Genomic DNA, 128,516 nt, shown 5'->3' on the forward strand with positions numbered 1-128,516 from the left:
TTAGGAGTGGGCTAGCTTGTGCAGAGAGCCTGGGAGTGGGAGGAGTCTCGCACACTGAAGGACACGCTGGTCCCCGTGGGGACTCCCGGCGCCCCGCAGCCTGGGCCGCCGAGGGGGGCAGTAGGACCCAGGGACCGGGAGGCGCCGGCAGAGGGAGGGGCCGGGGGCTGGGGAGGTTTGAGGGAGGTCTTTGGCTTTTTTTGGCGGAGCTGGGGCGCGCTCCGGAAGCGTTTCCAACTTTCCAGAAGTTTCTCGGGACGGGCAGGAGGGGGTGGGGACTGCCATATATAGATCCCAGGAGCCGGGGAGCGGGCGAAGAGCAGAATCGTGTCGTGGCTCGAGAGCGAGAGTCACGTCCCGGCGCCAGCCCAGCCCGACCCAGGTGAGGCGCGGGAGACGCCTGCGTGCGGCCCGGGGGAGCGCCGAACAATCTGGGGGTGCGCGAGTGAGTGAGAAGGGCTAGGGGACCCTGCGAAGCGTTGGGGGCCAAGCCAGAGCCTGCAAACTGGAGCCCCCGGCACTTTGTGGGCCGCTGGAGGGTTTGGAATCGAGAGCCCAGGGCTAGCCCGGTGATGGAGCCAGCTGAGGGCTAGGGCGGAGATAGGAGCCGGGGTGGGAGTCCGTGCACTCGGAGGACTGGGAAAAAGTGCAGGGATCCCTAGAAGGTGGTGCTGGCAGAGATGAGAATAGGTGCTGTGTAAAGGGGCCTGGGGGCGGAGAGCAGAGCCTCTGCGGAAAGACACAGAGGAGGAAGGAGATGGGGTCCGGTGCCTTTTCCCGCAGGGGTAGGGAGGACAGGCCGGCCTCGCAGTTCCCGGTCACTTCCGTTCTATGGTTGAGACTCAGGGGCAGCAGTGATTGGTGGCCCAGCCTCCTCACAGGCTTGCTGAGGGAATCTTAGCCTCCTGAAGGTAGTAGGGTGGTGGGAAAGGAGGTGAAATAGTCTTGACTCCTGGGGTCCATGTGCTCTGATAGAAGTGGGCGACAGTGGCTCAATTTCTCATCAGCAGCTTGCAGCCTGGATGATGGCAGTCAAGGGAAACACTTGGCCAGCGAGGCTCCCTACCCTCCGAAAAAGGGAGTAGGGGTCAGCAGGGTCTGCTCTGCTTTGGGGATGAAGGGGCTGACTAGAAGGATTTGAGTCTCTCCTTCTGTCCACTGCCACCGGGTTCTTGGAGTAACTGCAGGGTTTAGTTAAACTGCAGAGTCTAACTTCCAGAGGCTGGGGTTCCCTGCCCCCCAGCTTAGAAACATTCCTGAGGTGGCTGGAGAGCAGGAGGGACAATGAATGCACTTCCAGACTGGCCCAGAGTCTCAGCCCCTCCTCTTCCTTTTTTCCGGCTGGTCCCTCTGAGCTGTAGGGCCCAGATGGAGGCCTGGGGAGAATGAGGGGGGCTTTGGTTCTCCGGAATTCTGACCGGGGCCACACCCTACTGTCTTCAGATGGTTCATGTACCCATCCCCCCTTCCCGTCCTCTCCTTTGTCTCCTCTGTCACCGGGAATCCCAGCAGAGATTTTTTGTACTGGCTGTGTAACAGGACACCGCATGCAGCCCTCCGGAGGGGATCTGTGCTTCTGTGAGGAAGAACCCCTGTGCTAGGAAGGCGGACCCCTGTTTATCCCGAGGGACCTGGGGTGGCCCCCTGCCCTGGCCTCTTTTCTCCCATTGTACAGTGAGGTGGTCGACCTCCAAGGGCCCTGTAGATTGGGAACTGGTTGTGCCCTCTGCGCCAGGGGCCTCCTCACCATCTGTCCTCTGCCCTCTCCCGTCCTCTTCACTCTTCTGTTTTCTTTCAGAATGAAAAAGGCAGGCATTGACCTCCCTCTGAGGCAGTTTCCAGGTACTTTAGACCTCTCAAGTGTTTGGGACCCTCTGGTGGCCCCCATCATCTCCTCCCTTTCCCTTCCAGAACCTGCTCAGTCCGACTAGCTGTGGGCACAGTCCTGGCTAGGTGATCTTGTATTTTCTTTGTGGGACTGTAACTCAGCTAACCTTGGCCTGAGGGCCGGCATTTCTCTGTGGCGAGATGGGCTGGGCTGTGGGAGGCTGGCCTGCTTGCAGTAACTTGCCTTTCCCCGTTCCTGCTGCTGGGTTTAATGGGGCTGCCCTTCTCCCCAGTAGCGCATCTCCCTTCAGAGATCCATGTGCAGATGGGAAGGGAACTAAGGCCAAGAAGGCTCCTGGAGTACCCGGGCAAATACGTGGCACCCCCAGGGACCTGAATCAGACCTGCTTCCCAGGCTGGAAGCCCCCCTCTGCCGGCCGGTGGAGACAGTTCAGCTTCCTGCCTGCCACGTCACCACCAGGAGCAGGCGCTAAGCTGCTGCGGGCCTAGCAAGCTGCCTGAGGAATCCCAAACCAGTTATTTGGAGCTTGCTTGAGAAGCCCCTCCCAGTCCTTTGAGGTTCTGGCTGGTGGGGGTGGGGGCTGTCAAGATGGTACCTGCCACGTTGCATGGCTGGGAGCGGGCTCTTCAGCTGCCTTCTCTGGGAAGGGAGGCTGGTGGCCTCTGTTGCGGTCTGAGCTCCAGCATCACTGGTCCGGATCAGAGGTGGCTTTTGAGTAGGGTGGCCATATGCCTATTATCCTGGTGTAATAATTAGTAGTGCCCTTTTTACTTTTATAAGTGTCCTTGTTTGTACAATAAATTATATGGTTGTTCTGCCTTTGAGGCTCCAGTTCTGGCAGGGAAGGAGCCAGGGCTGGGAGGAAGGTGTCTTGGGGTTTATTCTAGGCCCCAAGATCCCCCCTTCATTTTAGGGTGAGACTCAGATCTCCCCGCTCCTGCCAGACATCTGTAGATCTCTGGGCCTTCCCTCTTCTCCCCACCTCCCTCCCCTTGGACCCTTTGCTTCTCTTATACTGCACCTTCAAGGCTTCGAGGAGGGTGGCAGTCCCGGGAGATGGGGAACCTGTCCCAGTTTTTGGGATGGCAGCAGTAGAGTCTTCCCAGAAATACAGTGGTCCCCAGGCAGCCAGAGTCCTGAGGGTCTTCCACCAGGATCTCAAATTTCGGTCTTCTTCAAGGATGACCACAAGTTGGGATCTACCAGAGCAGTGGTATTGCAGCCTCCATCAGGGTTCCTTCTATCCTTCCCTTTGCGCTGTCATCTCTCCTCTGCTGTTGCATGACGTAGAGGAGGATAATGGCCTGAAGGGAGAGAGGGAGTGTGGAAGTATCCCAGGAACAGAGACTGTCTCAACTGGAGGCCCCAGAGAGGGGACTGGGGCTTGTCCTGGGGGCCACTGCTACTGCTGGGGCTTGGGGAGGAGGCCTGAGGGCAACCCTGAAGCCTTGGAGCAAATGGCCTGTGTGGCAGAGGCTGTCAGATGGGAGGGCAGAATGGAATCTGACATGGCTCCAGCTTCCTTGGAGGCTGATTGCACATCTGGCCAGCTGCTGGTGATGGGGGAGGGGGTCACTGCTCTATCGAGCTGTGTGTGACTCACCCTTTTCCCTAGTATCCTGTCCTTGTGCTATGTCAGGAAGCTTCCTCCCCACCCCCACCGAGTCTTCAAAGGAGTTGGTCCCTCAGGAGCTTTTGTCCTGGGGATTTCCCATCCGCACCAGGAGCACCGTGGGCAGATGGACATTCCAAGTTCCTGCCCAGAGAGAAGCCTTGGGCATGGAGACCTGGACCCTTCAGCCTGGAAAAGGGAGACTGAGGCTGAGTGGACACAGGACACACACACACTCTCAGGGTCACCCTTGGGGCAGCAGAGTGAAGCATCTGGGCTCCCCATTTAATGAGTGACCCAACCGGTGACTCATTAACATCCCAGAGCAGAAAGAAAGGCATGGGGGCGGGGCAGCTCTCCAGGTCTGTCTCTCATCCCTTGCCCAGGCATCTGGGCTTCCTGCAGATTCTCAGCTCAGCTGCTGCTTTTTCTCACTGAAAAAGGGCCCCCAGGGTTATGTGAGATCAGGGCTGACCACTCTATAAAACTGATGAGGACCCCAGGTCTGGCCAAGTGACCCTGTTTTACCTTCATTCAGGAAGAGCTGAGGCCTACTGTGTACTAGGCACGGGGGATATAGTGGCAACCAGATTGGCTAGGTTTTCTGTCCTTCTGGAGGCCACAGCCTACTTAGGAGCAGAAATAGATATGTAATAAACACACAAATAAGTGGAAGTGTTGGCTGGCCAATGCAGGAAATCAATAAGGTGGTCTGGTGGTGACTTGCTGGGAATGCTGCTTTGAGTAGGGAGGTCACAGAAGCCTCTGAGAGGCTGGCAACCCTGAGTCAGGTCTGGGATTCCTGGACTGTGGGCTCTCTTGCCCCCATCTCCAGGGGACTTGTGGTAGCCAGAGGGCTGGGGGTGGTTGTTGGGGGAGGAAGGCCTTGGGCTTCAAGACCACCCTGTCTGTGCAACCCTCACAGGCCCACCGTGGTGCACGAAAACCACCTCCCAGCCATGCACTCCCTCCTGCTCCTCAGCGCCTTCTGCCTTCTTGCGGTGGCTCTGACCGCCGAGGTCAAGAAACCTGCAGCTGCAGCAGCTCCTGGAACCGCAGAGAAGTTGAGTCCCAAGGCGGCCACGCTTGCTGAGCGCAGCGCCGGCCTGGCCTTCAGCCTGTACCAGGCCATGGCCAAGGACCAGGCAGTGGAGAACATCCTGGTGTCCCCCGTGGTGGTGGCCTCGTCGCTGGGGCTCGTGTCGCTGGGTGGCAAGGCGACCACGGCGTCACAGGCCAAGGCAGTGCTGAGCGCTGAGCAGCTGCGCGACGAGGAGGTGCACACCGGCCTGGGCGAGCTGCTGCGCTCACTCAGCAACTCCACGGCGCACAACGTGACTTGGAAGCTGGGCAGCCGCCTATACGGACCCAGCTCCGTGAGCTTCGCTGATGACTTCGTGCGCAGCAGCAAGCAGCACTACAACTGCGAGCACTCCAAGATCAACTTCCGTGACAAGCGCAGCGCGCTGCAGTCCATCAACGAGTGGGCTGCGCAGACCACAGACGGCAAGCTGCCCGAGGTCACCAAGGACGTGGAGCGCACGGACGGCGCCCTGCTAGTCAACGCCATGTTCTTCAAGCGTGAGTCGGGGGTGCGCTCAGGGGTCCTCTTCCTCCTCCTGCCAGGACCCCCTACAAGAGTTAGGACGACATTCCATGCGCTCCATTCTTCACTGCCTCTCATTTATGCTGTGACAACCCAGGGAGGCAGGACTATCACTGAGCGTTTTGTACAGACTGGAAACTAGATTCAAAGACAGGTAGTGTGTAAAGGAATGGTTCAGGGAGCCGAGGCCCCAGAGGGACTCCATGGAATATGTTCCGACCGAACTTCGTCAAAGTGCTCCTCCTTTATATCTTGGAATGAATAAAATTTAATAATCCATTCTGCCTCAGTAGTGAGCTAGAGAAAGAACCCGAATCCTTTTTTTAAACTTATTTTTATTTTGAGATAGTCTCACTCTGTCACCCAGGCTGGAGTGCAGTGGCACGATCTCAGCTCACTGCAGCCTTGGCCTCCCAGGTTCAAGCAATTCTCCTGCTTTAGCCTCCCGAGTAACTGGGATTACAGGCGCCTCCCCCCACACCCAGCTAATTTTTGTATTTTTAGTAGAGACAGGGTTTTGCCATGTTGGCCAGGCTGGTCTCAAACTTCTGGCCTCAAGTGATCTGCCCACCTCGGCCTCCCAAAGTGCTGGGATTACAGGTGCGAGCCATCATAACCGACCAAGACCCGGAATCCTTAAAGCAACCTTGGGGACAGGCAGTGTTACCTTCATTTCACAGTGAGGAAACAGGCTCAGCGAGGAGGAAGCAAAGCCAGGACTCAGGCCCAGATGCCTCTGTCTTCAGTTGAAGATTAGATGTAGGGTTAATAAATATTTTTGAGTACCTACATAGACAATACTATTCTCACAGTTTGCTGTGAGAATGAAGTAACCCTTGTTTTACAAATGAGGCCAAGCTAGGAGAGGTGAGGTCTCCCCGAGTCAGTGACTGAGCTTGGATTGGAACACAGGTCTGGCTGTGAGCAAGGGCAGGGTTCAGGCCACTCTCAGATATTTTTTGTTGTGATTTTCTGGTCATGGAGATAGAACTTGCAGAGAAAAATGAAGGGTGGGCCGAGCACAGTAGCTCATTCCTGTAATCCTAGCACTTTGGGAGGTCAAGGTAGGTGGATCACATGAGCCCAGGAATTCGAGACCAGCCTGGGTAAGATGGCGAGACCCCATCTCTACAAAAAATTAGCCAGGCGTGGTGGCACATGTTGGTAGTCCCAGCTACTCTGGAGGCTGAGGTGTGAGGATTGCTGGAGCCCGGGAATTCAAAACTGCAGTGCGTCGTGATTGCACCACAGCACTCCAGCTGGGGGACGGAGTAGGACGGACCTTATCTCAAAAAGAAAAATAAAAAAAAAAAATGAAGGGTGGTCATGGGGCACTCCCTGCCCAGGGCACAGCTGTCCCTCAGGTACCAGGTAGGGTAGAAAGCCCACCTCAGAGCATGTTTCCAAAATATCTGACAAGTGCCAGAGCTGGGGGTGGCCATAGAGGTAGGTGGCTGAACTGAGGGTGGAATAAATTCTGTTTCATGTGGGAGCAGCCAGGCACTAACTGTAGGGAACCGCATCCTCAGATGGCATGTCCTGGGGCCAAGACCCCTTCCCAAAGCTGGGAACATGGACTCTGTGGGCTGGGTGCTCTACAGCTGGGCTCTGAAGAATGGAGCAAAGACCTGTGGCAGGGACAAATCAAGGGTCTGCAGTTGGGGGTGGCTGTGGGCTGTGATTGTGTCTGGGGGCGGCCATGTGTCTCTGACCCTGTGTTTTGCCCCAACTACAGCACACTGGGATGAGAAATTCCACCACAAGATGGTGGACAACCGTGGCTTCATGGTGACTCGGTCCTATACCGTGGGTGTCATGATGATGCACCGGACAGGTAGGTGCTGTGAGGAGCAGGGTGTCAAGGTGGGTGGAGATCTAAGGGTAGTTAGGGTCTGACCCCTGCACACAGGGTGCCCAGTGTCCTCTCCGCTCCTCTCCCAGGCCTCTACAACTACTATGACGACGAGAAGGAAAAGCTGCAAATCGTGGAGATGCCCCTGGCCCACAAGCTCTCCAGCCTCATCATCCTCATGCCCCATCACGTGGAGCCTCTTGAGCGCCTTGAAAAGCTGCTGACCAAAGAGCAGCTGAAGATCTGGATGGGGAAGATGCAGAAGAAGGCTGTCGCCATCTCCTTGCCCAAGGGTGTGGTGGAGGTGACCCATGACCTGCAGGTAAGGGGTGGCCCAGCCCAGGGGCCTGCAGGGCTTGGAGTCAGGGGGAGGTGTTGGGGGCCCACTCACCAATTCAGCAGGTCTATCCCAAGACCCTCTGGATGTCCAGGCAGTGCTGGGCTCTGTGATAGGGGAAGTTGGGACAGGAGGTGTGGGCCCTGCCCTTGGGAAGATGATGATAATACCAGCAGCTAAATATAACGGAACACTTCCTGTATGCTAGACGTTCTTCTCAGCACTTTATATGTTTTTATTTTTGTTTTTGTTTTTGTTTTGAGATGGAGTCTCACTCTGTTGCCCAGGCTGGAGTGCAATGGTGCCATCTCGGCTCACTGCAACCTCCACCTCCCGGATTCAGGCAGTTCTCCTGCCTCAGCCTCCCGAGTAGCTGGGATTACAGGCATGAGCCACCGCCCCCAGCTAATTTTTGTATTTTTAATAGAGACAGGATTTCACCATGTTGGCCAGGCTGGTCTTGAACTCCTGACCTCAAGTGATTCGCCTGCCTCCGTCTTCCAAAGTGCTGGAATTACAGGTGTGAGCCACCATACCCAGCCTTTGTATGTATTAAACTCTTTTAATCCTCAAAACAACTTTATTAGGTAGGACTATAAATTTCATCTTAGAGATGAGGAAACTGAGGCTCAGAAAAGTTAAGTAACCTGTGCAAAGTCACACAGCTAGTAATTCAGACATCTTGCACCAGAGCTCACCTTCGATCACAGCACTTCCTCTGAGGTCTGAAGTGCCCCCAGTTATAGATTGTTTAAGCTGGAGGATTATCTACCATGCAATAATCAGACTGGTAGCTATGGGTCATCTAGGGTGGCCAGAAACTTAACACACATGCTCAAGATTCTCCCTTGCAGCCACCCTGGGCAGTGGGCAGAGGCTCAGAGAGAAGCAATGACTCGCTAAGTTTCCCCAGGCTCGTAAGTGGTGGAGTTGCAATTACACCTCAAGGTAAAATAATAGCGGCCTTTTTGTCATCAAGAGAGAGATTTTTGACTTACCCAAAAAAGGAAACTTTTGTGTCATTTTTTCCTTGGATGCCAAAAATGTTTCTCACCTGCAGAGTTGATCCAGACTTGCTGCCCAGACAGCTTGGAGAGAGAAAGCTGGAGATGAAGTGGGGCTTAGGCTCCAAACCAGGGACAAGTGAAACTTGTACTGGTTTGTGCTGTAGACCCTGGGAGTTCCTGGAGAGGGGTCACTGCCTCTCTCCTGGTCCTGGGCCTGATCCTTCCCTAGCCCCTTCTCCAGTGACTGTTGTCCCACGCCCTTCTCCCCTTGTTCCTCTGGTGTCTTCCTGGAACCCTCAGTGGAGACCCCACCCCCCAGTTCATGGGGTAGATTGAGTTGGGAAATTTGAGGTGGATGACGTGTGCGAGGTTGTCAGGGTGGGAAGAGCTGGGCCTACCTCGAATGCCTGTCTCAGGACCCCCTGAGTCTCAGGACCTCAGGCCTAATTCCTGTGTGGCCTTGCCAGGGAGGTGGAGGTTATCCTGCAGAACCCTGGGCCCTGCCATTTACTCAGCCCACAGCCCTTTACTGTCCTCTCTCCTGCATTGAGAGCCAGGGAGAGCCCTGGACGTGGGCCCTGCCCTCAGGAAGCTCCAAGCCAGGTGAGAGAGACAGGCAGCACCAGACTGATAACAGGAAGGTCCAGGGAGACACCACTCGTCTTGTGGGCTCGGGAAACCTTCCTGAAAGAAGTGGGTTCTAAAGAGCCCAAATGGGAGACAGGATGGCCATCCAGGGTATAAGCTGTCCAGTGAGGCTGTCTGGAGAGTGGGGTGGGGCGTGCCAAGGGATGTGGCTGGAGGCTGCCACGGAGGCACAGGTCATATGTTAAAGAGCTTATGGTTGGCTTCCAAGAGCTGTGCAGGGCGGTGGAAAGATGCGTGTGTGTGTTTGTGTATGTGTTTTAACTTTTTACTATGGAACATTGGAAAAATAAATTAAAAGTAGATTAGTGTAACAAACCCTCAAGTGTCTATCACCCAGCTTCAAGCATTATCAGCTCACGGCCAATAGTGAGCCATCTCTACCCACCAATTCCCCCCTGCATCCGATTATTCTGAAGCAAATTCCAGGCATCCTATCACTCTGGACAGGTGTTAAGCCCCAAAGTGATGTGGACATAGTTGTCCTTAGATCAGTCTTTCTCAAACTTGAGTATGCTAAGAAAGCACTTGGGGAGTTTGTGAAAAGGAATCCATGCCCAATCCCAGAGATTCTGATTCAGGGGGTCTGGGCTGGGGTCAGGACATGAGCATTTCAGATAAGCTCCTGGGTGGTGCCCATGCTGCCTGTCCCTGAACTGCGGCTGGGCAGTGCTGGGATAGTTTCTCACTTGTTTTCTGAGTCTCAGCTTCCTCATCTGTGAAGTGGGGATTAGAAGCCCTTGTAGGGTTGCAGTGAGAATTGAGAAAGCTGTGGTTTGAAGTGCCCAGTGCCATGCCTGGCATACAGAAGGTGGCCAGGGAGCAGTTCTCTCCTCTCTGAGGAGCAGTCAGGGTAATATGGGGTGGAGGGTTTGAGGGTGGAGGAGCCTGGCATGCCATGGCCTCACCTGGCACACCTCCTTGTTCCCACAGAAACATCTGGCTGGGCTAGGCCTGACTGAGGCCATTGACAAGAACAAGGCCGACTTGTCACGCATGTCAGGCAAGAAGGACCTGTACCTGGCCAGCGTATTCCACGCCACCGCCTTTGAGTTGGACACAGACGGCAACCCCTTTGACCAGGACATCTATGGGCGCGAGGAGCTGCGCAGTCCCAAGCTGTTCTACGCCGACCACCCCTTCATCTTCCTGGTGCGGGACACCCAGAGCGGCTCCCTGCTGTTCATTGGGCGCCTGGTCCGGCCTAAGGGTGACAAGATGCGAGACGAGTTATAGGGCCTTAGGGTGCACACAGGATGGCAGGAGGCAGCCAAAGGCTTCTGAGACACATGGGTGCTATTGGGGTTTGGGGGTAGGTGAGGTACCAGCCTTGGATACTCCATGGGGTGGGGGTGGAAAAAAAGACCAGGGTTCCCGTGTGCCTGAGCGGACCTTCCCAGCTAGAATTCACTCCACTTGGACATGGGCCCCAGATACCATGATGCTGAGCTTGGAAACTCCACATCCTGTGGGACCTGGGCCACAGTCATCCTGCCTGCCCTCAAAGTCCCAGATCAAGCCTGCCTCAATCAGTGTTCATATTTATAGCCAGGTACCTTCTCACCTGTGAGACCAAATTGAGCTAGCGGGGTCAGCCAGCCCTCTTCTCCTGACGCCAAAACACCTCAGCTGCCTCCCTAGCTCTATCCCAACCTCTCCCAACTATAAAACTAGGTGCTGCAGCCCCTGGGACCAGGCACCCCCAGAATGACCTGGCCACAGTGAGGCGGATGGAGAAAGAGCTCCCAGGAGGGGCTTCTGGGCAGACTCTGGTCAAGAAGCATCGTGTCTGGCATTGTGGGGATGAACTTTTTGTTTTTGTTTCTTCCTTTTTTAGTTCTTCAAAGATGGGGAGGGAAGGGGGAACATGAGCCTTTGTTGCTATCAATCCAAGAACTTATTTGTACAATTTTTTTTTCAATAAAACTTTTCCAATGAAATTCTGTTGAAGCGTGGAAGAAGATTGGATCAGGAGATTTTTACACCATTCTTCCCAGGGGACAAGGTCTCCTGTTAAGGCAGACTTGCTACTGATGGCTTATATCAGGCCCTGGAATGCTGGCAGATCACTGTGCAGACCTCGCCAAGTGGCAGGTGCACTCCGTGCTGACCCGGGAAATTGTTCTGGCTCTGGCAGCCCTGGAGAAGTTGCAGCTGCAGGGCCTGAATGAGAGCACTGGACCTGGAGCCAGTCTTCAACCTCTTCGCCTTTCTTTCATTACCCTTTTTTAAGAAGTGGGTCTTACTATGTTGCCCGAGCTGGACTCAAACTCGGGCTCGAGCGAATCTCCTTACTCAACCTCCAGAGTAGTGGACTACAGGGAGGACTATGGGCATGAGCCACTATGCCTAGCTCCTCTAGCCTTTCATTGCAAACTGACCTCATGCTGCATCCAGGGCCGCAGGTACAAACTCAGGCACACATTTAGTAAGTTGCCTGGCTTTAGGCTGGGCTTTGGAAGGAGCTTGTGGGGATCCTTGCCCTTAGGTGGCCCGAAGTGTTGGATTTGTAGCAGGCGAGGAGGAGGTACCCAACACAGTCCCTTTTGACACAGTCCTCCGGTTGGATGCCTCATGGTCCTTAGGGCTCCTGACACCATAACTCAGGGAGAGAGAGGGATGCACAGGATGGAGCCAGTGGTCAGGGAGGCAGAGGAGCAGAGGATATTGGGCTGGAGCCCCATCTCTGCTGCCTGCTGGCCATTTAACCTTGGACAGGTCATTTTTTTCTCTGGGCACCTCCAGCTTTCCTCTGCCAAAGATTGTGACCTGGGGATTGTTGATTCCGGAAGGGACCCCTTTCCTGGCTGAGCAATCCAGCAGTAGCCACCAAGATGTACATGGGTCTGCAGAAGGGCTAGCTGATTCACTCCCGTCATTGCCACAACAGAGTTTCAGCAAGACTGCTCAGAGTCCCAGGGCCGTCCTGTGCTTCAGCTCAATCATTCAGATCTCTATCCTCAAGGGGCTTTGTCTAGAGGTGGAGACTTGGACAGTGACCAGGGTGCTCAGGGCTCACTGTGTTCCAGGCACCTGGATCATTCTGTTCTGTGTGCCACGCTTGTCCCCCTGCCTCAGGGCCTTTGCACTAGCTGTCCTTTCTGCCTGGCAGGCTGTTTTTGTAGATGTTTACAGTGTTGCTTTTTGTCATCCAGGATTCAGCGTAAACGTCTGCTCAGAGAGGCCTTCACTGACCACCCTACATAACCAGTCCCTCTCCCACCTCAGTTTCTCTACCATGATTTCTCACTTTACTGACTCCTTAGCACTATGAAATTACCCACTTAAGACTTCCCTGCATGCCTCCCCTCCTAGAATGGAAGCTCCATGAAGAGAGGGTCCATGGTTGGTTGTCTATTGCTGTAAGTCCTGCACCTAGTTTAGCATCATGCACATATCGAGGAAGACTTCCAGGAGGAGGTGACATGTGGGCTGCTTTAAAGGGTGAGTAGGCATTTCCGGATCAGAATAATGCTTTGAGTGAAACCAGCTGGTACTGCTTTGTGTTTTGCTCCTCCTATGTGCCAAATACTTGATATGTACAATTTTATCCAAGCTTCCTAACAACTTGGCTAGTAAGGGATTTTTCCCATTTTACAGGTGAGATAACAGGCTGAGCGGTTAAGTGAGCTGCCTGAGGCCCCCACAGTCAGTGGGGGCCGAACTGGGACTCGATCCGAGTCGGTAGGGTAGTTGCTTTGCCACATAGGAAGGGCAGGAGAGGCCCCTAACACAGTGCCTGGAACCCAGCACTGAGTACAGATTCTAGTAAAGAAGGCACGTTAACTTGCATACAATCTGTATCCATCTCACTTAATCCCCGCAATAGCCCTGTTAGGTGGGAAGTCATCCTAACTTTACAAGGTGCAGCTCAGAGAAGGCAGAGACTGGACTGGAACCTAGGCTTCCTGGCCCTGAAGTTCAGCCCGTGACAGCTCCCCCACCAAGTGGGAATGGGCAGTAAAATAAGCCAGGCATGGGTGTGGGGCCACCCAGAGGACCCAAAGGGGTTCTTGAGGCCACGCTCCTCCATCTTGACTCAGGTGGGGAGGGTGGTAAGAGGTCTGTGCTGTTGCATCTCAAACACCAGTCTGTGATGACTGGAGTTGCTGGTGTGGGAGTGGCAGTGCAGGTGGCAGAGATGGGTGAGTTAGGGGTGGGGTGGGTTCTAGAGGTTGGTCCAGCCAGTGTTGCTGTCCCCAGTGGCCCATCACTGCCCTGTGTGGAGTTTTCCTGCCGCCTGGAGGCCATTGGAGGGATCACCCTGTTATTCTCACCCTGATGCTTGTTAAAGTCTAGGGAGATAATGAGCCTGTTGGATTGTGTGGGTCCCAGATGTGGATGCAAGTGGGGGAGATGCGGATTAGCCTTCTCCTGAGTGCCTACTGTGTGCCCTGCACTGCCATGTATGATTTTATTTAATTTTCAGACTTCCCTCCGGAGTAGCTATTACTGCCCCACATTATGAACAAGAAAACTGGGGCTCAGAGAGGTGAAGTGACCAGCTCAAGGCTACCCAGCAGGTCAATGACAGAGCTTGGCCCATTGGGAACCCAGGTTTCCTGGCTGTAGAGGAAGGAGAAGTTACTGACATGTGTGAGCTCCGTGCTCCACAGCTTGCAGGGGGCAGTCACAGCTTGCAGGGACTTTTCCCCAGTCCCCGCAGCACGGGGCTCCTTGTCCTCCTGACACTCCAGCTGTGGCCTCCGAGAGAGCATGCCCTTGTCTGCCTGTGTCCTGCTGCATCACCGCACCTAGCAGAATGCCCAGCACACAGGGAGTGCCTAATAAACGCCCATTCTAAGGAAGCTGTCCAGTGGGAGCTATGGTGTTTAGCAGCAGAGGCGTTGGAGCCTGACAGGTCTGATGGGCATCCCAGCTCTGCCACTCCCTAGCTGTGTGACCTTGGGTCAGTTACTTACCTTCTCTGAGCTTCAGTTTCCTCAGTAGTAAGGTGAAAATGATAACAGTACTTACCTCATAAGGTTGTGGTGAAAGTTAAATGAGGTAATCCCTGGTACTTGGCAAATACATAGCCAGTAAATATTATTAATAGTTACTAATAAGAGAAGGTAGTGATTCAAAATCATACAGCAGGCCGGGCGTGGTGGCTCACACCTGTAATCTCAGCAATTTGGGAGGCCGAGGTGGGTGGATCACGAGGTCAGGAGTTCAAGACCAGCCTGGCCAATATGGTGAAACCCCCGTCTCTACTAAAAATACAAAAATTAGTTGGGCATGGTGGTGCTTGCCTGTAGTCCTGGCTACTCGGGAGGCTGAGGCAGGAGTATCACTGAACCTGGGAGGTGGAGGTTGCAGTGAGCCAAGATCGTGCCACTGCACTCCAGCCTGGAAGACAGAGTGAAAGCCTGGGCGACAGAGTGAGATTCCGTCAAAAAAAAAAAAAAAAAAAAGAAATCATATAGCAGAGCTGGGATTTGAGCCTACCTCTCTGCAACTGTAAAAAGTCTGATCCTTTCCATTATGCCACAGTGCCTTGGGTTCAGGCTGGGCTGAAGTGTCAGGGGAGACTCCTGGAAGAAGGGGCTAGAGCTGGATGACAAGAAGGAAAGAGGCATTCCAGATGTGAGGGACAGCTGGAACAGGGGTGCAGCAGTTGGAATAGGCAGGGTGACCCTGGAACACAGGGAGGGGGGCGGTGAGGAGGGTGGAAGTGGGAGATGGAGGATCGAACTGCTGTGTGATGGGAGCCCCCTGGATAAGGCACACAGCAGGTCAGTGAGTGTTCTTAGAGGCAGGACAGATGGCCCTTGCCACTCAACCCCTTCAAGTTTCCCAATCCTTTGTCCTGCCACTCCCGCTACCTCTACTGCTCCACTCAGTTATCACCATCTCCCCTTCCTGTTTGCCCATGCTGTCTCCTGTACCTGGTGCCAGGCCTCTCCCATCTTTGCCTGTTGAGCCCCCCTCATCCTTAGAGGCCTATTTCAAAGGGTAGCATGACCCCCACGGAATCTTCTAGGCCCCTAGACAGAAGCATGACACACGCACAGCAGTATCCCTTCAGGTGCCCTGGAGACACACCATCCTTCGTGCATCTTGTTGCCGTTTTTCTTCCGTTTTCTCAGTGTGACTTTTCTCAGTCTGCTCAGCTCCACCACGTGGTCTCCAGTGCCCCATCCCTCTGGGCGCACCCAGTTCACACTGATCCACCTGGCTGCTCCAGCAAGAATGAGGAAGTGGCTTTGTATTTAAAAGACACACGCTGAGAAATGGACAGCTCTTTTCCTTTGTTTTTTTCCATGTCATTTCTCCATTTACCCACTTTTGGTGTAAGCAGAGGTCCCAAGCTCAGCAGGGGAAACTCCAGGCAGAGGAGAGTGCACTGAGCCACATTTTCTGACTTCTTCTTTTTCACTCTGTTGCCAGGCTAGAGTGCAGTGGCATAATCTTGACTCACTGCGACCTCCGCCTCCTGGGTTCAAGAGATTCTTCTGCCTCAGCTTCCCAAGTAGCTGGGAATACAGGCACGCACCACCACACCCAGCTAATTTTTGTATATTTAGTAGATACGGGGTTTCACCACATTGGCCAGGATGGTCTCAATCTCTTGACCTCGTGATCCACCTGCCTCGGCCTCTGAAAGTGCTGGGATTACAGGTGTGAGCCACTGTGCCCGGCCTTCTGATTTCTTAAGACATGAATTTGAGGCTGCTGTTGCCAAATTACATTGTCAATTTATCGACTTAATTCATAGTACTGCTCTGTCTCAGGTGAAACTTAGGGCCCAGACCTCGATGAGAATGAGATAGTAGTCATGTGGGAAGATACAGACAATTTAGAGGCCCCCCGCCCCCGCCCCAACAACCCCTACTCCACAGCGCCTCTTAGTGGCAGAAGCAGTCCCTGCTCCTCTGCCTGCGGAGGCTCCTGCCGCCTTGCCTGAAGATGTTGCAATGACCTTGCCTTGAAGTTACCCTGCAGTGTTTTAGTTATTTATTGCTGAGTAACAGGCCACTCCACAGGTAGTGACTTAATTGGGTTTGCTCAGATGACTGCAATCACTGGATGCTGGGCTCAGCTGGGATAGTTGGGATGGCTGATGCTGGGCCTCTCTGTCCACAGGGTCCTTCTTCCCAGTTTCTTCATGGCACGGTGACCTCAGGATTCCGGGAGAATGGAGGCAGGAGCTAAGCATCTGAGGCCTGGGCTTCTTGCATCATGTCACTTATCATACATTCTCCTGGTTAAAGCTAGTCATGAGGCCAGCCCAAATTCAAGGCGTGAAAACTAGACTCCACTTCTGGAGCAAAATATGGTGGGCATATGTCACCTGAGGGGAGGCTAGTTCTCTTCATGCCACACTCACATTGTCTCCAGCCCCATCATGGGTTAGATCCTTGCCTGCCTAATTCCTGAGTCAAATCTGGGAGGACGCAGCACACACATCAAAAGAATTGCAAGATTTTGCTAACTTATATTAGCAAAAGTCTGGATAGCATATATGAGAATGTTTTCTGTGGGTGCTAATCCAGGGAGGGAGGAATATGATTTTCACTGGGCTGAACTGATTAATATAGGTACATTTAGCTGAGATTCTAGATTCAATGTGCCAGTGTGAGCAGCTAGGAGTGGTTCTGTTTGCTTAGCTGGTTGACTGACTCCTGGATTCAATCAAGGCCTGTGCTCACTGAAATCGAGATGCCAGAAGTTCCTTGTTTTAATATAGAAGATGCAATTCAAAGACCAAGGGAGGGAGGAATGTTGAGGTGACTGTTGCCCGTGTGACCCACTCTCTCTCCTTGGCTAAGTTCCACATGCCTAATTTCCTCCTGTACAGCCTGGAAGACTCCCTTCACCAAGGCACCCAGAAACACATGAGTGAAGCATGATGCAGCACTTGCTCTCTGTGGCGTGGGCATACTGGTGGGAGATGCTGCCATGAAAATGGACTCCATGATTTCAGTGGAAATAATGGGACCCCAGGGGAGCAGAGGGCGAACAGCGCTCGACCGCCCAGAACATCAGACCTCAGGTGGCAATCAGCATGTTCTGACCACAAATGACTTCAGCAAAGGCTGATTAATCAAGGGCCAAATAGGACCCAGGAGACCAAACAGATGGGCAGCTCTTAAGGTCCTCTTTAATCTCTCTCTCTTTTTTTTTTTAGATGGGATTGCAGTGGTGCGATCTCGGCTCACTGCAACCTCCACCTCCTGGGTTCCAGCGATTCTCCTGCCTCAGCCTCCCAAGTAGCTGGGATTACAGGCATGTGCCACTATGCCCAGTGAATTTTTGTATTATTAGTAGAGACGGGGTTTCACCATGTTGGCCAGGCTGGTCTTAAACTCCTGACCTCAGATGATCCACCCACCTCGGACTCCCAAAGTGCTGGGATTACAGGCATGAGCCACTGCACCTGGCCCTCCTCAATCTCTATAACAGAAACAACAAAACAAAACAACCAACAAACAGAAAAACACAAACCCTCCAGAGCTGGCAAGTGGAAGCTTGACTTGACCCACTAAAAACAGAATCTCAACCTCTCACCCCAAGTCCCTAGAATGAAAGAGAGGCCGGTACCCTTCACAAAAGCCCCTTTAATAGCACCAGAGATACATACTGTAAATTATTCCTTCAGCCTTCTGCAAAAGGTCGTGGGCCATTTGCCAGAGAATTGTGCTCTGTGAAAGGAAAATTTTTCAGGGATTAGTGGATGTTAAGTCTATTTAATGTGAATTCCTGAGGACACAGAAAGCTGCTGTGTAGAGGCTCAGGTGGGTCAGGTAATAATTGGAGTTTTGACCCGAGTGCAGTGGGACCCAGAACCCATTCTGCAATTATGATGATTATTTTTTACTTTCATGATATGATTGGAATTACAGGTAGAATTCACACATAAGCCTCCAGACCTGTGGAATAAGCATCATTATGGCAAAATGATGAAGTGGAAACCCCTCAATCTTCCCCTTCTTACCAAAATAATACACCAATAATAAACTCTGGGGAGTCACAGGAACTTGTGCCACCATCAAAGACTTGAAAGATGCAACGGTGGTTTCTGTCACATTTCATTTAACTCATCTATTTGGTCTGTGCAGAAGGCACGGGTCTCGGAGAATGACAGGGCATTACCATAAGCTTACTCGGGGTGAGTTAAGTTGCAGATGCTATTATTCCAGGTGTGGTCTTTTTATGGAAACTATAATTTTATTCTGCCACAATGTAAAACTATCTGATGAATTATGTTTTCTTGTCCTCTGTAGACTGTCCCCTTAGCGGTTTTCTTTCTCTTGGCAGGGATAGCAGTACACCTTTCTCATCTTGTCTTGAAACTCCTCAAGTCTCTGATTTTCTGTCTATGTGGCTTTTGATCATCCTCCCATATCACAGGCCATTATATTTGTCCACTACATTGATTATACTACGTTGCTAGGATTGGGAGAAGGAGAAGCAGTGGGTACTTCAGATGCATCAATAAGATACAAGTGTGCCTGAGAATGGAAGTAAATCTCGTGAGAACATAGGGGCCTGCCACCTACGTGAAGTTCCTGGGTGTTCAGTGATCTGGATCATGCCAGGAAAGACGCTGCAAAGTGAAAGACAACTTGCTGGGCTTTCTGCCTCTTACTGTTAATAAGTACACTTCTTCGGCTTCTGTGTATTTTAGAGGCAACATATATTGGTGTGTTTTTCTGATCCTTATAAGCTTACTGAGTAAACTATAAGGCTGCAGGGTTGGAGTGGGGCCCAGAGAAAAGGAAAATTTCCAGGTGGTCCAGAATGAAAGGCAAGCAACTCTGCCACATGGCCCTGATAGCCCAGCCAATCCCAAGGTGGCTCAAGTGTCTGCAGCAGATGGGATGGTATTTGAACCCATGGCAGACTCTGACAGAAGAATCACAATGGAGTATCTACAATTTAGGAGTGAAGCCTGCTGCTCCTTAGCAAGCAGTTTTCCTCCTTTTGGGGAAGGACTGCTCACTGCTGGCTGGGCTTAGCTGACAGTGGTCTCAATGTGGGAGGCACCAAGGTATTGTGAAAGTAATTAATGACTGTTACACACACTGTGTTTTCTCAGGGATACTTGGGTTATATGTGCTCAGTCATTGCTAAATGAGATGTCAGTAAATTATGCATCAGGTATGAAAACACACTTGACTTCTCTCCTTTCTTATCCCCCTTCACTGAAATCGGGCTTCTGTTTCTTCTACTCCAGAGAGTCTGCAATTGCCAAGGTCAGTGATCTCTTTATTGCTACTTTAAAAAAACTAATTTCGGCCGGACACAGTGGCTCATGCCTGTAATCCCAGCACTTTGGGAGGCTGAGGCAGGCAGATCATGAGGTCAAGAGATTGAGACCATCCTGGCCAACATGGTGAAACCCCGTCTCTACTAAAAATACAAAAACTTAGCTGGGCATGGTGGTGTGCACCTGTAGTCCCAGCTACTTGGGAGGCTGAGACAGGAGAATCCCTTGAACCTGGGAGGCGGAGATTGCAGTGAGCCGAGATAATGCCACTGCACTCCAGCCTGGCAACAGAGTGAGACTCCATCTCAAAAAACAAACAAACAAACAAAAAAACCAACTAATTTCATGCCTATGAAAAAAATTCCAACATACATGACAATTAAATGATAGTACCCATAGCTGGGCACGGTGGCTTCTGCCTGTAATCCCAGCACTTTGGGAGGCTGAGGTGGGTGGATCATGAGGTCAGGAGTTCGAGACCAGCCTGACCAACATGGTGAAACTCTGTCTCTACTAAAAATACAAAAGTTAGCTGGGCATGGTAGTGTGTGCCTGTAGTCCCAGCTACTCGGGAGGCTGAGACAGGAGAATTGCTTGAACCCAGGAAGTGGAGGTTGCAGGGAACAGAGCTCTCACTACTACACTCCAGCCTGGCTGACAGAGTAAGACTCCATCTCAAAATAAATAAATAATAGTACCCATCACAAAACTTCAATATGTGACGACATTTTGCCCATTTCGTTCAACAGATTCTAAATCTGTATTGTAGGGAAGCCGTTATGGTCTCTAACCCTGTTGACTCTTCATCCTTGATGTCTTTCCCAAGGTGACATTCCTTTCTAGTTTTCCTCTGACTCCTCTGCTTCTTTAGGACAGCCTCCACTTGGGGGCTCCTTCCTCTGCCTGTCCCCTGAATGTGGGTGTTTCCCAGCACTCTGTCCTGACCCCATCCGTCTCTCACTTTCTACACTCTTGCTAGGTAAACTCACCCTCTCTCATGGCCTTTTTACCTTCTGTGGGTTGGTGAGGCTCACATTTCAATGAGGTCTGCATCTCCGCCTTCAGCTCAGACCCCTTTCCCAGGCTCAGACCGCCATGTCCAGAAGTCTCCTGGACATCAAATTGAGTCCATCCTCCTGCCAAAACAAGCTATTTCCTGGATTCCCATTAATCCACACAACAATAAAGGTCTACTCATATTTATTAGATACTAATTTGTGTGTAAGAAAAAAAATGTAAGATTCTGGAACAAGCCAAAGAAATTACTGCTACATGAAAAAGATGGACACAAGTGTTGGTGAGGATGTGGAGAAATTGGAACCCTCCTACACTGTGGGTAGGAATGTAAAATAGTGGAGCCCTGGCCCACCCAGAACCAGAATCAATCCCGTAGAGGGTTTTCCCCCCTTCCCCACGCTTCAAGAGATGGGCTCTTGAGCACAGTAGAATGATCAGAGCTCACGGCAGCCTTCATCAAGCCTACAGGCATGCACCACCACACCCAGCAGAGGATGTTGAACTGATGGACCAAGGTGAAGAGCGAATGAAAGTGCAGGTGCTTTGATGGATGACGGATGGAGTGGCTTGCCTCCGGGAATGAAAGTGTGCAGAAAGGGCCAGGCGCCTGCGGGCTGCGTTGCAGGGCCTCTGAGGGATGATGGGCTCAGATGTGGAGGCTATAGGAATGCCTGGGCAAACTGGGCAGAAATACCACAACCTGGGCAGGCTTTGGGAGCCCCCAAGCCAAGCCCTAGGGAGAGGGAGAGGGAGCGGGGCTGCCTGCCCCTGCTGGCTTGGGCTCAGGAAAGCCATAGTGATTCTTCTCAGGATGGCCTGAGCCTCCTGGAATTGTGATAAGCCCCAAAGACAGGATAAGGCTCCAGGAAAATGACTAATACCAGATTTCCTGTCAACCCTGGCAACGAGAGGAGGGGGCTCCCAGTGTATTTAATGAGATTTGCCAAAATAAAGACGCGGCATTTCTTACACCTGAGTGCCATCCTGTGATGCATAGACTGAATTACAAATTGTGAGATGTGTGAAGGAAGAGGGGGTAGCCATAGCGATAGTGAAAAGTGGGCAAATTTGCTATTTAGCAGGAAGACCAGGCAGGTCTTAGCGATAGATTGGAAGCAGAGGGTCAGAGACTGGTACTAAAAAGGATTTCCCGGCTTCTGGCTGAGAACTGGGTCAACCCGAGTACATTCCCACCCACTTCCTCTAGGCCATCCATCCACCCAGCGGCACAGACTCCCGAAAGTGTCGCTCCAGTCCGACCTGGCTCCTGTCCCTTGTCCACAAAGACCGTCTCCCCGCTCCCCCAATATGGCACAAGGTGCCCAGGCCGTGCGGGGCGTCGGCAGGTATCACTGGTGGGGTCCATTGTGTGAGGAGTAACATCGCGGCCATTGCCCAGACCAGCCACCGGGGGTTCCAGCGAGGCCTCAGCCCAGCTCCCGGAAAGGGTCTCCCAGCCAGGCCCTCTAGCGGCCCTAGGCGGGTAGGCGGAGCACAGATCCTGGGGCCTCTTTCGCCCACCCTCGCCAGGGCACTGTGCTTCTCACCGGCCAGATCCCGCGTCCCGAGATCTCGCGGGGCCAGGCTGCACGGGCGGCGGAACCCAGAGTCCGGGGCGGGGCCGGAGACGAGCCTGCAGGCTGGGGGCTGTGCGAGTGCGCGGGGCTAGGGGGCTGCTGTTTCCAAGCCGAGAGCCCGGGTGGCGGGGCTCTGTGGGCGGAGACGCCCTCCCGAGCCTGGGCATCTTCGGGGTGGGACTCTCGGGTAGGAGTTCCGCCGCCGGCCCATCCGGTTTCAGCAGGTCGCCTTTGCCCCTGGGCCGGGCGGGGAAACTCCCATTCCAGAGACCACCCCCAACTCCCAGCCCCTCGCGGCGTAGGGGCGCCTTTTCTGCGCTGCCGCGGGGCTGTCCTCTCCCCTCCCCGGGCTGCTGCAGTAGGGGCGCCGGAGCCCGCGGACTGCGGGGGTTGCGGTAGCCTCTGCTTTGTGAGGCCCTGCAGCGGGGAGGAGGAAGGAGAGGCGGGAGGAGGTGGGGACGGGGACGCCGCGGGAAACGGGGAGGTGCCTGCCGCAGGGAGGAGCTAGGCCTCGAGTGAATCCTGCTTGTAAGAAGGTCCAGGGGAGTCGGGTGCGCCCCCGCCCTCGCTGCCCCAGCCCAGGATGGGGACCCAGAGCCCCTCCCCCACTGGGCCTTCTTTCTCGGTAGTGGAGAGCTGGACTGGACTTAGCTGGGAATGCCTGCAGCTCAGAGGCGCTGCTCTAAGTCGGGACCGGCTTGCAAATGAAGATGTTGAGGGGCTGACTCTGGGCTTATAGCAGAAGCTGCCAGATCTAGCGGCCACCCCGCAGTCCTCATCTGCGCCGGCCCTCCCAGCTTTCGACCCGGCCTCACTGTCTCCTGATTGAATCACTCCGGGCACCACAGGCCCCTGGTTCCTCCTTACAGCTATGGGCCAGCCCCTCTTGGAACTGGACCCGCATCTCTTTCCATTCTGATACTCTCCGAGGAAGCGGTGTCCTTCATGTGGGACTTGTGACCATCCTCCCCCCAGCCCCGGGGCAGCTGACTCCCAGGCCCTGTTTCCAGACGTCTCTTCAGAGGTCAAGCCCTGGTAGCCAGTGGCCTGGACATCTGCCCCCGGGTGTCTCGGAGGCCCTCAGGGAAACCTTGTTTTGCTTCTCAGAGGTGGCACCACGTCCGCCTGGCCTGTGGAAACGTGTGTGTCATGGGACCTGGTGTGTGGGTCAGAGGAAGGAGTGGGAGGAGGAGGAGGGTGTCCACACGCAAAGTTTGTTTGTTTGTTTGTTTTTTGAGACTGAGTCTCTATTGCCCAGGCTGGAGTGCAGTGGCTAGATTTCGGCTCACTGCAATCTCTGCCTCCCAGGTTCAAGCGATTCTCGTGTCTTAGCCTCCCAAGTACCTGGGATTACAGGTGCCTGCCACTACACCCAGCTAATTTTTGTATATTTAGTAGAGAGGGGGTTTCACCATGTTGGACAGGCTGGTCTTGAACTCCTGACCTCAAATAATCCACCCGCCTCGGCCTCCTAAAGTGCTGGGATTACAGCTGTGAGCCATCGAGCCCGGCCTTCACACGCAATTCTTTTTTTTTTTTTTTTTTTTTTGAGACGGAGTCTGGCTCTGTCGCCCAGGTTGGAGTGCAGTGGCCGGATCTCAGCTCACTGCAAGCTCCGCCTCCCAGGTTTACGCCATTCTCCTGCCTCAGCCTCCCGAGTAGCTGGGACTACAGGCGCCCGCCACCTCGCCCGGCTAGTTTTTTGTATTTTTTAGTAGAGACGGGGTTTCACGGTGTTAGCCAGGATGGTCTCGATCTCCTGACCTCGTGATCCGCCCGTCTCGGCCTCCCAAAGTGCTGGGATTACAGGCTTGAGCCACCGCGCCCGGCCTCACACGCAATTCTTTAGCCTCAATGTGGCCTTGTCTTATCTTCAGGTCCCTGACTATTGGAGCTCATATGGCAGCAAGCTCTGAGGGCTACTTTTGTGTTGGGCCAAAAAAGCCAGCCTCACTGTGAAGAAACCTCTGTGTGTGTGTGTGTTTGTGTGTGTGTAGAGAAAACCCTAGTGCTGTTGGGAACGCGTGAGGAGGCAGGCTTGGGGCCAGTTGGATGGGGAAGGCTTGCTTAGAAAACTAGACGATTTCGGTGTCCTCCGTACTGTACTTACTCTGATGATTTTCCTGTAAGAACTGAGCTGAGCTCCTTTGAAAGGAGTAGCAGTATTCCTTGGGAGCCAGCTTTGGTGGGGGCAACTGGTGAAGCCTCCATCCTAGCTCCTTAGGGGCTCTGGACTTTGAAAGGGAGGCTGTAGTACAGCCTTTGGGGCCCATGCCAGTGGCATCCCGGCAGGACCCACCTCTGACTGAGGCTGAGCCCCAGGCCCGCTGGCAGCTCCCAGCCTTCCTCCCCACAGCCTGGCTGTGGCTGTTCCTCGGCCTGCCAGCACCACACTTACAGCCTACAGGACTCGACCCCACTCCCTCCCTGATTTCCTGGAATTCAGAAAATGGATCACCCCTGCCTCGTCCTAGTTTTCCACCCCAGAGACCTGCCATACCCTTGGTCAAGTCCTCATGCAAACCAGATTCCTTTTATTCAGGGACTTCCAGAGGGAGCGTTACCCAGTTCTCAGCCACACCCATGCCGCCCTGTCTACCCTGTCTGGACTGCCTAGACTCCATCAGAACTCCATAGCCACTTTCTCTGGAAAGCCTTCCTGGCCGCCCTCGCCAGGTGTTCTCCCTTCACTGGCCTCTTAAAGCCAGGCCTTGACTTGTCCTAGGGCCTCATCCCATACCATGTTTTATTGTCATAATATTCTTTCCCATAGTGACCCCAGTGCTCAGCACAGTCTGGCACAAAGTGCATGCTAAGGACAAGCTTGCTGCATGGAGAAATGAATGGGGACTTCAGATACACACACACACACACACACTTTTTTTTTTTTTGAGACAGAATCTCGCTCTGTTGCCCAGGCTAGAGTGTAGTGGCACAATCTCGGCTCACTGCAACCTCTGCCTCCCAGGTTCAAGTGATTCTCCTGCCTCAGCCTCCTGAGTAGCTGGGATTACAGGGGCCCGCCACTACACCTGGCTAATTTTTCTATTTTTAGTAGAGACAGGGTTTTACCATGTTGGCCAGGCTAGTCTCGAACTCCTGACCTCAGATGATCCACCCAACTTGGCCTCCTGAAATGCTGGGATTATAGGCATGAGCCACTGTTCCTGGCTCTAGGTATATTTTTTAGAAGCTCTCGGTTGAGCTGTCATGAATATTGAATGAGGATTAACAGGTGTTAGGTTCTACCGTGTCCTGAAACTTATGATCAGAGGCCTGGTTTCCTCAAGAAGTTTGACTCCTGGATGAGCTTTAAGGCTGAGCTCTTGGCAAACAACTGTCATCCAGAATTCCTGTGTGCCAGGTGGGTCCTTGCTCCTGTTTCATCTGCTGGCTTCAACTCAGCCACCCAGGGCTCAGCCTGCTGGGATTTGGCACCACTTATGAGGCTGTCATGGCATCTGACCCTTGCCTTATTCTGCCCACCTCTGTGATGGGGTCCTGTTTCAACCTAGCATCGCCTGCCCACTCCCGTCTCATGCTGACAACTCACAGGAACTGGTGCTTCTCAGTCCCCTCTGGTTCAGATGGGTGAATGCAGAGCCTGACAGGCTCACCTATACACACATATGCACCCCTGCCCAACAGAGACAGACAGAAACTGCTGAGTCAGAGGGACCATTTTTATTAGATTCCAGCAAGGCTACTGTACATGTTTCATGCAGATTAAATATGTGTCTTCAGTGCCCCTGGGAGGGGAGCACTCTCACTGTCAGCTCCTTCATTGGTGTGTCAAGCGGTGAGCGTCAAGGGGAGCTCTCAATGTATTCCGTATGGGGGGCAGTTGGGATCATGACTCGGGGTAGAGGTGAGACAGTAGGTAGCTGAGGGTCCCTGGGACCTTGAGTCTTCAGAGGTTCAGGGACTGCAGGACCTTGGTCCTTTGCTGGTGCTGGCACCAGAGAATCTTGATCCTTCAGAGGCACTGGGATTATAGGAACTTTATTCTTCAGAGGTTCAGGGACTATAGGACTTTGATTCTTTGGAGGCTGCAGGACCATGGGGCCTTGATCCTTCACTAGTACTGGGAGAATGGGGTCTTGATTCTTCACAGACTCAGGGGCTACAGGACCTTGATTCTTTACAGGTGCCACAACTGCAGAATCGTGAACCTTTGGATGCTCTGGGACTACAACATCTTGATCCTTAACTGGCCCTGAGATCACTAAACCTTGATTCTTTACAGGCTCAGAGACCATGGAACCTTGATTCTTTATGGGTGCTGTGGCCATGGCACTTTCATCCTTCGGATGCTCTGGGACTATGGGACCTTGATCCTTGACAGGTGCTGAGACCATGGGACCTTGATCCTTGACAGGTGCTGGGACCATGGGACCTTGATCCTTGACAGGTGCTGAGACCATGGGACCTTCATCCTTGACAGGTGCTGGGACCATAGGAACTTGATTCTTCACAGGCTCAGGAATCCTAGGACCTTGATCCTTTGGAGACTCTGGTACCACAGAACCTTGATCCTTAGCTCTTGCTGGAATCATAGGACTTTCATTCTTTGGAGGAACTGGGACCGAGGGACCTTGGTCCTTGACTGGTGCTGAGGTAACAGGGCTTTCATTCTTTAAAGGCTCAGGGACCACGTGATCTTTATCCTTGACTGGTAACAGGATCATGGGACCTAGATCCTTTGGAGGCCCTGGGACCACAGAACCTTGCTTCTTCAGAGGCTCTTGGACCATAGGACCTTGACCTTTCAGAAGGCCTGGGACCACAGAACCTTGATCCTTGTCTGGCTCTGTGGCTACAGGACCTCGATTCTTACTTGAATCACTGATGGGCTGAGCCAGGCTCCTGCAAAGGAGAGAGAGGTGATCACTGTGAGAGTAGAGCTCAGGCAGGGACAGGGCAGAGTACAGATTGCCTAATAAGTCTTGGCCTAGTGGAGCCTGGGCCAGGCAGCTCTTGCTGGAGAGCCAGGAGAATCTGATTTCTGTGTTCTCAGTACAGAATGTGGGTGGGGGTGAGAGAGGGGGGTGAGGGGAAGGCTCAGGGATCAGTCATTCAATGTGCTTGCCAATTGATTATAACCTGCACGTGGCACAGGGGGTAGCACCCTGGTGACAATGGCAGTACTATAGCTGGACTCGGAGTCATCCAGTAGGCATCCCAGCAGCCCGTCCACCCCACACTCCATCCAGATTCCTACTTTTTCTTCTGGGATTATTGGGCCCATCCTGGGAGCCCCATCTTAGCTGCCCACCAGATGCCCCCACAGGGCAGGGTGCTCTTTCCTTGTTCTCAGGGCCTTCCAAGTTCTTTTCCCTCCCTGACTCCCTGCCCCCTTGTTAACCACTGGCTGCAGGAAGGGGCAAGGGGTCCATGGCATACTAGGAAAGGAAGCAGTGGGAGTGGGAATGCCTCTCTCCCCCTCTCCTGTAAGGGGAAAAGTATTTTATCACTGACATTGTATAGAATGAGCAGCATATGGTGATAATAAAAAGCAGGACAGCTTAGTTTTTTTGTTATTTGTTTTTGTAGAGATGGGCTCACTATGTCACCTAGGCTGTTCTCCAGCTCCTGACCTCAAATGATCCTCCCACCTCAGCCTCCTGAATAGCTGGACTACAGGCAGCTTTTAGCTTTATTGCTTTAAATTCTCCATAGACAGTGCACCCTGTGATTGCCTGCACCATTCCCACTACCCCCAACCTTTGGTAGGTGACTCACTGGGACTCCGCATTCAGGTAGGGATGAGGCCCTGATCCCCTCACTCCATTCCCATTTCTGACTCTCTCTGCTCTCCTGAGACCCTTGCCTTCACCAACTCCAAGGCTCCTGGGCTTATTTCCCTGCAGCCAAAAGTCCCAGTCTTTCATCAGGATCCTCAGGCACTGTTCCCTCTGCCTCACTGTGGCCATCTGCCTCGTCCTCTGGCCCACCCACACTGTGGAGAGCGTGTGACAACACTAACTCTCAAAGACAATGGTTGCCACACTTAGACCTGGCCAGCCTGGAGCCCTCTGGTTTAGAGTGCACACTCCTTCCTTGCAGGCCACGTTGGAAGTTGCCACTCGAGAGTGGCATTGCTCAGCAAGCATCACAGGCCCTTGCACGCCTACAACACATCCAGCTTTCCAAATGACTCCCTTTTATAGCTCATTTCAGCAACAGAGCAGCCCTGTGAAGCACACAGGAAGGATTTTTTTTTACCCTTACTTGTCTGAAGAAGAAAATGAGGTCGTGAGAAGACAAGTGATGGGGAAAGTGGGGGGACCCCCATGGACTAGCACCTGGGTCCTTCCACTCCTGGAGCCTGTGCTCTTTCCCTTAGCACGCCTGGCACATAGTAGGTGCTCAATGCAAGGTAGCTATTACTATTACCCTATTTATTGGGTATAATGATATTTACTCAGAAATCTATAATGATTAGAGGTCAGTACCTAGAGCACCTTGTACTATAGTATTAGTAGGTAGTATTATGGTTGTTTTTCTATTTACTTGGAAGTAAAATTATGTGTATTTGGACTACTTTTATTCTTCTGTGTTGTCCTGATGCAGAAGCTTTTTACTGTATTTAGCATCCTGAGTCACCCAGGGACTGGTATTTCTCAGCAGAGTCCACGCGGCACAGGCAACCTCTCCATCCAGTTCCCCTTGCTGTCCCTGAGCATCACAGTGGAAGGGGCCAGGGCGGCTCTCTGGCTCAGTACGACATGGAACGCAGTTGCTCTGGCCAGATGGACACAGCTGGCTGCTATCAGTAGGACCTTAGTGTTTGAGAAGAGAGCCAGGCAAGGCCGTGAGAAGCATGTGGAATCCAAAAGTAGCATTAAAATACCTCCAGTCACTGGTGGCTGGTCAGAGAGGAAAAAAAAACCGAATTCAGAATAGAGCCAAGCAGGAAATTGATTAGGGGTATTCTCTTAGATTGTGAAGCGACCTGGGTGGTGTCCTCCCAACAGGGTGAGGAAACTGAGAAGGGACAAAAGAAAAAAAGGGAGCTTAACTCCATCTCAGGGGCTTGGGCTGCAGAACCTATCCCAAGGGTAGGCCATGGGCCTGGAGTCTCCTACTGGCATGGAGGTCACAAAGAAGGCCAGCCCTGCAGCCTGGGCCAGGAAGTACGTTTCCCTGGATATTTACAGCATTGGCTCCTGAGCCATGTACCAAATTTCTGTTTAAATGGGCTCTTCTGTTTAATGAGCCAACTGTGAGCTAACCTCAACTTTGCATGGATACATAACCCCATATTGCTTAGGTTAGAAAACTTTTTTCTTTAGTAGGTATCTTTAATCATGGGAAGGTTATAATTAAGATTAAAAATGATGAATTAAATCAAGTCCCCAATATTACTTTTTTTGCATTAAGTTTTTAAAAAACCCTGTAATCCCAGCACTTTGGGAGGCCGAGGCGGGCGATCACTTGAGGTCAGGAGTTCGAGATCAGCCTGGGTAACATGGTGAAACCCCATCTCTACATTTTTTGTATTTTGTAAAAATACAAAAATTAGCTGGGTGTGGTGGCGGGTGCCTGTAGTCCCAGCTACTCAGGAGGTTGAGGTGGGAGAATCGTTTGAGCCCAGGAGGTGGAGGTGGAAGTGAGGTGAGATTATACCACTGCACTCTAACCTGGGTGACACAGTAAGACACCGGCTCCAGGAAAAAAAAAAAAAAAAAGAAGAAAGTTTAGGAAAAATATGCATAGATTTACTTCAAAGGTATTTGTAATATTTAAGATAATTTAGTATATTAGAATGTCTAACAGATTAGTTTTGTAATCCCAATATAAAATGTTTAATGGAATAATTAAATTAGATGTATAATTTAAAGCTGAAAGATATGACAGTTTTACACATTTTTAAACAATGATGGAACTTTTATGACAAGCCAATGGTCACCATATTTTTATCTTAATTTATTTAAAATTATTTATAATTTAATTTATATTTAGGGCAATTGAAGTAAACTATAACATCCTCCTTAAAAGAGATTGTTACATTTTACTAAGTTTTTGATTTTTGTTACTTTTTATTAAGCATTTATTTTTAAAATCCAAGCTGCCTGGGCAGTTTTTCTATGCATGAAACTGCACTCAAGGGCGCCATGAAATCCTCACTGACACTGACTGGTCCTCATGTGGTTCCAGTTGCCTGCCAGACTCCCATCTGTACAGTGCCTCACCTCCTCCAGTGAGGCTGGTATGAATGAGGCAAAGCCATCCCCTCAGGGTGGAAGCTGGTTCATGGCTTGGAGAGCAGAAGCAGGCTGCATTCAGCCCACTCAGGCCACAGGCCAGCTGTCCTTGGGCATGGCCCAACCTGCACAACCAAATCTTGTGCCCTTGGTCAGCAGCACATATTCTCAAGATAGCATATGCCACAGGTGCCTTCTCCCAGCCTGTGCACCCTGAAAGCACTAACCTCTCAGAAAGTACAACGACCTGCTGGGCTGACCTTGGCTTCTGTGCTGCTTATTGCCTGAAAGGTCTTGGGCAATTGCTTAACCACAATAGACCTCAGTTTCCTCACCTGTCAAGTGGGGATAATGATATAAATGTCAGGGATTACTACAACAGAAGACTTTGCTAGGTGGGCATCTGGAATAATAATTCTTGATATTTTCGGAGTGCTTGGATAGTGCACAAATCAGTCCACTTCTGTAATAACTGTGATAGCAGTTTACTAAAATGCTCATGCGTCTGTTACCTTATGTCATTCAACCCTCACAGCAGTCCTGGGGGAACCCCACTTTCCCTGCATCATCCTCTCATGCTGTTTTGCACACTGCCAGCAAGGGCTGTGTCTTTGTTTCTGCTTCACCCACTTTTCTTTGTCAGGGCCCTGCCTGTCCTTGAAGGCTCGGCTCAGCTCCCACCTCCTCCCAGGTCTTCCTGCCTGTGTCTCTCCAGATTAGTTTCATTTGCATCCCTGCTGCAGCACCATCTCACAGTCTCTCCCTCTACTTTCTCACATATCCCCACTGCAGGCCAGGCTCCCTTGCTAGACAGTGAGCTCCCTGAAGGCAGGGGCCAACCTCCTTGCCTGCAGCCCCAATGCTCAGCACAGTATCTGAAACAAAGAAGGCAAAATGGAAAGTTTTAAAAGTTATTGTTGCTGAAAGCTGGTTCATCCCCTATTCCCTAGCCCCTGCCAGAAACTCAGATTCATCCTTGATACCTCCCTCTCCCTCAAAACCCTCACCCCATCCATTAGTTCCCATTGATTTCAGCTCCTAACATTTATCTCTTGAATATTCCCGCTTCTTTCCCTCCTTCCCTTCCCCTACTACCTGCTATGCCATCATCTCCCTGGACCACTGTCACAGCCTCCTGACTGCTGTCCCCTGTTCCATCTATTCTTGCTCTCCTCCAATCCATTCTTCATACAGAAATCAGAATGATCTTTTAAGAGAGCAAACCCTATCTTGTCCCTTCCTTGCTCACAACCCTTCAATACCTCCTCCTTGTACCAAGAATAAAGAAGAAAATCTGTTACACAGCCCCACCTAGCTGGCCAATCTACCTGCTTCCTTACCCCTTCACCCCTCTCCTTCCTGCCTTTCCTGGTTCTCTGTGCCCAGCATTCTGTTCCTTCAACAAGCCCTGCTCCTTCCCATTTTACAGCTCTTGCACATGCAGTTGTCTCCTCCTGGAATATTCTCTTGTTCCCTCTTCACCTGGCTAGTGTCTACTCAGCTGTCCTCTCTCAGCTCACTGAAGCACTGCCCTGGGAAGCCTTCCCTGACCCCACAGTCATGGCCAGCCCCCTGCTACAGGCTCTCCTAGTCCCTGGCACTTGTTTTCCTCTCTTATCTCAGTGAATTCCTTGTATTCTTTTGGATTAATATTTCTCCCACTAGACTGAAGTGTCCAGAGGGCGGGGACCATGTCAGTTTTGCACATCATTGTATCCTCTGTACCTTAAATGAACAATACCGGAGCCCAGGTGGGTTCTGACTTAACACTTGAGTGAATGAATAAAGAGACTGTTCTGTGCCAGGCTCTGTCCTATTTGCAAAACTAATGTTCCAAGGTTATATGAGACATCTTGTCTTAGACACTTCATTGTCTGCCCTTCTTCCTGTTTCCATGGAGACAGGCAATGCCTCCTGAGTGCACACACACTGACATTGGATCCACACTTTCCAGAGTCTAGAAGCAGGATTACTGAGCCCTGCCCTCCACTGGATGGAGAAAGGACTTCACTCCCTCCCACTGATTCCTGCCCTTGCACACAATTCCAGTCCTATAGTCCATCCACGTGGTTTTTTCTTCCCAGATTGTCTCCTGTTGCACCATCAAAGCAGCCAACAGCTGCGGCAATGCTCCCGGCATAGGGCTCCATTCAGAAAGGAGGGAGCCTATGGACTCTGTCCTTGAATCCCCTGCCTTCCCGGGGAAGTGTGGGAGTGTGGGGCATTGTGGAAAAGCCTTGAGGAAGAAAGAAACTGAGCAATAACTATGGGCCAGGCTTGGTGTCAGACGTTTTAACATATATTATTTCTCATGATGTAAAAAGCAACCTGCTAAAGAGACAGTGCATTGACTGGGCTTGAGGCCAGAAGACCTGGGTTTGAATGTGAATTCAACCCCTTCCTAGCCATAGGATGGCATCAGGGGCACACATCTCCAGTCCTCAGTTTCCTAATCTATAAAAGGAGGATTAGCAGGTCCACCTTCTAGGGAGGATTAGGTTATGTGAATGCTCATGACATGGCCCCTGGAATACAGGTGACGTTTAGCAAATGTCAATTCCAAAGGGCGACTTGGCGATCTGGTCCAATTGTGTTGCTCCACAGATGGAAACTTGGCCCAGAATGGGCAAGTGACTCTCCAGGTCCAGGACTAAAACATGGGCCTCTCAACATCTCAGCGGCAGGTGGAAGAGATGGAGCAAACTCACTTGGAGAAAAGATGGGCAGGAGGGGAACAGCGAGGCCCAGGCCAACGGCACCCCAGGGCCCCTGGCAGGACATGGACAGAGACAGGGTGATTCCAGGGCTCTGTTCCCTTGCTGCCTGCCTCCATGGGCCCCATACACGTGCTCATAATTCTTAGACACAAACAAAGCTCCTAACACGTGATGGAAACACAGCCGCCAAGGGGGATTGCCACGGAAACTATCTTTGAAAGGCTCATTATTCTTATGAAGAATCTGCAGGAGACAGGAGTTCTCAAAACAACTCTCGCTCCGCCTCTCTCCTCAACAGGACGCTGTGGGAGCTCCTCTTTTAGTAATTATCCTGTTGCTTGGTAATTATTTGCCTCTCCTGCTAGCCCGTGGGACTGTGTTTTCTTCGTCTTTGCGTCACGAGTATCTAGCACAGGGTCTGGCTCATTGTAGTACCTGGCAGATATTTGTGGGAAAAACACATGGCTGGTGTAGCGTCTTCTCTTTATTCACTTTTAATTTTTTCTCTTTTATCCATTCACTGAACAAATCTACTGAGACCCTGCTCTGTGTCAGGCCCTCACTGGGGACACAGAAGTGAATGAGAGCCAACCCCTGACTTGGGGGAAGGAGCTCCTAGAGTGAGGCAGGAGACAGACCTGTCAACACACACCACAAACATGACACCACCACCCGGGTACAGGCACCACCTCCAAGCTGGGCCCTAAACTTTATCAGCCTGTATCTCGTCAAACCAGAGAGGCTCAAAGGTCTTATTAGGGGCCAAGCTGTCACTCTGTTGGAGAAGTCTTCCCTCTCTATTCCATAAAAGCACAACTCCACAAGCCAAATCAAAGGTGCCCAGGGCTGGAAGGACAGACTGCTGGGCCACGGGTCTCCTGAGCCGCTGCTGCAGTCTCCCTGGCAGGTGGCTGCCCAGTTGCTGCTCGCACTGCCTGGGGGGCGCTGCACATGCCTGGTGAGGCAGCCTCCTCCTTAGTGGCCACTGGTTAGACCTGAGCAGAAGTCTGCATTACAGTCAGCTCCACTCCTTCCTATCTCTGCACTGATCCCTGTTTTGCACTCTGGAGCCACCCTTTTAATGAATGCCCTGCTGGCTGCCCCAGGACAGCCTTTCAGGTATTTGAATGGGGCAGCAATTGGGTCTGTATCCCTGGCTTCTCCAAGTAACATATGCCCCACAACAGTTCAGACTTGGTCTAACCAGTGGCCACTAAGGCTGTCTCAGTTGGCTCTGTCCCTTGGAAAGTGCAACTCCAGAACTGAAAGCCATATTGTAGGTGTGGTCTCCACACAGGCCACACCTCCTCTGCCCTGGAGTCTACACCTCCAATGATCAGCCCAAGCAGCTCCAGCTTTATCAGTGCAGGCTGCCCAAACACCATCCCTCGCCGTCCAAACCCCTCCTCCATGACTGAGGAATCAGTTCCAGGTTCTTCTCTTTATTCACTTCTCTTTATTCACTCTGTCCAAGGGACAGAGCCAACTGAGACATGTTATAAGGAGGGCAGTTGAGATGTGAGGGCTCTGAGAACCAAGTCTTTATTCACCCCTACCCCCACCCCCACCTCGGCAGCAGCCCCTGTCAGATCAGCTTCATTAGTTTTGTATCTGCCTCTCTAGACTGGGCATTTTCAGGCCAGGGACCATGCCTGCTTCATCTCTCTTTCCCTCTCTCCCTCCCCTCCTCTCCTCTCTCTTCCCTGCCTCTTGCCTCCTTCCGACTTCCACAAACATTTACTAAATGCCTACTGTGTACCAGGCCATAGGGATCACTAGCATAGAGCTGGCACATAGTAGGAGGCCTGCCTTCTCAATGAGGAGTTTTAAAATAGCTCATGCAAAATCAAATTCTAACAACCGCATTTACATAACATAAAAATGTTTTCCTATTTTTAACTCAGCACCTTTTTTGTCCCTCCAAATGATAACATCTCTTTAAGGTTTCTGAGATAACTTTACATACAAGGCATTTGAATCTCACAACAATGGTGTCAGCCAGGCAGACAGAAAGTCCTCACCTCGCCTTCCAGAAGCGAAAACGTGGTGCAGAAAGCGGAAGTAAGTTGCCCAAAGTCACGTAGTGAGTTCGGGCAAAGTCAGGACCTTAATGGAGGAGCTCTTTCCCCTCTATAATATCCCTCCTGGTGGGATATACAGATACAGAGATTCCAAATTTGTCTGCAGATGTCTGGACTGGGTTCGGCTTGAGATGACTCTGACTGGCTCTGGCTGGAGCCAATGACTTCTGCAGGTCCCAGCTCAGAGCTCCCAACTGCATCTCCTTAGAGAGTTGCCCCTCTGAGCCCAGGCCCCCAACAACCTGGCTGGCTACTCCCACTGCACAGCGCCCCCTACCCGCCATGTTTACTTCCTAGCATTCAGCCAACCCTGAAAAAGAAGACCTTAGCCCCAGAAAGCAGAGGCGTCCTGCCTAAGAGTGCCCATCCACATTCACACCTGGAAGCCCTACTTGTGCAGCTGCCAATCAGTCTACCAGCCCAGGGTCACACTGAGTCCGCCAGATGTGGCTCATCACACGGAAACACCGGCTAGGACCACAGTTAGGAGAAATGCTGCCTCCACAAGACTTAATTCTGGGTCAGGGGTGGAAGGAAAGAACTGTGTAGATCAACAGCATCTGTGACCTTCTTGTGACTCATTTTCCATAGACTAGAGGATGGAGAGTCATCGAACGTTTCAGAGCAAGCGAGGGACAGAGGAGGAGGCTGCTGTTTCAGGGGGATGCACATCTTTACGATGGGAATCCTACAGATAGTCCCAAGTCCTGGACAAGGAATTGGTTTTAGGGTCACCCAAACCTAGGTTCACATCCTGGCTCACCACTTACAAGTTGTGTGACTTTGTTCCTTAATCATCGAGGTCTGATTTCTTTATCTGTAAATGGGAGTGACACCTGCAGACTCTAACCTTACTGTGAGGATTTAATGAGAGGAAGTGTGTAAAGGCCAAGTAAGGGTTCATTCCCTCTCCCTAGGCTGTGGCAACTCTGCATTTTACAAAAGTTGAATCAAGATCTGGGGTGAGTTCCTAGTTGAGGTCTTTCCCTGCCACTCCGGCTTCCCTCCAGGCAGACATGGTCTTCTGAAATTCAGGGAAATGGTTGCACTAGGTGGGTAGGTGGCTAGGTGGTTATGTTTTCTTTGTGGTTATTTACCTATTTATTTTTGCCATTGTTAAATACCTTTTCTAGATTTGGCCTGCTAACCAGAACTAAATAAATTTCCAATTGTATGAGAAATATTTTTAAAAGCATTCTCGATTGTTTTAGCACCAAGAAGGCAAAGTCAAAGGCACAGTAGATTGTCCCAGTGGGCTGCCAGGAATCTAATAATTCTGCTAATGACCCTTTTTAAAATGTAAAGTGTTGGACTAAGGCAGCGCTCAATTCTTGTCTAACACTATGCTCCTGGGAACTTGCAAATCAATCATTGTCTTCCCCCAACCCCCATCTAAAGCAAAGGATTGGATCTTGAGCAATTAATCAAAATTGGTTTCCTGTGTCCAGAGGGGATCACTCCAAATGAACGTGGAATTGCAGAAATGGATCTGCACCAGGTGATTTATAGGGTGTGCTTAGAGAGCAGGGGCCAGATGAAGGGCTGGGGGACAGGAAGAGGCAGCAAGAGCCAACACTAGATGGCCTTAATCTCAGGCCATTGTGTGGCAGAAGGAGTGGATTCACCTTGTGTAGCTCCAGCTGCCATACTGCTGGGGACCAGGGCAGTAATTAACTGGGAAGCTGTGGTCAGCAAAACTACCCATAACATGAGCTATTGGCAAGGGCGTTGCACATTCCAGTTTGCAGAGGACTTTTGCATGCCTCCCCACAGGGCCCTCACTGCAGGCCTGGGAATCAGGTATCCCTTGCTATCAGAGCTCTGGCCACCTGCTATCCTGAACTCTGGAAACAAACAAATTGAAATAACATGTTATCCCTTGCTGGCCAAATTTTTACTTCCTGAATTTGGGAACCAAATATATTCAGAGAGTGATTGATATTTGTATTATTGCTATCTATTGGAGGCTTAAAGAAATTAAGAGACTCAGTTAAGGTCACATAGCTAGTAAATAGTAGAACTTGGATTTAGAACCAGGCCTATTGGTTGTAATCCTTGCTTGGAATTAGACATGCCTATGAAATGTGTGGTGATGGGGAGGGTCCTGTCACCCTAGAGTTAGGAGCCCTGAACTGAGCAGGGAGTGGGATTGGCCAACCTCTTAGATTACCCTGTAACCAAGGGCCCATGATTTTATGCAATCAAGACTGTTTAGAAAAAGTGGCTATCTAAAGTACAGAGGTATGCAGGCCTGAACAAAGGCCAGCCAGTATAAAACCAGCCATTGACTGCTCTTTGCTCCACAGTTGCCGTGACCTCTCACAAAACTGCCCCTTTCATGGGAGCAGAGACAGTTATTAGTCAGAGAAGAGCCTTGTGGAGGCACCATGGTGAATGTGGAGGCAGATAGTGAATCTTATCATTCATTCACTCACTCATTTTTCATTCAACGAGCACTTTAGAAGACACTCTCTATGGTAGGCTTTGGGCCAGGAGCTAGGGCTACAAAGGTGAACAGAGAGACCTGGCCCTTGCCCTGGAGGAGCACGGTCTAATGGGGGGACATACACATGAGCAGATGACACAGTACATGTGGCAAGTTCCATCATGAAGACACACAGGGAGCAGCTTACCCAGCTTGGGAGGTGCGGGAAACGCTTCCTGGAGCTGTCCCCTGAGCGGAGTCTTGAAGGATGAGTTAGCCAGGTGGAGAAGCAGGAGAAGGGCATTCCGGGCAGGTGGACAGCGAGGGAAAGGCATGGAGGTGAGAAGCAGCATGGTGCACCGAGGGAACAAGAAGCTTCTGCGCCACGAGGAGCCCACGGATGGTTTAAAGCACGGGGTGACATGGTCAGATTTGCATAAAGATCCCTCTAGCAGCTTAAACCAGTAGCAAGCAGTGGCAGTAACTTTTAAATCTCAGCATCTGGAGCTCTCTTGGCCCCAGATAAGAGTTCTGGGACCATCTGTTGAGATCACTATATACAATGCCAGGTTAACAAGTAATCGAGACCCATTACATGAGGACAAGGGACAGAAATTTAAGTTCAATTCCACTGACTGAAATAAAATGCTCAAAATGGCAGTCTCAGATCCAATACCCACATACTGCAGATAATAATGGATACCAGTTTTATCTTGGTACCTCCAGGACCGAGTATATTTCTTATGAATGAAGAATCTGCTGGACCATTCTGCATTTAGTAACCTACATTGCAGTCACCCAGGCAAGCTAGTACCAAAAGGAGAAAAACTGTGTATTGGCTGTGATGACTGGTCAGTACAGCCGGGATGTCTCAGTCAGATATGTAAAGACCTGACCCCATTCTTATTTTCCCTCAGTTAATATCTGGGTCCCAAGATTTAAAAAGGGTACTAGGCAAGCCTGCTGGAGGACCTGGAATGGCCCAGCCAGAGTGTGGCACTGTGGGGTATGGGCTTAGTTTTTACTGGGAGTCCCACTTGTCTGAAACCTGATTCTTTTCAGGCCAGCCCAGCCTCCTTCAGGTGAGAGGGAGAGACAGCAGGCTATGAAGCTGGAAGCCTAGATTCCAGTGCTTCCTCCATCTTCCAAGCCTGACCAAGCTGGCAGGTGCCCCCTCCTCTTTGAGCTTCCCTTTCTCCTCTGTTACCTGAGGCCAACACCTGCCCCATAACATTGGGAGGGTTCAGTGGAATGTCACAGAAAGAAATGCTTCGTAAGCAATGCATACATATAAATTGTTAGAATATTATCATTTAGGTCTGTGGACTCAAGGTAATTCAATAGCTGTAATTCTTTAAAAGCAATCTTCTTAAGAATGTTTGCCTCAGTCAACCTCATGTATTACTCACAGCTAAGTATATATCTATCAGAAAGTGGACATGTACTTTCAAGTACTCTATAGGGAGGAGAAGGGCATGAAGTGATATGTTTAGTGTCCTCCATGGGTTCCCTACAGCCCTCATGTCATTTCATCCTCACTGTGCTCCTCTGAGGGGGTATTAGTATCCCCATTTTCAGAGGAGGACACTAATGCTCCAGGAGGTTAGTGAGAGACACAGGTTTGCACGGCAGCACTGATTTCCACCCATGAACCTTGTAAACACCTAAGAGCACTGTCCATGTTAACCAGTATTCACAGGGTAAATAACACAGTACGTAACGGTGTTAATTCTACTTCTCCCTGGTGTAGGAATTCTAGGATGGTCTAGGTGTTATGAGGATATATGCATCAAATGGCAGTGTGGTGGAAGTGGGGCTTGGATCACTTGCCTGGTTCTGTGAGAGTGGAGTTTGGGCTCCATTTGTTTGAAATAGCTGTCTTTCCTTTTCAGTGGCCTTGGCTGCCCTAGCCACTTTCCTAGCCCTACTGGACTCAGGTGGTGCTAGGGGTGGAGCCTTGCTTTAACGCAGATGGTCCACTGGTTACATCCTGAAAGAAACTTCTCTACCTATGGTCCTGAAAATGTGAACTGCTTTAAGGCATTTTAGCAGTAAAAGGAGCCTTAAACCACAGTGACACACTAAAGGAGTCCATAGACTTTGTGAAATGGGACTTGACACTCCTCAAATCTATGAGAAGCAGGTTGTAAATTCTTAAACCTTAGTGAAGCAAAAGAGGGAAGAATTTCACAAAGAACACACAAACTCTAAGGAAGAATGAAATACATTTATAGCTAACTTAGCAACAATGACCTATTTTCATTGAAAATAGGGGGCTGGTTTGAATTTTGTTTGTTTGCTGTTTGTGGGAGGCAATGTGAGCGATGGGTTACAGATTCGCCTCCTGGGGCTCTGGGCAGCAGAGGGGAGCATGGTGGGAACCACAGGCGGAAGAGCCTCTGGGGGAGCCCTGAGTGCATGGGCAGCACTGACAAAGCTGGCAAGGCCCTTGCCTTCCTGCCTCCTCCATTGCCCAATACTTGTCCTTTCTCTGACTCTGAGTATGTCTGACCTTCTCGCACTCTCTTAGGTTACTCTAGGTGTCTTCATTTGTGTGCCTTCCCGTGTCTTTTTCTCTCTGTGCCACTATTTCTACCTCTCACGTCTCGCCTGTCTTTCTTACCACCTCTCTCAATCCCCGTTTTGTCTCTCTCCCTTAACTCGTCAAAATAGAGCTTAATAATATGCTTTTATGTATTTGTTTTATTTCTTGAGCAGCTTTTGTGTTTTCTGCCTCATACAAAAGTAGACAGGTGGGTGGGATGTTTTCTATTCATGTGGAAAACAAATACATACGACTTTTCATTTATACCACCCTTGATTGATTTCTACCCCTGCCTCCCCCAAAACTCAGCAATCAGGTCCAGCAATAAAAGTCCACCCTAGGGCTCCTAGCTTAGAGCAAGAGAGGATCTGTGGTGTCGCCCGACGCGTAAGCAAGCGACAGAAGCATGACAGGGGAGCATGCAGAGGTGTGGGTGCAATCTGGGCAAATGGAAATGGAGATCCCAGTTAGCAACCGCCCACTCACGTGCACCAGGCCTCTCCACCACCGAGCTCTGCCACTCTCCAGCCTGTGCCATGACCCTCCCAAGGGAACTACCCCCCAGAACTTAAGTTCATCCGGCGTTTGACAGCCCCCACCCTCCAACCTTTGCTTGGGCAGACCCCTCTGTCTGGCATGCCTTGGTCACCCCCAGCTCTGTTCACCTGGTCAACACCTACCCATCGCTGAAGTCCTCCCTGATCCATGGAACCAGCTAGAATGGCCTCCTCCTTCGTGCCCCACTGTGATCAGAGGCAGGGTCTCAGTCATCCTGGTTTCCCTAGTGCCCAGCACAGTGCCTGGCACATAATAGGTATTCAATCAACATATGTTGGAAAAATGAAGAGTATAAAATCTTTTGTCTTCCACTTTACCAGAAGGATAACAAAGTGGGCAAACTTGGTCCTAGCTTTCAGGTTCCCACCCAGCTCCCCCACTTTTCCATTTCTAGACTTGCTCCCTGTGGCGGCCTTGCCCTTACATATCCATACCCCAGCTGCTTTCCAGGGCTCCCGCTGCCACAAAGCCTTCCACAACTCCCCAGCCCTTGTTGGAAGAAGCCTGTCCTTCATTTGAGTTCCCAACTACCTGATCTGTTGTTACTTTACTTGGTTGCCTCTCTGGTGGCTGTTTCAGCACCCCCACATAAGGCACACACGTGACTGTCACCTGCACAACCCACAGTGAGCCAGCCCCCTAAGGGTGGAACATCCATAATGACCATAGATTAACTGAGCAAGTGAAGGCATCTCTGCCATCCCTTGGGAGGAGAAAAAGCCAGAAACGACAGTCCTGCCAGTCAACAGGAAGGAGGCAAAGAGTCAGAGCCCAGCCTCCCAGCATGGCAAGGTGGTGCTGGGGGCAGGCAGTCACTCTTCCCGGCAACATGGGATCAGAACGTTACACTACCTTGTTGGCCAGTGCGTCTCCCGGTCCATCTTCGCTTTCCCAACACTTAGCTCTGACTGCTTGCAAATAGTATCTGAGAGGCAATCTAAAAGAGTCAAGCTGCATTATGGAGAGCCCCAGGAAGACTGCAGGGCACAGCTCATCTTGCACAGAATGGCTCAAATGGAAAAGGTTCGTTCCTTCACCTACTCAGGTGGGCCTCATCAAGGAAATAAGATCAAGAAAGTGGTGTTCGTCTTTAGCATTTATTTATAATTGGAAAAACTGTTTGTTTGTCTGTCTGTTTTTCTGAGCAAGCACAGACCACAAGCACGTCACAATCAATTGGCTATACATGAATATTTTTGTCATTCTCTTACAGCAGGAATGAAATAGCACCAAGAGAGGTGTGCGCTACACGTTACATAGACAATCTGTGGTATGCAACAAAACCCAGGCCACAAAATCGTAATTAGACACTTCCTGTCTGCCTCAGAGAGGCAAAGCTATGTGGACCAAATGGGAGCACGGACAGAGGCAGGATTGCTGAGGGAAGCCAATGCACAGCTCTTGGGGCTGCTTTTGCAGGCAGGAAAACAGCGGGAAAGCTTCAGTCCTTGCTCCCTCGCCAGGGAAGGACGGGGAACCACAGGGAAATGTACAGAGACCAGTGGGACAAGCACTGGAAGCTTGGTCACCTTCAGGAAGGCAACACCCAAACACTGCTTGTGGAACCAAAATCAGTTTCATTCAGTATGTTTGGGATATAGAATGAGACTGGCTGAGTTTTATTTGTAAACAGTAGAAATCAAAGGAAGTTTCTTGCCATTGAAGCGACACATTCAAGAGTCAAAGTGAACTACAAACAGGGTTTTCTCAGTGGGTGTGTTAAACAGAAGGGGATACTGACAGGTTGAAAAAGACATTCTACAGGTCCTCTAAAGCCTCGGGTGGGCAGGGTAGGAAGTTGGTCCCTGGGGCAGTGAGTGGGGGTTGGGGGGTGGGGAAGCCTGTGGGACCCTTAGGGCAGACTGCGATTTGGGCAACACCAACTTGACTTGGTCACAGGGATCAAGTCGTGTGCACCCTCTGGTTGTGTGGCTGTGGAGACAGATTTCTTTATACTGCCCACCACGCCCAGCACAGTGCCTGGCACACAGGCTTCTAGCAAGAGAATGCTAAGTGAATGATCCTCTGTGCATTGTAAACTCTGATTTACTTGATCTGCAAAAATAAAAGATTATTCTATGGAGAAATCCAAACTGTGGCTAGCATCAACATGTCTGACTAATGCTAAATCTTGAGAGACTGAACATACATTGGCAAATTCTCTGGATACAATTAAGATCATGTTGCTAGAGCTTTCTGGTAAATGTTAAGATTAGCTGGCAAAGAGTTGGAATCAGTACTGAGATCCACTCCAGTCATTTCCTGATAGCTTTCAAAATCTGCGACTCATAAACATGGAAACCCACCGGCATTTTCTACCTTTTTTCATACTTCTCCTTCCTCACAGTTTCAAACCCTGAGATAGATAGGAAGGTCGCAGTGGGCCTCACCAATGACTTCATTTCTGGTATTCCTATTCTGTTAATAATTATGGCTCATGTAGCACATGCCAAATTAATTTGCAAAAGACTTCTCACTCAGCCCCAAGGTGACAACGAAAATGATGTAAGCAGAGACTTTGCTGCCTGAATGGTCAGAATAAGAGAGAGTTTGCGGAGGCTCCACTTCCTCCAAACCAGAATGACCTAAAGGGACTTTGAGGTAAGGAACTGTGAGACCCTCACTCTTCACCCCTTTCATTATAAAAGAAGAGCAAGCCTGCGCCGGGGCTTGACACTGGACGGCAGCCCAGCATGTCAGAATGCCAGGGACGAGAGAATTTTAAGGACAGGAGATATAGAGTGTGCTGAGCAATATACACATCACATTGGCAAATTTTATTTTTCTGGTAACTATTTTGCGTTCCCTCACAAGCACTGGGTTTTTTTTTTTTTTTTTTTTTTTTTTTTTTTTTTTTTCACAACAACTCCCTAATTCCTACAACACAACTCTAGCACAGCTAAGGTGGCACTTGCCACCCCTGGGGGCTTTGGCCACACACACACACACACACACACACACACGACATGGAATATACTGAGAGCTGCTTTTATATATTAATGAGGTCAAAGCTGCTTGCTAATTAGTTAGCAGAGCAGTCTCCTAGTCTGCAGCTAAGTCACAGACATTCTCCCTGACCTGAGGCCTGGCACTGCTGCCCTTTCTGGGGAGCAGACCAGAGCGGTTCAGGAAGGGAGAGTAAACATTGCCACACTTGCCACTACATCTACGCCCCCTTGGGTCTCTCAGAAACAGAAAGTCAAATTCCAAATAGACTATCCCTACACCTTGAACTTTCTTCCTCAGACATCTCCAACCAGTTGCTCTGGGAAACCAGCAGCATTGGACAGGTGGTCAGCTGAGGGGAATCAGAGGAAAACAGCCTCCTCATTTCTGTGATCTTCCTATGACAGCTAGAATGTACCTAAAGCACCTAACCTGTTTCACCAGCCCTGGCCTAGTTTTAGTTATCAGTGGCATATCTATGACTTGGTATACAATTTAAAGCCCACTGATAGGAAACTAAACACAGGCACACATGTCTAATGGACGATTCTATGAAAAGACCACTTAACAGACACAATTCCCTTTTATTGACGTTAAGGCCAAGGTTGTTTCTTTCTTTGTTGTTTTTGTTTAACATTTTCTCAAATTTTGTCAACTGCTGAAGCCCAGGCTGAGCTTCTGTGGCACGTGGCGATTCTCTGAATTCTGGAAAAGAACACATGTACCTAAAGTTCAAAATCGACCAGTGACACAGATCTTGGGGATCTGGGAGGAGGAGACCCCACAGACACTTCCAAGCACTGCCGGGAGATTAGTTTTGCCTCTCCGACCTGCCTGCCTTGCCCATCAGCATGCAGTCGGAGTGCCAGGGGAGGGCACAGCCAGCGGCAACGCTTCCTGGTGCTCCAGGGCCTGCCCTCAGGAGGAGGCCTGCCACTCAGTCTGTGAAGCAGGATTCTTCCATCAAAAGAAACCAAACCAAAGAGCTCCTGGAACACTCAGGACCAAGGCAGATGAGAAGCCTCTAATTAATTTTGTGGCCTTTTTTGGTTTGTTGGTTTAAAAAAAAGTTGGGGGGAGGGAGAGAGAGAGAAGAGTAAAAGGAAAGTGCAGGGAAATTTACTCTTTCGCCTCAGCCAGTTTATTGTTCATCTCTTTGCTTTGCTCCTTGTTGTCTGGCTTGGTGGTACTCGGGCCCTCCACGCTCTTTTTCTTGGCAGCCTGGCCTGACACCGCCTGCTTGTCTTTGGCCTTCCTCGTGGGCTTATGGCTCGCTGAGGTCTTTTTTGGTTTGGAACTCTGAACACTAGGTTTCTCCACCTGCACGGAGAGACAGACGGCAAATACAGAAACACAAAAAGGGGGGGAGTGGGAGAGAATTTAGAGAGAAGATATGGTTAATTAAGGAATAACGGTAATGACAGAGGTTGGCCCAGGTGGAGCACAGTGTATGAGGTGTTCCCAGGTACATTAGGGCACTCGGCATCTCCCGTCTGAACTCCCTGTTCCGTTGCTTTGGCAGCACTCACTGGCCACGTGGGCGCCCTTGTCCTGCCAGCCTTCCCCCGACCACCCCAGGCAGTGGGCCATACCACTGTTGGGCAATATTTGAGCCCCTCCCTGCAGGAAGTTACACCTCATCACGTTGCTCAGCTCGCCCACAGGCATAGGATTTTGCTTCAGTCAATGAAATGTGAGCAGTGACTTGGGTCACCTTCAGGCGGAGGATTTGAGAGTCAGCCTGTGCTGCCCAGTGCTCTCTTTTCCTCTGCAGCAGAGAGACTGCTTTGCCACCCGAGACCCAGATGAAGAGGGTTAGAGTGGCAGCCAACCCACAATGGACATTAATAAGAAATAAACCTTTGTTGATGTAAGATGCAGAGGTTCTGGGGCGGTGGGTCACTGCGGCACTCACTAGCTTCCCCCGTTTCTGTCTCTAGGCTGGCTCACCCATATGGAGAAGCGTCCTTGCTGAGATGCTTTGGGCAGGGGGGTCTCCAGTCTCAGCTAGGCTTTCTGCCGCCAGTCCTCTGCTCCTCTTCTCTGCCTGGCTCCCCTACCATTTTCCCCAGAGCAGCTGTTCTAAGCTCACTCCACTCTCCCCAGCCTCCCTCCTCTAACTCTATCCCCTTCATCTGGAGAAGATGGCCTTGCCTGCTCTTTCTCAGGAAACTTTGGAGTCACCGAAAGTGACCCTTCAATAGGCCACCGCCCTCATCCATCTCTAGATTTAGTTTCCCTCATTTTCCTTCCTTTCTCCTCTACGTCCTCTTTTGTCCAATGCCGATCTCATGCCCCAGGTTCCACCCCATCTCTGGATGGACGGAGCTGATGCTGGGCCTCACAGGCTGGATCATTCACTCACTGAGGTGCAGTGGCTTTCAGTCACTCCTGACCTGTAAGGAAAGGAACCAGTCGTCCTGGTTTGCCTGGAACTGAGAGGTTTCCTGGAACACAGAACTTTCAGTGCTAAGATGGAAGAATCCCAGGCAAACTGGGTCGGTTAGTTACCTTACCCATAAACTGGTCCTGGACCAAATAGGAAACTCCACTTAAGTGTAAGACTTTTAGACAAAAGCAGAGAAAAGGCTAATTAGGTTCCAGAGCTATTTAGGTTCTCAGACATTTTCTGCTATGATACAGAGGACAGTGGATATTTGTACAATTCCACGGGGGCTGGCATCAGAAGATGCTAGGTTGCATGGCTTGTATGAGTCCTGCTTCACCAGCTATATCTCCAACATGCTTCTTCTGCTCACAAACTCCTACGTAAGGTGGAGGAATGTTACCTTAGGAAAATCCCTGAGTCCGCTTTCACAAACCATTCATTTTGGTAACAAATTGCTGGGAACATATCTTACAGCTGATGCTACAGGTGCATTGTGAGAGACTGAGAAGGCATAGTGGATGGTGCTTAGCCCGAGAAGATGAGAGACGGCAGGTGCTTTTCAGGGACTAGGGAGGGAAGAAAGGGTCCAGTGATTGGAGCCAAGGATGAGGCAGGGCACGGTCTAGCGGGAGGGGAGCCGGGCATGGGGGCCTACAATACTGGGCCAGCCCTTCCGGGGCCCAAGCACATCTATTTTAAGACAAGGGGATTTAGGGCTCAGGTGAGGTTTTCTGCTACTGTTTATCTGGATTTCTCAAAGTCGGAAGCTAATTCCCTGGAAATCTGCCAGCCTTTAAGCTGTCTTTATTTTAGGTGATGTCCCTCTTAAATATTCCCTTTGAGTTTAACAAAGGTTCCTGTTGAAGATGCCCGTGGTCTTCACTGTGCTTTAGAGGAAGCAGGGATTTCAAAGGTGTCCATAGGGGCTGGGCCAGATTTGACAGCAGCCCACCCCATGCTCTGCTGCAGTTAACCCTTACGGTCCAGGCTGTGCTGATGGGTTCCTACAAGTTCTGTCTCACCTTTGGGGGTTCCTTGAAGGGTTCACTGTAGAGGCTGCGTATTCTTCTGCGATCAATGACCTTATTGTCAGCTGCTGTTGGCTTGCTGGCTTCTCCTTTGAACTGAGCACTGTAGCTGGTCTCATGAACCATCTTATCATCTGGGGGCTTGTACTGGGGCTTGGCCTTTATTGGTTTCACAGGCTTGATGTCCGTCCATGCCCTGAATTCATTCCTGTTAGTCAAAGAAAGCATATGTGATATGAAGCATCATCTGCCTGGAAGCAGAGCTCCTGAAACAGGGCTGCAAACACAGCAAGCGCTCCATCAGTGCTTGCAGTATTGACTGAAGTGTGGCTGGAGGGTTAGCCTCACTCTTTCATAAGGAAGAGTGCAAATCTCCCTTCTTGCAAAGTTGACCCAGGTCAGGTTGTGGCAATAGCAGTTGTGCCTTGGAGAAAGAGATCAGGCTCCCAGCTCCACACTGTGTGACCATGGGGAGGCAATTCTAATCTTCAGGGCTCTTTTTCCCAATCTTGAAAATGAGACTGAAGAAACTCAACCCATTCAGTCATTCATTAAGTAAAAAAATATTGAGTGTTTGCTATGTGCAAAGTTAAAGAGTTGTGAAATCAATGAATGCCAGTTCCCTTCCCCCCTTTTTCATAATGAAGAACTTTTGTTGTGGTTTCTAATCAGCTGTTTATGATCTGTTATAGGGCTGGAGAGTAGATGGCTGACAATGTTCAAAACAGAGTTAAAAAATGTAGCTCCTGACGGAGGTCACGAGGGTCTACCTTGTGTGTTAAGTGCACGAGAGTCAATGCATGAGCTCTGTGACTTCTGGGGTCTTTATTGGGTCTGTTCTCCTTTGGGGGCACAAAAAGCTGCATTGTGGGAAAGGAGGAGTTAGGGCATGAATATCTGCGGAGTTAGGTTCTTCCAAGGCCCACTGTCTCCCTCACTGATGACTCCCTCCTTCAGGGCTCAGAGAGGACTACCAGGAACAAGGAGTCCGCAGGAGGCAGAAGAAAGAGCTTGGACTGCGATGGAGACACGCAGGCTCTCGCGCTAGCACTGCCTTATGCTGGCAGGCCTTTCCCTGCTCTAAGCATTCGTTTTCTCATTTGTAAAATGAAAGAATTAGGCCAAACAAGGTCCTTATAATGTCCTTCTAGCTCTGAGGCTGTCTTAGTTGATAAAGCTGATTTGGTAATACTGAGCTTGCTGGTTATTTGACCTCCTGATCTCTGTATTTCTCTAGGGGAACTGGCTCATATGTGAAGAGAGACCACTGGCTTTTAAGAGACCCTTCCCTGAGCTTCAGACTGTCCTTTCCAGTGCAGCCTGCGCCTCCACCTAGATGCCCCGTTGTTATGGTTCGAATGTTTGTCCCCTCTAAAACTCATGTTCAAACTTCATCCCCAGTGTGGCAGTATTGAAAGGTGGGGTCTGTAAGAGGTGACTGGGTAATGAGGGCTCTGCCCTTGTGAATTAATTAACCAATTCCTAGATTAATGTATTAATAGGTAATTGATTAATGAGTTGCCATTGGAGTGGGACTGGTGGCTTTTATAAGAAGAGGAAGAGAGACTTGAGCTGGTACACTTGGCCCCCTTGCCATGTGTCACCCTGTGCTGCCTCAGGACTCTGCAGAGTCCCCACCAACAAAAAGGTCCTCACCAGATATGTCTCCTTGGCCTTGGACTTCCCAGCCTCCAGAACTGTAAGGAATACATTTTATTTCTTATAAATTACCCAGTTTCGGATATTCTGTTATAGGCAACAGAAAATGGAAAAAGACACCTACCTACAACTCATACTCAACGTCCCTAGACCCAAATCATCTTGTTTTCACTGCCAAAAATTATTTTCTCCTCCTGGATTCCCTCATCATTCATTTTCACCCATTCATGCATTCATTCATTCACTCATTCATTCATTCATTCCTTTATTCACAAAATATGTACTGAGTGCTTATGGTCTGCCTAACAGGATGCTGGGTGCTATGGAACCCAAGCGAGTAGGAAAAGGCCCTGTGAGGACCTGCAGGCAGTGTGGGTGGCTGGGCTCACATTTAGTGGGGAAGGGCATAAGAGGCTAGACAGGCCATGGAGGCCCTGCCAGCCATGTTAAGGGGACAGTCTCCACTGTAACTAAGAGTTGCCAAATGATTTCAAGCCAAGGATGAGTGTGGCCAGGTTAGTTTTGGAAAGAGAATTTTGAGAGCAGTGTGAACAGCGGACAGAAGGGAAGAGTGGAGGCAAGAGGCCAGGCAGGAGACTGTGCAGTTAGGAAGTGGCGGAAGCAGGGGACAGAGAAGAGGGTGCTGGGTCAAGAGAGAGAATGGGCAGGACTTGGAAACTCATGAGCGGTGGGAGGTGAGGTCAAGGGGGCATCTGGGGAGACGCCAGGGCTCTGGCTGGGGGGCAGTAGTCCCCCACTGAGACATGGAAATTGGGAGGAAAATGGGCTTTGGAAAGAGGTTGAGGCCCTCATGATTCTGTTCACGGCATCCCACTTACCCCAGTAACGAGGCTGTTCTTGGATCCCTTCCTCATCCCTCCTCCTCACTTCTCCACCTTCTTTAGGTTCAATCCTCCTTCCTGACCTGACTTCTGAACCATTTTGGCCCTACACACAGGCCTAGGGGCTTTGGGGCTGTGGCCAACATTACCTGCCAGAGGCTACAGTCTCTCCCTCCTTCCCTCTAACCTTCAGAGCCGAAGCCTTGCCTGTTAGATGGGCTCCTGGTATTTGGGCCTGGGCCTCCCAGGACCAATTCAGTAACAACCTTGCTCCCGAACATGTGACAGCAGAAACTTGGATTCTCTGTCACACCCCTGCCCACTTCCAGAACCAGCACTGAGATATGTGTACCCTATTCCTAAGCACTGCTTCTGGGTCACCTCTTGCAGACCAGCCTCTGCAGCCTCCTGCATCCCTGCAGTGGCCCCTGTGGGCTGGGGAGCATCTCACCTGTGAGCACTATCAGTGGGACATGTCCCTGTGGGAAAGTTTGGTAACCCCTGATCTTGAACAACTCTGGTACGTCATCTTCACATGAGACCTTTTTAATGAGTTGCAGAACAGGTTCACTGTAATTATGACAGATGGTTAGGTTTAAGCCCAAATTCCATTTCCTAGAAACTTCTTTGTCAAGGCGTGAAAATGAGCCAAATAATAAAAAATGAAAAAATAAAAAAAAAAAGAAAGAAAAAAGAACTTTCTTTGAACTCTCCATAAAACCTCCAGTCACATGCAACAACTATTATGTCATAGAAAGAAAATTAGCTACCATTCATTAGTTGCCTTTTATAAGCTGGAGGATTTTGTTTTATTGGTATATTCTCTATAGTTCTTATAACAACTTTGAGAACAGGTACTATTATGCCCCTTTTATAAAGGAGGGTAACCAAGGCTCAGAGAGATTAAGTGGCTAGAATAAGGCAATGCAACTAGCAAATAGCAGAACTGGGGTCTGAGCTCAGGTCAGTCAGGCTCCACAGCCCACAGCCCACAGCCTTCCCACTACACTTCGGCAATGCGCCAGAGCTGCAGTGTGCTTGGCCTGCCCTCACTGGAGGTGTCTGTGCAGGGCCTGGCCTGCTGCCTGCAATGCTGTAGAGGAGTTTACATGACACAGACCAGGCTAGATGGCACCTAAGCTCCTCCAGCCCTGAGATGCTAGACTGAGAGCAATATGGGCCACACTCTTGCCCTGTCATGCCCAGTGCCTCTTGACAAATTCATGGTCCCCTGTAACATGATCTTCCCTTCCTATGCAACTACATTTTTTCTTGATCATTCATTCATTCATTCATCTATCCACTCATCCATTCATTTGGCATCTGCCACACACTAGCCAAGGGCATGGAATGTGCCCCACAGGGATGTATAAGCCATGGATGAGGTGTCTAGAGTTCAGGTATCTAGACTTGACCATGTGTGATCCTAAGAAAAGACAGAATGAATCAAATGGGACAGGGTTCAGAGGGCAAGAGGGAAAGGAATGCTTAACTCTGAAGGTGAGTGAGGACTGGGGAAAGGGGTACTGAAGGATGTCAACAGAGAAGCAGATGAAGGGAATTCAGACACTAGTCTGAGTCTGTATGGCAGGTTCAGACAGCAGGTGAACTGATCAGGTGGCTGCTCAGGATGCAGGGTGGGGTCTTGGAAGCTGTGCAAAGTGCCCAGGATGGATAGGAGCTGAGGCCAGGCAGAACAGAGCCTGGATGCCATGTTTGGAAGCATGTGCTATGCCTGGGAAGATGCTGAAAGTTTCTGAGCAAGGCAGCACTGTTTCTCCATTGATGGTGTTCTCCTACTATCAGCCTGCCCCGATTCTACCTATTCTTTAAGGCTCAGCTCAGGGGTCTCCTCTTCCAGGAACCTCTCCTGGGTTACTCAACCCAAAATTTCCCATCTCTCAGCTCCTGGTCCATTTACTTTACTGGCCATCTTTGTGGTTACCAGGCAGTTTCATGACATTCTTCCGTTCTTTCATGAGTCCATTTTGTCTCTCTTAAGGGATAAGATAAGACAAATTTTATGACAGAATCCTACTCTTGAGTCCAGTCTCATTTGCATGGCTGCAAAGGGGTATACTATGTCAGGCTGCAGGTTAGGGTCGAGCAGGGCTAGGACTCCAATCCCTGCCTGTTTCCCATACCCTAGGCTGCCACACAGGGCCACACTCCGTATCTTCTTTACATTCTTCACAGGATTTAAGGGCTTGACATTCAGTGGGCAGTTAATGTTAGTAACTATTGTTAGATTTATTTCTGGTCAGCTGATGTCACTTCCTCCTGAGCCCTTCCTTCCCTGCCCTACATGGGGCAGACACTTGCTTCTCGGTGGCATGGGAATGCCTGACTCCAAAGCTCACACCTGGGGGTGGATGTGTGACCCAAGCTTGTATTGGTGTCCTTCAAGCTCATGGCCACTTTGGCTCCTGGAAGTAATCACAAGAAAGCCATTCCCTTCAGTCAGCCTGGGTGTACACCACAGTGAGGCCCTGGGCACACTGGGAGGGTCCCATATCTGTGAGTTTCTACTCCTGACATCCCAGAGATGCTCCTCATGCCACAGCTTCTCTAGTATTGTGATGTGTAGAAGTCACAGGGACAGGGTGCTCTGTAAGTGCATCACCAAAGGCCTGCTGTCCCCTCCACAACAGAGCCTCTGGTGGACCCTGTTATTTGAGCCTTGAAACATGACCTATCTCATATACAATCCTGCAGCGGCAGAAGGAGAGTCTGGGGCTATGATACCCCCAGTGGGTGGGTAAACTGCAGATGAGTGGGCTCAATCGATATATTCAGATCTGGGTTTAAATGACTCTTTGATGGCTTATTTGTGCTGGGAAAATTTATGGAGAGAAGGCTGGGCCAGCCCTCAACCCCCTACTAAGGGATGGCAGAGCCAGGCCCAGTTTGAGCCATCTCATGGAGACTTAGTAGGCAAGATTCTTTTGGGCTGCTCCTCCAGAACCTTTGAACAGCCATATAGTCACATTCAGAGCAGCTGCCAAAGCAGGACTTTGGGATCTTGCTGATCAGGCGAAGTTTTCAGAGGAGTCAACATTCAACCTTCAACTCCTCCTGTCTGGTCTCTCTGTTCCTTCTGTGACCTGCACCTCTCTGTAGCATGCAATGTGCTATATTTTACCTCAAGCTACCTGTGTAGATGACTTTCTTCCCTTCCAGACTGTGCCATCCCTGAGAGTAAAGGCGGTCCTTTTGCATCCATGTAAGTCTCATCATGTCTACGACAGGGATGTGGAATGCAGCTCCCACCTCCCCGTGGCTGCTCCAGCCAGGGAGGGGGTCTAAAGTTGCTATGCAACATCTCATGGCATCCATATAACTTCCTACAATATGCCCACAAGTTCTTTGATACTTCTACCTTACATAGAGCTTAATTCCTTCCTCTTCAGTGTGGTTGGACTTGGGGACTCACTTCTGACAAACAGAAGATGGTGAGAGTGGTGGTGCATAACTTCTGAGAGTGGATCATTAAAGGCTTTGCAGCCTCCTCCTTGTACTCTCTCCAGGATTACTCTCTCTGGGGCAGCAAGCCGCCATGTCATAAGGACATTCAAGTAGCCCTTGTGGAAAGGCCCGTGTCAGGAGGAACTGAGGCTTCCTACTGAAAGTCATGGGAGTGAAAAGTCCTAGAAGACCCAAACCACCCTTGACATGATTTCCTGAGAGACCCTGAGCTCGAACCATCCAGCTAAGCCATCCTGGATTACTGACCCTTAGAAACTTTATGAGGTCAAAAATATTTATTGCCATTTATGTGACTAAATTTTGGAGTAATTTGTTACAAGCAACAAATTCTAATACAAACCCCAATCAGAAAATTTTCTCTTCTCATCAAAAAGGGTTTAAAACACTTGTGTCATCTTAGCAAGGCAGAAAATACTGGTGTAAGTGGAGCACAGAAGTTCAAGTTTCCAGCAGAGCTGCAGCATGACCTTAATGGAGAGAAGTCATGCTCTGTTGTAAGAAACAGGGTGAATGGTCTGCAGCCTTCTTTAGAAGGTAGCAAAGCCTCCAGTGCAGCAAAGCTGATAACGATGCAACTGCCTTGGATCCAGGTCATAAGCAGAAAAAAGAAACATAGGCCATCACAGAAGAAAATGACGTCTCAGAGCACACAGCACATGCAAGCTTCTCAGAAGTGCAGACAGAGGTTAACAGGGTGAGAAGAAGCATGGAACCTGGGCCAGATGATGATGACAAGTTACTAGAAAGAGAACTGGCTCTGGAGTGAGATACATCCATCCTAGCTCTAAGCCATGGGCCAGGTCTTGCCTGCTCTGAACATTGGTGAACTCATTTGCAAAGGATTTATACACGGCCTACTCATAGAATTGATGCAGGGGTTAAATGAGAAAGAATGTAAAGCAGTTCTTTAGTTGAAGAGGACCTGGACATTCATATCAGAATTACAAAGCCCATGGTAGACACGCGCATAATAAATGTATTTGGCTTTCATTACAGAGTCGTTTATTCAAGAAAAATTACTGCATTTCTTCTGTGCTCCAGACATGGAGCTAGAAATGCAATGTGTACAGACAGATGAAGCCCCTGCCTCCACAGACCTTGTTGTCAGGTGGGGAGAGATCAACAATTACATAATCAAATATCTGTGACAGCTATTGTTACACTTCTGAATGCTGCAGTCAACGTTCTGGTGCCCAGAGTGGGCAAAATTTGGGCAGCAGCTTCCAGCGCCAGGCTTATTTCTGAGTGCATTTCAAGTTAGACTTGAACAAAGTAGCATTCAATGAATGCCTGATTAATTGAATCTCCAATACTGAGTACCCACTATAAACAGATGTTCCCTTTTTAAGACCTTGTTCCACTTAAGCATAGTTGCTTGCAGTCATTCAAGGGGAGATACTGAAAGAGCAATTATAGATGGAGAGCCCGAAGACAGCTTGTCACTGATGAGGCCAGGCCCCAGAAGAGGGAGGGAGGGAGGCAACAGGAGTGAGCGGGGTGGGCGGGTTTGGCCCTGGAAAGTACTGTAAAAGAACAGAGGGGAGCCTGTGCTTTCATTGCTAATGTGAAAAACACTGACATTTACAAGAAACAAGGAAATATAATTATATAAGGAACAAGTTTTACTGCTGTGAAGAACATTTACATGTGTTAATCGGTACAAATCACTTCTTGATAAAAGTAGAGACTTAGAATAATGGATTGCTGACAACTATGGCTACACAAAAATCCCATTTCTCTGTTCATAAGGGAAGAGGAATTTATTTATTATGTGTCTAAGTATTTATTATTTATTATGTATCTAAATCCTGGGAAAATAAAATTCTTTCCCCATCTTCTTCATAAAAATTTTTTGACATTCCTCGACTGCTTTACGAAGGAAGAAGACAGTGCTTTTAAGTCTTAAGGGTCTAGTTTTCCTACAGATTTTTGTAGGTAATTTATGTTGCCATGGAAACATGTTAAGTCTCTGTTCAAAAATCTTGTCTACATTTGTTATTGTAAAGTGTTCCTGAAGAAGGGAAGCCGTCTCCTTTGTGCACTCTGATGGAGGCAGTCGCTGAATGCTGTCAGTTGCCAAGCTATTGTCAGGATGTGGTTAATGGAAGCAGGATCTATAGATTAAAAACAAAGAACATCCTGGGGCCTAGAGGGCTGCAAGTGGTGTAGAGAGCTTCTGTCTCCTTTTAGAATGTAGTGGAAGATTGCTTTTTCCTGGCCAGAGATGACCTGGCCAAGAGAGCAGCTTGAAGATCTATGTATGTGTACATGCTCGTGCACAGTTCTCAGTTTCTTTTGTGTGAAAGGGAGAAAAAAGTATTGCATTGAGAATGACAGTATTCTAATTATTTAGGATCATTTTTCTCATCCATTAATATCCAGTAAGTACAGGTATACCATGGATGATGATTTCATAAAATGAGAAAGCACATACTTGGACAAAAAATGGTCAAGTATATAAAGAAAAGTTTGAAGCTAATCTGAGTAGATAATTAATAGAAAAGAATGCTCCCTCTCTCTTACATAGAAAGATTAGTAACATCTGGCAATGATAGGTGTCAAGGTTTGGGCCCCTGTACTAGGTAAATGGCTCATTCTGCATATAGCTGCTATCTAAGTCTAGTTATCGGTGACCTGCAGCTTAGAGGCCCTTGTGCATCTGGGAAACAGTGTCTCATTCAAAGAAAGTCCACAGGAACAATGTATATAAAACCATGAGGATGGACAATTAAAAATGAAAACTGCTCAAACTAGGCTGGGCACGGTGGCTCATGCCTATGATCCTAGCACCCTGGGAGGCCAAGGCCGGCGGATATCTTGAGGCCAGGAGTTCAAGATCAGCCTGGCCAACATGGTAAAACCCCCTCTCTACTAAAATACAAAAATTAGCCAGGTGTGGTGGTGGGTGCTTGTAATCCCAGCTACTCAGGAGGCTGAGGCAGGAGAATGGCTTGAACCTGGGAGGCAGAGGTTGCAGTGAGCCGAGATCATGCCCCTGCACTGCAGTCTGGGCAACAGAACAAGACTCTGTCTCCAAAAACAAACAAACAAACAAACAAAAAACCCCAAAAACTCAAATTAGGAGTCAGTTTGATTCTACACAAATTAATTTCAATTGCAGTATTTATTAGAAACCGTAGGAAGAAAAATGGTGCAAAATGAGAAAACCTACAGTTGGCCGAGGTGGAGGATAAGAGTGGGGGAGTGTGAGAGTTAAGACAAGTACACTTACAAATAAACCTCAAGTAGAAAAAAATAAGAGATAGATGAGAAGTGATAGGGTTGTAAGAAAACTTCCCCATAACCATTTCCCCATCACTGTCAGGGTTTATCAGTCCTAGGAATGCTGAGGTGGTTGTGCCACAAAGCCATAGAGTTATCAGTTGAGATTGAGGAGAGAAGGCTACGCTCTTTTGGTTAGCTGGGTCCCCAATGATCTGTGTCCGTCCTTGCAGAAAGATGGTTCCCTAGGCTGGAAATGGAAATGTTGAAGGGAGATAAGCCCTGAAAGGTGGGAGGGAGTGCTGCTCCTTTAGTGGGGTAACCTAGAGTTCTGAGAGTAAACTCTGTAAAAACTGCCAAGGACACAGTATGGTACATCTAGCGAAGTACTCCATAAACCTGTTTCTGCTTTTTTTTTTTTTTTTTTTGAAAAAAGTACTTAATATGTTTTAAACAAAGCTGGCACTAAAAATAACATCATTTTATGAATTCTTGAGAACCATGCTAATTTACTCCTTAAAATGTTTTATAAGGGAATACTGGGAACAACTCAATGTCAATAAGTTTGACAATACACATGAAGTAGGCAAATTCTTAGAAAGATGCAAATTATAAAATTGACTCTTGGCTGGGCGTGGTGGCTCACGCCTATAATCCCAGCACTTTGGGAGGCTGAGGTGGGAGGATCACTTGAGGTCAGGAGTTTGGGACCAGTCTGACCAACATGGTGAAACTCCATCTCTACTAAAAATACAAAAATTAGCCAGGCATGGTCGTGGGCGCCTGTAATCCCAGGTACTTGGGAGGCTGAGTCAGGAGAGTTGCTTGAAGCTGAGAGGCAGAGTTGCAGTGAGCCGAGATCATGCCACTGCACTCCAGCCTGGGCGACACAGTGAGATTGTTAAAAAAAAAAAAAAAAAAAAAAGACTCTTATCCCTGAGTGCAGGGGGAGTCCCTCTCACCTGCTTCCTCAGATGACTCTGGAAGCTTCCCCACACCACTGGGTACTGAGACAAAGCTCCCTGACAGTCGAGACCGGCAGACGTCTATCTGGTCCCTGCCCTGGCCAGAGGCCCCCCTACATTGACCTCCTGTTGATGCCCTGGTGGAGCCGACAGGTGCTCTGGGAGTCCTGTGCTTCCTGATCCAATAGTGCCAAATCCTTCATCTCCCCCAGAAGCAGAGCATATCCCTGGGACCCCTCGGCCGCTGCCCGATCCGTGAGCCTTCTCTGTTTCTGGGGCCTCCCCCACCACAGCTCTGACTCCTGCCTCACAAAGGACTAAGCAGGCTGAGGGGGAGAGGGTGGGAGAGAAGATACAAACATAGAGGAGGGGAGGCTGCTCTAGCAAAGTCTTTAAGGCTTTTGGAGGTCCAGGCCTGGGGCCAAGCAGGAAAGTGTGTGCGTGAGGAGTGTGCGCAAGTGTGTCCGTGAGTGAGGCGTGCGTGTTAGTGTGTGTCTTTCCTAGGACACACCATACCCTGTGTATGTATGGACGTTTTTGTAAAAAAGAGAAAAATCTGAATGAATGTTTTATTTGCTTTAAAAAAAATTGACTCAAGAATAGAAAACCTGAATAAACCTATATCAGGTACAGAAATTGAATTCATAATTTTAAATCTTTTTTTTTAATCTGTACATATATTTTTCATTTGTTACTTATTTTTTAACTTTTAAGTTCAAGGGTACATGTACAGGTTTGTTACATAGGTAAACTTGTCACAGGGGTTTGTTGTACAGACTATTTCATCACCCATGTATTAAGCTTAGAACTCACTGGTTATTTTTCCTGATCCTCTCCCTCTTCCCACCTTCCACCTTCTGACAGGCCCCAGTGTGTGTTGTACCCCTCTATGGTTTCATATGTTCTCGTAATTTAGCTTCCACTTATAAGTGAGAATATGCAGTATTTGGTTTTCTGTTCCTACATTAGTTTGCTAAGGATAATGGCCTCCAGTTCCTTCCATGTCTCTGCAAAGGACATAAAAAAAGAAATACGGACCACATTTTCTTTATCCAGTCTGTCACTGATGGGCATTTAGGTTGGTTCCATGCCTTTGCTATTGTGAATAGTGCTGTGTCTTTATACGTGTATGTGTCTTTATAACAGAATGATTTGTATTCATTTGGGTATATATCCAGTAATGGGATTGCTGGGTTGAATGGTATTTCTGTCTTTAGATCTCTAAGGAATTGTCTTCCACAATGGTTGAACTAATTTACATTCCCACCAACAGTGTATGGGCATTCCTTTTTCTCCACAACCTCACCAGCATCTGTTATTTTTTGACTTTTTAATAACTGCCATTCTGACTGCCATGAGATGGTATCCCATTGTGGTTTTGATGTGCATATCTCTTAGTAACTTAAAATCTTTACACAAAGAAAGTCCGATGCTTGATGGCTTCACTGGTGAATTCTATCAAACATTAAGGAAAAAATAAATACCAATCCTAACAACTTCTTTTAGAAAATAGAGAAAAAGAGGCTGGGCATATTGTTTCAAGCTTGTAATCCTAGTACTTTGGTAGGCCGAGGTGGGTGGATCACCTGAGCCCAAGAGTTTGAGACCAGCCTGATAAACATGGTGAAATCCCATTTCTACAAAAATACATACAAATTAGCTGGGTGTGGTGGCGCATGCCTGTAGTCCCAGATACTTGGGAGGCTGAAGTGGTAGGATGGTTTGCACCCAGGAGGTGGTGGTTGCAGTGAGCAGAGATGGTGCCACTGCACTCCAGCCTGTGTGACAGAGCAAGATTCTGACTCAAAAGAGAAAAAAAAAAAGAAAGAAAGAAAGAAAGAAAAAAAAAGAAAATAGAGGAAAAGAGAATGCTTCTCACCTCATTTTAAGAGGACAGCATTTCCCTGATACCTTGATACCAAGCCAGTCAAAGACATCACAAGAAAAGAAAACTATAGGCTAATATTCCTCATGAACACATATGTGAAAACTCTTAACAAAATATTAGCAAATCAAATCCAGCAACATAAAAAGATTTAAACACCATGACCAAGTAAAGTTTATCCCAGGAGTACAAGGTCAGTTTAACATTCCAAATCAATTAGGATAATATATCATATAGTAACAGAATAAAGAACAGAAACCATATGATCATCTCAATATTCTTAGAAAAAGCATGTGACAAAATCTAACACCCTTTCATGATAAAAAGAAATATTGCTGGGCGTGATGGCTCACTCTTGTAATTCCAGCATGTTGGAAGGCCAAGGCAGGCAGATCACTTGAGGCCAGGAGTTCAAGACCAACCTTGCCAACATGATGAAACCCTATCTTTACTTGAAAGAAAGAAAGAAAGAAAGAAAGAAAGAAAGAAAGAAAGAAAGAAAGAAAGAAAGAAAGAGAAATATCATCAGTCTAGAAATAGTGGGGAACTCCCTCAACTTATTAGAGGAAATCTACAAAAACCCTACAACTAACATAATACTCAATGGTAAAAGACCAAATGCTTTCCCTCTAAGATCAGGAACAAAGTAAGGATGCCCATTTTCAACCCTTCTATTCAATATTGTATTGACAGCCATAGTCAGTATAATAAAACAAGAAAAGAAGTTAAAGGCATACAGATTAGAAAAGAAGACACAAAACTGTCATTATTTGCATGTAACATAATCTTGCATTTAGAAAATACTCGGCAATTGGCCGGGTAATCCCAGCACTTTGGAAGGCCAAGGTGGGTGGATCACTTGGGGTCACGGGTTCGAGACTAGCCTGGCCAACATGGTGAAACCCCATCTTTACTAAAAATACAAAAATTAGCTAGGTGGTGTGGTGGGTGCCTGTAATCCTAGCTACTTGGGAGGCTGAGGCAGTAGAATCGCTTGAACCCAGGAGGTGGAGGTTGTAGTGATCCGAGGGCACTCCAACCTGGGCATAGAGCAAGACTCCATCTCAACAAAAACAAAAACAAAACAACAAAGGCTACTAGAAAAAATGAGTGAGTTTAGCAAGATTGCTGGATGCTAGATCAATACACAAAAATTAATTGTATGTCTACATACTAGTAACAGACAATGGGAAAATAAAATTTTAGAATTTCATTCACAATAATATCAATCAGAATACAACAGGAATAAGGTTTTTTTTTAATTTTTAATTTATTTTTTAATTTAAAGAGACAAGGTCTCACTCTGTCAGCCAGGCTGGAGTACAGGGGTATGATCATGGCTCATTGCAGCCACAAATTCCTGGTCTCAAGCAATCCTCCCACCTCGGCCTCCCAAAGTTCTGAGATTACATGTGAGCCACTGCACTCAGCCAGTAATAAATGTAAAAAAAGAAATGCAATGGCTGTACACTGAAAACTACATAATGCCGCTGAGAGAGATTGAAGAAATACTATAAATAGATACACCATATTCATAAACTGCAAGATTCAACATTGTTAAGATGGCAACGCTCTAGAAATTGATCTATAAATTCGAAGCAACTAATATCAAAATCCCAGCAGGACTGTTTGTAGAAAATGACAAGCTGATCTTAAAATTTACAGGGAAATGCAAAAGATCTAGAATTGCCAAAACAATTTTGAATAGGAGAAAAAAAGTGTGAGGATTTACACTACCTGATTTCAAAACTTATAAAGCTACTGTAATCAGTCAGTGTGTTACTCGCATAAGGATAGACACATAGATCTATGAACGGAATAGAGTGTTTAGAAATAGATCTTTGCATGCAGAAGTGTGCTAAAGCTGGCTCACACTGGCTTACAGCAATAATTGTTAAATTTTCAGGAATTCGATGAACTGATTGTTAAACTATTGGTAGCTTGAAAGCAGCCATGTGACAGTATTCATATCAGGAAATTGGCTAACACTATAAATAAGACAAATAAGGCCCTTCTTTTTTTTTTCCAGAAAGTGGGAAAAAGTTATTAAACATTTATCATCATACCATTGGCTCACATATATAGTCAATTTATTTTTGAGAAAAAGATAGAAACAGCCTAAATGTCCATCAACTAATGAATAGACAAAATGAGTGTATCCATATAATGGAATACTACTTAGCGACAAAAAGAAATGAACCAATATGGATGACTCTTAAAAACATGCTAAATGAAAGAAGGCTAACAGAATATAACACATATTGTATGATTCCAACTATATGAAAATTCTAGAAAAGGCAAACTGTAGAAACAGAAAGACCAGTGGTTGCCGAGGCCTGTGAGTGAAAGGGAGGATGCTAAAACTGTCTTTCAGAGACGATTGCACCAACGTATAATTTTACTAAATTTCATGAAAATATACACTTAAAAGGGGTGCATTTTATGTTATGTAAATGATACCTCAATAAAGCTGTTTAAAAATCCAGCTGGAACATCCCCTTTCCTGACACCCCTCCCTTTGCAAGGGGGTGATCCCTGCCTCCTCTGATGCCCACCTTCTTTGTCTGACTTATACTGTGATCTTTGTTATTTGTTTCTAAGCTCATCTGTGGGGCCTAGGAGAGCAGAGGTGGCATCTGACCCATCTGTGCATCCCTGGTGTCTGGTTTGGAGGTTGGCACGTTTCAGCATGCACTCAAGTCAGTGTTACTTAACCAATGAATAAACACCTTTGTCTTACTTTTTTTTTGAGACAGAGTCTCGCTCTGTCACCCAGGCTGGAGTGTAGTGGCGCTATCTCGGCTCACCGCAACCTCTGCCTCCTGGGTTCAAGCAATTCATCCATGATGAAAGTGGCATGAAATACCACTTCTATTGCATTTTGTGCTGCTTTTGATTCTTGTTGCTACTGATTCCCTGGAAGTGATGCTGATGAAGCCCCGTTGCCCACACTGAGACCCTCAGCTGCCCACCCTGTCTCACCTGCAGTGGCCAGAGCTCTGGAGTACGTCAGGGATGTGCAGCTGGGCCAGCTGTGGGTGGGCAGTCTGGTGAGTGAATCATGGACTTCATTTACCCAGGCCCAACTAACCTTCCCTGGCTTCGATATATTTCTTTCTTTTTCACATTGTAATTTTACTTTCAGCAAGCTTTTCAGCAACCTGCTAACTCTAGAAGTAATAGACATACTCAGAGGTGTCAGTGTCTGAGAAAATGTGAGACTTGTTTTTCAGGCCATGAAATCCAGAGGGGCTTCCTCAAAAATGGGATGTGGAATTTCATCATGAAGCTGCAGCATAAAACTTGCCTGGGCCGGGACCCAGCGTGACAGGGATGTGCTGTGGCCAGCACCTCAGAGGCCAATTGCTCAGGGCGGCTGCATGACTTCCTTAATTCCTCTCCATGCCAGAGGGGTGGGCAGCACTTATATGCACTCATTCTCTCACCTTCAGCACAGCCCAGTAAGGCTGGAGGCCCCCTGGCTCCTAGAGACGTTCAAGGTCTTCCCTGAAGTGTCACGGCCAGTGAGGGCCTGACTAGAACCCAGGCCCATCCAACTCCATATCTCAAGCTCCACGAGCTCCCTTGTAGATGCTTGAAGCACGTTCATTAGTCTGTGTCTGCATGAACTGCCCCGCCTTGAATTTTCTGCTTCCCTTTTCTACCCGAGATGCAACTTAAATATAGCCCAAAAAAAGGAGTAGAGAGAAAGAGGCTAAGGGCACAAGTCAGCGTAAAGCATGGACCCATCAGGAGAATAGCCATGTTCTTTCGAAAGGCATGATCACCTGCACAACACGTCCATATTCCAATGGACAACAAGTGCCTACTGAACACACCTTGCACATAGCAGGTGCTCAGCCTACATAGTAAGCATTGTTTCATGCCGCTGGGCCTCTGCCAGCGATTCTGTTCAACACGCATTGAGGATGCATCCTAGAGTAATATGAAGATGTGAGCTGGCCTCTCACCATGTTCAGCTGAGTGGGGCAGTAAGCCTCCCTCAACACAAAGAAAACAAAAGTGCACACCAGGACCTGGGGAGAGCAGGTGCTCTGGGAGTTCAAGGGCCTCGCCAAGGAATCTCAGGGCAGTTTTAGAAGAGTAGGAATTTTCAGGCAGGGAAGGGGAGGCACTGACATTTCTGCAATCCTTCCCTCCCAGCATTCACAGGAAGATCATCCCCACAAACTCATTAACACAGCCACAGTGCTTGGAGTCATCTTTAGAGGCATTTTCCAGGCAGCCTAGGATGGCAGGTCCAAGCCCGTCATGTCATGTGCATTCAGCTGGGTAAACAAAGCCCTTGAAAACACCTAGTCTTTGGGGGAAGTAATTAATATTTCAAAGGAAGCCTCCTTCGCATCAGCACCCTGCATTCTTTATCTGTCAGCTGTGCAGGTCATCAGGCTGGCATCCTGGGACTGAGGGGGACAGAAGAGAAGAGGATATTGGGGCCTACAGTGTGCACCAGATGCTGCACAAACATGCCCTCAATCCCCACACAGTGCCACCAGGCGGGGACTTCCCCTCATTCTAATGAGAAAACCAAAGCCCAGAGAGGTGAGCGATTTGCTCAAGGGCACACAGCTAACAAACAGGAGGACCAGAACTCAAATTCAAGCATGAACCATTAACTTCAGATCTGACATTTTCCTACTTTTCTACAGTAATCAGTTTCTGTACAGAAAACAAACAAACAAACGAAAAACAAAAAAAGAATCCCAAAACTTTTTTCTCTTACTTCAATATCAAAATAAAACTTAGTACCAATCACATGCACAAATTACACTACCAAAAGGGAGGCACACTTCTGCCACGGTTGAAAATAGGCTTGGCCTGATTAAAAGACCTCTGCTAATTCTGCCTCTGGAGGATCAAGGCCAGACTCCTCAGCCAGACCACGGATCCAGTCCAGCACAGCCCACTTCTGTAGGCCCATTGCCTCCCACTCTCGTCCTCTGAGCAGCTTATCCACACTTGCTTATATTGCTCTGTTTCTAGAATGCTCTCCCAGGCCCCATGCTTTTTTTGTTTGTTTGTTTTTTGTTTTTTGTTTTTTGAGACGGAGTCTCACTCTGTCGCCCAGGCTGAAGTGCAGTGGCACGATCTCGGCTCACTGCAAGCTCCGCCTCCCAGGTTCACGCCATTCTCCTGCCTCAGCCTCCCGAGTAGCTGGGACTACAGGCGCCCGCCACCGCGCCCGGCTAATTTTTTGTATTTTTAGTAGAGACGGGGTTTCACCGTGTTAGCCAGGATGGTCTCGATCTCCTGACCTCGTGATTCGCCCGTCTCGGCCTCCCAAAGTGCTGGGATTACAGGCTTGAGCCACCGTGCCCGGCCTTGCCCCATGCTCTTTGCTTCACCTCACACGTGTCACCTCTGTGAGCCATCACTGACCCCCAAGACTGGATGAAAACTCTCACTCCAGCTCCCACACGGCATCCCAGTCTGCTGCAGTCATCTCTTGACAAGCATATATCCTCTCTGAACTGGATGCCCTAGAGGATGGGAGCGTATCTGAGCCTAGCCCAGCACAGAGCAGGCACTGAGAAAAGGCTTGCTGAGTGAATATGACTGCCTAAGAATCACGGAGTAGCAGAGCTGGACAGACATCTGAACACTTTCATTTTATAGCTAAGAATTATATGAAGGCCAATAGAGGCAAAGAAGGTGGAGAGGTGAGGAGGGACCACACACTGGAGCTCAGGCTTGACTCTGGAAGCAGCAGGAGCCACTCAAGAGCTCAGAGCAGAGGAGTGACGTGATGATGTGGCCTGGGAGATATTTTGTTTTGGTGACTCAGGCCACTTTGGGACAATAAGAGGCTGGGATAGGGAGAGACTAGAGGCTGCAGATTCATGTATGTTTTATTTAATAATAATCTTAATTACAAACTTAGTGTCACTTCTGTTAATAAATTATTTAATGCATTTATTGAGTGCCTGCAGCAATTATAACATGGGCACCCTTTACTGAGGGCCCACTGTGTACCAGGTGCTTTGCATTCATTATTTGAGGTAGGCACCTTTTGAGGTAGGCACTATTACTTTCTGTTTTGTGGATGAGGAGACTAAGCTCAGAGAGGTGAAGTTACTTATCTAGGGCCTCAGAGAGACTATGATCCAGGCCCTGGGAAGAAAAGACAAGAAGCCCACAAGCTAGTGAAGGGCAGAAAAAGAAAATAAATGATTTGAGTCATTTGATATCAGAGATGCTATAACCCAGGGAAAAAGAGGGAGCTGAGGAGGCCCAGAGCAGGGCTGTAACCGCTAGCATGAGGCAATGAGTGAAGTCTAATTGTGATGGTGGCAGAAAAAAATGCATTACAAATTGAAAACAGGCCTACTGTCCTATTACTTACATTTTCTCTTTTTGGAGCAGAGCCAAACTGTGTATAACCCAGGAAATGGCTGAAAGCAGAGAGGAAATATGCAGAGCACCCCTCTGTGAGATTCAAAAATCATCTTCATGCTTGTAATCATTCAACACAGACACTCTGCACCTGACTTCCCAACAATGGGATTAGCCTGTCTTTCTGCCCCAGGGAACTCTGTGCCATCTGGGGAGACCTAGGGGTCCTGGGAGAGAGATGCTGATGGTCCAGCAGCAGCTGGCCTCACACAGGCCCACAACTTAATTAGGTTCCTAGGAGGGCAGTGTGCAGAGATAAACCAGTTAGTAAGGGGCACCAGAGTGCTGGGTGTGGAAGCGTCAGCTGCAAAGACATGCCTAAACGGCCTCTGCTCTGCACATGTGGCTGTGCTTGCACGTACATCCGTGTCTGTACATGTCTTTGTGTGTGTGTGCTCTGGCCAAACAGTAGGAGGAGGGAGGGTTGGTAACAAAAGGACCTGAAAACAAGGGGTCCGTCCCAGTGAGAAACGGATTTGCTTTGAGACTACTGATGCTAATGGTGACGACTGTGAAGGTAGATGACAGAGAAGCTTCTTGGTTCCAGAAACTGTATGAGGCACACTTTTTCACTATCTCATTTAATCGTCATGGAGACCCTATGGAGTAGACACTGTTATTATCATCCTTGTTTTACAGATGAGGAAACAGGATCTGAGGGGGTTCCGTGTCTCGACCTTGGACAGCAATAAGTAGAGATGTTAGGATTAAACAAAAATACTACAATTAAGAGCCGTGTCCCAGAACTGAAATGGAACATTCAGCTGAGGAACTGAGACAATACCAAAGTGGGCACAAGGTCACAATGCAGGATCCTCAAAGGAAAGGCTGAGAATGGTGGAGGGAGAGGACACTGGCAAGAGTTCTATGTGCTGTGACGGGGCTACTTCTCTCCTCTACTGAAAACAAGAGAGAGGCTCAAGGACACCCACATCTCAGGGGCTGTGCTGGAGCCATAGCTGACTCATCTGAGAGACCTAAAGGCCCAGGAGACAGCTGGCTAGCTGATCCTGGAGCAGAGGGAGAGAGAAATGGTTGTGTTGGGGGTGGCTTGTACTCTGTTTGCTGGAGCAAAGAATGCACAGTGCTGTTTTCCTGGAGCAGATGGGGTCAAGAGGGCCAGCTGAAGTGGCAAACAGATCCCACCAGAAAGAAGCTGGAGGGACTGCAGGATGTTGGGGGTGAAAAAGGAGTATGGAAGCAGCTGGAGAGATTCACATTTATCAAGGGACTGTGGGATGAGATCCAAAGTGATGGGTGGGGCCTCCAAAGAACCCAGCAAAGCGCCCGCAAGAGAAAGATTCCACCTTAAACACCTGCTGGGGGAGAGCAGTCACCGTGGCCACACGGGTCCAGGCGAGAGCTCGCCTCCTCCCCGCCCTTGCTCCCTGAATACCAACCCTGGAAAGGTGAGGAGCTAGGGGAGGGGAGGACAGGGCAGTAGAAGCCCACTGCAGGCATCTCCTCTGCAGCACGCCAGAACGGCAGGAGGGAGAAAAACATTCACTTTAAAAATAGACTGACTACTTTGACTATTACACGGGACTGAACATTTAAATTACTGGAGGACTTTTATTTGCTGACATTTTCCAAGTTACAAGACCTCCCTAAATATTGTACAAGTTATGAGACTCATCCAAAATTTTGTGAAAGGGGAGGGGAAGAACTTGACCTGGAGAATAAATTTAAAGGGATAGTGGGAGGCAAAAGTAAAATCACCTTGCAATTATGTCTGATGAGCTGCATTTGTTGAAAGTAAAAGTTACACTTACAATGAATGAAAACTTACTATGTGCCAGATGCTTTAATAATAGATTTGCACACTTGATCTAATGTAATCTTAAATCAACCCTGCAAGATAGAAGTTACTACTCCTGTTTTACAGGTTGGAACACAGAGGCTCAGAGACGTAAAGAGATCTGCCTAAAGTCACAGAGCCAACAAGTGGGACTCAGGCTCATGAGGACAAAAAGCCTGCATCTCTCGTTTTTTTGTTTTTATTTTTTGAGACAAAGTCTTGCTCTGTTACTCAGGCTGGAGTGCAGTGGTGCGATCTTGGCTCACTGCAACTTCCGCCTCCTGAGTTCAAGTGATTTTCCTGCCTCAGCCTCCCAAGTAGCTGGGATTACATGCATGTGCCACAACATTTGGCTGATTTCTGTATTTTTAGTAGAGATGGGGTTTCACCATGTTGGTCAGGCTGGTCTCCAACTCCTGGTCTCAAGTGATCCTCCTACTTTGGCCTCCCAAAGTGCTGGGATTACAGGCATGAGCCACCGCCCCCTGCCAAGCCTGGGTCTTTCTATCGTGTCTCTGCTTGGGACTTCACAGGTCAACTTGCGCCAGTAAAAGTGGTGCTCAGGGTGGGAGTTTTTTGGCATCCTGCATATGAAGTACACTTTTTTTTTTTTGCTCAAAAGACTGACTTTATATTCTTATATTCTTTTATTTTGAGGTCAAAGGGATTGGAAAAAGTTTATTCCACAGCTGCTATCACCTGCTTGTTTGTCAAAGGGTTAACAAAAACTGCAGTGTCATAACCAAATAACTAGATCTAGGTCTGGATGCAAGTTTGTAAACAGGGCTATAGATAAGTTGACAGGGGTGGTGGTGTGTGGAGGGAGCTCTTACTGAAGGACAGTGAGGGCATTGCCGGGAGGGGAGTGGGCTGAGGGAGATGAAGAGGAGAAGAGAAAATAAGAAGGCAGTGAGAGGAAGTCTTATTGACACAGGACCAAAAGTCTTGGTTCTTGTTCATCTGCAACACACTGAATTCTCATGTCTTCTAATATCCACCACAATTAGTAACTACAGCAAAGATAAGGCCAGGGCCTACCTTACAGAAGAATGCTTGATAAAACACGCTACTGGATTTCAAATCTGTGTTCATATGAGTGATGCGAGTGTGTGTGCATGTGCTGCTGTAACTATCATCACCACCACCTTCACACCATTGTCTTCGTCGCGGTCTTCTGAGCTTTCCGACTCTACCCTCTCCTGGAAATCCACCCCGCCCAGTTAAAGAACCAGCATGGAACCTGGGCTTAAAATCCTCCCACCTTCACTGGTGAATTCTTGTGTCTTTGTCTGGTTTTGGTGTCAGGGTAATACTGACCTTATAGAACGAGTTATGAAGTGTTCTCTCTTTTTCTATTTTTTGGAAGAGTTTGTGAAAATTGGTATTAATTTTTCTTTGCATGTTTGGCAGGAATCACCGGCTTAACTGTTTTTGTAAACCATTGCATCTAGTTCGCAGCTGATGTTTATTAAAGGTAATGAATCTGTTTCTATAATTTTGTATCTTACCTGATATAATTTAATGATGAATATTTAACGTAAATTTTTAAAAGAGGCTTTTATCTGATATATCATAGAATACTACAAAAGTCCAGACTGAAGTGCAAATTTCAGACTATTTATACCAGATCTTGAATTTCATAGATGTGACCGACTAGTCACTCCTAAAAATAGAATCCTTCAAATGTCTCTGGGTACCAGGTAACAGTCATTCAACTAAGCCCTGCACTGAGTTCCAGCTTCCTATCTGTATCTCCCTAAACTCATTACTAATTAAAGGAAGCCACAGCTACATTTTAAATACAAAATGCTTAACTTACAAAGGCTTGTTAAAAGGTAATGATTCAAGTATTTTGTTAATAACAAGGACTTATTACCTTTTAAGAACTGTCCAAATGTATCATAGAATTTGTTAATAATGAAAATTCCACTGTTCTTACCCTTGTGGTGAAGCCCTGGAATCTGATTTTAACAAGTTCCTTGGGTGATTCTAATGCAGTTGGTCAGAGGAGCATACTTTGAAAAACACCACTTTAAAGTTATCAGGACTTTGTGGATAAAGATGATGAATAAAGTAATTTGTGTCTATAATAAAGTGCCTGGCACACCACTTGGCTCAAGGTGGCATGCTGTGGGTGCCAATGTGACTGGTTTAAGAAGCATAATGCAAATTACCTTAAACAGGGCTACAGCTAGGTAAAAATTGTTGATAGGACTGCAGGCTTATCTAGGTATTCTTGGTCACTCTCCCACAATCTCCACTCATTCTCAGCAATAACAAAGCATGGACTATGAAAAAGGGCTTGTGTTTGGAATCCCAATTATGCTGTGTATCAGCTGTGGAACTTCAAGAACTACTCTCACTGAGCCTCAGCTTCCTCATCTGTAAACAGCGATAATGTCATCTACCTTGCTGTGGTGGTGTGCAGATTTAATAAAATACAGTGTAATTTTTTTTTCTTAATTGCCCTTTGCCCTTTGCCCAACCCTCTCCCACTCCCCTCCTCCAGATGGGCTCATGTAACACAGGGCCAGCAGGAGACGGCACAAATGCACTTTCACAGCTACAGTGATGGATGGCTGTCAAGTGGCTGTCTTAGCTAAGGAAACTCAAACATAAAAAGAGAAGAAAAGGAAGCAGATTCAAAGGCTGGTGATGAGATGATCAAGTGCTTGCTTCAGAACACAAATCTCAACATGAGACCAGTGAAATTCAACTGAAGCAGAGCACACTTATATCCTCGGGTGCTTTGATATATTTAGGAGGAAATGAGGGAGTATCAAGGTCAGGTCTAAAAGGAGATCAATGAAAAGTGATCATTTCTGCTGTTGCAGGAGATAGGCACTGGGTATACAATTATTTCACTTAGATGGAATGATCCAATTTCATCCAGCAAGTACCACCAGTGAACACATTTCTGGTATATTTTGCTGAATGGACACCAAGTTTGTGAATAAGTGAATTTCTAGCAATGGGGAAATTATCTCTGCGAGCCCCATACAGGCATTCCTTACCTCTCGGAGAGCAGTGACTTACATTCCAGGGAAGGGAGAGGGACCATAAGCCAATAAGCTGGTATGTCAGGTGGTGGGAAGTTCCAACAAGAGTAATAAAGGTGACAGAAAGTCACATGTGCTGTGTGTGTATATGTGTGCTTACCTAGGGTCAACAACAGCCTCTCTGACAAGTGACATTTGAACACCTGGAGGAAGTGAGCCTTGTGGAGCTTCTGCAGGAAGAGTGCAAAGACCCTAAGGCAGGAGGATGTGTCTGAGGAATGCTGAACAGGCCAGTGAGGCTGAGTGGGAGCTAACAAGGAGTAGCAGAGATCAGAGAAGGGCGAGCAGAAGCGGGAGGGCCTTGGATAGCAGAGAGAGGGATTTGGTTTAATCCTCTGTGCGATGGGGAGCGGCTGGAGGATTTGAACAGACCTGATCTAGCTCCGAGTGGCATGATTTGACTCTCGGTTTATGTTTACTTCAGCTGCTGTGTTCAGAACAGACACTAGCTGGGCAAGGCAGAAGCAGGGAGACCTGTTAGGAGACTCCTTCAATAGTCCAGACAAAAGATTATGATGGGTGGGCGAGAGTAGCTGTGTCCCCATCCCCAGGCTCAGCAGAAGAGACTCTTGAGTAGAGATACTTGCTGAAACTTGTTGAATGAAGAATCTTACACAGGAAGTATGTAAACAGTGTTAAGAGCACATAAATGAGAAGATTTATTCTACTTTATGGAAGTGGAAGCAGGGACAAAAATGTCAAAGAAGACACGAGTCTAATCTTTTTATTCTTTTTTGTTTTTGAGACAAAGTCTCTGCCACCCAGGCTGGAGTGCAGTGGCACGATCTTGGCTCACTGCAACCTCCGCCTCCTGGGTTCAAGCAATTCTCCTGCCTCAGCCTTCTGAGTAGCTGGGATTACAGGTGTGTGCCACCACATCCAGCTAATTTTTGTACTTTTGGTAGAGACAGGGTTTCACCATGTTGGCCAGGCTGGTCTTGACCTCAAGTGATCCACCCACCTCGGCCTCCCAAAGTGCTGAGATTATAGGTGTGAGCCACAGCACCCAGCCAAGTCTCATCTTTATGATATGAATTCACCAAAGATGGGAGACACATGGCTTTTCATGGCCAAAGGATGGCGAAAGCAAATTCCACAGAGACGGCTCTTACTAGAACTTTCAGAGTACCTTCGCTTGCTTGGAAATGGGCTCTTCAGACGAGAAAGCCTCGGCCTCTTTAGAAAGCCATGCATGGGTTAAGAGAGATGCTGACACTTTTCAAAATATTGTGCAGGAAAATTTATTTTTCTATTAATGAGTGTTTAAGGGCTATTAAAACTGTGTTTGTCATCTGTAATCTGGCAGCTATAAAGAGATGTCCTTTTATTATTCTTTCATTGAGCTTTCTCACACCAAATTACTAATGAGGTAATTACCAACATTGTAATTACTGTATAATTACTAGGGGAGTGGGAAGGAAAATGTGGAGCAAAATAGGCGGCCAGGATTTTGGTTGTTCTGTCAGAGATTTGATAATAATGATCTCTGTGAAAGTCGGTGAACCAAAAGTTTAAGGCTCATAACATGGAAGCAATGGCACTCGGGTATTGTAAAGCAATCAACAGGAGGTGCAGGAGCAGCCTCTGGGTTCCCCTGGGGACTCTGCTCTTCTTGGAGGCAGCCTGCCTGGGACATAAAGGAGCCTCTGAAAACAAACAGAGCCGGCCTGAAGTCCTCGTTCACACCTCACTTCCTGTGAAATCTGGGGCCTGTGTGTCTGAGCCTCATTTTATTAAAGTGAAAAGGGAAAAATGTAACTCCTAGGTCTGCTGTGAGGGTTAAACACATCAACACCAAGACAAATGAGCGGCATCTGGTGCTTACAAAGTGTTCATCTCCTTAAGCCCCTTCCATCAGCACCAGGCCAGGCAGCGTCTCGCTGCCAAAAGCCCAATTAGGCAAGGCCAAAAGACTTAGCAATTTTTCAATAATTTTTACTTAAGTTTACTTGAAACTGCTAAAACACTTTCAATTAGTTTGTTGGTTCATATTTTTAAATTTTTGAGGTAAAAATAGAAACTCGTGGGGATAAACATGGCGTTTGAAACCACACAGCTGCATCGGCAGCCAAGCTGTGACTCAAGCCTTCTTGCAGTCTGAGGACTTGGTTCCTTGGCTTCATTCTTTTCTGAGCCATATCAGAACATCTGTAACGTTAGCCTCCCCGTGCAGCTGGCCCAAGCCGGCCAGAGCTGCAGGAGGTAGGGCTTTGGGGAGGTATCTTCATTGTGTCTGTGTGTTTAACATCTAGCTCAGCGGATCCTACGCTCGTGTAAGGAGCTGCCAGGCATGAGATACTGAAGCACGGGAAAGGCTATGGTTGTTTTATAGTAAGTACACAAAACCTCTTTACCCAAGTGTAATATTTACCCTTTAGATCCTAGAATGCATCTGGCATTGTTTTCTCCATGCTGGTTCCCAACTTTAGTGCTCCTAAGAATCACCTAGGGTGGGAGTGAGGGGCTTGTCAGAATGCAGAGTCCTGGGCCCCATCCCCATAGTCTGCTTCTGGGTCCCAGGAAGCTGCACTTGAAATGAGCACTCCAGGTGATTCCGATGCAGGTCCACAGATGGTGCACATTGAGAGAAACTCTAAGGTATTTACTGAATCTGCCCAACATCCTTGGGATATAAACAGAATAAACATGGTTCAGAGGGTTCAAGTAATTTACTCAAGGTGGGCGACTTGCCAATGAACGATGGGAGCTGGGCTCCTTCCCCTCACCTGCCCTGCTGAAAAGCCATTTCTTCTATTAAGCCTGTGCCAGAACAAGTACACTTCAAATAATCTCTTCCTCTTAACCAAAGAGTGCTTCTCTTTTGTTACTTACAGCTTTTCATCTTATACAATGCTAGCATGAAGCACCTGCTTTGCCTCTGTATTAAGTGCATCTTTTTTATTCTGATATTTTGGCATCTGGGGCCTTAGAGATGCTCTGGAAACTGTCCCTCGCTCCCCAGCCCCCACATACACCCCAGGACTAGACAATTTTTAGAGATAGTAAACAACTTGTCTATGAGGGTGCCTTTTATATGCAAACCAACCGACCCAATAACCATTCCCCAACCACCTCCTTTAGCAGGCTCTCACACTTGGACCACTATTCCCCTGCCCTAATCACCCCAGGGCCAGGTACCAGACCACTGTGGACAGCCCCTGTGCCCCAGAACCCACCAAAACTATTCAAACTAGCCAATCCTAAGCCCACTTAGCCTGCTTACCCCAGCTTATCCATTCCTTCCTGCAAAAACTACAAAGAAGCCTTTCATTCATATTCCCCCTCAATACTTCTTGCCCCCTGAACCAACTTGGTGCTTCCCTGTGTGGCCTTGCATGGCGCAATATTCCTCCTGGGAGCGAACTATCTCTTTCAATGGCAGTTGTCTCCTGATCCACTGGCCTCATCATATATGAGTAATAATGAAGTTTGCATTTGAAAACAGCCTCCCATACTAAACTGGAAGCAATCTGAGGATAAAGCCCTTCTCCCTTTTCAACAGCTATTAATTAGATTAACTTGGTGTTTTGTTCACTGCAGATGTCCAAACTATTTGTTGAGTTAATTTAAAGAGTCAAGAAGCTTAAGCGAAGCCTTCTATTGGTGATCTTGCTCATCTTTGGGGTTAGAATTTTTTTTTTTTTTTTTTTTTGAAACAGTCTCCCTCTGTCGCCCAGGCTGGAGTGCAGTGGCCAGATCTCAGCTCACTGCAAGCTCCGCCTCCCGGGTTTACGCCATTCTCCTGCCTCAGCCTCCCGAGTAGCTGGGACTACAGGCACCCGCCACCTCGCCCGGCTAGTTTTTTTTGTATTTTTTTTAGTAGAGACGGGGTTTCACCATGTTAGCCAGGATGGTCTCGATCTCCTGACCTCGTGATTCGCCCATCTCGGCCTCCTTAAGTGCTGGATTACAGGCTTGAGCCACCGCGCCCGGCCGAGGTTAGAATTTTAAATCAATTTTCAAGCCGCTGCCAAACTGATGTTTTTCTCAAGCAAAAATATAAAAGTTAATGGCAGACTGTATATATGGAGTGGTTGAATTATTCACACGCTCCTTTCAATCATGCAAGAAAAGCATTTACTGACTATAAATTGAAAAAGATACAGTCCCTGCTTTCTAGTTTGCTGTGAAAACAGTATTGACTCATAAATAAACATTTAAAAGGGCAGAAACACATCCAATAAAATAAACTCAGCTATTTATAGGGTCTTGAATGGACTAATTTTGTAGTATTTCTGGGTGATGGGGTGTGAAATACATGATCAGGCAAAACGAAAAGGTGGAGCTGGAGGCTGCTTGGTGAGAGAGAAGACAGCACTAGAGTAGGAGTCCAAAAAGACTTGGATCCAGTTCTCTACTCTGAACCCCACCGTAGATTTGCCACTGAATAAATCACAAACCCTGCTGTCAGCCTCAGATGTCACATCTCTAAAATGGGAGGGCAGGACAGATTCCTTATAAAACTCCTTCTGGTCAAAAACTATCAGTGGATCAAAATTATTGCCTTGAAATGGAGTTGTTTCTTAAGGAAGAAAGAAAGAAAGATAGGAAGAAAGGAAGAGAGGGAGGGAGGGAGGGAAGAAGGAAGGAGGGAAGGAAGGAAGGAAGAAGGAAGGAGGGAAGGAAGGAAGGAAGGAGGAAGGGAGGGAGGGAAGGAAGAAGGAAGGAGGGAAGGAAGGAAGGAAGGAAGGAGGAAGGGAGGGAGGGAGGGAGGGAGGGAGGGAGGGAAAGAAGGAAGGACAGACAAAACTACCTTCACTGTAATGTTTTGAATTAACCGGAGTGAAAACCTGAAAACAAGTGAAATGTCCAATAATAGGGGAATGGTTAAATAAGATGTGCTATGTCTACATGCTAGAATAGTATGTAATCATTTAAATGATGTAAATAAAGAGTTTCATTGCCTTGGGGAAAATTCAGGAACACCAGGGTGGCTTGACTGGGCCTGGATCTGCCCTGTGCTCTGCTGAGCTCTCCTCACAGGCCCCTCAGGCCTGGCTTACAGCAATCCTAGCAGTTGTTTCCACTCCCATGAAGTATCCTGCTCAAGATAATATACAACTAGATGAACTGATCAGAAACAGAACTCATCTAGACAATGGATGAATCTGAGAAACATTCTGCTTGAAATGGTATCTTGATCTCCCTGGCAGGTAATGCCCATTTTCCCCTGAAACATGGTTGGTCACTAAGGATTTGGCACTGCCCTTGGGGTGCTCCTGCCAACTTCCCCAACTGTCACCTCTAGTGCTCTTGGGGTAACAGGAATAATGAGGCCTCTGGTTGTTGTTGTACCACTAAATGAGGAGAAATGATCCACTTACATTGTTTCTCACTCTATTAATGTCACGCTCCAAGATCAATACAGCATTTTATATCTGAATGCTCTTTTCAAAAATATCTGAAACAAAACAATGAGACGCCACCGTACACCAGTCAGAATGGCTATTTACTAAAAAGTCAAAAAATAACAGATGCTGGCAAGGATGCGGAGAAAAGGGAACGCTTATATATTGTTGCTGGTTATGTAAATTAGTACAATCTCTATGGAAAACAGTATGGAGATTTCTCAAAGAACTAAAAATAGAACTATCATATAATCCAGCAATCCCACTACCGGGTGTCTACTCCAAAACAAAAGAAACCATGATATAAAAAAGATAGCTGCTGCTGCTTATCACAGCTCTGTTCACAATAACAAAGATATAGAATCAATCTGTGTCCATCAATGGATGAGTAGATAAAGAAAATACAGTGTATATATACCACGGAATACTATTCAGCCATAGAAGACAATGAAATCATATCTTTTGCAGTAACACAGATAGAATTGGAAGTCATTATCTTAAGTGAAATAACTCAAACAGAAAGTCAAATACCACATATTCTAACTTGTAAGTGGGAGCTAAATAATGTGTACACATGGACAGAGAGTAGAATAACAACTTTGGAAACTCAGAAGGGTAGTAGGGTGGGAGGCAGGTAAAGGATGAAGGATTACTTAATAACTACAATATATGCTATTTGGGTGATGGGTACAGTAAAAGCCTAGATTTCACCACTACATAATATATCCATGTAACCAGCCGCACTTACACCCCCTAAATCTATAAAAACAAAGTTAAAAAATATATATCTAAGTAAAACAATCCCCCATTCCTTTCTTCCTGTTGGAAGTGTTTTTTTCTTTATGCGGAAGGCTTTATCAAAGCTGCTAAATACACACACAAAAAAACCCCAACTTGAAAACTGGTGAAATGAGTAAAATGGTTGAGATGTACAATAGCATTCACTTAGGAACATCCATTTTGGGCCAACTTGTCATTTTGGCCTCAAGCACTAATTTTTGACCAGGCTGATGCGGGGTGCAAACACAGGAGACATCTCACTCTAAATCTATAATTTCTTCTCAAAGCTAAATGCCTGACTCAAAGGAACTTTTTGTAAAGAATCCAGAATTGGAAGTGCATGATTTCAACCCTATAAAAATATGTGTAGAAAGACAGATGAACCAACACCACAATTAAAGCATCTGCTTAGGAGTGGAGGGAGAAAACAAGGGAGGGAGGCGGTTTGTGTGCGGGAGAGAGAGACAGACACACACAGAGAGAGATTACTGTTCAGACTGCCTAAAGTGATCCTCCTGGGCACAGCTGTGCAGTCACTGTTGTCTAGAGGCTTCCTCTGGGTGCCCAAGCGCTAGCTTTGCCATGCCCATGCCCCACCGTGGCTCTCACAGCTGACTGCCTCCTACTCCATTGAACACACACGAGTCTGTCACTTTCGGTTCCACTTAATTTCCGCTCTCCCCTCTGGCTGGCGGCCACAGTGTCCTCTTGGCAACCTCCACACTGGTAACCATGGATACCCTCCACTCCCAGACAGGCGGCTCCTAGAGCAGATGGTTGCCGGCACTGAGAGTGGGGAACAGGCTGAGCGGACAATCTGAATTATCCAGTCCCTTGCATACCCTCCTTCCCAACCAACCCCCACCCCCCCCACACACATTCACACACAAACACACACACACACACACACCTCTTTCCCTAGATCATGCTTAATTCTGGCCTTGACAAGAAACTCATGATGTTTCAAATATCACAAATACTGCAAGAACAATTGCTACCATTGGTACAGCACCTATTGTCTGCCAGACAACGACCTATATGCTTTGCATACAAAGGGAAGGGAATAGTTTACTAGGAGGGCTTAAGGAGTTTCATTTTTCTGACCCAATTCAAACATGACTGTTTGGGGCCAAGTCTTTTAGTGTGGACTGCTGACATGCATAATAACAACCTCAGAAGCACGCTGAAATTTCAGGTTACTGGGCCCAACCTTAGAAATTCCAATTTAGAAGGTCAGGAGCCTGAGTGGGGCCCAGGATCTGCACTGTAAACAACCATTTCGTGTGATTCCAATGTAAGTGGTCTGGACCACTTGAGAGAAAGCCTGCTCTGGCTTGGGGATTCTCAGACTTTAAAATGCTGATAAGGGTTTGGCTAAAATGCAGTCTGATCCAGTATTTCCAGGGCAGGACTTGGGATTCTGCACTTCTGTTAAGCTTCCAGGTGAAGCTAATGCTGTAACCTTGTGGGTATCTTTCCTCGTTCTCTTCATTTCCTCTGCCTGAGATGCCACCCTCTACTTCATCTAGCAGAATTCTACTCAACCCCCAGAGTCCCACTCAAACGTCAGTCTTTCAGGAAGCTTCCTCTGGTCTGCAAGTCTATTTCAGAGGTCAGTAGTGTGCTGGAGCCAGTTCACAATGGCTCGAGAGAGCCACAACTAAATTTTCTGGAATTTTATGAGCCAGTTATTAAGCACAACCATTATACAAAATTTATATAAATATGCAATTAAATAAATTACATTAAAACTAAAGAAACAAATGCTCAAAATTAATCATTTCCTAATTCTTTTAGCACATTTGCTATTAGCTACTCTCTTGAGGTGATTTCCATCTACTGTAGACTTAGGGTGGAAATGCTAAACAATGATGTGCTTCTGTACAGCTCTTCCCAACTCTGTGGTCTTCAGGGTCATGTTGGCTGATTGAAATTTGCCATAGTGGGCATACTGACACCCTGGAAATCAGCAAATGTTACAAATCAGCACTAGGTCTATCACTCTGTTGACTGTCTAGATTTAAGAAAGTAATGGAGTAAATGTTAATAATGCAGATTAGGCTTAACAATGGGTTGTATTTGTAATTGTTACATTGTAAATAGCATAAAAAATTAAGGAACTACATTTCTAAGATTCAAAACGATTATCTGATTGAACAAAGATATCCACAACATTGACTGACTAGTTCTGGTATATGTCTTTATACATCTTCATTGTTTCTCTCTCACCTTCCCCTTAATACAAACAGAAATATCAGTCAACATACACATCAGGCTCTCTGGTCTTGGCACAGAAGCAAGACGATGAAGAGAACATCCCATTCATCATTGTTTGGAAACCCTTGCCATAAGACACACATTGTGCTTCTGTGGTGGCGCTAAGGCCTTCCACTTTTAGAAGTTGAACGGTGGCAAATGTTGCTACCCTACAAAGCGCAAGAGAAAGTATAGCTGGAATGCAAAGGCTAAAAGCTGAAATACTACTGCAACTGGTCGAATGAGACACCTAAAAATTGTACACCGCAGACCTAGGCACGGATTCCATAAAGGAACAACACACCTAAACCCAAGAGGGCAGCTGTTGCAGCATCCAGTTCATCTCAAGTATTTCAGTGATTAGTCAGCACAATAAATGTTCTGGTTAAAAAAAAAAATCATGTCAGAATACACTTGTTTGTCAATAATGTGAGTGACTTCCTTCCTGAATCAAATAGTAATCAAGCCTATATTCATAGTCTATTTTGTGACTATGACAAAAACTTTGCAACATTGTACTGGTATTCCTAGACAGTGATATAAGACAAAATCGAAGAAATAAGAGGAAGAAAGATTGTAAAGGCAGAGACAACATTGTCATCATTTGCAGATAATACAATTATTTATACAGAAAATCCAAGAAAGAAAATTTGGTTGACTGAGTTAAGCTCCCCTCTCCCCCCACAAAATGCATAGAAATGCTGCATAAAATATAGTAAAATATAATAAAAATATTTTTTACATTCATAGATGAGCTCCAAAGAAAGAGAATCTTCAGATGCAGGAAACCCTGAATCAGAGCAGTAAAGGCAGTATAACTGGAATATCAAGGCTAAAAGCTGAAATACCTCTGGAACTGGTCGAATGAGATACCTAAAAATTGTATGCCACAGACCTAGGCATGGATTCCATAAAGGAACAACACCTAAACCCAAGAGGGCAGCTGTTGCAGCATCCAGTTCATCTCAAGGATTTCAGTGAAGGCACCCCTGAGTCAGAGCAGTAAACGTAAGAAGTGACTGCATTGCTGCCGAGAGGGCACTCTGGACCCCAGTGTCAGCTCTAATGGCAAGGCAAGGAGAAGAGACCTGGCCTTCTGTAGAATGGAGAGTGGGAACTGAAACTCATGCATGAAGCAGGGCCACAAAGGTTGCCGCACTGTGTAATGGAGTCACTGGCCCAGGGAAGTCTAAGGATGTCCCTTTCTGTTTAGGGTTCTGGGTAGGGGTGGGATGGAGTCAGGGAAGCTGCCACTATCCATCAGAACCCTAAGTGAGAGTCATGCATGGGTGTGGAATCCCTATTTGCAGTACCCAGAGTACAGAATTTCCAAGCTGAGGAATTAAGGTAAAAATGAACCCCAGACCAGTGAAACCCTGAAATATTTCTCAGGAACAAAAGCGCAATTGCTCCAGGGGGCCATTTTCCCAACCCACAATAAAAACTTAAAACCATATGAGGAAATGATCTGCCATGAGGATTAACATCCAAAAAACTTGAGATAACATCTAACCTAAAAGAGACTATAAAATAAATGTTTTTAAAACATTTAAAGACTTAAACAAAAAAGAAAGCATAGTGAAACAATAGGACATGATGAAAAAAGAATACTCACATTAGAAAAATCAAACAGAACTTCTAGAAATGAAGTATCATAGAAATTACAATTTTACTGAATGAGGTAAATATCCTATTTGAGAAAATTAGTGAAAGACTGAGAAAATTTCCCAGAATGAAGCACAAATAGATAAGATATATGAAAAATAAGGAGTGGTTTAAAGACAAGGAGGATATATTGAGAAGAAATAAAATATGTGTAATACAAGTTCTAGGGAAAAGAATAGAGAAACAAAGAGAGGCATTATTCAGGGATACTGGATGAGAAATTCATGGAATGGAAAAAGTTATATGTCTTCAAATTCAGGAAAATAACTAGTCTCAAGCATGATCCATAAAAGCAAGTCCATACTTAGATGCATAATACTGAACTGCAAAACAGCAAACACAGACAGAAATCTTAAAACAAAGAGGAAAGATTCCATTGGAAGGAAGAACAATGAGAGTGATAGCAGACTTCTCACAGGCAACAGCAGAGGCCAGCATACCATAGAATGGTATCTTCAAAGTGCTAAGAAAACATTATTGCCTTTCCAGAATTCTTCCCTCAGTGACACTATCTCTAAAGCGGGAGAGTGAGATAAAGATCCCTCAGGCAAAGGCCAAATTTTCAGCACAAAAGAGTGGGATTCAAGAAGCAATGGCTGGCTGGGCTTGGTGGTTCATGCCTGTAATCCTAGCACTTTGGGAGGCCGAGGCAGGCAGATCACTTGAGCCCAGGAGTTCAAGACCAGCTTGAGCAACATGGTGAAAACCCCTCTATTACCAAAAAAAAAAAAAAAAAAAAAAAAAAAAAAAAAAAAAAAGGCCAAGAGCGGTGGCTCATGCCTGTAATCTCAGCACTCTGGGAGGCTGAGGTGGGCAGATCACCTGAGGTCAGGAGTTCGAGGCCAGCCTGACGTGGAGAAATCCCATCTCTACTAAAAATACAAAATTAGCCAGGTGTGGTGGCACACGCCTGTAATCCCAGCTATTCCGGAGGCTGAGGCAGAAGAATCACTTGAACCCAGGAAGTGGAAGTTCAGGTGAGCCAAGATCATGCCACTGCACTCCAGCGTGGGCAACAAGAGCAAAACTCCGTCTCGGAAAAGAAAAAAAAAAAAGAAGAAGCAATGGTGAGTAAAATATTAGTAGACATGCGGGCAAATCTAATAAGCATTGGGTTTAAAAATTGTATTACTAATTGTTTCTAAATCAAGGATTTATAAAGCAAAGATGAGGTAAAATATAAGACAAGAAAAACATGGAAATTGGGAGCAGTAGATCTTGATTGATTTGAAACTTTTTTTTCTTTTTTTTTTTTGAGACAGAGTCTTGCTCTGTCACCCAGGCTGGAGTACAGTGATATGATCTCAGCTTACTGCACCCTCCGCCTCCCAGGTTCAAGTGATTCTTCTGCCTCAGCCTCCCAAGTAGCTGGGATTACAGGCATGTACCACCAGGCCCGGCTAATTTTTGCATTTTTAGTAGAGACGATGTTTTACCATATTGGCCAGGCTGGCCTTGAACTCCTGACCTCAAGGAATCCCCGCCTTGGCCTCCCAAAGTGTTAGGATTACAGGCATGAACTACCATGCCCGGCTGAAACTTATTTTTTAATTCTTATTTAAAAATAAGAATAGCTATGAAAAAAAATAAACCACCTGACCAGAAAAACAAAACCCCACAAAAATGAATATGTAACTTCCACATAGAAGGGAATACAGAAAAATGTAGTTCAATAGAAGACAGAAATGCATCGAAAAGGAGTGAAGAAAAAGAATCAAAGGAGAAAATATTAGAATAAAAGAATTAGCAAGTTCACAGGTAGAAGACATAACAACGCTGTTCCTATATACCACAACAACCAATTAGAAACGATAACAGAAAAAAACTCATTCATAATAGCAACAAAATCTAGAAAACGTATAGGAAAAATCTCAAGGAAAAGAGACCTTTTTGAAGAATATAAAGGACGACTTGAGTAAAGGGAATGACATCTTGTTTACACATAGAAAGACTCAGTATTATAGAGATGTTAATCCTTAGATTAATCTATAAATTTAACCTGAGGCCAATCAAAATCCCAACAGTATTTTTTGCAGTACTTGAAAACTGAGTCCAACATAAATATGAAAGGATAAATATCTGAGAAAGGCCAAGACAATTCTGAAAAAAAAAAAAAAAAAAAAACAACCAAGAGAGATCCGTCCTGTTAAAAATCAAAGCGTATTATAAAGCTATGACAAATAAGTGTGGCATTTTTTTAGAAAAAGACAAACAGATCAATCCAACAAAATAGAGAGCCCAGAAACTAATGAGGAAACTTGCTATATAATAGTGGGAACTTTTTTAATCAAGGAAAAAAGAATTACCTGTCAGACAAATAACGGATTTGGGATACTTGACTTCCTACATATAAGAACAGGAAATTGTACCCTATTTCACACTATACACAAAAATGAACTCCAGATGTATTACACATCTAGATGTGAAAAACAAATTTTAAAACTATTAGAAGTGGCTGGGCACAGTGGCTCAAGCTTGTAATCCCAACACTTTGGGAGGCCAAGGCAGGTGGATCGCTTGAGCCCAGGAGTTCAAGACCAGCCTGAGCAACATAGTGAGACCCCATCTCTAGCAAAAATAATTTTAAAAACTAGCCAGGTGGAGTGGTGCATGCCTGTGGTCCCAGCTACTCAGGAGGCTGAGGTGGGAGGATTGCTTGACCCTGGAAGGTCGAGACACAAATGAGCTGTGATCCCACCACTGTACTCCAGTCTGGGCAACACAGTGAGACCCTGTCTAAAAACAAACAAATAAACAGAAAACTATCAGAAGAAAATAGTGCCTTTATAACTCTGGGATAGTGAAGTATTTCTTACATTAGCAATAAAAAATAAATGATAAAGGCAAGGACTAAGTCCACTGAATACATTAAAATGAAAAATTTATGCGTGACAAAAGACACTACAAAGGTAAAAGACAAGCCACAGAAAAAAAGATTAGTAATCAGAATCAATGTAGACAAGCAGGAAAAAGATAACACCTGAATAGGACAATGGGAAAGTGTAGGAATATGCAATTCACAGAAGAAGTAATGCAAATTGTGTATAAACACATGGAAAATTTCTTAATTTGACTCAAAATCAGGGAAATATGATGTAAACAAAACAACATTTTCATATTATGAAATTGGCAAGAATTTTTAAGTCTGACATTATAAGACAAAGGGGATACTTTTATATGTATTAGTTGAAGTATAAATGGGTCCAGCCAGTAAAAAGAACAATTTTTCAACATTTAATAAAATACAAAATGTGCATAACCCAACACCCAACAATTTCTCTTCTAACCCTTTAATATATTCACAGCTAGACATGTGTAAGGATATTCACTGCAACATTATTTGTGATAGTAAAAATGTACAAAAACCTAAAAGTAAATAGGGATATAAATAATATGTGATATTTTCGTATGATGGCAGATTATAGAGCCATTAAAAAGAATGATCTGTATATGTATGGGTATTTACATATATGTGTGTGTTTGCATTTTCTCAAGACACGTGATGTTGGGTGAAAAAAACAAAGTGACAGAATGATACACAGTGTAGGATGCCATGTCAGAAAGCACACATAACTGCAAGGCCTTATATAGCTCATGGATGAAGAGGTATACACAAAAGTATACCTCTTTATAACAGTGGTGACTGCCCAGGGGGCAAAGGAAGAAGCAGAATGGGTCTGGGCCTAGTGGGGAAAAAAAAAACACACAAAAACTTTATCTGAAAAAATATTTTTAAATACAAAAAAGACTAGAAGCAAATATGATTGATTGATTGATTGATTGATTGATTTTGAGATGGAGTCTTGTTCTGTTGCCCAGGCTGGAGTACAGTGGCGCAATCTCGGCTCACTGCAACCTCTGCTGCCTGGGCTCAAGCAATTTTCCTGCCTCAGCCTCCCAAGTAGCTGGGATTACAGGCACGTGCACTACCACGCCCAGCTAATTTTTGTGTTTTTAGTAGAGACAGGGTTTCAGCATCTTGGCCAGGCTGGTCTTGAACTCCTGACCTCGTGATCCACCCATCTCGGCCTCCCAAAGTGCTGGGATTATAGGTGTGAGCCACCGCACCCAGCGCAAATATAATAAAATGTTAATTTTTAAAACTCTGGATAGTGAAAATATGTGTGTTTTACCCTTCTTAGTGGTGTATTTTTTAAAGTTCTGCCCCCCCCCCCAAAAAAAACCCAAAAAACAAAAAACAGAAAATGCTTTGAGGATTTATTGGAGCAGGCACCATCAGATACTTAGGCGGGAATGAGAGCAGTATCAAATGGATGGAATTGATTCTTTGGCCATGAGCTCCCTCCCTCTTCAATGTCATCGGATTTTCAGATCCGTCGTGCTCCTTCCTGTGTTCCCCACTCCAACGCGAGACCATTCTTTGGCATCACGCACCCAGGCCTTTAAAGGGATCTCTGAGTGTGGCACTGTAGTGCTGGAAAGGACGCCCCCAAAAATTGGGCCAACCCCTAGTAACAGATGAGGACAATGAAGCAGGAAGGAGAGACTTGTCCAGGGTCACACAGGAGGCAAAGCTGGCCTCAAGGTTCCTCTTTAACATTTAAGCTCTGCTCCAACACCACTTCCTCACATGACAGCTCCAGCTCCTCATCTAGGTTGGCCTGTCAGCTCCCATTAAATGCTCTGTTAGCACCTTGTACCTTCCCTGCCAAGCATTTATCACAGCTGAATTTAATCATTAGTTATTGAAATGCACACTTGACACCTTATCTGTCATTACACTGCTCATTCCATGATGAACTTTGTCTTGTTCATGGCTGTAATCCAATAACTTAGTTCAGAGTCCGTTCCCTGAGTGACTGCTCTCTTGGTGTCCAGACTAGTGTGCATTCAGATTCCACGCTCACCTCTGAGTATTAATATTTAGGAATTACAACTGCAAGGATCTAAGAGTTTACACATGTTCATATCCTGTATCCTATGACATGTATCATACTGCCCTGTTTTCTGAAGGAGGAAACTGAGGCTCAGAGACTTGAAATAACTTTACCAAGGTCACACAAATAGTAAATGGAAAGGCTGGAATTTAAGCTGAGGTTTTCTGATCCCAAGCCATTTGGTGGGTCCACTGCACCATGGCTACCAGATGAGTAGCTGTGATTACTAATTTCTCCTGTGTTCCTCACCTTTTCTTCAGAACACTTCTCCCCTAAATCACACACTCCTAACCCTAAAGACCTTCCTTATTTAAGAGCATTCATGCTTCTGCTGCTCTGTCCTCTCTTCCTCACCCACCAGTACCATAATCCCCATCATCATCACCATCTTCATCATCACATTTCTCTCTACTATTGAAGTAGGAGCTGACACTCCTACTTCAATCAGCACGTCCCAATGCCTGGATTTCATAGTCATATCCCCAGAGCCTAGCTCAGAGTCTTATTTGTAGGAAGAGCTCAACAAATATGAATTGAATGAACAAATGACTAAAGTAATGCATTCTACCAAGGGCTTGCAGAGAATCTCATTCTCACAAATGCAGTCTGAATTGGGACTACTATGACGTGCTAAAAGGCTCCCCAGAGAATGGTGTTGTTAGAGTAGATTTTTAGAATTACCAAGCCTTTCTCCAATTCACAGCCTGCCTTTGGCCCTCTCTGAAGAAATGCTGGACCAGGGCTTCAGTGAGGTGTCATAACAGTCCCTCATGGTAGAGCTCTCTCTTCTGTGCTATTTTTGGGTGCTAGATCCTGGCATGTTGATTATCTCACTGTATACCTTTTAATACCATTTATCTCTCGTCTATTTTTTTAAAAATTCCATGTTGTAGCTCCGAAGGGAACCCCACACAAAAATGGTCATAGTAGCCAGAGACTAACAGTATTTCACAATGGTGACTCCTGTACCTTGCATTCTTGGTTGCTATGCGAGATTGGTTGGTTATCCATTATATATAAAGACAAAGAGACTCTTACATGTACATCAGCTTCCTGTTGCTATTCAGTTGTAAGGAAACAAAAGAATGGCTATGTCACTTTGGAAGAATGAGTGATGTGCTTACTAAGGCACAGTTGAACCAAGTATTCTTATGCACTCTGCTCAGGGGGTTACCTGCTACTTCAATACAGAGTCTGAAACTTGGTAACACAGTATTCTGTCCTCAATAACCTAGATCAGAGGTTGGCAAACTATTGCCTACCGGCCAGATCCAGCCCTCTGTCTGTTTTGTTCCACCGCGAGCTAAGAATGGTTTTTGTCGATGAATGTTTGCAATCAACCTGATGAAAGGGAACACTAACTTTGAACCCCAATTCAGCAAATGTTATTGCCCCCCCAAAATTATTCTCATTAGCAGAGCAGTATTATAAAAGATTATATTCAATAATTATTATTATATTTTGAACTTTAGCAATAAAATTTTGGTGGAAATTTGTTTTCTTGCTTGTTATGTAAGTACCTACTTAATAACCTTAATTTTGCATCTTAGCCTGCAAAGCCTACAATATTTACTCTCTGTCCCTCTATAGGAATTTTGCCCACCACTGGTTTCGACTAAAGCTATAAAGCTTGTCTCCCACCATGTCACTTCTTATGCTTGGAACACCTGTTATATGAAAATATCCGTGGTTCTCCATAGGCGTGTCTAGCTCTCCATGCCACAGCTGTCCCTTCTGCTGGGACCTGCCACCTCCTTTGCTGCCTGCCTGATTGTTTTGCCTGCTGATATCAGACTAATCCTTCTAGGTCCAGCTCAGATGCCATCCTCATTTCTGAAGTCTTCTCTGACTTTTCAAGTTAGAATTGATAAGATCCTCTGCTCAAAAAGTATGTAGTATCTGGGCTGTGCACGGTGGCTCACGCCTGTAATCCCAGCACTTAGGGAGGCTGAGGCGGGCAGATCACGAGGTCAGGAGTTTGAGACCAGCCTGACCAACATGGTGAAGCCCCGTCTCTACTAAAAATACAAAAATTAGCCATGGTGGCATGTGCCTGTAATCCTAGCTACTCAGGAGGCTGAGGCAGGAGAATCGCTTGAACCCAGGAGGCAGAGGTTGCGGTAAGTGGAGATCGCGCCACTGCACTCCACTGGGTGAAAGAAGGAAACTCTGTCTCAAAAAAAACCAAAAAACCAAAAAAACAAAAAAAACCAAAGCAGGTGACATCCTATAAAACGTAATTTACTTTGCTATAGTCAAGGAGTTCACATCCATGGCTGCCTTTCCTCCTATACTGCAAGTGTCCTCTGGGCAGGAAGTTATGTACATACAGTAGGAGACTGACAAATGTCTGTTTAATGAATGAATAACTGACTGATGTGCTAACAGGAAAGGAAGAAATAATTAATGAAAAGGTAACCTGACTGCTGTTGGAAGGGTGATCTAAACTCCAAACTGGTTGTTTCTACCACTGACTTACGTCTTTGCTCACCCTCAGGAAGAAGTGCACTTGGTACAGCAAGGCTGTGGTAAGTTAAAAGGATGGAGAATTGTGTGTTGACACACTACAGTAAGTATTATTCAGAAAAATACTGTGAATCAGCCAGGCACGGTGGCTCACGCCTGTAATCCCAGCACTTTGGGAGGCTGAGGCGGGTGGATCACTTGAGGTCAGGAGATCGAGACCATCCTGGCCAACATGGTGAAACCCCGTCTCTACTAAAAATACAAAAAATTAGCCGGGCGTGGTGGCATGTGCCTGTAATCCCAGCTACTAGGGAGGCTGAGACAGGAGGATCACTTGAATCCAGGAGGCGGAGGTTGCAGTGAGCTGAGATCATGCCACTGCACTCCAGCCTGGGTGATAGAGTGAGACTCCATCTCAAAAAACAAACAAACAAAAAACACAACAAAACAAAACAAACAAAGAAAAATACTGTGAATCCATCTTTAGAAACCTTGACAATGTGGTCTTCTCGAGTCATCAGGCGTGGGGCACGGTTCTGCTTATGGACAGCAACACTCCGACTGCCATCCCTACTCCTTCTCCTCCGCTTACTTCTCTCCCACCCATATTACATCCACGATGCCTCATTTTTTTCTCTCCCTGTACCTGCTAAACAGAGTCTCAGTATCTGAATTGCATATTTAATCCAGTGGCTCACTCAATCCACAAGGGAGAATGTGGTCATCAGGAAGCTCTGAGAAGAATGGCAATGGACCCATCCACTCGCTGAGAGTCATTCTTCAAACACTGGTTGAACTCTCTTCTGCGCCAGGCCTAAGAAAGGGATAAAAAGACAAGGCCCAGGCTCTGCCTGCAAGGAAAGCAAGCTGAATGGACTTTCTTGTACATCCCTGAAAAATCATGTGAACTATACCAAATTCTCGGGAGGAGTCCTTGGGGCCCCTGGGCTTTTTGAGGAGATGTGGGCATAATGCTGTCAGAATAGCACAGATACTTGGCTGGCAAGTCATCACAATCCAAGGAGGAAAATTCGACCTTGAGTTTGTACACAATAAACCCATTCTCTGACCTGTGCCACTTAGATGCCACCCAAATCCAGACTTTGGCAAATATTAGATAACATCACTTTACTAAGCACATAAACATTTCTGAATTCATTTTCAGAGCAAATTTAAACTTGTTAAAAATCATTCTTTTCTAATTGCTTTTATTACAATTCTAACTTTATGATTCTTATTTTACTCACGCAATAAAATAAATAATTTTTGTGTATACAAAGTGGCAAAAGCCAGGCCTCTCCATATAATTCACATTTGCACAGTTAGATTAGAACATGGTGACTCAGAGATGCTTACTGGACTAAAAAAATACTCACAGAAAATCTTTGACCTGAGCATTTAATGGTTCTTTGCCCAGAAATTCAGAATATGTGCAATGAGAAGGGCAAAGGACCTCTCTATATTAGCCAAGTAGTACTCAACCCACCAGGGACAATGATGATGAGGATAGTTGCCATTTATTGAGTGCTTACTACGGGTGAGGACTGTGCTAAGCACTGTATGTACATCATTCATTCATTTGTTCAATTAATTAATATTAGCCAAGTAGTACTCAACCCACCAGGGACAATGATGATGAGGATAGTTGCCATTTATTGAGTGCTTACTACGGGTGAGGACTGTGCTAAGCACTGTATGTACATCATTCATTCATTTGTTCAATTAATTAATATCTATTAAGCATCTATTAAATAACATGCACTAAGCTAGGTGCTGGAGGTACAATGGTAAATAAGACAGGGAAGAGAGTAACAGACTTAATGGAATGTTAAGTCTTTCAACAACTTGTAAGGTAGATATTAGTGATTCTGTTTCACCACTAAGGAAACAAAGTCAGAGAAGAGAAATTAAGCAACTTGCCCGAAATCATACAGTTAATATGTGGTAAGCAGGACTTGAAACCAAAGTCCTAAATAAAGCCAGACATCAGAGGAAAGCAGGAATTATAAAAAAGTATTGTACTTTTAAGTGCCCTTCTGAATTTTCATCTCATTGATAAAAACCTCTAGGAAGAAAGTTATAGTTCCTAATCTTTTTCCTTCTCAATGGAACTAACTCCTAAGATTTTGACACACTGTACAGGTACACCCCTTCAGGATGTGGTTCATGACTCAGGCCGGAAACCCGCTTTCCTCTACATCTCCTCAATATCCTGCGCACATTTCTATTCTTGTACTTACTACTATGACTATACTTTCGAAAAATATGCCTTCCGGCCGGGCGCGGTGGCTCAAGCCTGTAATCCCAGCACTTTAGGAGGCCAAGATGGGCGGATCACGAGGTCAGGAGATCGAGACCATCCTGGCTAACATGGTGAAACCCCGTCTCTACTGAAACTACAAAAAAATTAGCCGGGGGAGGTGGCGGGCGCCTGTAGTCCCAGCTACTCGGGAGGCTGAGGCAGGAGAATGGCGTGAATCCGGGAGGTGGAGCTTGCAGTGAGCTGAGATCCGGCCACTGCACTCCAGCCTGGGCGACAGAGCGAGACTCTGTCTCAAAAAAAAAAAAAAAAAAAAAAATGCCTTCCTCCTACTAGACCAGGAGCTCCTTTAGGACAGTTGCTAGGTATAATTCATCTCTCTACCCTAGCATAGTGATTCATTGAGATGCAATAAATGTTTCCTGAATGAGTAAATGAAAAACTTTCATTGGTAACCTACTCTACTTCATTATTTCAGTGATAATAATAAAAGTAGCCAGCACTTACTATGATGAGTATGCACTGTATACAAGCATTATCTCCCCTCATCTTCATCATGACTCTGTGAAGTCACAACTGTGTAGTTACCCCCATTTTATTGATGAGAAAAATCAAGGCTTTCCCAAGACCACACAGACTTTAAGTTAAGATGCATGATTCAAACCCAGCTTTGATGGACGCTAAATTCTTCACAGGACATAAGGGCACCTCCCAGGACTCATACAACCATTCCTTCCAACAATCTTCCAATAGTGTTAACTAGCCACTGTTGTGCCCCTAGAGAACTCTGGCTCCCAATTTTCACTCTCACCAGGGCCTGCCTGGTACTTTTATATACAATACTTGCACATATATTATCTCCCTCAAAAGACAGCAATCTCCTGCAAACAGGGGTCATGTGCTCTTCACCTTGAATCTTCATAGCCTATAGTCCCAGCCTTGGCATGCTCTTAAGATGTTGCATTGAACTCTGAGTAAAAATAATATTAGGCCCACTGCATTATTATTATGGAATTAGGATCAAATAAATCCAACCTAATTCCCTGCTTTTATAGTATAAGCCTCTTTCTCAATGGACTAAAAGCCCCGAAGGATCGAAAGGATTTAGAAAGAAGATGGGAGGAGGGCAGGGGGGAAACTGTGAGCAAAATCCAGCAGTAGTTTGAATGTGGGGCCTGTGAGACCCAGTTTAGGCTGTGATTTGGTCAGAGCACCTGCTGAGGCCCATATGATTTTAATGTGCAGCCAGGGCTGAGAACACCCAAGAAAAAGCATTGAGTGTGTGCAGGGAGCAGTGGGTAAAAAGACTGGAAGCATCAGATAGGTCAGATAATGGAAGGCACTGACTGCACACCAAGGTGCCTGGGTCTTGCCCTGGAGGAGAAGGGAATCCATCGAGAGTTTAGGACAAGAAGAGGTGAAACAACCCACCCCTCCTCCACTGTAGAAACAAGGTTAGTGGATGGAGATGGTATGGGCTTAGCAGAGTTGGGGCCAGAAAGACAGCATAAAGGTTGAAGTTGGCAGCAGCCGTCCCAAGAATGGCATGTTAGACTAGGCGAACATGAGGGGATTTGGCAGGGGCCTGCTGGAGCTGCACAAGCAAGACACAGCTGTGGCTGGAATGAGGAGAATCAGATTCCTGAGCCAACTCAGCCACTGACTGTTTCTGTAACCTCAATCCCCACACCTCCCTGAGTCTATTCTGCATCTTTAAAGATAGAGATGTTTACCTTAAAAGGTCATTAGGAAGTCTATAGAAAAAGATACGTTAAAGCAGATGGCACAGAGTAAACACTCAGCAGATGAGCCTGAAACTCAATTATGTCTCTGTTCTTTCTAATATTCTGCTCTTTTGCATTCTGCCTTGATCTACCTTCTGCCTAATTATTATGGTTTAATGGGGAACAATCCTTAAGGGCTAGGAGGCTTGCAAAAATGCACTGTGCACTCTAGGGTATGCCACAATGTGCGTCACTGTTTCGAAGTCACTGCACAAAATGGACAGTGACCACAAGGGTACAGCTCAGTGGAGGAGGTACTGTTTCAGGGATGCACTTGTGGTGGGTTTTGTGGCTTGAGGCCTGGGCACAATTTTCCCACTAAAAGAGGTTACACCAGGCCTAATCCTGCAAAAGCCTCTTCATTCAGTTTGAAAACAAATACCCACTGACAGTGGACTATACTAGGATAAGGGAAGGATAGCAAAGATAATAACGATGTGTATTATGTAATACATAGCAGTTCCTGTGTGTAATGTACAAGGCCAGCAGCACCAGAGGTGGGAGGCTGAGACCACAGTGAGGCCTATGCTCCTACTCTCTTTTGGACAGGAGAGGCAAGCACAGACACGAAGAGCTCATCCTTTTCTTACTCCTCCCACATATACCAGAGATGTCGATGCTTGCTGGGCACTGACCTTAGCATTCTTTTCTTCTCACCCTCTCTGTCCCCTACCTACCCTAATATCTATGGGTTCGATTCTCACCAACAGGCTGATGTTGTCCTGATCTTTTCTGTTCTGGCCTTTCTCCTGAACTTCAAGCTCTATCTCCATTTAGTTCTTTTGTATTTTGTTTCTTATTTTTTGTTGAGGTATAACATACAGAGAATAAAGTCCATAAGTCTCAATTGTTTGTGTGTATAAACCCATGTCACCACCACTCAGATCAAGATATAGAACATTTCCAACACCTCAGAAGGTTCTCCTGTGCTCCTTCTCAGCCAATTACCCACCTAAATCCCAGAGATTACCATTATTCCAGCATCTATCGCCATCAATTACTTTGCCTGTTTTTGAACTTCATATAAATGGAATCATTCAGTAAATACCCCTGTATCTGGGATCAATTTTGTTGTCCACTAGGAAGCTTTTGGTAATGTGTGGAGACACTTTTGACTGCCACAACTCAGGGTGGGGAGGGCTGGGAAATATTACTGGCGTGTAGTACATAGAAGCCAGGGATGCTGCTAGACATCCTACAATGCACAGGACAGGCCCACAACAAAGAATTATCTGGTCAATAATTGATAAACCCTGTGTATCAATCTCCTATAGCTACTGCAACAAATTACCACAAACGGAATGGCTTAAAGCAACACAGATTTATCATCTCACACTTCTGTCATTCAGAAGTCCAAAATGGGTCTCATTGGAAGCTCTAGGAGAGAATACTTTCTTTGCCTTTGCCAGCTTCTAGAGGCGGCTTACATTCCTTGGCACATGTCCTTCCATCTTCAAAGCCAACAACCACCAGTCAAGTCTTTGACACACTGCATCACCCTAATATTGACACTTCTGTCTTCCTCTTTCACTTATAAGGACTCTTGTGATTACACCGAGCCCAAGTGAAACCAGGCTATACTTCCCATTTCAAGGCCCATAACTTAATGACATCTGTAAAGTCCCTTTTGCCATGTAAGATAACATATTCACAAATTCCTAGAATTAGGATTTGGATATCTTTGTAGGGGAGATTATTCTGCCTTCCATACCCTACTATATCATATTCTGCTGTATGAATATACCACAATTTATGTATCCTACTGTTGATGGACATTTGGGCTGTTTTAGTTCTTAGCTATTAATAATGCTGCTATAAACATTCTTATACACATCTTCTGTATTCATTTCTGTTAGGTAGATACTCAAGAATGGAATTTCTTGGTCATGGTAAATGTATGTTTAGCTTGAATAGATAACGCTAAACAGTTTTATAATGTGGCTGTACGAATTTACACCCTTAGCAGCAGTATGAGTTTCCATTTTCATTCTGTACTGAACATCTCCAAGTAGACCTTCCAAAGACACCCTTAACCCAACTTAGCAAACTGTGCTATCTATCTCAGTGTATACCATTTCCCCACCCCTCCGCCCCAGACATCCAAAACATGAATCCTGGAAACATCCTAGACTCTTCCCTCTCCCTTTCTACTTTTATTTAGCCATTATTATTTTATTCTTATCAGCACTTGCTTACATTCTATTCTTGATGGAGGTCTTTATTATCTCTCACCTAGACTATAGTTTCTTCCCTGGACTCTATTCCCAGTCTATCTCTCCAGTCCATTCTTCCCACTGCTGTCAAAGTCACCTTTTCTAAAATCTAAAACTGAACCCTGATTCTCCTGTTGCTTATAAGACAAAGGAGCTATCCCCAGCCTACCTCCCTCTTCTGTCCCTTGCCATTCTGTCCTTATGCAATGATACTTCCAAGTTCTGCCCACACAGAACTGCTTATAATTTCTCTTCTTGTACTTTTACTCAAATTAATCCATTCTCCCATTTACTGCCAACTCATCTTTCAAGACTCAGCATACTAGTCACCTTCTCTACTGAATTCTTTTCCAACAACCCTCAAATCGGGCAGACTTAACTCCTCTCTTCTCTGTGCTCCACCATGCCCTGCACAGACATTTTATCAGGGAATCTGTAACTTTTCAGCACACTTGTCTCTGTCTAATAAATATAAGACTCTTGAGAGCAGGGACCACTTTGTCATCCAGGGACTTGGTCCAGGATTTGACATAGTAGATACAAATAAACATTTACTGAATGAAAACTGAATGAAGAGAGTATATATTAATATGATATGGAGGAAGTGCTGAGTGTAGAGAAAGACAAGCGTAGACAAAGTCTGTGATTTCAACAGTCTTAAAACCTAAAGGGGCCGAGCGCGGTGGCTCATGCCTGTAATCCCAGCACTTTGGGAGGCAGAGGTGGGTGGATCACCTGAGGTCAGGAGTTCAAGACCAGCCTGACCAACATGGTGAAACCCTATCTCTACTAAAAATACAAAAATTAACCAGGCATGGGTGGTGCGTGCCTGTAGTCCCAGCTACTCAGGAGGCTGAGGCAGGAGAATCGCGTGAACCCAGGAGGCAGAGGTTGCAGTGAGCCGAGATGGCGTCACTGTACTTCAGCCTGGGCGATAAGAGGAAGGGGGATCATAAGCTCTAACAGGGAAGTAACAGCATGGTTCCTGAAGAGTGACTGCAAAGATTTCAGTGAGAAAATGTATCTAAGGTTTCTAGCCTTCTGCCAGGCACATGCTAGGCACTAAATTAGCTACTATTAGTAGTATTATTTCTGATGGTGAAACTAGAAGTTTTTAGTTTGCTGGTTCAGGTCCATGTTGAAGTCATCTTCATTCAGCAGAGAATGAGAAGCTTACCTGTTTACATTAATACAGTTGACACAGTTTGTAAAGCCAAAGCAGCATTGTAGAGATAGCTCCTTAATCTTAATGAACATTTGTTGATTTATTTTAGTTTTATATTTGGGGCACTGAATGATTCTTAGTGATTGTTGATTTTAGAACTATCACTGGCTTGACATTTTTTTAAAGTTCATATATGTGTTAGATGCAATCTTTCCCTATGAGAGCAACAAATAATTAATTGTATATATCTTATCTTCTTTGTGGGTTAGTCTTGGTCAGCTTTGTATTTCTGAGGGTTAATTGTACAAAGTTAACCAATGATCTAACAAAACGCCTCAGTAAAAATGTCAAAACAGACATCAAACACTGCTGAGTTTACATGAGGTTTCCATGACAAGTTTCTCTACTGGCTTTCTTCCTTCCTCACATCACTCCTCCTTCATCTTTTTCATGGACATCCCTTCTGCTGTCAGTACTCCAAATATGTGTATCCCCCATGGCTCCATTTTCTGTTGGTTAATTTTGTCTACTCCTTTTCCAAGGGTAATTTTGCCTCTTCCTATGACTTGCACAGGAAGTGAAACATCCACAAGCTGATTGCTTCCAAATCTATATTTACAGCCCAGGCCTCTCCCTAAGCTTTCAGATCCACTTACTCAACTGACCCTCAAACACCTCTTGTTAGATATCCCATAGACAATCCAAATTCTATATATTGAAAAGTACCTCAATTTTCACTTCGGACTTTTTTCTCCCTGTATATTCCCTGTTCCAGTGACTAGCATCACTACCAGTTACCAAAATCAGAAACACAAGGGTCACTCTGGGCCATATCCTCTTCTATGAATCTCGCTTGGTCATTTAGATCTGTTGTTTTGTACCCATATTATCTTATAAATCTCCGATCTCTGGCCGGGCGCGGTGGCTCACGCCTGTAATCCCAACACTTTGGGAGGCCGAGATGGGTGGATCACGAGGTCAGGAGTTTGAGGCCAGCCAGGCCAAGATAGTGAAACCCCATCTCTACTAAAAATACAAAAATTAGCCAGGCACGGTGGCAGGTGCCTGTAGGCACGGTGGCAGGTGCCTGTAATCCCAGCTACTCGGGAGGCTGAGGCAGGAGAATTGCTTGAACCAAGGAGGCAGAGCTTGCAGTGAGCCAAGAATGTGCCACTGCACTCTAGCCTGGGTGACAGAGCAAGACTCCATCTCAAAAAAAAAAAAAAATCTCCGATCTCACAACCATGATTGAGGCTTTGTTATTTTCTCCAAATTATCTCAATAGCCTCCTTATTGGCCTCCGTTTCTCTAATCTCCCCAGGTCAGCCAGCCAGTGGGAGCTTTATAAAATTGGAATCAAACTATGTTGTCCCTCTGCTTAAATTTTTTCAGTGACTCATTATTGTCTATAGAAGCAAATCCAAATTTCTTAGCCAGGAATACAAGGCTGTTGATAAGCTGACCTCTGCCTACCTCTCAGAGCACAAAAAGAAAGGGAATAATAAAAATAAGAGTAAAATTTACTGAAAAAAGAGATGCTCAACAAAATCAAAAATTTATTCTTTGGAAAGACTAAAAAACAAAACAAATCTGAGCAAGACTAATCCTGGAAAAAAAAAAAGCGAGAAACAAATAAATATTAGGTATGAAAAAAGAGACATAACTACAGGTAAGTAGAGATTATTTTTAAATCCACAAGATAATGCTATGATCAATTTTATGTCAATAAATTATAAAATTAGAAGAAATGCACATTTTTCCAGAAAAAAATAAATTACCAAAATTGGCTCAGGAAGAAATATAATACCTGGATAAGTGAATCACTATTAAAGACATCGAATTGATAGTTTAAAAAAAAAATCCATGAAAAAGACAACAGGTCCAGCAAGTTTTACAGGATAATTTTATCAGATATTTGAGGAGGAGTCTTTCTTATATAAGCTTTTTCAAATAACTAAAAAGGAGGGGAATCTATCCATCTGATTTTATAGGTATAACCTTGATCCCAACAGTACGTAAGACCAATATAAAAAAGGAAAAATTATAGGCCAATCTTATTTATGAATATATATGCAAACATTTCAGATAAAAAATAGCAAACCAAATTCAGCATAATAAAATATATTTCTGTCTAAGCGAGATTTATCCCAGAAATGCAGAGATTGTTCAATATGAGAAAAAAAATCTATTAACAGATTAAAAAAGAAAAATCACAGATCATCTCAGTTGATACTGAGCCTTCAATAAGAGAAAAAGCATTCAGTAAGATTCAATAGCCAAACTAATTTTTAGAAACCCCTAGCAAACTAAGAAAAATAGAAATTTCTTAATCTTATCTTATAAAAACATATAGCAAACCTCATACTTAATGATAAAACTTTAGAAACCTGCCAAATCCCATGATGGGGATGTTTGTTATCACCTACTATTTGAAACCACCCCAGATGTCCTAACCAACAGAGCAACACACACACAAAAAAAACAAGATATGTAAATCTTGGAAAGGAAGATAATAAAGTGTTATTTGCTAAAAACATACATTATCTCCACAGACAATCCAGGAGTGTCTACAATCAAAACTAATTAGAGAGTATGATAAGGTTCCTGAATACAAGATTAACATACAAAAATTAATGCATATGGGCAATAATAAATTAGAAAAGGTAATAAACTCTTCACAACAGGAACAATAATTAAAAGCTAGATCAGAAAAAAATAAAATAAGATAATGTGATATTAGCTCAGACTGATGGAATAGAACAGAGAACTCAGACATAATATCTAAAGATATGTGACCCTTATGTGATAGAGGAGATATCATAAGTTAGTGGGGAAAAGTAAAGCTTTAAAAAAGGGTGTAAGGATAAATGACTTTCCATATAGGGAAAAATTCAATCCTTACCTCACTCTACTCATCAAGATAAAATCTAGTTAGATTATTAACAATTTAAATACAGAAATAAAACTTTAAAACGGTATATATGTGTATATATATGAGTATATATGTGTATGTGATTTTGTGGAGAAAATTACAAAATATAAGTGAAGAACATAAAAGACTTAAATAAATGGCAACCTTTGCCATGTTTGCATATGGGAAAACTCAATAGCTTAAAGATGGCAAATCTCTCCAAGTAATTTTTTCCCAAGTAAAGCCTGCATTCACCTGCATTAAAATTATCTAGCGTGCTTGCTAAAAATTACTTAGGCTCAATTTTAAGCCCATTGAATTAGTATGTATGAGGATGTGGCCCAGGAATCTGCATTTCAGAAAGCTCTCTAGGTGATTCTTTTGTGTACTATATTTTGAGAACCATGCCTTATAAAAGTAGATCATAACGTGAGTTGCGCATTAGAATCACTTGAGATAGTTTTTAAAAACTTGGTTGCCCAGGCTACACCCCAGACCAATGAAATCAGATTTTCTGGGCAAGGCCCCTATGCATCTTTTGAAAGTTCTCCACTGATTCCAATGTGTAGCCGAGGTTGAGGACCACTGCCCTAGGTGAAAGTCCATGTAGAGTCACGTCTGTAAAGTTTGCTGCCCTTCTCCATTTGAACATTTACTTTTAGTGCTAACCTGGTAGGATCTGTATTTTTTTTTTTTTTTTTTTTTTTTTTTTTGAGACGGACTCTCGCTCTGTCGCCCAGGCTGGAGTACAGTGGCATGATCTTGGCTCACCGCAACCTCCGCCTTCCAGGTTCAAGCGATTCTCCTGCCTCAGCCTCCTGAGTAGCTGGGATTACAGGCGCACGCCACCATGCCCAGCTAATTTTTTGTATTTTTAGTAGAGATGGGGTTTCACCATGTTGGTCAGGCTTGTCTCGAACTCCTGACCTCATGATCTGCTCTCCCCTGCCCAGCCTCCCGAAGTGCTAGGATTACAGGCGTGAGTCACCGCGCCTGACCAGGATTTGGACTTTAACTTGATTGAGGAAGACATAATTTTCTTACATTAAAATTATGACTCATTTATTTTATATCCCCAGCTCCTTATCTGGTACATGGCAGGGGTTTGGTGATCATTTTCTGAAAAAAATTCAACTAAATGAAATTGACTCTATCAATATGTAGATAAATAAAATTTTCACCAAGCCCTAAAAATTCCATTAGATTCAACAAATCTATATAGCACCTAGGCTGTGAGAGGTACAGAGTGAACAAAATACAGCCTTCTCTTCAGGTGTTCATGACCTGGTGGGGGAGACAGATATAGACAAAAGTATTTTACCATCAAGCAGACAACGATAAGAGTTCAGAAAGTAAAAAGGGAATAGAAGAAAAATTCATTCAGAATGGCTGGTTCTAGGAAGGCATCGCTATAAATTCCATATCCAAGATTGGCCTTGAGGCATTGCTGGGATTGACCCAAGAGGAAATTAGGGAAATGGGAAGTTGGAGAATGGGGCAGTTCTGTATAGCATAAAGTAAGTCAGATGGGCCTTCCTGTAACCTTCATGCAAGGCTGGAGGGCAGACATTAAAGACTCCTTTTCTTTCTAACTTCCTTGTTACTGCTCTTATTTTTCAAGTATTTCACCCTGGTTTATTAATTCTACCTCCTAGTGCCTCAGCTGGTTTCTTCTAGGAAAAGTTTCTCATTAGCATGTCTATAGGGAGCAGCTGCTACCCTATCTACCCCTATTATCTGATGGCCAGGGCAATGGGGTTGTCTGGGAGAGGAATTTTAATCACCTCCTTATGACTCATCTATTTTCTAATTGAGAACGTCAGGTCTAAAGTCACAAATGGCTTCCCAATGAAATCCATCTTTAACATTAAAAATGGCAATAAAGACATGCTTTGGCCGGGCGCGGTGGCTCAAGCCTGTAATCCCAGCATTTTGGGAGGCCGAGACGGGCGGATCACGAGGTCAGGAGATCGAGACTATCCTGGCTAACATGGTGAAACCCTGTCTCTGCTAAAAAATACAAAAAACTAGCCGGGTGAGGTGGTGGGCGCCTGTAGTCCCAGCTACTTGGGAGGCTGAGGCAGGAGAATGGCGTGAACCCGGGAGGCGGAGCTTGCAGTGAGCTGAGATCTGGTCACTGCACTCCAGCCTGGGGCCTGGGCGACAGAGCGAGACTCCGGCTCAAAAAAAAAAGACATGCTTCTCAGTTTTATAACATCATCTATGTAAAATGAATGTATTAAAAATTAATCAAACTCATGTTTGTGAATAACCCTAAAGCTATCTTGGATACTACTTGAATGCAAAAATCTCAGGCTGATACGAATGGATTGGGAATTAGATGAGTTATTGAATAGGGAAGGTTTCTCAAAACCACAACGTCAAAGGGTATGTAATGTTATTTATGACTGTAAATTGTAAAGTAAAACAATGAGCACGCATATTACTCTGAATTTTGAATGTATATTTTACATGATGGACTGTATGTCCCTTTCTGTTTAAGCAGACTGTTCACATTGATGTCATGCGGCAGATGTCATTTGTAAAGTCCATGAGATGAACCAGTCACCATGGTGTAAACACACCATAATTTATGTAGAATGGCAGAAGAAAAGGGTTTGTAAATCAAATTATCATTGAAGTGGAGCACAGCTTGGCTTCTAAGGTGACATAAGGCCCATCTACAGTGGACATGGTACTTAAATTCAGAAGATATCCTAGAATCATAGCAAGGAAAAGAATGCGAGACAATAGGGAAGGAAAATCAATGTTCTAGATAAGCTTATAATTGCCAATGATTTTTTCTTTATTGTGTATTTAATGTACCGAATATCTTATTTCTTTATATCTACTTTCAATCAAAGTGAATTTCTCAATTATTTGTTCATTTTTATTCTGGAACAAAAAAACCATTAAATTTCACATCAAATTTGTCATGCACTTAAATTGTTCATTAAAGAAATTGATGTTTCTTAACAATAATCATTCCCTTAATATTTCAAAACCCTTCTGATTATATAGCAAAATAGTACTCCTGACCCCTAAGTCATAGGTATAATTAAATTTTACAAAAGACCTAAATTTAAAAAATTTTTTGAGGTGTTAAAAGATTTTTTTGACAGGTTAATAGAATTGATAAGTGCTAAAAATAATCATTCTCACCAGCTCCGAGGGCATAGCCTTCCCCCACCAAATCCAGTCATTTCCAGTATGTGTGTAACGTGAAGCATGACATGCTTACTGCACAGTTAAGCTGTTGTTTTGAGGAAAAAGGCTATACGGAACAAAGTACAACCCCAAATCTGGAGTGCGTTATATCCAAAGGATGTGGTCATTCCTTGAGTGACAGGTCACTCATCCATAAACAAAGCAAGTCCTGCCAACTTGAAATCATAAACTGAACAGGATCACCCAAAGAGGCTTAAGAATCTGGAATCTCTCTTGATTGGCATTGACTGTATGGTGGTGAGAAGAGACAGCTCCTGCTAGTGGGTAGTAAGGTTCCACCTGCCACAGGGTGCTAGAATGAGAGTGGGAAGATGAAGAGGCCAGGCCAGTAATCTATGATGTTGGGCCAGACGTGGGCTTCTCAGGGTAGGAAGATCAAGAAATGAAGTAGGGTCTTGAAGCAAGAAAGCCATCGCAGAACCAGAAAACTACATCCTGCCTTTGTTTTTTTATGTCTCTTGTTTATTTCCCCTCTTTTCTTTTGCTCCCCGCTTGATAGCAGCATAAAAACATAGTGAACATTCTACCATCTCATGGCTATTCAAGGAAAAGGATGTATGTCCTTGTTTGACCAAGAGCTCAAAGGAAGTGCTGTACTCCTGGGTTCCCAGTGTGGCTGTTGTGACAGCAATAAACCAAGAGAGAGATGCCAAGTGGGAGGTGGAATTCAGGAAGATGAGAAATGCAGGGGTAGGAGTTGGGGGACAGATTTTCTCTTAACATGAAGGATGTCTGGATATGCCATTCTTTCCTCAGCCTATGAGAGAGTATTGGTAATGTTCAGTGGAGAAGGACATTAGTCTAACATGAGGCTACATACAGAGTACTGGCAAAAGACTAACTCTCTAGTCCTCCCCCACCACACCCTCTTGCAGGAAGAAGGCAGCAGAAAGCTGTGACATTGATGAAGGACCCCATAAGCTGCATTTTGAACACCTCTAGCTCAATTACTATTCATACACATCTTCCTCGAGAAACCCCAAATGCAATGTTACATGTCCAGAGTCAACCGTGTTCTGTTAGCTAATTGTTGGTTGAAACATAAGGGCAGAATTGAAAGCTAAGCCGTCAGAAGTATATACAGGATGGATGAAGGGCAAGAAGGCAGACTGGAATGGCTGAGGCTGTAGCAGAGGGAAAATTCCAGAAGGAAAGAGAGAGAGAGAGAGAGAGAGAGAGAGAGAGAGAGAGAGATTTCATGCTTGAAAGCATTCATCTGCAAGGAATTGAGTGAGATGGAGAAAGGGCTTCTTGATGGCAAGAGAATGAGAGACATCTGGAGAACATGTAGGGAAAGGAGAAAGAAGATGCCTCAATAGCAGAGAAGGCTGGAGGCATCTAGGATCATAAGGCATCACGTGGAAGGTAGGAATGGAATCAAGATGTACTAATTACCACTATGTGCTAGGCACGAGCTGTTCTCCTGAATCATCTCATTTAATCCTCACAATGTCCATCACAGTGCCTGGCATATAGTAGGCACTCAAAAATATGTTGAATATTTAATATTAATTAAATAAAAATAAAATATTTAATATCAAATCAATAAAAGTCACAGCTAGTAAGAAGTAGAAGGACAATGACTTCAAAGTTCCAGCAGTGGAAGGAGGAGGGTGATTTGTAAAGATCCTGTGGGTAATCTAGAAAAAGGTATGGTGCTTGGGTGTTGCCCAGAGACTGAGAGAGGGAGGAAAGAATGAAGGGCCAAGGGAACTGGGCCAGGGAGGAGGGCGAGAGGCCACTTGGAAAGAATTCTTCTTCTAGAAGAATGGGGACCCTGTCGGACGGCAAAGGGCAGCATCCAGGCTAACATAGCAGGTGAGCTGGGTGGGGGCAGGACGGAAGCGCAGCCACTGCTGACATCGCAAAGGGTCTCTGTGGGCAGGCAGTGATCTGAGGTGGGCGAGATGGAGAAAACCGCTACAGCTGTAAAGTGAAAGAGCCAGGCAGGCTGAGATGGAAAATACTAACAGCTTGCGCACAGGACAGGGCAGAAGAGAAGGCTTCGACGGGAGGTGGCCTGGGAGGCGGCTGGGGAGAGGGTGTGGCCTGGGACTGGAGGCAGGCTGCACGCTAGGCCTGCGTTGGGGATCGTCTGCGCGGCGACTCCCCCGCGCTAGCAGCGGCCGCGTCTCACCTGTAGGAGCTGCTCACTGCACTCGCCACCTCCTCGCGGATTTGCCGGTTGAGGGCGTCCGCCGCGGCGCGCCCCCTGCCAACCTCGGGGCCGGTGGCCTGGACCTGGGTCTGGGCCGCGGGCAGCGGCGTCTGCTCGAGCCCCAGGCCCTCGGCGCGGCGCACCATCCAGGCAGGCCCGGCCTTCCTGCGCGTGTCGCGCTCGTCCGCTCCGGACGCCTTTCCGGCCGCCAGGCCGCCAGCTCCGCCGGGGGCCGCCTCCTGCTCCCGGGCCTCAGCGGCGGCCTGCACTGGCCAGCGCTCCTGGCTCTGCGGCCGGCGCTTGGGCGCCCCGAGGATGGGCGCCGACGCCTGGGAGGCCGCGGGGATCTGCACTGGCTTGGGGATCCACGGGTGGTCTCCGCGGCGCGGCAGTGGCCAGGCGCGGAAGTCCTTCTGGTACTGGGTCTCGCGCTCGAAGGGCGCGTCGGAGGGCTGGTACTCGCTGCGCGGCCGGCAGCTGGGCTCGGGCCGCTGCACCTTCCAGGCGCGGTAGTCCTGCCGCATCACCGAGTCCGCGGTGCCGGAGGTGGAGCCGGAGCCCAAGCCCGGGCCCGGCCCGCCCCGGCCGGGGCCAGCCGCCGGCTCACGCTCACCGCTAGGCCCAGGCGCTGGCCCCGTTGCCCGGGCAACTGCATCCAACTCGCCCTGGGCTGGCTGCGTCTCTATGGCAACCGCGCGCGCTGAGTGGGGCGCGAGCGCAGGCTGCGCCTGCTGCTGCTGCGGCGGCGGTGGCTGCGGCGGGGCGCCCGGGTGCTCGGTGGCCTCCGAGTACTTGGTGAAAACCAGCGGCACCGCGATGTCCGCTTTGTCCAACTGGTTCCAGAAGCGGGCGATGCAGCAGGCCCTCGTGATGCACGGCCACGCCATGATGCTAGCTGAAAAGCCGGCCCCCTCTTTCTTCTTGAGGTTCTAAAGCAAGTCTCTAATCTTCCTTCAGCCTCCGATCCTGACCAGCCAATGTGGTTCCCACCGTTTTCTACCCCCGATCAGCCGGAGCTAGTTCGCCCTCCTCCCTCAGCGAGCACCCGGGGAGAGCTATCCTAAGAGAGTCTGTAGAGTCCCTCAATTACCGGTTGCAAACGCCTTTGGGAGCGCAGTCTGCTGCAGGCGCCGAAGGGCGAGAGGCACGGCGTTCCTGAGTCCCGGGCGAGGGTGTCTGGGACGCGCCCCTCCCTGCGGCTGCGGCGGCGCACAGACCTCGGTCGAGCGCGGCGACGTGAGGAGAGGTGGCTGCAGGCTTAAGCCATGGCGCAGAGGAGGGGCCGGGCGGTGTGGCCGCAGGATTCGCGGACCGGGCTCGAGTCTCCTTCCTGCCGGCGTCCTAGTGCAGCCGGCCACCTAGCAGGACTGGGAGGCCATCACCTCCAGCGAAGACCGAGCATTGCTGCCTCCGCCGCTGCCCGCGAGGATGCCGCAGCCGCCGCCGCCACTGCCTTCTCTCCTGGGAAGCGACCCCACCCTTTTCTGCAGCTCTCGGTCTCTGCCGCTGCCCGTGAAAGATGCTGCAGCAGCTGCCGCCGCCGCCTCTGCCTCTGCTGCAGGAAAGCGGCCCCACCCTTTTACGCCGCTCAGCCGGGAGAAAAAAAATCCAGGAACGATGCTGACTGAAAAAGTGCTGGGAAAAAAAAAAAAAAACACCTGCTGTCGTCAGCTCGCGCTGCTGGGAGCTTGCCCTCTCTCCCCACCTCCCTCCGCACTGGCAGCTCCTCCCTCCTCTGCTCCCGGGCAACAGCAGAATCTGGGGCCGTAGTGGGTTCAAGTCCCAAGCTCGTGAGGACTTTCTGTCCTTGGGCTTGTCGCTTCATCCCCAAGAGTCGGAGGCTCCTCTTTTGTAAAATAGGGCCAATCGTTGGTGGAGGGGGAGCTATTAAATTTTAAAACATGGAGGAAACTCCTAGTGAAATGTCTGTCGCTGAATAGATGCTTTGAAAAGGGGAGCTGCTGGTATTGGTCAAAACCGGCGGGCTGTGTTTGAGCCCAGTTTGGTTGCCTCCTGGTTCAAGCACTTGCCAGTCTTATGCACGGGCCTTGCTCAGATGTGTGGGAATGGGAGCACCAGGGCTGGTGGTGCCCTGGCTGTTCCCTTCCTAGGGAATCTTTGCGAAGGTATCTTTTAGACTCTCCCAAGAACCACCCAGTCCCTGTTCAGTTCAGGGGCCACACTGGGGCAGAGGTAGAGAAAAGAAAATTCTTGAAAGTGGCTTAATTGTGGAGGTTGGGGGTGGGTCGGAACTGTGTCCTAGGAGAGGGCAGTGCCTGGCCTGCAGGGGCCTTCTGGCACATTCTCACTCTTCGCGGTTGCTCTTCTTCTATCTTTAAAGCAGAAGAGATTTTGGAGTTGGAAACCTAGTTTGGCTCTGCTACTCTCTGTGTCACTTGGGCAAGTTAAGTCATCCCTGGGCTTCAGTCTCCTCATCTGTAGAATGGAGGAAATACTTACTAGCTGCCTCAAAAATGGTTTAGTGGGCCGGGCGTCGTGGCTCACGCTGTAATCCCAGCACTTTGGGAGGCTGAGGCGGGTGGATCACCTGAGGTCGGGAATTCAAGACCCTGTCTGTGCTAAAAATATAAAAATTACCTGGGCGTGGTGCTGTGTGCCTGTAATCCCAGCTACTCAGGAGGCTGAGGCAGGAGAATCGCTTGAACCTGGGAGGTGGAGGTTGCAGTGATCCGAGACAGTGCCATTGCACTCCAGCCTGGGTGACAAAAGCAAAACTCCATCTCAAAAAAAAAAAAAAAAAAAAGAAAAAGAAAAAGAAAAAGAAAAGAAAAGAAAAGAAAAGTGGTTTTGTGAGGATAGTTAACGACCCAGGGCAGAAGCTTTGAGTCAAATCTAATCTGCAGGGATTCATGGCTTTTGTAGCTCTTAACTCTATAGCAATGGGCAAATCACTACAATCTTCTGACCTTCAGTTTCATCTATGAATGGGGGTACCAATACTGAACTTGCAAGGTTGTTCTGAGAATTAAAGTGAGATAATGCACTAAAAATGCTTACCACAACATCTGGCATATGGCAATGGCTCAATAAATGGTAGCTATTAGTATCCAAAAGGCTCACCCAGAAGACCCATAAGTGGAGCATCCTAAGAAACCACTTGGACACCTTCTCCAGAAGATCTCTTGTTCCTCCAAGTAACTTTTGTTCTGTCTTTGCTATCTCTCAATTTATGTCTCCTGCACTCTTCCACTAGCTACATCCACTGGACTTCAGCTCTTTTCCCCTACAATATAGGCAGAGTTTTCAGCATCAGTTAAGCTGGGAGCATTGGTGTTTCGGGGGGAGAAAGTCATGTATGTGTTTAGATTATAAATGGATTGCACAGCACAGATTTTCTTTAACCCTAGAATCAAATAGGATGAGAAGACAGCTCTGATTAGTCAATTATCTGCTGAACTTCCTGCTACTTAGGTCTTTGCTTCTTGGTGATTTGATTTGAGTTCCGTAAATAAAATAATGCCTGGTGCTGTTTTCCAGTCGTTAGGAGATATATTTTTTAAAGAACATAATCTGGTGGTACATTTCCTCCCTTCACCCCTGCGGAACTCCCTGGGATTTGGCTGATGCATTTCCAATAATGATTTCCAAAGGTTTAGAAAAGGCTAAAAATTGGAGGGAGGATGTCTATTCTGAGAATCACTGATAGTTTATCCTTCTTTGATTTAGCAAGTCTAGTCTCCTGATGCCTACTTTGTGCCTTGAGGACTATAGGATACATATGGATTCTAGCTCTGGAGGAGCCCTCACTTGAAGGAATGTGTTATTGGAGAACTGAGAGACAGACATATAAGTAAATAATTATCAAAGAGTATGGTCAACCTAACAGAGGTTAACACTGGTGCTGAATGAATGACTAGTAAGAGATGAGTAGGAGTTCTCCCAGCATAAGAAGTGTAAGGAAAATTTTGTCATTTACATCACCCTCCACATTTATTTACTTGGATTTGAAAAACGCATTCAACCTCCCTGGACCATCCAGTGACCCTGTGGGATAGACAAGTCTAGCGGTCATCTATTATGTGGCTTATTTAGCATTCATTCTGGTGGTCACAGCACCTCATCATTTGACTTCTGAGGGCCAAGAGAGAGAGAAAGAGAGAGAGAGAGTATCACACATCAAAAACTTTAGGACTGTAAAGAGGGATGATTTTTGATATGGCATATTTAAAGAATCACAGATAAATACTAAGAACTACTTTCTTCTGATAAAGGTGAAAAACTTTGCATGGTAGCCAGCCTTTAAGAAGGCCCACAGTGACCCTAACTTCCCAATGTTCACAGCCTTGTGTAGTCCTCTTCCCTGAATCAAATAACTTAGAAATATGCATTTAAATTTCCTCCATGTCTTTTCATGTCTTGTTAGCTCATTTCTTTTTAGAGCTGGATAACATTTCATTATCTGGATGTATCACAGTTTATTTATCCATTCACCTACTGAAAGATATCTTGGTTGCTCTCAAGTTTTGGTAATTATGAATAAAGTCACTAGAAACATCCGTGTGTAGGTTTCTGTGGGGACATAAGCTTTCAACTCCTTTGGGTAAATACCAAGGAGTACAATTGCTAGATGACACAGTTAGATCATGCTTAGTTTAGTAACAAACTGCCCAATTGTCTTCCACAGTAGCTGTACCATTTTGTGCTCCTACCAGCAACAAATGAGAGTTCTCGTTGTCCCATGTCCTCTCAGGTATTTGGTTTTATCATCAGTGTTTTGGACTTTTCACATTCTAACAGGTATATAGTAGTATCTCATTGTTTTAATTGGTAAATCTCTAGTAATATACAATGTTAAGCATCTTTTCATACGCTTATTTGCCATCAGTACATCTCTTTGGTGAGATGTATGTTCCAGTGTTTTGTCTATTAAATTTATTTTTATTTTTATTTTTTTGGAGATGGGGTCTTGCTCTGTCACCCAGGTGGGAGTGCACGATCATAGTTCACTATAGACTCGAGTTTCTGGGTTCAAGTGATTGTCCCACCTCAGCCGTCCAAGTAGCTGGGACTACAGGTGTGAGCCACTATGCCTACTTGTGTTCATTTTTTATCTGGGTTGTTCATTTTCTTACTGTTGAGTTTTACTAGTTGTTTGTATATTTTGGATGATAGCTTGATACCCTTCATCCTAAGTCTTTTGCAAATATTTTCTCAGTCTGGTTTGTCTTTCCATTCTCTTCACAGTGTCTTTTGAAGAACACAAGTATTTAGTTTTAACAAAGTCCGATTCATAAATTCTTTCATAAAAGGGTCATGCCTTTGGTGTTGTAGCTAAAAAGTCATTACCATGGCTGTATGTGGTAGCTCATGCCTGTAATCCCAGCACTTTGGGAGGCTGAAACAGGAGGATCACTTGAGCCCAGGAGTTTGAGACTAGCCTGGGCAACATAGCAAGACCCCATCTCTCTAAAAAACACAATTTTTAAACTTAAGTAAATAGTTATCAGCAAATCCAAGACTATATGTTTTCTCCTATGTTATCTTCTGAGAGTTTCATACCTTTATATTCTACATTAAGGTCTATGAGCCATTTCAAGTTAATTTTTGTGAAGGGTGTAAGGTCTGGGTCAAGATTCATTTTTTTTTGCGTCTAGATTTCAGTTTTCTAGTCTCATGTGTTGAAAAGACTACCTCTGCTCCATTGTATTGCCTTTGCTCCTTTCTCAAACATCAGTTGACTATACAGATGCTTCTTGACTCATGATGGAGTTAAACTCATTGTAAATTGAAAATATTGTATGTGAAAAATGCATTTCTTTAACTTATCAAACATCATAGCTTAGCCTAACCTACCTTAAACATGCTCAGAACACTTTCATTAGCCTATGGTTGGGCAAAATTTTTTTTTTTAAAAGTCCATTTCATAGAATGAAGTCTTGAGTATCTCTTTTAATTTGTTGAATAGTGTATTGAAAGTGAAAAACTGAATGTTTGTACAGCAATCTCCCTTTATCTGTGCTTTTGCTTTCTGTGGTTTCTATACCCACAGTATAGTACAATAAGATGTTTTGAGAGAGGGGGAAAAAGAGACAGAGAGACCATATTCATATAACTTTTATTATAGTATATTGTTACAATTGTTCTATTTTATTATTATTGTTGTTTATCTCTTACTGTGCCTAATTTATAAATTAAACTTTATTATAGACATATATGTATATGAAAAAACAGAGTATATGTAGGGTTTTACTAGCTTTGGTTTCAGGTAACCACTGGAGGTCTTGGAATGTCTTCCCTGCAGATAAAGGGAGACTGCTATATACTACTAATGCGTGTCAGTTTTGCATCATCACAAAATTTAAAAATCATAGATTGAACCATCATTAGTCAGGGACCCTCTGTATGCATGTGGGTCTATTTCTGGACTCTCTATTCTATTCCATTTATCTGTTTCTCTCTTTTTTCACTAATATCACACTCTGTTGATCATTAAGCTTTATAATATGTCTTAAAGTCAAATACTATCAGTCCTCTTGTCATGGGATCCTTTGGGTGTGCTTCGCCAGCTGCAAACCTCTGCGACCAGAGGCGCCTTCTGCCTAAGTATTGCTCGCGCCACTGGGCTCATTCCACCCGCTTGGCCCTCTGAGCTCGAGCTACCGCCCGGATCCCACACCTGCCAAGGGCGAGCCAGGCGCAGAACAGCAAGGGGTGTGTGGCAAGTGAGCATGGGGTCTGGTCACTGTGCACATCTGACTGTGGCTGGACCAGATGTATGGCATGCAACTTCTACAGTGGGCACCTGCATCTGGACGAAGGGAGCATGGTGGCACCTGGAAGCTTGGAACTGCAGAGCCCCAAAGAGGGTGTCACAGCACTGGCTTGGGAAGCCCCTACGTCTGGGTTCCCTGAAGGCTGCAGCTCTTCTCTTCTTCTCGTCACCCGCAACGTGGCAGGCTGGGGGGTGTGTTTCAGCCCTGTTTGTGTTACAGCTCTTTCAGTCCCGTCATTCAGCAAGTCCCAAGTTTTTGTCCTGCCTCGTCCAGGAAGAATGAGGCATGTGGACAACTGGAGGGTGAGCAAGGCAGAGAGGGGCTTCACTGAGCAACAGAACAGCTCTCAGGAGACCTGCAGTCGGTAGCTCCTCTCTTCAGGCAGGTCTTCCCAAGTGTCCAGCTTTCAGCAAAGAGACCAGCAATGGATAGCTCCTTTCCACAGGCAGGTCATCCTGACGAATGGAGGAGACCTGAAGTGGGCAGCTTATTCCCATAGCTGGTAGTCCTGAGGTCTGTCAGAGTCTGGCTAAGTCTGGGGATTTTTATAGGCTCAGAAGGGATGAAGTGCATACTGATTGGTCCATGGGTGGCCATGGGCGGCCCGGAAAAAGCACCACAAGGTCTCACTCTGGGAGATGGATTCCTCCCGGAATTGGCAGCCCAGCTCCCAGGCTTCAGGCCATCCATGGCTTGAAGGTGGGCTTTCACCGGGGACCCACCGCTTTCTGCCCAGGAGCCTGTCTGCCTCCTGCTGCCATCAACATGCCCTCCAGGGTGCCCAGGCTATTCATGCGGAGGGGCACCTGCAGGCCCGCACTGAGCTTCCCTTAGCCCCCTGCCTCCCTCCCATGCTCACTGGCATCCAAAGTCTGGAGGGGGCCAAGGCAACAGGGGGCTGGCATGTCAGCACTGTCCCAAGCGTGCACACACCTGGTCATGTTGCAATAGCACCTGAGCTCAGCCACAGCTTTGTTCCGCACTGAAGTAGGTGTGCTGGGAGACGGGAGAGGCCAGAAGGTGAGAGAAGGCACTTCCTTTTTGTTTTGTTTTGTTTGTTTTGTTTTGTTTTGAGACAGAGTCTCCCTCTGTCGCCCAGGCTGATGTGCAGTGGCGCAATCTCGGCTCACTGCAACCTCCCCCTCCAGGGTTCAAGTGATTCTCCTGCCTCAGCCTCCCAAGTAGCTGGGAATACAGGCCTGCGTCACCACGCCTGGCTAATTTTTTATTTTTGGTAGAGACAGGGTTTCGCCATGCTGGCCAGGCTGCTATCCAGTTCTTACAGCACTATTTGTTGAATAGGGAATCCTTTCCCCATTGCTTGTTTTGGTCAGCTTTGGCAAAGATGAGATGGTTGTAGATATGCAGTTTTATTTCTGAGTTATCTATTCTGTTCCATTGTTCTGTGTGCCTGTTTTTCTGCAAGTACCATGCTTTTTTGTTACTGTAACCTTGTCATATAGTTTGAAGTCAGGTAGTGTGATGCCTCCAGCTTTGTTCTTTTTGCTTAGGATTGTCTTGGCTGTATGAGCTCTTTTTTGGTTCCTTGTGGTTTTTTAAATAGATTTTTCTAATTCTGTGAAGAATGTAAATGGTAGTTTAATGGGAATGACATTGAATCTATAAATTGCTTTGGGCAGTATGGTCATTTTTGTGACATTGATTCTTCCTATTCATGAGCATGGAATGTTTTTCCATCTGTTTGTGTCCTCTCTGATTTCCTTGAGCAGTGGTTTGTAGTTCTTCTTGAAGAGGTTCTTCACTTTCCTTGTTAGCTGTATTCCTAGGTATTTTATTCTCTTTGTGGCAATTGTGAAAGGGAGTTCATTTATGATTTTGCTCTCTGCTTGTCTATTACTGGTGTATAGGAATGCTTGTGATTTCTACACATTGATTTTGTATCTTGAAGTGTTTTTTGTTGTTTTTTTTTGTTGTTTTTTTTTTTGCTGAAGTTGGTTATCAGCTTAAGAAGCTTTTGGACTGAGTCCATGGGGTTTTCTAGATATAGGATCATGTCATCCGCAAACAAAGACAATTTGACTTCCTCTTTTCCTATTTGAATACCCTTTTTTCTTTCTCTTGCCTGATTGCCCTGGCCACAACTTCCAATATTATGTTGAATAAGAGTAGCGAGAGAGGACATCCTTGTCTTGTGCTGGTTTTCAAGGGGAATGCTTCCAGCTTTTGCTCATTCAGTATGATATTGGCTGTGGGTTTGTTATAAATGGCCCTTATCATTTTGAGGTATGTTCCCTTTGATATCTAGTTTATTGAAACTTTTTAACATGAAGCAGTGTTGAATTTTTACTTAAGGTCTTTTTGGTGTCTATTGAGATAAGCTTATAGTTTTTGTCTTTAGTTGTGTTTATGTGATAAATAACATTTATTGATTTGCATATGTTGAACCAACCTTGCTTCCAGGGACTTCATCATGATGGATAAGCTTTTTGATGTGCTGCTGGATTTGGTTTGCCAGTATTTTATTGAGGATTTTTGCATCAATGTTCACTGGGAATATTGGCCTGAAGTTTTCTTCTTCTTCTTCTTCTTCTTTTTTTTTTTTGTATCAGGATGAAACTGACCTCATAAAATGAGTTAGGGTGGAGTCCCTCCATTTCAATTGTTTGAAATCGTTTCAGAGGAAATGGTACCAGTTCCTCTTTGTGCCTCTGGTAGAATTCAGCTGTAAATCCATCCGGTCCTGGGTTTTTTTGTAGGTAGGCTATATATTACAGCCTCAATTTCAGAGCTTTTTTTCAGTCTGTTCAGGGATTCAACTTCTTCCTGGTTCAGTCTTGGGAGGGTGTATGTGTCCAGGAATTTATCCATTTTTTTCTAGATTTTCCAGCTTATTTGCATAGAGGTGTTTATAGTATTCTCTGATGGTTGTTTGTATTTCTGGGGAGTCAGTGGTGTTATCCCCCTTATCATTTCTGATTGTGTTTATTTGAATCTTCTCTCTTTTCTTCTTTATTAGTCTAGCTAGCACTGTATCTATTTTATTAATTTTTTTTTTTTTCAAAAAACACCTCCTGGATTTGTTGATTTTTTGAACTTTTCATGTCTCTATCTTCTCCAGTTCCTCTTTGAGCTTTGTTATTTCTTGTCTTCTGCTAGCTCTGGGGTTTGTCTGCCATGGTTTTCTAGTTATTTAGTTATGATGTTAGGGTGTCAATTTGAGATCTTTCTGACTTTCTGATATGGGCATTTAGTGCTGTAAATTTTCCTCTTAACACTGCTTTAGCTGCATCCCAGAGATTCTGGAACATTGTCTCTTTGTTCTCTTTAGTTTCAAAGAACTTCTTGATTTCTGCCTTAATTTCATTATTTGCCCAGAAGTCATCCAGGAGCAGGTTGTTCAATTTCCATGTAGTTGTGTGGTTTTGAGTGGATTTCTTAATCTTGAGTTGTAATTTGATTGCACTGTGATCTGAGAGACTGTTTGTTATGATTTCAGTTTTTCTGCATCTGTTGAGGAGTGTTTTACTTCTAATTATGTGATCGATTTTAGAGTAAGTGCCATGTGGCACTGAGAAAAATGTATATTCTGTTGTTTTGGGGTGAAGAGTTGTGTGGATTCTATCAGGTCCACTTGGTCCAGAGCTGAGTTTAAGTCCTGAATATCTTTGTTAATTTTCTGTCTCGATGATCTGTCTAATACTGACAGTGGGGTATTAATGTTTCCCACTATTATTGTGTCAGGGCCTAAGTCTCTTTGTAGGTCTTTAAGAACTTGTTTCATGAATCTGGGTGCTCCTGTATTGGGTGCATATATATTTAGGATAGTTAGCTCTTATTGAATTGAACCCTTTACCATTATGTAATGTCCTTGTCTTTTTTTAACTTTGTTGGCTTGAAATCTATTTTGTCAAAAACTAGGATTGCAACCCCTGCATTTTTCTGCTTTCCATTTGCTTGGTAAATTTTTCTCCATCCCTTTATTTTGAGCTTATGTGTGTCTCTGTACTTGAGATGTGTCTCTTGAACACAGCACACTGATGGTCTTGTCTTTTTATCCAGCTTGCCATTCTGTGTCTTTTAATTGCGGCATTTAGCCTATTTACATTTAATGTTAATATTGTTATGTGTGAATTTGATCCTGTCATCATGATGCTGCTTGGTTTATTTTGCAAACTTGTTAACGTAGTTGCTTCATAGTGTTGTTGGTCTGAGTACTTCAGTGTGTTTTTGTAGTGGCTGGTAATGGTTTTTCCTTTCCCTGTTTAGTGGTTAGTGCTTCCTTCAGGAGCTCTTGCAAGGCAGCCCTGGTGACGAAATCTCTCAGCATTTGCTTGTCTGAAAAGGATTTTATTTCTCCTTTGCTTATGAAGCTTAGTTTGGCTGGATATGAAATTCTATGTTGGAAATTCTTTTCTTTAAGAATGTTGAATACTGGCCCCCAATCTCTTCTGGCTTGTAGGGTTTCCGCTGAGAGGTCCACCGTTAGTCTAATGGGCTTCCCTTGGTAGGTGACCTGGCCTTTCTCTTTGGCTGCCCTTAACATTTTTGCTTCATTTTGACCTTGGAGAATCTGACGATTATGTGTCTTGGGGTTGATCTTCTCATAGAGTATCTACCTGGGACTCTCTGGATTTCCTAAATTTGAATGTTGGCCTGTCTTGCTAGGTTGGGGAAGTTCTCCTGGATGATTTCCTGAAGTGTGTTTTCCAACTTGGTTCCATTCTCCCCATCTCTTTCAGGTACTCCAATCAGCTGTAGGTTTGGTCTTTATACATAGTCTCATAGTTCTTGGAGGTTTTGTTCATTTCTCAATCTTTTTTCTCTAATCTTGTCTGCCTGCCTCATTTCAGCAAGATAGTCTTCAAGCTCTGATATTCTTTCTTCCATTTGATTGATTTGGCTGTTGATACTTGTGTTTGCATCATGAAGTTCTCATGCTGTATTTTTAAGCTCCATCAGGTCATTTATGTCCCTTTCTAAACTGGTTATTCTAGTTAACAGCTCCTGTACAGTTTTGTCATGGTTCTTAGCTTCTTTGCATTGGGTTAGAACATAATCCTTTAGCTCAGTGAAGTTCATTATTACCCACTTTCTGAAGCCTACTTCTGTCAGTTAATCCATTCAGCTTCAGCCCAGTTCTGTGCCCTTGATGGAAAGGTTTTGCAATCATTTGGAGGAAAAGAGGCATTCTGGCTTTTGGAATTTTCAGCATTTTTCATTGGTTTTTCCTCATCTTTGTGAATTTGTCTGCCTTTTCTCTTTGAGGCTGTTTACCTTTGGATGGGGTTTTTTTAGGGCCTTTTTTGTTGAATGTTGGTGTTGTTGCTTTTTATTTATTTTTTCTTCCAACAGTCAGGCCTCTCTTCTTCAGGTCTGCAGCAGTTTGCTGGGGGTTCACTCCAGACCCTGTTTGCCTTGGTATCCCCAGTGGAGGCTGCAGAACAGCAAAGATTGCTGCCTGCTCCCTCCTCCAGAAGTTTGTCCCAGAGAGGTACTGACCTGATGCCAGTCAGAACTCTACTGTATGAGGTGTCTGGCCACCCCTGTTGGGAGGTCTCACCCAGTCAGGAGGCATGGGATCAGGGTCCCGCTTAAGGAAGCAGTCTGGCTGCACCTTAGCAGAACTCGTGCACTGTGCTGGGGGAATCCCCATCATCTGGATTGCCTGGACTCTTCAGAGCCAGCAGGCAGGAAAGATTAAGTCCACTGAACCTAAGACCATGGCCGCCCCTCCTCCCAGATGCTCTGTCCCAGGGAGATGAGAGTTCTGTCTGTATGCCCCTGGCTAGAGTTGCTGGAATCTTGCAGGGAGACCCTGGCCAGTTAGGAGGGATGGATCTGGGTCCCACCTAAAGAAGCAATCTGGCCACGATCTGCCACAGCTGCTGTGCTGCACTGTGGAGAATACTGCTCATCCAAACTGCCCAACCTCCCTAGCAATGGCCAGGGAAAATCACTGACTAGAGCTGCAGTAATGGTGATCACCCCTACCCCTGGGAACTTGGTCATCTTAGGCAGACTCCAGGTTGTTGTGCTGGCCTGCGAGGATTCCAAGTCAGTAGGTCTTAGCTTGTGAGGTTCCGTGGGAGTGGGACCTGCTGAGTGAGACTGCTTGCCTCCCTGGCTTCAGCCCCCTTTCCATGGGATTGGATGGTTCTCCTGCCACCCTGGAGTTCCGGGAGCCACCAGAGTATGTAAAAATCCTGCAGCTCAGTGCCTGCCCCAGTGGCTGCTAACCAGTGCCCCTGTCGTGGGTATGCCCAGTTTTGTGCTTGGGACCCAAGGCCTTGGTGGTGTTGGCACACAAAGGAATCTTCTGATCCACAGATTGCAAAAATCCCTGGGAAAAGTGTAGAATCCCAGGCAGGTAGCACAGTCCCTCACCACCTCCCTTGGCTGGGGGAGGGTGGTCCCTTTGCTCCTGGATGAATTGTTGCCCCACCCTGCTGTTCCTCCCTCTCTGTGGGTCACGCCCACCATCTATCCAGTCCCAATGAGAACATCTGTGTCCCTTAGTTGACAGAAATCACTTGTCTTTTGCATTTGTCTTGGTAGGAGAAACAGACCAGAGTTGTTTCTACTTGGCCATCTTGGCCCCTCCCCCCTTTTAAATTTTGATGCCCAGTTGTTCCAGATTTTCCAGTGAGAGACCCTTGGTGACAGTTTTGTAGCTCACTTAAATAAAATGACACAGATACATTTTAGGTTCCATACAGAGCATACTCCGTCTTCCTTCCTTCCTTCCCACCATATGGAAGATGACATGGATGCATGTTTTTGTTTTTGTTTTTTTACACACATGTGTACCTATAATAATCTGTATTCTTTGTGTATTTAACATTGTATTTTTCCTGAATAGTATCATGCTTTGTGAAACTCTTACAATGTGCCTTTTTCACTCATCAATAGGAATGTGAGATTTATCCATACTGATACATCTAAATCTGGTTAGGCCATTTGAACTGCTCTCTGGTAGTCTGTTGTATGATAAACCACTTAAATACATCCCCCCCAACACACACCCACCCACATACACACATATATATCTGCTGAGGAACAGTTAGGTTGTTCCTACTTTTTAGCTATTACAAACAATACAACATATTTTTTCTTATATATGTCTCCATTGCCCATGTGAAAACAATTCCCTAGGGTTGATAATCCAGAAGTAGAGTTTTTGAGTCATAGGGTATATGCTGCTTTGAATATACAAGGAACAAATTCTTTCCAAAATGGTTGTACCAATTTATACTCCCACCTGCAGTATGTGGGAGTTTCTATTTCTCAATCTCCTCACCAATATCCGTTATAACCAGACTTTAAAACTTTCGCCATTCAGAAGGGTGTGAAATGTTGTATCGTGGGTGTTTAAATTTGAATACCAGTAAGGTTGAACATCTTTTTATGTGTTTATTGCCTATTGGAGTGTCTGTTTTGCTGCTCATGTTTTGTTCTGTTTTGCCTTGACCCACTTTTCTATCAGGTTGTTTTACTTTGAAAAATTATTTTATACAAGTTTCTAATGTAGCCTGCATATTAATCACCCATGGTTTATGTGCATTGCAAATATCATCTCCCAGGCTGTGGCTTATCTTTCAACCTTGTTTATAGTATCTTTTGACATACAGAGCTTTCAAATTTTAACGTAGTCAAACTTATCAATCTATTACTTTGTGAGCTGCACTTTCTGCCTGTTTAAGAAAAATTCCCTGCTCTGATGTCATGAAAATATTACCTTATATTATATTTTTTAAGTTTTTTGTCTTTAGATTTGTAGTCTATGTTTTGTGTGTAATGTGAGGTAGTATAGCAGACTACTCTTCTTCCTTACTTAGAGCACCCCAGGTTATTCCTGTTCAGGTCAGCAGTGTACTTCTCTTTTTTTTTTTTTTTTTTTTTTTTTTTTGAGACGGAGTCTCGCTCTGTCGCCCAGGCTGGAGTGCAGTGGCGCGATCTCGGCTCACTGCAAGCTCCGCCTCCCGGGTTCACGCCATTCTCCTGCCTCAGCCTCCCGAGTAGCTGGGACTACAGGCGCCCACAACCGCGCCCGGCTAATTTTTTGTATTTTTAGTAGAGACGGGGTTTCACCATGTTGGTCAGGCTGGTCTCGATCTCCTGACCTTGTGATCCGCCCGCCTCGGCCTCCCAAAGTGCTGGGATTACAGGCGTGAGCCACCGCGCCCGGCAAGCAGTGTACTTCTCTTTCTGGACTTCCTTGTAGTCAGAAAAGGTTATGTGACATGGTTCTGCCCATTGAAGCATAAGAGAAGACGACTGCTAGGGATTTCTGTGAAAATATGGCTTTCTTGATATGAGTGCATTTCCATCTACCTTCCTCCGTCCTTCTACTCCTTCTTTTCTGAAAAATGGACATAGGCTAGAGATGAATCACCCTTTTGCCACAATGAAGTCACAAGCTTTGACACAGGAATAACACAAGGTGGTCACAGGAGAATAGAAAATTCCAGGCAGCAGTTTCATATGACTAGCAAAAGAAAAATTGAAATAGCTGCAGAAGCTAGAGACTGATAGGACTCTGAAAACCAAAGTTTTGGACCAAGCTGGCTAAGACCAACTGGACATAACGCGGTGCTGGATTTGACCTAGGTTTCATCTAGGACCTCATTATGCCGTCATTAACATACACATCACACTCCCACCCGCGCCATGACAGTTTCAGGAACACCCATATTTGGTGTAAAAATGGGTGGCACCACAATTCTGATAAATCTTCACCTTTTTCCAGGAATTTTCATGTATATTCCACCCCCTGGTTAAAGAAACTCCATAAAGGTAGAAACCCCAAACCCCACTGTATGACTCTCTTGAGTACACCCGCACTCCCCTTTCTTGAGTATGTACTGTTTGCTTTGCAATAAATCTCTGTACTTTCACTATTTTCCTGCTTGTCCTTGAATTCATTCTCTCGACGGTGTCAAGAACATGGACACTGGCTGGGGCCACAGTCCCACAGGTGTTTGGGGACCTCTCCCCACCCACCGGGATGAACTTGAAGACAGAAACTGCAATCTAAAGATTGTAAATGGACAGGCAGAAGGAATATGAAACATTAATGGAATTCTGCCTCTGGGTTCTTTTAATCCGCATAGTTTTCTTCTTTTGTTCATTTTTGGGTTTCTTTTTGAGAGAAAATTAATCCATGTTTCATTAGGCCACTTTCCTGTGGCTTGTAGCTGAGTGTAAATCCCAGGGATAAAGATAAGAATCTATTTTTTTCATATCTCTTTAAGCAGGTTATTTGAATAGTTTCCCCTTTCCTCACTGATTAATAATGCTTCCTCCAGTATATAACAAGTTTTTGTATGTATGTGGGTCTGTTTCTAAACTCTATATCCTGTTTTATTGGTCTATTTATTTACCCTGTGCTTAAATTATACTCAAGAGTTATTCTAGTTCTTAATACTTGGTAGGCAAATCTCTCTTCCTTCTTCTCTTCTTCTCCCTTTTCTTTCTTCCTTTTTTTTTCTTTTCTGACACAGAGTCTCTCTCTGTTACCCAGGCTGGAGTGCCTGATCTCGGCTCACTGCAACCTCCCCGTCCCGGGTTCAAGTGATTCTCCTGTCTCAGCCTCCCTAGTAGCTGTGATTACAGGTGTGCACCACCATGCCCGGTTAATTTTTATATTTTTGTAGAGGCAGGGTTTCATCATGTTGGCCAGGCTGGTCTTGAACTCCTGACCTCTTGTGATCCGCCCCTCTCTGCCTCCCAAAGTGCTGGGATTATAGGTATGAGCCACCATGCCTGGCCTCCTTTTTCTTTTAAGTTGTCATTCATTTTTTCACAATTTTTTTTTTGAGCTCCTACTATGTACCAGGCACTGTTCCATACTCTGAGATCTAAAATTTATGCACTGTTCCATGCTCTGGGATGTAAAATATTTCTCTCATAGTGCTTATATTGCATTGGAAGCCTTGTCCTTAAGACTTCTCTGTTAATTTTAGAATCAGCTTGAAAAACTCTTTGAAAACTTTTATGAAAAAAGTTTTATGGAATTGCATGGAACTTACTGAATAAAGAAGAATTTTCATTTTATGATTTTTGAGACATTCCACTCATAAAGATAGAAAAGTTCTCTGTTCTAAAGTGATTTTTGTTGTAATTGGAAATGGCATATCTTTTTAACATTTTATTTTTAATAATTTTAGACTTGCAGGTTGCAAAAATAGCACAGAGAAGTCCTGGTACCCATCATCCAGGCTTTCCCAATGGTAACATCTTAATTACAGTACATTATCAAGACAAGGAAAGGACCACACAATTAACTAGGCTACAGACCTTAATTGGAGTCCACAAGTTTTTGCATGACTCATGTTTTGGGTACATTTTTGCATGCAGTTCTATGACTTTTTTTTTTTTTTTTTTTTTTTGAGACAGAGTCTCGCTCTGTCGCCCAGGCTAGAGAGCAGTGGTGTGATCTCAGCTCTGCAACCTCTGCCTCCCAGGTTCAAGCGATTCTTCTGCCTCAGCCTCCCGAGTACCTGGGATTACAGGCACGCCCGGCTAATTTTTGTATTTTTAGTAGAGATGGGGTTTTCTCCACGTTGGTCAGTCTGGTCTCGAACTCCTGACCTCATGATCCGCCCGCCTCAGCCTCCCAAAGAGCTGGGATTACAGGCGTGAGCCACCGCGCCTGGCCAGTTCTATGACATTTTATTCCATCTATATTTATATCGCTACCACCACAATCAAGATACACAACTGTTCATCACTACAAAGGAATTCCTTCCTGCTACCACTTCATAGTCGCACCCTCTACTGATTACTCCGATTTCCCCTGGTAACAACTGATCTATTCTCTATCTCTAAAATTTCACGTTTGAGAATGTTGCATAGGTGGAATTATATAGCATGTAACCTTTTAAGGTTGGATTTTTCATTCAGTATAATGTCTTAAGATCCATCCAAGTTTTTGCATATATCCAGTTTGTTCCTTTTTGTTGTATGTAGTATTCCGTTGTCTGTATAGACCATGTTTTGTTTAAATATTTACCCATGGAAGGACATTTGGGTTGTTTCCATTTGGGGATATTAAGGCATTATACATCTACAAACATTTATGTGCAAGCTTTTTTTTTTTTTTTTTTTTTTTTTTTTGGTGAACGCATTTTCAATTCTCTAGGATAAATACTTGGGAGTATGATTTCCAGATTATAAGGTAAGTGTCTGTTTAACTTTTTAAGAAACTGCCAAACTGATTTCCAGACTGGCTGTAGTATTTCACATTCCCACTAGCAATGGATGAGATATCCAGTTTATCTACATTCTTATCAGCTTTTGACACTGTCAGTACTTTTTATTTTAGCCATTGTAACAGGTGTGCAGTGGCATTATATCACGGTTTATTTTATTTTTATAATTTCAACTTTTATTTCAGATTCAGAGGGTACATGTGCAGGTTTGTTACATGGGTATATTATGTTACGCTGAGGTTTGGAGTATGAATGATCCCGTCATTCAGGTAGTGAGCATAGTACCAACAGGTAGTATTTTAGCCCTTGTTCCCCTGTCTCTCCCCACTCTAGTAGTTCCCAGTGCCTGTCGTTCCTATCTTTATGTCCATATGTACCCAATGTTTAGCTCCCACTAATAAGTGAGAACATCTGGTATTTGGTTTTCTGTTCCTGTGTTAATTTGCTTAGGATAATAGTTTATAGTTTGAGGTCTTAGATTTACTCCATCTTTAATCCATCTTGAGTTAATTTTTATATATGGTGAATGGTAGGGGTCTAGTTTCATTTTTCTGCATATGACTAACCAGCTCTCTATCCCTCCAGTTAAGTGTTTAAGTTCCTTATAGAGCATACGTCTTGCTGCTGCAAAATACATTATTTCATTCTTTTTTTTTTTTTTTTTTTGAGACGGAGCTTACTCTGTTGCCCAAGCTGGAGTGCAGTGGCACAGTCTCAGCTCACTGCAGCCTTGACCTCCCAGGCTCAAGTGATCCTCCTACCTCAGCCTCCCAGCTAGCTGGGACCACAGGCATGCACCACCATGCCTGGCTAATTTTTGTATTTTTTGTAGAGACAGCAGTCTCCCTATGTTGTCTAGGCTGGTCTGGAACTCCTGGCCTCAAACAATCCTTCTGCCTCAGCCTCCCAAAGCGCATGAACCACCACACCTAGCTTGATTCTGTTCTTTTTTATGGCTGCATAGTGTTCCATGATGTATATGTACCACATTTTCTCTATCCAGTACACCACTGATGGACACTTAGGTTGATTCTGTGTCTTTGCTGTTGTGAATAGTGCTGCAATGAACATGTGCATGCATGTGTCTTTTTTGTAGAATGATTTCGTTTCATTTAGAGATATATACAGTAGTGGGATTACTGGGTCAAATGGTAGTTCCATTTTTAGTTCTTTGAGAAATCTCCAAACTACTTTCCACAGTAGCTGAACTAATTTACATTCCCACCTGCAGTATATAAGCATTCTTGTTTCTCCACAGCCTAGCCAGCATCTGTTATTTTTTTGTCTTTTTAATAGTAGCCACTCTGACTGGTCTGAGATGGTATCTCATTGTGGTTTTGCCATGTGTTTCTCTGATGATTAGTGATGTTGAGCATTTTTTCATATATTTGTTGTATATCTTCTTTTGAGAAGTGTCTGTTCATGTCCTTTGCCCACATTTTGAAGGGGTTATTTGTTTTTTGCTTGTTGAGTTGTTTAATTTCCTTATAGATTCTGTATATTAGACCTTTATCAGATGCATAGTTTGCAAATATTTTCTCCCATTCTGTGGGTTGTCTGTTTATGATGCTGATAATTTCTTTTGCTGTGTGAAGCTGTATAGTTTAATTAGGTCTCACTCATCAATTTTTTTTTTCAGTTGCTTTTGAGGACTTAGTCATAAATTCTTTGCCAAGGCCGATGTCCGAAATGGTATTTCCTAGGTTTTCTTCTAGTATTTTTATAGTTTGAGATCTTAGATTTACATCCTTAATCCATCTTGAATTAATTTTTGTACATGGTGAAAGGCAGGGGTCCGGTTTCATTCTTCTGCGTATGGCTAGCCAACTATCACAGGACCATTTATTGAATAGAGAGTCCTTTCTTCATTGCTTATTTTTGTCAACTTTGTCAAAGATCAGATGATCGTAGGTGTGCAGCTTTGTTTCTGAGTTCTCTATTCTGTTCCATTGGTCTATGTGTCTGTTTTTGTACCAGTACCATGCTGTTTTGGTGACTGTAGCCTTATACTATAGTTTGAAGTTGGGTAATATGGTATCTTCAGCTTTGTTCTTTTTGCTTAGGATTGCTTTGGCTATTTGGGCTCTTTTTTGGTTCCATATGAATTTTAGAAGAGTTTTTTCTAATTCTGGCGAAAGTGACGTTGGTAGTTTGTTAGAAACAGCATTGAATCTGCAGATTGCTTTGGGAAGTGCAGCCATTTTAAATGATGTTAATTCTTCCAATTCATGAGCATGGAGTATTTTCCATTGGTCTGTCATCTCTGATTTATTTCAGCAGTGTTTTTTAGTTCTTCCTGTAGAGATCTTTTACTTCCTTGGTTAGATGTATTTCCAAGTATTTTACTTTTGGTGTGATGATTGTATATAGGATTGCATTCTTGATTTGACTTTCAGCTTGAACGCTATTGGTGTATATAAATGCTACTGACTTTTGTACATTGATTTTGTATCCTGAAACTTTACTAAAGTCATTTATCAGGTCTTGGAGCCTCTTGGTAGAGTTTTTAGGGTTTTTTAGGTATAGAATCACATCATCAGTGAAGAGAGAATTTGATTTCTTCTTTTCCTGTTTGTATGCCCTTTATTTCCTTCTCTTGCCTAATTGTTCTGGCTAGGACTTCCAGTACTATGTTGAACAGCAGTGGTGAGAGTGGGCATGCTTGACTTGTTCTTGTTCTTTAGGGGGAGTGCTTCTAGCTTTTGCCTGTTCAGTATGATGTTGGCTGTGGGTTTATCATGGATGGCTCTTATTACCTTATTTTGAGATATGTTCCTTCAATGCCTAGTTTGTTGAGGGTTTTTATCATGAAGGAATGCTGGATTTTATTGAAAGCTTTTGCTGTCTATTGAGATGATCATATGGCTTTTGTTTTTAATTCTGTTTGTGTGGTGAATTACATTTATTGATTTGAGTATTTGAGCCAACCTTGCATCCCATGAATAAAGCCTACTTGATCATGATGAATTAACTTTTTTTTTTGTTTTTGAGATGGAGTTTTGCTCTTATTGCCCAGGCTGAAGTGCAATGGTGCAATCTCGGCTCACTGCAACCTCTGCCTCCTGGGCTCAAGTAGTTCTCCTGCCTCAACCTCCTGAGTAGCTGGGATTATAGGCACCCTCCACCATGCCTGACTAATTTTTGTATTTTCAGTGGAGATGGGGTTTCACCATGTTGGTCAGGCTGGTCTTGAACTCCTGACCTCAGGTAATCTGCCTGCCTCGGCCTCCCAAAGTGCTGGGATTATAGGCGTGAGCCACTGGGCCCGGCCTGAATTAACTTTTTGATGTGCTGCTGCATTTGGTTTGCTGGTATTTTGTTGAGGATGTTTGCATCTATGTTTATTAGGGATATTGGCCTGTAGTTCCTTTTTTCATTGTGTCTTTGCCAAGTTTTTGTATCAGGGTGATGATGGCTTTGTAGAATTAGTTATGGAGGAGTCTCCCTCTTCCTTGATGTTTTGGAATAGTTTCAGTAGAATTAGTACCAGGTCTTTTCTGTTGGTCTGGTAGAATTCAGCTGTGAATCCACCTGAGTCAGGGCTTTTTTTGTTGTTGGTGGTGGTAGGTCTTTTTCAACTGATTCAATTTTAAGACTTGATATTGGTCTGTTCAGGGTTTCAGTTTCTTCCTGATTCAATCTTGTGAGGTTGTGTGTTTCTGGGAATTTATTCATCCCTCTAGATTTTCTAGTTTGCGTGCAGAGAGGTGTTCATAATAGTTTTGAGGATCTTTTGTATTTCTGTGGGATTGGTTGTAATGTGACCTTTGTTGTTTCTAATTGTGCTTATTGGATCGTCTCTCTTTTTTCCTTTGTTAGTCTAGCTAGTGGTCTATTGATCTTGCTTATCCTTTCACAATATTAAAACCATATTATGGCTTTAGTTTCTATTTCCCTAATGTCTAGTGATATTAATATATTTTCAGTGCTTCTTTTATTTTACTTTTTTGGGTTTTTAAAAAATTTATTATTTGATGGGGTCTTGCCATGTTGGCCAGCCTGGTCTTGAACTCCTGGTCTCAAGCAATCCTCCTGCCTTAGCCTCCCAAAGCTCTGGAATTACAGGCGTTTGCCACCATGCCCAGCCTCAGCGCTTCTTTTACATATTTAAAAAATTACATTTATTGTTTTAGTTGTAATTATAAACAACACGGTTATTAAAATTTTTGCATGTATTGATCTCCATTCAGCAACTATACTAAACTTCCTAGTTTTAATAGTCCATAGGTTATCTTGAATGTATTGTTCACATAATGACAATTTTGCCTCCTTTCTCATTTTTATACCTCTCATTTCTTTCTCTTATTCAATTGTTCCTCCTATACCTCTAGAATAATTTTTCTGACTTTAATGGAAGTGTTTCCAGTATCTCACCATTAAGCATAATGTTGACATAAAATTGGCATAAAATATTTAGAAACTGTACATCTACTGTTATTTGACTAAGAAAGTGTTGTAAAAATCAAGGATTGATGAATTTATCAAATGCCTTTCAGTCTTTTTAGAGATGATCATGCTTTTTCCACTTAAATATTAAATCATTCTTGCCTTTTTGGTATAATATCAATTTGGTTGTGATGTGTTGTTCTTTCAATGTGCTTCAGAATTCTATTTACTACAATGTTAAAGATTTTTTGCATTAATTTCATAAATAAGTCTGCCCATTTCTTTTTGCTGCACCTTGTTAGAATGGCCAACAGTATCACAATGACTTTATATTTATTCATTTATTAGAGACAAAGTCTCGCTTTGTCACCCAAACTGGAGTGCAGTGGCACAATCATGGCTCACTGTAGCCTTGACCTCCTGGACTCAAGCCATCCTCCCACCTCAGCCTCCCAAGTAGCTGGGACTACTGGCATGCGCCACCACACCCAGCATTTTTTTTGACTTTTTGTAGAAACAGGGACTCATCATGTTCCCCAGGCTGGTCTCAAACTCTTTGCCTCAAGGGATCCCCCCACCTTGCCTTCCCAAAGTGTTGCGATTACAGGCGTGAGCCACCATGCCTAGCCATGATGACTTCATAAAAAGCATGTGGATGCTTACCTTCTCTGTGCTGTGTAACAGCGCAAATGGAATTGGAGTTATCTCTTTGCTACTGCCTTCACATAACTCACCTATGAATCATCTGCACCTGGGGCTTTTGGGGAGTAGCTTGTTGCCTACTTGCCAGAAGGATCATGTCATTCCCATTTTAAGACTCTTCAGTAGCTTCCCACTGCTCCTAGAATAAAATCTGTACTACTTCCTAGGGCCTTCAAGGCCCTGCATAACCTTGCACAGGTCTATGAAAAACCTCCTCCCCTGTAGTCTCCCACTGTTCACTGCCCTCCAGTCACACAGCTGCCTTTCTGGTCCTGAAACACATCAGGCTTTTACCAGCCCAGGGACCTTTGAACTTGCTGGTTCTTCTGCCTGGAATGCTCTTCTTTCAGCTCTTTACTTGACTGGCGTATTCTCTCCTTCAGGTCTTGCTTCATATCAGTTTTCAAATGAGCCCTGCTTAGCCTTCTTATCTGGTATGAGATCTGTTCTCTTTCATCACCCTCTTTCCTTAATGTATCACTCATTATGCTCTATAATTATCTTGTTAATTTTTTACTTGCTTATTGTTCGATATCCCACTTTCCACCCCATTGTTGACGGCAAAATCCTTTGGGGGAAATCCCCCAGGATCTTGCCTGTCTTACTTACTTGTTTTTTATTCCCCAGAACTGTGTTTGGCACATAGCAGATAGCAAAAAAAGAAAAGAAAAAGAAAAACAAACTAAAAACGTTGACTGAATGAATGAATCAAAGAACACATGCAGGAGGGCACTGGGAGGAATAACATTACTGTACCATTGGCAGAAAATAGGTAAGCAGGAATCAGCTAGGGTGGGGTTCATGTTTGTACAGGTTTAGTTTCAGATGACAGCAAAGGAGCCAAGTGGAAGCTTCTGATAGACATTTGGAGATATAGGGATGGAGGGAAATGAAGAGGGTTAGGAATGTAGATTTTAGAGCAATCCCTAACCACCAATTAATGTCTTATTCACTCCTCCACTTTTCTATCAATGCATCTGTCTTTTCATCCACCTATCCATGCATTTGTTCACTGATTCATCTCATAAACTTTTGAGTAAATCATGAGCCAAGCCTTGGACATCAGGGATGCAGTGACCAATAGACAGTATTGGCCATCAAAGACTATACATCTGGAGGGAATGGGAGGGGAGTAGTAGATGCAAATTTAAACAGATTATAGTAAGTAGAGCTATGGGGGAGCCACAAGCACATCACACAGATCATAGTTGAAAACATGTACGTGAAAACAGAAGACTTAATCTTGAAGGCATGCCAGAAATTAGGCAGCATTGGACAGGAGAAACTGACAAGGGCTGACGAGCAAAGGAAAAAGTAGATCGTGATGATAAAAGGAAAAACAGAAGAGCAATTATCTTTTTTTTTTTTTTTTTTTTGAGACAGAGTCTCTCTCTGTTGCCCAGGATGGAGTGCAGTGATGCAATCTCAGTTCACTGCAACCCCTGTCTCCCAGGTTCAAGCGATTCTCCTGCCTCAGCCTCCTGAGTAGCTGGGATTACAGGTGCATGCCACCACACCTGGCTAATTTTTGTATTTTTAGTAGAGACAGGGTTTCACCATGTTGGTCAGTTTGAGAACTCCTGACCTTGTGATCCGCCTGCTTTAGCCTCCCAAAGTGCTAAGATTACAGACGTGAGCTACTGTGCCCGGCCAGAAATTATCTTACAGTAGGAAAAACCTGGGCTTTAGAGTCAGAGTGATCATGTGGTGAGTCTTAGCCCTGTTTCTCACCAGCTCGGTAACTTTGGATAAATGATATATTCTCTCTGAGCCTTGGTCATCTTCTCTGGAAAACAGAGATAACAGTACAAACCTCATAGCAACGTTATGGGGCTGGGTCCTGCTTGATGCACAGGAGGTGCTCAGAGATGACGGATGGATGGTGGGGATGCTGCTGATGGCGGTGGTGGTGATGATAATGATCATGAGGGTGGTGACTGGGAGGCACTTTAGAGCCCCTAGTCCCTGCTTGTTGAGCAGTATATTCAACCCTGGGATTTCTGGAGATGTGGATGTGAGAACACCACAGTAAGTTTTGGTGGAGAGAAGAGTGAGCCAAGTCTGTGCCTCCATCATTTGCAGGGTGACTGCAGTTTGAATGGAAACTGGATACCATCCATCCACTTTCTGGAAGGAAAATGCATTAGCTGCAATCCATTACACTGATTTGCTGACTCAAATCTTTCATGATGAGTGCTGAAATTAAGTGATTATATATTTTTTCTATTTAAAAAAATATGCCTTCCCCCTGGACTTAAATAGTAAAATAGTAGGGTCAAAGGCAATGGTCAGGGGAAGTAGTTTTTAGTTAGAACCAATTTTGATTTTGATGTATTTGCAGGACTGTGGCTTGGAACTTGGCCAATAGGATCCACATTCCACTCTGCAGAGTGGTGGCACACTGGAGGTACTCGGGGTAGGAGTGAGGGAGCGGAGCCTATTAGGAATAG

General features: G+C 45.9%; 2 protein-coding genes and 2 long non-coding RNA genes across 4 annotated transcripts; 3 read left to right on the top strand and 1 right to left on the bottom strand.

Annotated features, from left to right (window-relative positions):
* Positions 1-337: 337 nt before the first annotated feature.
* SERPINH1 (serpin family H member 1) lies at positions 338-10,841 on the top strand (the record flags this gene model as incomplete). The annotated part of the gene is given in 5 exon segments (NM_001261087.1): positions 338-382; positions 4,387-5,042; positions 6,803-6,901; positions 7,009-7,241; positions 9,842-10,841. Coding segments are annotated over 4 exon segments (1,257 nt in total). The 3' UTR covers positions 10,145-10,841.
* Positions 10,842-15,994: 5,153 nt separating this feature from the next.
* LOC144334384 (uncharacterized) lies at positions 15,995-19,021 on the top strand. The gene is made up of 2 exons (XR_013404171.1): positions 15,995-16,187; positions 16,710-19,021. It is a non-coding gene; the product is annotated as an uncharacterized LOC144334384 (long non-coding RNA).
* Positions 19,022-25,384: 6,363 nt separating this feature from the next.
* Positions 25,385-104,630, bottom strand: MAP6 (microtubule associated protein 6). The gene is made up of 4 exons (XM_015115222.3): positions 103,053-104,630; positions 46,606-46,819; positions 44,318-44,514; positions 25,385-26,581 (listed from the first exon to the last, which is right to left on the bottom strand). Exons 1-4 carry the CDS (start codon positions 103,958-103,960, stop codon positions 25,522-25,524), a joined length of 2,379 nt encoding a protein of 792 aa, XP_014970708.3. The 5' UTR covers positions 103,961-104,630; the 3' UTR covers positions 25,385-25,521.
* A 10,485-nt stretch (positions 104,631-115,115) lies between these two features.
* LOC144334381 (uncharacterized) lies at positions 115,116-118,665 on the top strand. Its single transcript, XR_013404168.1, has 2 exons — positions 115,116-117,637; positions 117,961-118,665. It is a non-coding gene; the product is annotated as an uncharacterized LOC144334381 (long non-coding RNA).
* Positions 118,666-128,516: the final 9,851 nt, after the last annotated feature.

The sequence above is a fragment of the Macaca mulatta genome, chromosome 14, assembly GCF_049350105.2.
Source record: "Macaca mulatta isolate MMU2019108-1 chromosome 14, T2T-MMU8v2.0, whole genome shotgun sequence".
In the NCBI taxonomy this organism is placed as follows: Eukaryota; Metazoa; Chordata; class Mammalia; order Primates; family Cercopithecidae; genus Macaca; species Macaca mulatta.

Coding starts and splice junctions, on each gene's coding strand:
- MAP6 (XM_015115222.3), bottom strand. CDS start 103,960: ATGGCGTGGCCGTGCATCACGAGGGCCTGCTGCATCGCCCGCTTCTGG. Junction 44,515..46,605: donor CCTTCAAGGAACCCCCAAAG/GTGAGACAGAAC, acceptor CTCTCCGTGCAG/GTGGAGAAACCTAGTGTTCA. Junction 26,582..44,317: donor AAACTGGCTGAGGCGAAAGA/GTAAATTTCCCT, acceptor TCTCCTTTGCAG/GAGCCTGGCTCAGCCCATCA.